The sequence below is a fragment of the Microcaecilia unicolor genome, chromosome 3 (genome assembly GCF_901765095.1).
Source record: "Microcaecilia unicolor chromosome 3, aMicUni1.1, whole genome shotgun sequence".
In the NCBI taxonomy this organism is placed as follows: Eukaryota; Metazoa; Chordata; class Amphibia; order Gymnophiona; family Siphonopidae; genus Microcaecilia; species Microcaecilia unicolor.
This window is the reverse complement of record NC_044033.1, coordinates 246,898,662-247,042,840: the sequence shown is the minus strand read 5'-3', so window position 1 is coordinate 247,042,840 and position 144,179 is coordinate 246,898,662. Positions and strand designations below refer to the sequence as shown.

At 44.8% G+C, this 144,179-nt stretch overlaps 3 protein-coding genes across 3 annotated transcripts; all 3 read right to left on the bottom strand.

Moving 5' to 3' along the window:
• Nucleotides 1-707: 707 nt before the first annotated feature.
• LOC115466440 (zinc finger protein 239-like) lies at nt 708-14,699 on the bottom strand. Its single transcript, XM_030197651.1, has 3 exons — nt 14,407-14,699; nt 13,439-13,543; nt 708-3,779 (listed from the first exon to the last, which is right to left on the bottom strand). The coding sequence occupies exon 3, from the start codon at nt 2,915-2,917 to the stop codon at nt 1,994-1,996; it is 924 nt and encodes a 307-aa protein (XP_030053511.1). The 5' UTR covers nt 2,918-3,779; nt 13,439-13,543; nt 14,407-14,699; the 3' UTR covers nt 708-1,993.
• A 21,517-nt stretch (nt 14,700-36,216) lies between these two features.
• On the bottom strand, nt 36,217-64,610 carry DHRS1 (dehydrogenase/reductase 1). The gene is made up of 9 exons (XM_030197650.1): nt 64,485-64,610; nt 58,894-59,043; nt 56,270-56,413; nt 55,298-55,377; nt 53,806-53,938; nt 53,339-53,482; nt 40,351-40,420; nt 38,348-38,428; nt 36,217-36,666 (listed from the first exon to the last, which is right to left on the bottom strand). The coding sequence occupies exons 2-9, from the start codon at nt 59,041-59,043 to the stop codon at nt 36,530-36,532; spliced, it is 939 nt and encodes a 312-aa protein (XP_030053510.1). The 5' UTR covers nt 64,485-64,610; the 3' UTR covers nt 36,217-36,529.
• A 9,529-nt stretch (nt 64,611-74,139) lies between these two features.
• On the bottom strand, nt 74,140-142,708 carry LOC115466437. The gene is made up of 14 exons (XM_030197649.1): nt 142,652-142,708; nt 107,369-107,612; nt 100,967-101,091; nt 98,906-99,032; nt 94,820-94,933; nt 91,076-91,240; nt 87,415-87,501; nt 81,984-82,079; nt 79,969-80,064; nt 79,218-79,325; nt 78,645-78,758; nt 77,548-77,691; nt 76,401-76,517; nt 74,140-74,679 (listed from the first exon to the last, which is right to left on the bottom strand). Exons 2-14 carry the CDS (start codon nt 107,595-107,597, stop codon nt 74,561-74,563), a joined length of 1,641 nt encoding a protein of 546 aa, XP_030053509.1. The 5' UTR covers nt 107,598-107,612; nt 142,652-142,708; the 3' UTR covers nt 74,140-74,560.
• Nucleotides 142,709-144,179: the final 1,471 nt, after the last annotated feature.

Sequence of the window (144,179 nt, the reverse complement as noted above, 5' to 3'; positions counted from 1 at the left end):
TTTTACTTTCTCCCTAAAACTGAGACATCAACTTCTTTATCCTGTTGCTGTCTGTCACCATTTTTTCATCCTTCATAATCTGTAATGTTCTAGTGAGTATCTGGTAGTGAAAGAGTGTACTGTTTTCTTACCATAAGATTAGCAGTGGGTACTTTTACATATCAGCCTTCTGATATGAAAACTTCAGCAGATAGAGAAATATTCCTAAGCTCATACCATCTGTTCTATTTCCAATACCCAGAACCAAGGCTGTGGAGTCAGTACATCACACCAACTCAGACTCCTCTATTTTTCTATTGTCTGACTCCAACTCTGACTAATATCAGGCTTTACGTTTTTTGTTATGGATCTAAAGTGCTGGTAAATAAAACTTACATGTACCAGTACTTTAGATTCAGGGCAAAAATATAAGTAGAAAACGATAAGCGTCAAGACCTCTCACTATCATTTCTGCCAATCAAAGAAGTTTGTATTTTTGGAATTATTCTTGGGGGAATTTGGGGGGGGGGGGGGACAGGGAGTTGTTTCTGTTTCACTGTTACAGTAAGTTTGATTATTATGTTAACAGCAAACCAGACTGAGCCAATGTAATATGTATTCATTTCTTTATTATCTCTAAGAATAAAATACAATTTCAAAATAAAGTAGAAATTGATAAATTTACCATATACTATAATGTTATAAGTTTTTATTTTTGAAGCTGGAGTCCGAGTTGGTATATTTTTACTGACTCCAACTCCACCCAAAATTGCTTCCAACTCAAACTCCACAGCCATGTCTAGAACCTTCCCCTAATCTCACTGGAATCTGGTCCGACCCCATTGACCACCACTTATGAATGAGGGGGTTCCCGGAAAAAGCACCATAGACCTGCAATTCATGGACACAAAGAGAGTTTGTCCCACCATTAGGCACCATCTTTCAAGGAGAAAACTGGGATTTATTGTAAATTACAATATATGGAATTATTCATGGATATGTCAAAGAGGGTCTTGTGTCATACATCCAAAGACAGGAATCCCTGTGGTCTCAAGACTTCATGTAAATCATCTTTGGATAACTTTTTTCCAATTCAAAAGATCTCACAACTGGCAGTGTTTTATATAAGGAAACTGAATGGAGTGAGGTGATTTAAATCTGGATAGTTTATATCATAGAAAAATACAGCATTTGCGATGCGCATTGCATACCACCATTGGGGACACATACAATCTCTTTAAAAAGTGAGGTTTACAGCGCATGCATTAGTGTCCTGCAGCAGTTATTCCCAAGGAGGGTATTCCTTTCAAGGATTGCCACAAATCTTTTGGATGAAAAAAATTTTGTAAGTAGTGGTTTTATTAATAATGGTATATAATTATGATATTAAAGGGGTTAGATATATACATTTCTCTATATGCCCAGCAGGTATCAAGGGCTGCTTGTGAGCAGCATTGTGAACGGCTCCTGATGACGCCTGCTGGTGAAACACAGTCTTACATTGAGCTGTTTATCTGAACTATGCTGAGAGGACTTCAACAATCATATCTACATCAGTGGATGATACCACAGGAAAATTCGGCTTTATAAGGACAGTCTGTTTTGGGTATTGTGAATAATCAAGATTGCCTGAGATGAATCTTCTAGTGTTGAGTTTACAGGGGAATGTGATTTTGTTTCTGGATGTATATGTGTACTAAAGGAAGAAATGTATTATATATTGTGAGAACTAAATAACCTTAAGGGTTAAGAAACTTGATAGAAGTGTGGAGATTTAAGTGTTAACAGTAACGCAACTGTATTCACTGTATCATTGTCATTAAGTTTGCTGACTTCCAAAGATTTGATATAGAACAGGTGTGGGTTTTAATGTTAATAAATGAAAATTCCTTTTGATAATATGATATGCTTTAATATAATTATTCTTGTTGTCAATATCATATGGGTAGAAGAATAGTTAAACTGCACTATTTCCCTATTAGTTATTTTTTCAGTGTTTTATATTTGACAAATGTCAAATGTTTTTCTCATCCCCTTGGCTTCTCTGGCATTTGACAAGTGACGTTCTAGCCAGTGCATGATCTCGCAACCTATGTGCTTTCACAGTACGTGAAACAAGCTTGTTTTGCATCTGCTTGTGCTTGCGAAGAACAGCGGGGTCACCAAAGTGTTTCTCACACACATCCCAAGGGTAACATCCCCCATCTTTATGTATCTTCACATGATAGTTGAGGGTTGAGCTCTGAGTGAAGCGTTTCTTACAGATGGGGCACTGGTACGGCTTCTCTCCAGTGTGTGTCCTCAGGTGGGCTTGGAGGGAAGAGGTCTGGGCTAAACATTTTTCACATTCACTGCATTCATAGGGTTTCTCTCCTGTGTGAGTTCTCAGGTGCTTTGCAAGGCCTGAGCAATCCGAGAAGCTCTTCTCACATTCCGTACACTCATAGGGTTTCTCCCCGACATGTGTTCTTTGGTGTTTAACAAGGCTGCAGCTAAAATGGAAGGTTTTTCCACATTCAGGGCACTTGAACGGTTTCTCTCCAGTGTGGATTCGGCAGTGAGCACGAAGGTTCACCTTTAGGACAAAGCTCCTGTCACATTCAGTGCATTTATAGGGTCCCAGGCCCTTGTGCTCCTTTCGGTGCTCGATTAGACTAGCAGGATCATGGAAGCTGTTCCCACATTCGGCACATGTCCACGATCCTATTTTAGCATGGGTTCTCTCATGTTTAGCCCAAATTGACTGGTCACTGAAGCCTTTCCCACATTCTCTGCATCGGTAAGGTTTCTCTCCCATGTGGACCTGTTGGTGAACTTGGAGGGAGGAATCATCATCAAAGTTTTTCTCACATTTATCACACTTATGTCTCATTCCCGTGTGAGAACTCTGATGCTTCAGAAAATCTGACTTATGATGGAAGCCTTTCTTACACTCCATACAGTGATGCGGTTTCTGTCCTGTATGGGCTTTTTGATGCTTCTAAAGCGAATCCCGATGCCTGTAGCTTTTATCACATTCAGCACAAGAATACAGTTTTTGGCACATATGGGTTTCTTGATGTCGAACGAGTGTTGATTTAGACTTGAAACTTTTCCCACACACAGAACATGGAAAAGGTCTCTCTCCTGTGTGGACTCTAATGTGTCTGTTAAGCTCTCTAAGCTTTGGGAAGCCTTTCCCACATTCTGTACACGTGTAATGTCTCTCCGTGTAATGTCTCTCTTGTCCCGGTGGCTTGCACAGCTCTGGGAACCTCAGATGCTTCATAACTGTTCTTTTCTCACTGTAGGATTTCCCACAATGAGCACAGCGGTATGGTTTCTCCCCCGTGTGGGTTCTCTGGTGGACTTTCAGGGCTGAAGTTCGGAAGAAGCTCCTTCCACACTCCCCACATGTGTACGCTCTCTCCCCTGTATGTGTCCTCCTATGGACAGTAAGGTGATCCTTCTTCCCAAAGCTTTTCCCGCATTCTTTGCAGAGGTAGGTTTTTGACTTTATACCATTTCTCTGAGCTTTCCTGTTGGCACTTCTCTCAGGGACCCAGGTCTCATCTGGGCTTTCTCCTCTGCAAGCTCTCTTTTGTGCATTAGAATAGAAAGCCTTGAATCCTCTATGACAACGAGGGGAGGTCTTCACGCTGCGAGCAACCGATTCGACCCTCCTTTAGTCTTCCTCTGGCTGGATTTAGGCTGTGGATTCAGTTCGGCGTCTTTACATGCTGCCCCATCAGAGCTCCCTTTTTCAATCCCTTCTTCAGAATGCTCCTTCTCTGTACCAGGGTTGCTGGGCAATTCCTGTACTGGAATCAAACAAAGACAAATATTTATTCCAATTACCACCATGAAATGAAATATGCAAACTTTAGAATAGGTAAAAAATTTCTGTCTTGACCCATATCTTCCAATTCTATAAAGCTGGGCCCCCAATTTGATTATTAGGGGGAAATTCTATACATGATGCTAAATGTCAGGCACTACTTTCGTGCCAAATTTCTGGTGCAAAAAAGTGTTCTAATGGATTCAAGGGGCAGAAAAGGCAGATCCGTACAAAAACACACTTATAGGCCCATTTATTTATTTATTTTAACACATTTATACCCCACATTTTCCCACTAGTAGTAGGCTCAATGTGGCTTACACAAGACCGTAGGGCAAACTACAGTTCAGTAAAATACAATTAAACAGTGTAATAGTAAAATAGTAAACGGATAGGTAATGTGTAGAAAAACAGAGATAATAAGAGTGAGTAAAAAATGATAAGGTCCATGGATTTTGCTAAAGCAAAAAAAGAGGTAAATAAGGTTGAGTCAGGAAGGTAGGCCTTCTTGAACAGGGTGGTCTTCAGTAATTTCCTGAAATTTAGATGGTTCTGAGTTGACTTTAATATTTTGGGTAGTGCATTCCATAGCTGTGTTCCTATGAAGGATAAGCTGGATGCGTAGGTAGACTTGTATTTGAGGCCTTTGCAGTCTGGATAATGTAAATTTTGGAAGGATCGGGAATGACTGGAACTGTATCTGGGTGGTAAGTCAATTAGATTTAGCATGTATCCAGGAACTTCTCCATAAATAATCCTGTGAATCAAGGTGCAGACCTTGAAGACAATACGTTCCTTAATGGGGAGCCAATGTAGTTTTTCACGAAGGGGTATGGTAGATTCAAATGTTGATTTACCAAAAATCAGTCGCTGCTGTGTTCTGGGCGGTCTGAAGTCTCTTGATTATCTGATCTCTGCAACCTGCATAGATTCCGTTGCAGTAATCTAAATGACTCAAAACCATTGATTGTATTAATTTGCAGAAAACATCTCTGGGGAAAAAAGGTTTAATACGTTTAAGTTTCCACATCGAGTAAAACATTTTCTTTGTGGTGCAATTTACTTGGGTTTCCAGGGTCAAGTTCCGATCAATTGTGATGCCGAGTAGTTTTAAGCTATCCGAAATGGGGAGGGAGTAGTTGGGAATATTTAAAGTTGTAGGTTTAAACTTGTTATGCTGAGAAGATAGGATGAGGCAATGAGTCTTCTCAGTGTTTAGTTTCAGTTGAAATGAGTTGGCCCATGCGTCCATTGTACTCAGGCCTAACCTGATTAAATTGGTGATTTCAGTCAAGTCTTGTTTGAATGGAATACAGATTGTAACATCATCAGCATAAATAAACGGATTTAAGCCTAGTTTAGAAAGTGAATTAGCCAATGGAATCATCATTATGTTGAAGAGTGTTGGTGAAAGTGGCGAACCCTGAGGTACTCCGCAAACTGTTTTCCATGAAGATGAGATCATTGAATTTGATTTCACCCTGTAAGATCTGTATGAAAGAAAACCCTTAATCCAGCTAAGTATATTTCCGCCAATCCCAAAATAATCAAGAAGATGAAGTAGGATGTCTTATAGAACAGTGCTTCAGTGTTTCCGCACAGGATCTGCAACGGAAGCGTGGCCATAGAAGGAGCACAAGCGAGCCAGGGGTGTAAAATGCATGCAGTATTATATAATTTATTTATTTGTTTCATTTGTATCCCACATTTTCCCACCTATTTGCAGGCTCAATGTGGCTTACATAGTACCGTGATGACGAAACGCCAATTCCGGTATGAGAAATACAGAGTGGTAATTGCGTTAAAGTAGATGAGTTACAGAGTGAATTAGGTGGTTAAGAAGAGAAATTAAGTTTCCTGGTCTGGTAACAAGTTTCGTTGTGTTGCATGATTTGGGTGTTTAGGTTGGATCATTATGGTATGCCCTCTTGAACAAATTGGTCTTTAATGATTTCCGAAAGATTGTTATGTCATGTACTGTTTTCAAGACATAGGAACATAAGCACCGCCATACTGGGAAAAGACCAAGGGTCCATCAAGCCCAGCATCCTGTCTCCGACAGTGGCCAATCCAGGACTCAAGAACCTGGCAAAAACCCAAAAACAAAACAAAAATTTAAATTAATAATGTTCAATGGACTTTTCCTTCAGGAATCTGTCCAAACCCCCTTTAAACTCAGCAAGGCCAACTGCTGTCACTACATTCTCCGGCAACAAGTTCCAGAATCTAACTACGCGCTGAGTAAAGAAAAACGTTCTCCTATTTGTTTTAAATCTACCACATTCTAGCTTTATCTTATGTCCCCTGGTTCTATTATTGTTAGAAAGTGTAAACAAACGCTTCACGTCTGTCCGCTCCATATCACCCCTCAGCTGCCTCTTCTCCAAACTAAAGAGCCCTAACCGTCTTAGCCTTTCCTCATAGGGAAGTTCTCCCATCACTTTTATCATTTTCGTCCCCCTTCTCTGCACCTTCGCCAATTTCTTTATATCTTTTTTGAGGTGCGGCAACCAGAACTGAACACAATACTCGAGGTGCGGTCTCACCATGGAGCGATACAACAGCATTATAACATCCTCGTGTTTGTTTTCCATCCCTTTCCTAATAATACTCAACATTCTGTGGGCTTTTTTAGCCGCCGCAGCACACTGAGCAGAAGTTTTCAATGTCTTATCAACAATGACTCCCAGATCCCTTTCTAGGTCTGTAACTCCTAACGCGGAACCTTGCATGACATAGCTGTAATTCAGGTTCCTCTTTCCACATGCATCACTTTGCACTTGTCAACACTGAACTTCATCTGCCACTTGGACGCCCAATCTCCTAGTCTTGTGAGATCCTCCTGTAATCTTTCACACTCATCCTGCGATATGACGGCCCTGAATAACTTTGTGTCATCTGCGAATTTAATTACCTCACTAGTTACTCCCATCTCTAGGTCATTTATAAATATGTTAAAAAGCAGCGGTCAGCACAGACCCCTGAGGGAACCCACTAACTACCCTTCTCCATTGAGAATACTGGCCATTCAACCCAACTCTCTGCTTCCTATCTTTCAACCAGCTCTTAATCCACAATACCCTAAATCTGATCCCATGACTCTCCAGTTTCCTCTGGAGTCTTTCATGAGGCACTTTGTCGAATGCCTTCTGAAAATCCAGATACACAATATCCACCGGCTCCCCAATGTCCACATGTTTGTTCACCCCCTCAAAAAAAAATGCAGTAGATTGGTGAGGCAAGACCACCCTTCACTAAATCCATGCTGACTTTGTCTCATGAGCCCATGTTTTTGTATGTGCTCTGTAATTTTATTCTTAATAGCCTCTAACATTTTGCCCGGTACCGACGTCAAACTCACCGGTCTATAATTTCCCAGATCTCCTCTGGAACCTTTTTTAAAAATCGGCATTACATTGGCCACCCTCCAGTCTTCCGGTTCTAGGGATAGATTGCATATTACTAACAGTAGCTCTACAAGTTCATTTTTCAGTTCTATTAATACTCTTGGATGAATACCATCCGGTCCTGGTGATTTACTACTCTTCAGTTTGCAGAACTGACCCATTACATCCTCCAAGTTTACAGAAAATTTGTTTAGTTTCTGACTCGCCCGCTTCAAATACCCTTTTCGGCACCGGTGTCCCTCCCAAATCCTCCTCGGTGAAGACCGAAGCAAAGAATTAATTTAACTTCTCTGCTACGGCTTTGTCTTCCCTGATCACCCCTTTAACACCACCATCGTCCAGCAGCCCAACCGATTCTTTGGCCGGCTTCCTGCTTTTGATGTATCTAAAAAAAATTTTACTATCGGCCTTATTTTCGAAAGTGATGGGCGTCCATATTTCGACCCAAATCAGGAGATGGGCGCCCATCTCGCAAAGGCACCCAAATCGGTATAATTGAAAACTGATTTTAGGCGCCTGCAACTGCACTCCGTCGCGGGAATGAACAAAGTTGACGGGGGCATGTCGGAGGCGTGGTGAAGGCAGGACTGGGGCGTGTTTATCGGCCGAGCACAGATGGGCACCTTCGGCCGATAATCGAAAAAAATGGCCATTTTTAGCGAGAATTTAGGTCACTTTTTGGACCCTTTTTTTTCACGAACAAGTCCCAAAAAAGTGCCCTAAATGACCAGATGACCACCGGAGGGAATCGGGGATGACCACCCCTGACTCCCCCAGTGGTCACTAACCCCCTCCCACCAAAAAAAAAAAAAAACAACTTTAACAACTTTTTTTGCCAGCCTGTATGCCAGCCTCAAATGCCATACCCAGCTCCATCACAGCAGTATGCAGGTCCCTGGAGCAGTTGTTAGTGGGTGCAGTGGACTTTAGGCAAGTGGACCCAGGCCCATCCCCCCCCCCCCACCTGTTACACTTGTGGTGGTAAATGGGAGCCCTCCAAACCGCTCCCAAAACCCACTGTACCCACATCTAGGTGCCCCCCTTCAGCCATAAGGGCTAAGGTAATGGTGTAGAGTTGTGGGCAGTAGGTTTTGGGGGGATTTGAGGGGCTCAGTACCCAAAGGAAGGGAGCTATGGACTTGGGAGGTATTTTACTTTTTTTTTTTTTACTTGTTACAAGTGCCCCCTAGGGTGCCCGGTTGGTGTCCTGGCATGTGAGGGGGACCAGTGCACTAGGAATCCTGGCCCCTCCCATGACCCAATGCCTTGGATTTGTTCGTTTTTGAGCTGGGCACCTTCGGTTTCCATTATCGCTGAAAAACGAAACCGCCCAGCTCAAATCCGCACATATCCGATGCATTTGCCCGGCACAAACCGTATTATCGAAAAAAAAAGATGGGCGCCCATTTTTTTTGAAAATACGGTCTGTCCTGCCCCTTCATGTACCCGATCTCGGACATAGACGCCCATGGAGATGGGCATTCGATTATGCCCCGCTATGTGTTTTCGCTTCTAACGCTAACTTTTTTTCAAAGTCCTTTTTTGCCCTCCTTATCTCCGCTTTGCATTTGGCTTGGCATTCCTTATGTTTTATCTTATTATTTTCAGTTGGGTCTCTTCTCCATTTTCTGAAGGATTGTTTTTTGGCTCTAATGGCTTCCTTTACCTTACTGTTTAGCCACGCTGGCTGACGTTTTGGTCTTTTTTCCTCTTTTTCTAATGCGCGGAATATATTTGTCCTGTACCTCTAGGTTGGTGTTTTTGAACAGCTGCCATGCCTGTTGCAAGTTTTTTACCCTGTGAGCTGCTCCTTTCAGTCTTTTTTTCACCGTTCTCATTTTATCATAATCTCCTTTTCTAAAGTTAAACGCTAGTGTATTTGATTTCCTAAGATCACTTACTTCAAAGCCAATATCAAAACTGATCATATTATGATCACTGTTATCAAGCGGCTCTCGCACTGTTACCCCCCGCACCAGATCATGGGCTCCACTAATGACTAAGTCTAGTATTTTTCCTTCTCTCGTCGGCTCCTGAACCAGCTGTTCCATGAAACTGTCCTTGATTTCATCAAGAAATTTTATCTCCATAGCGTGTACCGATGTTACATTAACCCAGTCTATATCCGGATAATTGAAATCACCCATTATTATTACATTGCCCATTTTATTCGCTTCCCTAATTTCCTTTGACATTGCTGCATCCTTCTGCTCGTCCTGGCCAGGCGGACGGTAGTGCAGTCCTATCACCATTTCTTTCCCTTTTCACGTGGAATTTCAATCCACAAAGATTCCAATAGGGGTTTTGTATCCTGCAATATTTGCAGCCTATCCGAGTCAAGGTTCTCATTAATATACAGTGCTACCCCTCCTCCAATCCTATCTACCCTATCAGTATGATATAATTTGTAGCCCAGTATGACTGTGTCCCACTGGTTATCTTCCTTCCACCAGGTCTCAGAGATGCCTAAAATATCCAATTTTTCATTGAGTGCAATGTATTCCAGCCCTCCCATCTTATGTCTCAGGCTCCTTGCATTTGCGTATAGACATTTCAATGCATGCTTGTCGCTCAGTTTTATATCACGTTTAATGCATGGCATTATTAACATGTTATCTTCTACTTTCTCTAACTAACAAAGATCACTTTATATACAGACAATTACATCACTATTGGTACAGCTTAGATCAAGAGGCATTGGGCACAAAATTAGGACAAAACCTCAGAGAATTTTTAAAAGGGGATGCACAGTCACGTTTCCATATCTAGTTTGCACCGGGCCCTGCTGTCGCTCTGCCCGCCCCGAAACTATGGAGCACTCATAGAGGCTTGGAGCAAAGACCTGGGATATGAATTGAAGGGAGTAAATTTTGCAAAATTGATAAAAGATATCCCCAGGCAAGTTAGTGGGGCAGAGCTACAGGACAGCCAGTATAGGATATTACATAGGGGATACATGGCACAAACACAGGCAGCAAGAGCTGGCTGTGCACTGGATGCTCAGTGTGTAAAATGTAGACAAGGGAGAAATACACTTCTGCATGCATTTTGGAGTTGTATCAAAGTGAAAATATTCTGGAAAAGGATCCATAATTACCTTGAGACTCTCATAGGCCACAGACTAATTCCCTCGTGGAGAGGGGTGTTATTAAACAAAAGGGGGGCCTATGAGCTATCAGACAAGAACATGGATCTATTACTGGGTAAGGCATACGCAGTTGGGGAAAAAAGTATACTGAGGCATTGGATGCAAGAGGAACCACCCACCATCTGGTTTTGGAGGAATAAATTTCATGAGTTGATGTTATGGGAGGCTAGAGTGGCACGCGGCACCCCAAAGAAAAGAAAAGCCTTTATTTCAATTTGGAACAGATATTTACACAGTATCTCACATAAAGCGAGAAGCACAGTGCTCAATAATCTGCCCCTATTATAAGAGGAGCACAGTGCCAAAAGAAGCAAGACCAATATTTTACACTCTGGTAGGAATAGCATGTGCAGAGGTAGAGGTAACTAACCATGATGTATAGAGAACATTTTATGTGAGTAGAGGGGGAGGGAGGTTGGGGGGAGGGGGGTATAGGAGTGGGAAGGGTAATGTTCAATGCATAATAGAGGGACATGTGTATTATTAGATAGGAGAACAATCCTTTGAAGGAGCACATCAAGAGGACCCACCAGTAAATACTGTTGGGATAATACACTGAGTAAAACACGAGTTATAAATATTGGAGTTTCATATAAAAGTTTATTGTTAATAGTTATGCAACTGCACAGTAATTATACATGTACACATTATAAATATAGGAGACGACAAGAAGGAAGGGATAGGGGAGAAAAGTTTGGAAAACATTGATGATGGACGTTTCAGGTTTAGTAATGTGTACTAGACTTCGCTGTTATACGATTTATATTGACTGAGATGGAATTATATACCATGTGACCTCATCAATAAAAAATTGTTGAAACATAATATGTTATCTTCTGTCTGGTTATTATTAATTTTACTTAAGGCCATCTGATCCACTATGGTTTCTTTGGCATCCTTACTTACAAGAAAGCTATTCTTCCCTGTTTGGGTGATATCCTCAAAAGATACCTCATCCTGAACCATGCACTTTTGAGCGACTGTCGGCCTTCCCCCCGCTTCTAGTTTAAAAGCTGTTCTAGTTCCTTTTTAAATGTTGACGCCAGCAGCCTGGTCCCACCCAGGTTAAGGTGAAGCCCATCAGATCGGAATAGGCTCCCCCTTCCCCAGAATGCTGCCCAGTTCTTGACAAATCCAAAACCCTCATCCCCACACCATCATCTCATCCACACATTGAGACTCCAGATCTCTGCCTGTCACTTGGGCCCTGCGCGTGGAACGGGTAGTATTTCAGAAAATGCTAGCCTAGAGGATCTGGATTTGAGCTTCCTTCCTAAAAGCCTAAATTTGGCTTCCAGAACCTCTCTCCCACATTTTCCTACGCCATTGGTACCCATGTGTACCAAGACGGGCGGCTCCTCCCTAGCACTATCTAAAATCTTGTCTAGGTGCCGCGTGAGGTCCGCCACCTTCGCACCAGGCAGGCAAGTCACCCAGCTATCTACATTCCTAATGATTGAGTCTCCAACTATAACAGCAGTTGGTAATGCATTCCATAGTTGTGTGCTTATGTAGGAGAAGCTGGATGCATATGTTGATTAATATTTAGGGGGATCCGCGCTCAACTTGCATGTCTAGATTTACACTTGGTTTCAATTGGCATAACTGCTCGCGCCCAAAGTTGAGCACGAATAGTATTCTATAAAGGATGTCGATCCTGGAACACCCGTTATAGAATACCGTTCAGCGTCGATTTTTTTTTTGCCACCGAATTTTGAGTGCCATTTATAGAAGTTCCCCCTTAATGCGCAAAGTTGGATACACAATTTATAGAACAAGTTCAGTTACACTCATAACATAATACATTAATTGGTTGTTAATTGGAGTCAACAGCCAAGTATTGGTTATAATTGGCCTTAATTAGTAATATTTAGCCCCAATAAGACTGAAAATACTATAATTCCTCTGTATCACTCCATGGTGTGACCTCACCTTGAGTACTGCGTTCAGTTCTGGTGACCGTATCTCAAAAACGATATAGCGGAATTAGAAAAGGTTCAAAGAAGAGCAACTAAAATGATAAAGGGAATGGAACTCCTCTCATATGAGGAAAGGCTAAAGAGGTTAGGGCTCTTCAGCTTGGAAAAGAGATGGCTGAGGGGGGATATGATTGAGGTCTACAAAATCCTGAGTGGTGCAAAACAAGTAGAAGTAAATCAATTTTTTTAACTCGTTCCAGAAGTACAAAGACTAGGGGACACTGAAGAAAATTACATGGAAATACTTTTAAAACAAATTGACAGGAATATTTTTTCACTCAACAAATAGTTAAGCTCTGGAACTCTTTGCCAGAGGATGTAGTAACAGCGGTTAGTGTACCTGTGTTTAAAAAAGGTTTGTACAAGTTCCTGGAGGAAAAGTACATAGTCTGCTATTGAGACAGGCAAGGGGAAGCAACTTCTTGCCCTGGGATTTGTAGCATGGAGTGTTGCCACGATTTGGGTTTCTGCCAGGTACTTGTGACCTGAATTGGCCACTGTTGGAAACAAGATACTGGGCTAGATGGACCATTGGCCTGACCCAGTATAGCTGCTCTTATGTACGTAACCACCCTTGATATTCTATAAGCTGCATGCTCAAATTCCAGAGAGGTATGGACATGGGAGAGGCATATAGGTGCACAGGTTACAGAATATTATAATTTAGACGCCTACCTGCCTATAGAGTCAAGGAGTCTTGCCTCCTTTCCTAGAGAAACTTTATATTGTGTTTTTGATAATTTAGTCTTGTTAACGGCTGACTCAGAGACCACAAAGTGATGGGAGAGCTGAGGAAGGTCATGGCCTAGTACCTTTTGTCCCTTATACTTCAGGTCAAGATGCCTTGAGTGATATAGTAGGGCGTTTGCCAATTAAGACCTTGGAGATCTTGCAAAACTTAGTGGTCCAGAACGGCAAGGACTTTCTTGATGGGTGCCCAGCTAAGCATATATTCTCTAAAAGAAAGGTAGACACCTAACTTTCCCTTGTTGAATAAACACCAATCACAAATTATTTTATTATTAATCTACTACAATGCTGATCATGGGGGATAGAGCAAGGTGAAGTAAATCAAAGCAAACTCTTCATCCAGTCACTTATTACTCACTTTCAGGGAGACATCCCTTATTACAACCATCCTCCAAGACTCCAGGATCTGAGAAGAACACATCCTTCTCCTCTGATAAAACGTCAGGATTAAAAACTGAGTAACCTGGTGACCAGAAAGCAAGAGAGCTGCTGCATTACAATGCTCATTATCCATGCTGTGAACATTATTAATCAGACCCACCATGCAGTTACCTTTTAATCTCATTTGCATTTATTTTTTTATTTATCTACATAATTTTATACCGCAATATCAGACTGGTTTACGCAATCATCAATAAAATCATACATAATAATAAAAAAATAAAACAAAAGCATTAAAAACAAACATTAAATAAAACAAAAGTTAAACCAATGAATCAACTATAAATAAGGCTATCTGTCAAAAAAGCCTGTAAAAACAAATATAACTTAAGGCTCTTGCGGAAAAACACGCATACTCCGACTTGTCCTTGCATTGCTATCACCAAAGCTCTGCATGGATCTGGTTCAGGACTCGGGAAGTGGGCCAGTCATGTAGGGGGGTTGTGTCCCTAGAGACCAGGGATCTGGTTTGGTGGTCAGAACGGGACAGCAGACCAGTCATGTCATGGGGGTGGGTGCCATTAGACACCAAGGAATTTGGTTTCTTGGGTATTTTTATTTTGTTGAAAGGAGGGTTGCCCAAATGTCTGGTAGAAGTGGGGGAGAGGTGCTGCTGCAGAAAACTAATCGGTAGGAAGGTCAGGCCATGAAAGAAAAATTAATGCAGTAACTGGGCGAATTTGGCCTCATTATTTGAATGCAATGTGCAGCCACATAGATCGCACCAAGGTAAATCAGTGCTCAACCCCTTCCTGCATCGCTCACCAACGTACACCTCGCAGCATCTGCGTGGCAGAGCTTGCGGTAGGCTTTCTGAACTGCCTCACTGTACAAATTTAATTCTTTTTTTTAGAGGCAGGAGGGGGAAGAAACTGTTTCTCACACCATTGTTTCCTGCCACATCAGTTCGATCTCTGGCAATTGGTTCTTCTTCCCGCTCGATCCTTAGTATTATGTTAGGTTTGAGGTCAATTTTCCCTGTTAATGGGTCAGAACAGAAAAGAAAGAGTTAAATGATGTAATAACACACCAGACACCTGCAGAAGGGAGAAAAATCAGTAAATCAGATAAAAACAACTTCAAGAGGAAAAACATTTTTTTACATCAAATTATTAAGATTCCCTTTTTCCGCCTTCTGATTTTATTTCAGTGGTTTTCAACCTAGTCCTGGGGGACCACCTGACCAGTTGGGATAGATTTGCATGCACTGCCTTCTTGGTATGCAAATCTCTCTCATGCACATTCACTGTGGATTAGAGGCTGACTTGTCCAAACCTTTTTAAAACCTAGATACACTAAGTGCTGTTACCACATCCTCTGGCAATGAGTTCCAGAACTATCCAAACATAAGGACTTGAACCAGTGAGTGTTCCCAGACCAATGCAGTAACCATCATACTATGCTCCACCAAGTTAACTGGGCACTGGTCTAAATATCAGCCACTGCCCGCGCAGATACTTAAGATATTCAATGCCGGAAGATGCACATTCCCCAGCATTCAATATCCACGGTTAATTCCAGCCACTGCTTGAGCAGTTTACAAGCCATTAATTACCATGGGCTGAACACTGGGCCACGAATCTTTATCCGAATCCCATGTATGTTAAGCAGCAGCATGGAATAAAAAACTCAAAAGTGAACTCTGGGAAGGAAATTTCTAAAACTTGGGTGTCAGGTCACAATACATCCCCCTTAACTGAAGCCAGCCCAGCTACTTTGGCGACTGCAGCTTTTGAAGAAGCACAAGAGACACACTTACCCAGAGAAGAGACAGTGTCATAATTTTCTGTCATCACATTCTTGTACAGCTCCGGCTGAGAGTAAGAGAAGGAGTAAAAGAGAGCGGAGGAGAGTAGACATCTCTCCCGGGCACATGGTACACAAGCTCATATTGACTATCTGCTGATTTCAGGTCAATTGTTTGGGTCTGTCACACAATCTGCTCTGGGGACCTATGCGATTTTTGACCACGCATGGGTGGAAATGAACTGGTCACAGAAGGACACAAGGGGAACATGCAGGCAGTGGGTGTTTCCAATAGAGCTATATAAAGATCCAATATTTAAGGCCTCAATCCACAAGAGCTAGCAGGACTATAAATTGCACAATGAAGGGCATGCAGAGGATAGTGTACTGTACTGGGAGGCGGTGAAAGCAGCATTAAGGGGTGAGATCATCAGTTACATGTCCCATAAGCAGAGACCAGAGATCGTGAAGTTTTGCGGCTAAGCAAATTACTAAGCGCTGCTAGAAGAAGGTATGGCCAGATACCTTCTGTGGCGAATAGACAGCAAATACTAACCCTCCAAACGGCATTAAATGAACTCCTTCACCAAAAAGCCCTAAAATCGCAGGCCTACTATAAATATCAACTCTATAAGTATGGAAACAAAGGAGGTAAGCTGATGGCAAGCCTGATAGCAGCTAAACAAGGTAAGGCCAGGATTTTGGCTATGAAGATGCAGCAGGGAGATCGAGTTCACACAGATCAGGAAATAGGGGAGGTATTTTACAGATATTACCAGCAGCTGTACGCGGTGATGCAGAAATATGGATTTTCAGGTAGATTTATGTCCGGGATAAAAGCTTTATACTCCAACCCGAAGGCTAGGGTATCGGTAAATGAGACAGAGACGACGGACTTTGAGATACGAAGGGGAACCCGTCAAGGATGCCCTTTGTCCCCCCTTTTATTTGTGTTGACGCTAGACCCGCTATTACGGGATATCGAGGAGCAACCGGCAGTGGCAGAGTAATGATAGGTAAGGAAGTTTTTTAAGTAGCTGCTTTTGCAGACGATATCCTGGTACAGCTAACATATCCGTGGGACATTTAGGTGGAGATCCGGCAGTGACGGATTACTTTACCTTGCGAGGTAACTGTGAAGTCACACCTGGATTGTCTAGTCATATCTTTAAAGCTTGGGCTCAGAGGGGGCTTACATGCCTGGCAGACTTAGTTGGTGAAGATGGGCAGCCCCTTTCGGATGAGGACCTGGTGGGTCGGATTGGAGAGTCCTGGGGAAATAGATTTGCTATAAGACAGTACATAAGTAATGCCATACTGGGAAAAGACCAAGGGTCGATCGAGCCCAGCATCCTGTCCACGACAGCGGCCAATCCAGGCCAAGGGCACCTGGCAAGCTTCCCAAACGTACAAACATTCTATACATGTTATTCCTGGAATTGTGGATTTTTCCCAAGTCCATTTAGTAGCGGTTTATGGACTTGTCCTTTAGGAAATCGTCCAACCCCTTTTTAAACTCTGCCAAGCTAACCGCCTTCACCACTTTCTCCGGCAACGAATTCCAGAGTTTAATTATACGTTGGTGAGACATTATGTTGCATCTTTGCCTAGGGACCTCTTAAGGAATCAATTGAGGAATAAGGTTTAGGACTTCTTTCAACCTAAGCGAGAGGGAGGGCTTACAATTTCACTGCTTTTTAAGGAAATGAACAAGTGGCAACCCCCCAAGGACTATGAGCTGCTGAAAAGATCTTGGGAGAGGGAGCTGGGTCCCTCGGTGAGGTGGTGGGATGTATCTAAATCAGTGGCCAGAATACCTTTGCTAGTGACAGACGCAGTTTACTTCTTAATGATGGTTGAACTTTCCAGATTGATAACTCAGGGTTCCCTTAGGTTCATGGGTGGGGGGAGAGGGGATGGATATGTTTCTGAGGTCCGAACATATACAACATTGATAGGTTACTGAATATGCTTTACATTATACTGTTATGTATTTTAAGGCAACTGATGTAATTGGGGTTTGAGGTGCCTCAATAAACACGTTGCCAGTTGAGAAAGTTAAACACAGTTGGATTGTTGGTACAGACCAAAGGTTTAATGTTAAAGGGGTTATAAGGGAGAGGGGATAGGAGGAGTGGCCTAGTGGTTAGGGTGGTGGACTTTCGTCCTGGGGAACTGAGGAACTGAGTTTGATTCCCAGCACAGGCAGCTCCTTGTGACTCTGGGCAAGTCACTTAACCCTTCATTGCCCCATGTAAGCCGCATTGAGCCTGCCATGAGTGGGAAAGCGCGGGGTACAAATGTAACTAAAAAATAAATAAACTTGGAAAATGTGGAAACAATTAAGAAAACTGACCTGTAATAAAGGCAGAGAGGAAATGCATGTCCGGAGAGATATGTAATATCTGTATACTGTAATTTCTTTTGTTTTCAATAAAAACGTTGAAACATAAATACTGCTGATATCTAAGACATATATTGTACATAACAAAGCAGAAAAGTGAGCAGAAAGGACAGTAACCAGACATAGAGTTGAGTAGACCGTGAACCTTGTATGGTATGCCTAAGAGCTGAGAGATCCCTTCAACCAGAACACAGTAGGCAGGGAGAAGTTTAGGAAAGCACATACTGAACCAGAGCTACCAAACAGCACATTTCAAATAAGGTGGCTTCTGGCCAGTGCTGGGTTTTGTTTTGTTTTCATAACTCTAATGTCAGAGAACTGTATATTTCTAGTACCACCCCACCTTCTGCAGCTTAAAGTCAGCTCCTCAACTCCCATAATCTATGGTCGTCAGAAATCCAGATCTGCTCAAAATCTCCCTGAACGAATTAGACTGCCACAAAGCAGTAAGAAAGGAAAGAAAGCTAGATCACTTGAACACCTCCACCCAGTGGTGATTTTCTGCCAGGGCATGTCAAATTGCTGATTTGCAATCTTATGACAGACCTGAAACTTTGGAACTTTTCTTCTTTGCTATTCTGCAGCTCGAGTAGGGTTATATTGGAGGCTGCCACTGACCTGACCGCAGATCCAGTACTTCTTTTTTTTCTCAAACATTTATTTATTATTATTATCATCACTAGCCCCTCCCCCTGCGCTGTCACACGTTATAGTAGTTATCCTAAACTGAGAGGCTGATTTGGTTCGTGGTTTTATCTGTTTCTAGTTGAGGACTTCCAAAGATATTATTTTGTTGGGGGTGGGGAATGAAAAAGGAAATTGAAAGCTAGAATATCAGTGGAAAGATAAAGGGAGGTGTTGGCCTCTGTGACTTCCTGTATGACGTAGGACTATGACGGCACAATACAAGAACAACCCGCGAAAGTATGAATTATGATGTCACCAGACTGGCATTCAAAAATCGCGTCTCGAGCAGCCCGAGCCTCATCGAATCCCATCACCTGCACTGTCCTGCGTTTTCGGACCCGTTTCCGGCTGGGCTTCATGTTGACAACAGCTGACAACAGATTGGAATCAAGCTCTACACAGTTCCCTGTGAAAGGGGAGGGGACGGGAAAGGTGCGTGGCTACGCCTTATCCTCCCACTTTCAGCCCGCCCTTCAGCACTGCGGACCAGTCGCCTACGACGAGGGCGTTTCCGAAACGTTGCCGTCAACGCCCGGGTCGTAACTAGGCAACGCCCTCCCTCTAAAATATGCTTTTTTGGCGCGTTTTTACCTGTCACCCGCGAGCCGTCTTCTTGACTTGAGGGAAAACCAGTCGCCATCTTATGGTTCACCTAAACCTCAAAGTTCTAGACCCTTCATCTCTGGCGTAGCCAGACCCGACATTTTGGGTGGGCCCAGAGCTAATATGGGTGGGCACTGTGTATATAAGTATGAGTAGTGTTTCTTGGGATACTACAAAATAAAGCCATACAGTGCCGTAGTCTGCCCAACAGCTGCCCTGGATCAACATAAACCACAGACATACTTAATGGAAAAACTGATATTTTTAAATACTACTACTACCCTACAGCCTGGAATAAATATCCTGAGCCCCTACGTCTTGCCCCATTCTTGGCCACCTTTAAATCTAGACTGAAAGCTCACCTCTAACATTGCTTTTGACTCGTAACCACTCGCCTTCACCTACCTTCCTCTCTTCCTTCCCGTACACATTAATTGATTTGATTTGCTTACTTTATTTTTTGTCTATTAGATTGTAAGCTCTTTGAGCAGGGACTGTCTTTCTTCTATGTTTGTGCAGCGCTGCGTACGCCTTGTAGTGCTATAGAAATGCTAAATAGTAGTAGCAGTAATAGCATTTGTATAGCGCTACCAGACGCATGCAGCGCTGAACACTATAATGGCAAACATCTCAATGCACATGACAGGATCCTGCAATATAATTACAGCAATGACATATAACAATGTATTCAAATTCTGGTAGCACCTCAATAATAGCAACAAAATCCTTTCACTGCCAGGTACTTTGTAAAGTAGCACTAAATCCTGCATAGACGCTTCTCAGATCCTATGTTGCAAACCTTAACATCAATTCCAATAACAGTACCTTTACAAAGGCAGCAGTGAATATACACAACAGCACTACGCATCCCATTGAAAAAGCCAGACAAGTCAGACTCATAGATCCCCACACAAACCACATACCAGCAGAATCTCTCACCTACTCAGTCATATGCAGAACATAGACCAACCCTCAACAATTACACAATAAAGGTCCAAAAATTAGAAATTGTCATCAGCCCTTCCCTTCCCTACCCCCCATCTATCCCCACAGACCAGAATCAGCTTTTCCCTTCCCTACCATCCATCTCCCTATCCCTGAATCTGCCCTTCTTTCCTTTCCTACCCTCCTATCCATCCCGTAGCCCAATATCAGCCCTTCCCTTCTCTACCTTACCCCCCCCCCCCCATCCATCCCGGTATCAGCCCTTCCCTTTCCCACTATCCATCCCATAGCTAGGCATCAGCCCTACCCTTCCTCCACACCTCCCTGTAGCCTAGTGTCAGCCCTGTCCTACCCCCTACCCATCCCCCCATGGTCTGGTATCTTCCCCCCCCCCCCCCCCCCCCCCGAAGGCCAGCAGCATTAAATATGACCCTTTTTTATGTCCTGGGCACTGCAAAGCCCACCTCCACCTAGAAACCCACCTCCATTAAATTTAAAACTTTTTTTTTTATATTTTACCAAGGCACTGCACTTCAAAGACCAACCCCACCCAAAAACCCACCAAGGCACCAACATGACATGGGTGGTGCAAAATGAAGAGCCCACCCCTACTGAGAACCCCACCATAAGCCAGCATTAGACTGTACACGTTAAAAATTTTTAAAAATATTTATTTTACCTGGGCTGGGAAGCTGGGCTTCGGTGGTGGCAGGCACTGTTGCAGACTCGAAGAGCACTCTGTGCTGTTGTAGGGCCGCAGGGGGAGTGTTAAGGCTGAGCCATGGGGGGGGGGGGGGGAGATCAACAAAAAAAGCTGATTGATCCAGTGAGGGGACAGTGAGGAACGCAACATCAATGGCAGCCAGCAGGGGCAGTGGAACACCTTTATGGCTGGAGGGGCCAAACATCTGCAGCTCAAACCCCAAGCTCTCTGCTTGAAGATGCTTTCTTGGATATAATATTGGTCAGGCCATTTCTCTAGTGTTCCTACCCCATTGTGCTGCCTATGAGGGAAAGGGGGGAGGGGATCCCATTTCTGCACTCCCAAAAGTTTTTAGCAAACAAAGCAGAAGTGTCATTGTTTACGTTTATTTTGCTGGGAGCAAGAGGCAATGCCACATAATTCGGTTCAGCTGTATGCAAACGTGCCCCAGGATAACAAAACTGCTGTTAGTGCCTCTAGGATAGAAATGCCCTTTTTCTGCATAGACTATGAAGTCTGGCTCTCAGTAAAAATTCCCTCTGACACAGGACACCGCTGGGAGGCTGAACTGGGCTGTAGCAGTGATCAAGCCTGAACGGTGCCAGGCTAGGGCTGAAGGGGCGATGAACTGATTGTAGTAGGGGTGGGGGAGGGCTGGCGGCTGCTTCAAGCGTCAGAGTTACATTGCCAGAGCTGAGAGCTCAGACCAAGCGCCGACCGAGATGGGGCTTGTGCAAATTTTCCCATTCAGCACTGTGACGCCATTGTGCGCACTGTGGGAGGAGTGGAGGAGCGAAAAGCTGCAGAGTGAAACCGGATGGGGAGTAAACAGCGACGGAGGAGTAGTGGTGCCGGCATGCAGTGTTAATGGCCGCCGCCTACATCTGATCAGGACCTGGCCTGCATTACAAAAAAAAATGGGTAGGTAGGAGGGGGAGGAGCGGACGGTTGCCGTGCCGGCTGCCTGGGTGGGCCTGAGTTGAAATTGGGTGGGCCGGGGCCCACCCAAGCCCACCCATAGCTACGCCCCTGCTCAGAGAGCAGAGCATTCCACATTGTAAAATGATAACGAATGAACACAAGGAAACACAAGGGAAGCCGAAAAAGGTGTGACAGCATTGCCCCAGACTTCCCAATTGCTGTCAACAGGATGCCATAGGAGCCAACTTTTCCAAAATGATTCGAGGTCCTAAGCCCAATGAAAATTACCTCATCCTGGACAATGGCAAGGAGTTTGTTCAGATATTGGGGGTACAAAGCTATCTTTTATGAATAGGACAAATGTAAGACTTAGAAAAAAAAAACAGTGGCAACAAGTATAGGAGCCAACTTTTCAGAATTATTGGGGATGCTAAGTCCAATGGAAATAACCCTTCCTTGGACACATTGAGGCATATTTTCAAAGCCCTTAGCCTTCCAAAGTTCCATAGGTTTCTATGGAACTTTGGAAGGCTAAGTACTTTGAAAATATGCCTCACTGTATTGTTTTTGTTTAGTTTCTATTATTCTTACTTTTACTTCTATCACCACACATGTCTTTAATCCACAGGCCTTTTTTGGCAACCCTAACTTATATTCCCAACCTTTTTATGGCTGAGCTGGAAGAGACATTTCTGAATACACACCAGACCAAACCTCTAAAATACTACCGGTACATCGATGACATTTTTATGATTTGGACGGAGGGTGAAGAAACTCTGAAACAATTTTATTCTGCCTTCAATACATACCATCCTACAATCAGATTCAAAATTGACTACTCCCAGAAAAAGTCAATTTTTTAGACACCACGGTCTCAATCAGTGATGGCTGTATACAAACATCTATATACAAGAAACCCACAGACAGATGCAGCTACCTCCACAACTCCAGCTTCCATCCTTCACATACAAAAAGATCCATCATTTACAGCCAAGCCACAAGATACCACCGTATCTGCTCTGACCCAGGGGACAGAGACAGACACCTTAAAAGCCTGATTGCATCCTTCAAACAGAAAGGCTACAACCCCAAAATAATCTCCAAGAAAATTGCCTCCTCCCTCAAAACACCCAGGGAGAATCTGCTACAGTACAAGGAGAAAAAAGCCACAAACAGAATCCCCCTTGTAGTGACATACAATCCAGAGCTGGAAAAACTGAGGAAAATCATAAGAGATCTACAACCTATACTCCAGGAGGATGAATTACTGAAAGAGATATTCCCATCCCCACCAGTACTGGCCTTCCGACAGCCACCCAACTTAAAACACAAGCTAATCAGAAGTAAACTTCCATCACAGACTGAAAAGGAACAGAAGGGCACACTTCCCTGTAATTTATCCAGTTGCAAACTATGCCAAAATATTTCACAGGACCCCAAAGTCATCCACAAAGGAAAGATATTCAACATAAAGGGATCTTTCATCTGCTCATCTTCCAATGTGGTATATATCATTCAGTGTAAAAAATGTAACGAAGGATGCTATATTGGAGAAACAGGCCAGATGCTTAAGACAAGATTCAATTTACATAGACATCACATGAACAATACTGGTGCCAGTAGGGTTCCCAAGCCTGTTGGTCAACATTTTACAGGACCAGGACACTGTACCAGTTACTTCACAGTGAGAATCCTGAAAGGTAACTTTAAAACCATACAAGAACGTAAGACCTCTGAAGTCAGAATGATTGAATATTTTAACACCCAACAGAAAGGACTTAACAAGGATCTGGGGTTCCTAGCCCATTATAAACCATAAAGCTGTATGTCTCTGTTGATCACCCTCCCCTCACCTATCCACACCCATCCTGTTAGAACATCAATGATATGCTTTGATGTCCCCATGCATACCTCCTACCCACCCCCATCCTCCCACCCTGTCAGACTGTCATAGTAATGCTTGAATGTTTTCACTTATATACACACTCAGCTAGCACATTTGATTATTTCCGATCTGAGGAAGAAGGGCGACCTTCAAAAGCTAATCAAGAAATGTATTAAGTTATGTCCAATAAAAAAGGTATCATCTTATTTTCTTTTCCATGTTTTATTTTGTTTGATTTCTATTGATAACCTTAAGAGTGGACTAACACGGCTACCACACTCCTCTACTTAAGCCTGGATTTGAAAACGGCCAAAGACGGGGCTAGACGTACAGGCTCGGGAAGTCTATTCCAGGCGTGAGGTGCTGCGAGATAAAAGGAACGGAGTCTGAAATTAGCAGTGGAGGAGAAGACTAGTGTAAACAGTAAGATGTTGCCAGATCTTAGAAATCAGATAAGCCCTGAGAGAGACAGTCTTGCAAAAAGGAGGAGCTATTGTCTGAAACAGGTATATAAGCTATTCTGTAAGAAGAATATTTTGGGAGAGGAGAACAGAATAACATCCAGTTATGTTACTGTATGATTCTCTCCTGAGAAATGTATTTAGCAGAATAATAAAGAATTGCCTTTCTCATATGCTAGCCCTCATAGTCTTTTATCTCTCTCTAAATTGCGGGTGGTTGGTGAGTACTAATTTGGGAGGTGATACAAGCAGCCTTACTTTAATTAAAAACATTACCCTTCTTTAACCTTCCCCGGGCCTTATGTTACTCACAATGCCTTCCCATCTGAATAATCCTAGAGAAGGACAGTGATGCAGAATAAAAGAAATCACAAGAAATGTAAACATTATCTTCAACATTTTAAATCTCTGCGTCAATATGTAGTCTTTCATATAAAACATATTCATGTCCTATAGGTTCTTTCTTACTTAAGGCAACATACAAGGAAGTTTCTCAATACTGGGGATGCTCAAGGACCCACAGAGCCTGCCTGCTCTTATGGCAATAAGGGGGAAACCAAAAATGATTTTTGCATGCAAAATAAATGGTCTAGAATAGATGGATCAGGAAAAGCAAAATCTGAGGACCTGATGGACATTTAAAATTCAAAACGACACCTGGACACCAAAGATAACTTTAAATACAATACCGTTTATTGGTGATCCCCAAAATGTAAGTATGTGCACTTTTTTTTTTTTTTTAAATAGCAAATTAAATGGAAAAAAAACAGAAGGCGTTGGGTAGCCTAGTGGTTAAAGCAGCAGATTGAGAACCAGAGAAGCTATGTTTAAATCCCACCAATGCTCCTTGTGATCATGGGCAAAATCCTTCAGCTTCTATTTGATTATAAACCCTCTGGGAACAGGGGAAATGCTTGTGTAAGTCACCTTGAACAACTGAGTTGTGCATTAAAAAAAAAAATACCCAAGTCATTTAAGGTCTAAGGTTAGAGAGGTTTGGACTTTTCAGTTTGGAGAAGAGATGGCTGCGTCGACATTAGCATGGCTTAGTAAACAAGGTGGATAGTTACATTTTGGAACTCGTTCCCAGAGTTATTCTCAAAAGAGCTAAATATATCCAGATTAAAAGGAATTTAGAAGTGCACTAAGCAACTCCATCTTGAGAGATCCCAAGAAAGGATCCCAAAATCTATAGCAATTTATTGATAACCTTTCTTCTCAGCCGCACAGATAAACGTTCCATTGTCAGCAATTGGTTTCTCCAGATCTTGACTCTTGGGAGGTCTGGGTAGATCCATTGAATCAAAATGCACTTCTTGGCTGTAGGATATGCTTTTTGGATGGACAATTCATGGGAATCAAATTGGAGGGCAAGATGAATAGTTTTGCTTATCAGTTGTTCCAAATGCCCCCACAATTCCTCCCAAAACTTCTGTAAGTGTTCCCAAAAACAGATCTTAGCGATTCAGTTCAGGTGCATATATAATCTATACATTATTTTAAAATGTGTTTCCAATAGCTGCATATACAGTACAACTCCGATTATCCAGACTAGCCTCTGCAGGGGGTGGTCCGGATAATCATAAATCTGAATGACTGGATAGACCTGTTTTTTTTAAAAGATCACACAATCAGAGCATCATATGTTGAACATTAGTTTTATTTTCAACAATAAGTGTGAAAAAATTACAAGCATAGTACTGTATTTGTAGTACATACCATACTGTATTTCTATTTTTAAAATGAAGTACACTGTAGGACAGTATTTAAAAGTAAAGTACAGTTGTACATACACTACTGTATTTCTGTTTAAAAGAAGGAATTCTTAATTGCTTCAAGGCCAATTTTCTTTTCTCTACTTCAAGATCACGTAGTCTTTTCAGACAAAGGAGTTGGAGTGCACTGCTTTCTTCTACCTTTTACAGCCAAGGCATTGCTATATTTAAACGTTCCAAGGCTTGTGTCAGTCCCACATCAGCATTAACCTGGTGATCATCATCAGTTTCTGATTCTTCGTGTTCCTTATCCTGTACTGATTCCATGATTTTATCATGTTATGATCTAGGAGTGGAGGAGTAGCCTAGTGGTTAGGGTGGTGGACTTTGGTCCTGGGGAACTGAATTCGATTCCCACTTCAGGCACAGGCAGCTCCCTGTGACTCTGGGCAAGTCACTTAACCCTCCATTGCCCCAGGTACAAATAAGTACCTGTATAGAATATGGAAGCCGCATTGAGCCTGCCATGAGTGGAAAAGCGCGGGGTAGAAATATTAAAAAAAAATACCCTTGAACATTTGCATTACTGCATATCCATTCACTGGCATTCTCAATATCACAATCAGAGCAATCAGAACCTGTAGATCATCTTTGGCAATGTTTTTAAGGACATCATCTTCTTCTCCCTCTCCATGTCTTTCTGTTTTGTTTAGAATTATATTCCACACGTTTTTCAGGGTTTGATTTTTAACCTGATTCCAAGCGTCAACAACCATTTAGGACTAACCTTTTATGTTCAGTTCTCTTATGAATTCGATCATGACACGTTGTTTTCTCTATCAGCCAAATTAGGTTTTTGTGGCAGTTGTTTCCTGTAAAGTCCTTTCAGTGAAACAATAACTCTTTGATCCATTGGCTGCATTACAGATGTCACATTAGGTGACAAAAAAAAAGCGCTTTGAATCTACCTTCCTCTTGCTCTAGGCTTTCTGCTGTAGGATGTGAAGGCACAGTGACCAACAATAAAATTACATTTCCATCTTTTCGTGTAAAAAGCTGAAATCTTTTTACCTCTGGTATGAAGGAAGTGTCGTACCAGCCAAGGAAAACCTTGCAACTCAACCGTTTTTTGGCTGAATGCACGAGGAGTTTTAGACTTACCAATCAGCAGTAACTTCAGTTTATGACTACCAGTTGCATTTCCCCCAACCAAGAATGTGACACATTCTTTAGAAGACTTGAATCCAAGAGCAGATGGTTGTTTGTGACTAACCAGCTATCAACTGGGGAGCTATTTCCAACTCAGACCCATTTCATCTGCATTATAAACACAAAAACTACTCAGAATAGCCAGGTTGAGGACATGGGGGGAGCGGAGAGCAGACTGCAGCGCATATTTTAAACACAACAGGTTGCATCAAAAGTAGGAGCCATCGGAATTCCATTTGGGGGAGCAGCCACTCCCCTGGCGAACCACCTAGATACGCCTCTGCTACTACTACTACTTATTTCTGTAGTGCTAATCAAGACAGACAAACAGGACAAATAAGGGAATTACTTAAGATGAAAATTAGAAAAACAGGTGTGGGTACTTAACAAGTGAATAGGAGTTAAAAGCAGCCTCAAAAAGGTGGACTTTTATAATCGATTTGAAGATGACCAGAGCTTGAGCTTGACGTACTGATTCAGAAAGTCTATTCCTGGAGTGTAGTGCAGCAAGATAAAAGGAACGGAGTCTAGAGTTCGCAGTGGAGGAGAAGGGTACAAATAAGAGAGATTTACCAATGAATGGAGTTCCTGGGAAGGAGTGTAGGGAGTGATAAGAGTGATGAGGTCCCATCCGAGGGACACCACCTTGCAGTGGTGGAGGGGCTTCTGTGTTTCACTGACTCAGAGGGCTATGCTGCAGGGTTACCCATATCAGACAGGCCTCTGAGGAGAAACCAGACAAAGAGTGTCCCAAACTAGGGAGAGTGGAAAGATGGCAACCTGAAGCTCGAACGCTCAACGGCCCAGCTGCCCTCTGAAGTTCCGTCTTTGTTTACTTGAAATTTCCTCTCTGCAACTGCAGTTACCTTAACTGAGAGGAAAGGGACAATCAGGGGTCAGCCGCCAATGGCCAGAGTTTTGTCCCCTGTGCAGCAAGTGTGGGACCGCTGCGCAACGAGCTGCCCACAGATGATTGGGTTGGTGAGTCCTTTGATTAGCGCCGGTGAAGGAACATCGACACTCTTGGACCTGGAAACAACTTCATCGCTCCTGAATCATTTAACCACCATGTCCAAAGGAGTGGAGGAGTGAGTTAGGAGTCCATGCTGAAACAGAAGTCATTTACAGCTGAATCCGAGTCGGCGGTGCCACTCCTAAACTTGTAAGAGCTATCAGCTTGGAGTTTTTGGCTTCCGTGGAGGTTACATTGAATATCATCTGGAAGGTGCTCCAGGACCTACCGGTGGTAGTAAATAACTTTGCTTCAGATATAATCTTATTAGTGAGCTACATGGATAACCTAATTGAACCCTTTGAGACAGAAAAATTGATACAGCAAATGAAGTTCTACAGGAGTAGGAAACGGTTAAGATTTTGAAAATAATAGACCAGAAATTTGAACAAAATGAATATTATTACAGATGATTAATATTGAGATTGTTGTTTTCTCAGAGTTCCGGGTATGACTCCTAAAGATTTCCTCAGAAATATTTCCTGAATTTCGTTATTTTCCTTTGTAATGATTCCTCTTAGTAATATAAATTATTACTTAGTAATATTAATTCAAAAGGAGTGAAGCCTGTGAACCTTAATCAGTGGGAATTGGATTAGAGACTCAAGTGTTCGCATTGTTAAATAATTTCTGGTTTTAAAAGAGAAAAATGAAATTAGGTGTAATATTTCTACTAATATTGGACAAGTAGTATGTTTCCAATGAAATAAATTGAATATACACCGTTTTGGATTTGAAGAAGCCAACCAGACGATCAATGTGGAATAATGATTCAGATAAATAATAACTGGGGATAATCAGGTTAATACCACGTTTTTTCTGTTTACTGTTGTTTAATTGATCTCATTGTCTTGTTTCACTCTCCCTATTTTGTGGTCTAAGGAAGAGTATAGAATTACCTGATTGAAATAATTCTTGTGTATTACTTTCTCTGTATATCTGGCAAGTTATTTTATTGCTTGTAAATTTAAATTCTTATAAATAAATAAAAAATGCTGACAAGAGTGATGAGGTACTGAGGAGCTGCAGAGTGAATGCACTTGTGTAAGTTAATAAGAGGAGTTTGAATTGTATGCAGAAACGGATAGGGAGCCAATGAAGTGACTTGAGGATAAGACTAATATGAGCATAGCGACATTGGCAGAATTTTGAACAGATTGAAGGGGGAGAGATGGCTTAGTGGGAGACCTTTGAGAAGCAAGTTGCAGTGGTCTAAGCAAGAGGTGATAAGAATGTGGATAAGGGTTTTGGTAGTGTGGTCAGAAAGGAAGGGATGAATTTTGGTAATGCTATAGAGAAAGAAACAACAGGTTTTAGCAGTCAGTTTGATATGTGCAGAGAAAGAGAGGAATCAAAGATGTCCCCAAGGTTAAGAGCTGATGAGACAGGGAGGATGAAAATGTTATCCAAAGAGATAGAGAATGAGGAAAGAGAAGAAGTGGGTTTAGGAGGAAAGATAAGCAACTCAGTCTTGGCCATATTTAGTTTCAGATGGCAGTGAGACATCCAGGCAGCAATGTCAGACAGGCAGTCTGAGACTTGGGCCTGGATTCCTGCTGAAATGTCTGGTGTGGAGAGGTAGATGGAGTCATCAGCATAAAGGTGATACTGAAAGCCATGGGAGGAGGTCAGAGCACCAAGGGAAGAAGAGGTCCCAAGACCCCCTGATGTACACCAAGAGATAGTGGGATAAAAGTGGAGGAGGATTCACCAGGGCATACACTAAAAATGTGAGAGAGATAAGAAGAAAACCAAGAAAGAGCAGAACCCCGAAATCCAAGTGAGGACAGCATATCAAGGAGTAGGTGGTGATCAACAGTGTCAAAAGCAATAGATTGAGGATGAGGATAGAGAGACCTTTGGATCTGGCCAGAAACAGATCATTCGAGTCTTTAGCAAGGGCTGTTTCATTTGAATGTAGAGGGCAAAAGCCCAATTGAGGTGGATCAAGAATAGCTTGAGATGAAAGAAGTCAAGACAACGGTGATGAACAGCACAGGATAGGAAAGGGAGATGGGGCGATAGTTGGAAGGGCAGGTAGGGTCCAATGAGGGTTTTTTGAGGAGTGGTGTAACTATAGCATGTTTGAAGGCATCAGGAACAGTTGCAGTGGAAAGTGAAAGATTGAGGATATGACAGATAGAAGGAAAGACAGGAGAGATAGGGTCATAGTTCTTGATAAGGTCATTAAATTGAACAAGAAAGTCATTACAATCTTCCAAAAACTACTGAAAACCAACCTGTTCAAAAAGGCATACCACAATGACTCATCCTAAACACCAGACTACGAAATATTATTAAATCTAAACAAAGCTGAACTCCTTACACCGGACTACCTCACTTATTCAGACACGCGCAACACGTGCTGCACCACCACTTCATTTCCCATACCGGAAATGAACTTTCTGTACTTGACTATTTAATTACCCTATAATTTATGTTATAATCCATGAACATTAATGCATCACCACTTTGTAGATATATCCTATCTTGTACATGCTATACCACTTTGTATTCTCAGATCCGGAAGTGGCGACTGTCACTACGGCATTATGTAAGCCACATTGAGCCTGCAAATAGGTGGGAAAATGTGGGATACAAGTGCAACAAATAAATTAGCTGCTGGTGAATTCACGGAAAGTTTTTCACTATGGATTTCAATTTGCCTTATTCTGTGTCAGTGCTTGAAATATTGAAGCCAAAGATACAGAGCTTTTTCTACCTGTTCAATAGGTGACCGGTTCCTGTTTTTCTGGAACAACTCCCTTCCTCTTTTTCAAGAATGGAGACGTAGTTTACATTATCATTGCTTTGTCTTTTTTTGTCAGATATTGTTGGTGTTCCTACACCATATTCTTCTGCCAACTTTTTCCCGACACTCCCTTTCTTAATTTTTCCACAATGTCAGTTCTGTCTTTTAATGACAAAACGTGCCTTTTTTCGCTTTGATGCTATTTTTAACACTGCTGCGTCCCCGTGCTTGTTGTGTGAATCTAAAAAGGCAAGGCTTTTCTTTGCCACATCCCCACAATCTAAAAGGGCAGGGCTTTTCTCTGCTGCATCCCCACTCCAGTTGATGTCATTTCCTGCATCAGACTGCATGTACCGTGAGGATGATTGGCTGGGAAGGTACTGTACTGTTCTACCTGGTAGATTTACAAGGGGTTAGATAATGAGCCACAGGTGAGGGAAATGAGATGTGGAGATGCAGGTGGACATGTTCCCACTCTGTCCAAACTGGTCCGGATAATTAGACATCTGGATAATCGGCTTTAGGATAATTTGCAATCTTTAAAATCTGTTCTGTATTTAAAGACACCTGCCAGCTTATAATCGAAAATAATCGCCGGCTATTTCCCGACACAAATCGGGATATGGCCGGCGATTTCGCAAAAGCGGTGAAAAGCATATATTCGAAAGCTACATTTGTGATAGCTTCGCCACTTTCCCTTCGCCTCACCGGCGAAAGTTCAAAGGGGTGTGTAGGCGGCGAAGCGAAGGCGGGACATGGGCAGGCTTGGGCGTGGCTACCAGATGGCCGGCTTTAGCGGATAATGGAAAAATAAAACCCGGCGATAAGCAGTATTTCGCCGGGTTTACTTGGTCCTTTTATTTTCACGACCAAGCCTCAAAAAGGTGCCCCAACTGACCAGATGACCACCGGAGGGAATGGGGGATGACCTCCCTTACTCCCCCAGTGGTCGCCAACCCCCTCCCACACTAAAATTATTAAAATACAAACCTTTTTTGCCAGCCTGTATGCCAGCCTCAAATGTCATACCCAGCACCCAGACAGCAGTATGCAGGTCCCTGGAACAGTTGTTGTTGGTTGCAGTGGACTGCAGAAAGGCAGAGCCAGGCCCATCCCCCCCCCTACCTGTTCCACTTGTGGTGGTAATGTTGAGCCCTCCCAAACTCCCCAAAACCCACTGTACCCACATGTAGGTGCCCCCCTTCAGCCCTTAGGGCTAGGGTAATGGTGCACACATTGTGGGCAGTGGGTTTTGGGGGGGATTTGGGGGACTCAGCACACAAGGGAAGGGTGCTATGCACCTGGAAGCTAATTTGGTTGTTTATAAAAGATGTTTGAAGTGCCCCCTAGGGTGCCTGGGTTGGTGTCCTGGCATGTGAGGGGGACCATTGCACTACAAATGCTGGCTCCTCCCATGGCCAAATGCCTTGGATTTCGCCGGTTTGAGATCGCCGGCAGTTTTTCCATTATTGCGGAAAAACAAAAGTGGCGATCTCAAACCCGGCGAAATCCCGCCCACACTGTATTATCGAAAAAAAAGATGGCCGGCCATCTTTTTTGAAATACGGTTCCGGCCAGCTGTTGCGCCGCCGCCAAAATAGATCGCCGGCGACCTATTTCGCCGGCGACGTTCGATTATTCCCCTCCTGGTCTACTCTGGTCTCTACTGCAGCTTCACTATCGGGATGCCCCATCTTCCCAGAGTTGGTAATATCTTAAAAGATACCTTGTTACAAACCATGCGCTTTTGAGTAACTGTTGGTCTTTCCCCCAAGAAAGGCAATATATCAAATCCATGACCCTTTACCCTTTCTAGTTTAAAAGCTACTATATCTTCTTTTAAGTGTTGATGCCAGCAGCCTAGTTCCACCATGGTTAAGGTGGAGCCCATCTTTCCAGAGTGGGCTCCCCCCTCTCCAGAATGTTGCCCAGGACCAATCTTATTTGTTGTTGGCGGTCTAATGTCAGAAAATATAAGGATGCGATTTCATTAGCTAAAGTTGAGTGCTATGACCAAAACATACAGCAATCTGAAAACTCTTCAAAGGAATTATGTAATATAATAATTTGCACCTCCAACGTTCTGAAGCTGACTCCGTGGTAGCGTGGCAGTGAAGCCGTGTAGTGTTCAAAGGGTTCGTAATCGCCCCACCCTCAAGGGAACTCTGTATAGTTGCCAGGGAAACAAACGCAACATCATAAGGAGAAGGGACCAACCACAGGCAATCGCTGTCAGTGCCCCACTCTCCAAAGACAGGGAAGGCTGCATGGTACGCAATGTCAGGAGGAGAAGGGACCAACACAGGCAATCGCACTCGCTCTCACTGCCCCGCCCTCGGAGGGAAGGGAAGGCTGCATAGTAATGCCACGACCATAGAACAGAGGACCACAGTGGAGGGAGGCACACAAACTGCCCGACAGGACTCTCACTTTCAAGAAAGTTGAACTCCGAGGTACGGACAGTGCACTACAAATGCTGGCCCCTACCAAATGCTGGCCGGGTTTGAGATGGCTGGCATCGGTTTCCATTATCAGCAAAAACCGATGCCGGCCATCTCAAACCCGACCGTCTCTGACATTTGGCCGGCCCCAACCGTATTCCCACGACCAAATGCCTTGGATTTGGCCAGCATCAGTTTCCATTATTGACGAAAAACGATGCCAGCCATCTCAAACCCGGCTGTTTCTGACATTTGGCCGGCCCCAACCGTATTATCGAAACGAAAGATGGCTGGCCATCTTTTTCGATAATACAGTTCGGGACCACTCTTTGCAGCGTCAGCCATATAGATGGCCGCCGCCATTCGATTATGCCCCTCCACGTGTATCTCTCTCTTCTACTCTCTGAAAATGAACTCTAAGGTACAGACATCAAAGGAGGAGGCAAGTGGAGAGACCTTAAAAACATTAATGGGAAAAGGTCATTTACCTTGCTAGCGCCCGTTTCATTTCAATGAGAAACGGGCTTTTTTTTACTAGTTTGAGATATTTAATAGCTTAATTAGTACAGATGATATTGTTTTTATTCCTCAGAAGCTACAACTCTCTGCACAACGTTTGGCAAACTTTTTTCAAACTAAAGTCAATAAAATTAGACTGGATTTCTGCCTGAGCTCAGTAGGTTATGTTGATTACTTATCTACGTCTGTCTGAGATCTTGGAGATAGAGCCTAGGATGGCTTGTCTTCTCTTTAGATAGTATTACGAAACTACTGAAAAAGCTTTCAAAAAAATCTTGTAGTTTAGATATCTGTCCTTCCTATCTGTTGCAAACTGTTCCTACAAATATAATGTTATAGTTGGCAACGTTGGTCAGTTTCTTACTAAATGAGGGCCATTACCCATTCTATTTCAGAGATTGTACTTACTCCTATACCCAAATCATTTGGTGCACACCTTACAATAGTAGATAACTACTGGCCGGTAGCTGGTATTCCCTGGGTGGCCAAGTTGCTAGAGTTTGTAGTTTAGCAACAATTTCATTATTTAATTTTTACTAATGATTTTCTGCATTTTTCCCCAACATGGTTTCACCCATCACATAGTACAGTCTTTACTATTGATCTTGACCACATATATTAAGAATATTTTGAGTAGAGGTAGACAGGCAGTACTTCTAATTTGAAATTTCTGCGGCCTTTGACGCTACAGATCCTTCTCTGATGCTTTACAGGCTCAGTGAATTTGCTAGCATGGGTATAGCTATTAAGTGGTTCAAAGAATTTTTGAAGAAAAGATCATATAAAGTACAAAAAAAATGGGTCAGTTTCAACACCTTGGTTACCGGGTTGTGGCTTCTCTCAGGGGTCACCACTTTCCCCTCTGTTATTTAATGTCTATATGAGGCCATTAAGGGATCCAGGATGGCTCACATATTTGTACTGAAAAGAAAGAGTTAAAGTGGGAATTGAACTTGGGTCCCGTTGTTCACTGTCCATTGCACTAAGCACTAGGCTACTCCATCCACTTGCTTGCTGCTGAATGGCCACGATATCTGGAATTGTCATAGAGCCTGGTATCTACTGTCAATGTTACATCTTTGGGGAGTGGGAGGGGGTCAGTGACCACTGGGGGATTAAGGGGGGGAGGTCATGTCTTCATCCCTCCAGTGGTTAGCTAGTCAGTTAGGGCACCTTTTCCTAACTTAGTTGTGACTGAAGCAGGTCTACATAAAATGTACTTTTCTGCCCTGGACCTTTTTTTTCTGTTCCATTATTGCAGAAGAATGTCCAGATTGTAAACCCACCTAAAACACGCCTCCAACACACGCCCTTGTTATTTGGACAAACTCAGGGAAAAGTGTCCCAATTCTGCATTTTCAAAAATCTTGATTTAGATGTTTTGGCAAGAAGAGCTTGCATCTGGTGCTTTCTGCCACTATTGACACATTTTTCTCTTTTGAAATGAGTCTATTGAGACTCTGTGCATGGCCTATCACAGTGATTGCATTAGAAATTTTAGATTACCTGATCAACACACTGCCTTATATTATTGCATATATAATTTTAATGCTGTTACTATAATTATGTTTATATCATTTTATATTGTACTTTACCCATCAAATACTTCATTCTGAGATACCATCATTTCTGTTTCTCATACCCTATATTCCTTCAAGGTCCCTTCACTCTGTACATTAGAACCTACTTGAGATTCTCACTCATTTACAGATTCGCTCTCACTGAGGCAATAATGCTTGTTTCAGTGTCATAAGTACAGTCATACTGGGTCAGACCAATGGTCCATGTAGCCCAGTATCCTGTTTTCCCAACAGTGGCCAATCCAGGTCACAAGTACCTGGCAGAAACCCAAATAATGGCAATATTCCATGCTACCAATCCCAGGGCAAGCAGTAGCTTCCCCATGTCTGTCTGAATAGCAAACTATGGACTTTTCCTCCAGGAACTTGTCCAAACCTTTTTTTAAACCCAGATATGCTAACCACTGTTACTACATCCTCCGGCAAAGAGTTCCAGAGCTACTTTGTGGAATTCTCTTGCCATTGAATCTTCGGAAACAGAATTCATCGAAAAAATTTTATTCATTTAGAATGTGATCTTCATTCATTTTGAAGCCAGGGCCACGTTGGATCCAAATGAACTAATGGAGAGCTGCAACACTGCTGACCAGCGTGTGTCAAGATATTCAGCACTTAACCGGCCAAGGTAACTGCATAAACAGGACCACATAAAACTGAGTTCTATCTTTATGCATTGCCCCATAGCTGGATAAATGCTGAATGCCACATGTAACTGGCTATGGTTTCACCTGCTCTGTAAACCTGGAAATTTAATGCCTTAGCCCAGATATGGCCCTGCATTGAATTTCCAACCATAACGCCAGTGGTGGCCAGCCAAATACTGAGCACCACTAACTGAATATCAACTCCAGTGTGCCTAAATTACTTAGGGCTGGATTCAGTAAATAGCATTCAGAATTTAGCACCAGAAAAAAACTGACAGTAAGCATGATTCCCACATCTAACTTTAGGCGCCAGACTTACGTCTACTGAGACCTGGTGTAAATGCTGGCACCCAAGTTAGGTATGCTGAACCAGTATTCTATAACTATACAGGCAACCTTTGGGAATGTTCCGTTTTGAGTTACACACCAGTGGAATTAGGTGTCATGTCTTATAGAATAGTGCACAGCCAGACGTATGCAAATTTTAATGAGTGCCAATTAACATCAATAATTAGTTGTTAACACCTGAGCTCTTGGTTTATCCTTTATGAGCGACAAGCTAAATATTATCCAGCTCTACAGAAAAACTTCACTGATACAAATGTTTCCAGATATGCAGAATGATCTGAACATTGCTGGAACACATAAAAAATGTACTTCGGTAAAATACTCAAAGTCCTGGATTGTGCAAGTGAAGATCCATGGCATCTGAAGACAGCAGCAGGGCAAGCGCAAAGCATGGGATCTGGAAAGTCATCACAGCAGGAAAACAGAACCAGGTCTAGAACTTGCTGGCAGAGAGGGTGAGGATCCACTTTGGAACCCGAATAAATCCTGGTATGAAACGAGAGAGCCAGGCCAACGAAGGAAAGAAGGAGAGAAGATTCTGCAGGGATGTGGCCTGAACCACGGTTTGTCCTACAAGAAGAGAAGGAAACAGTGCTGAGCATGGAGGGGATTGATTTTGGAGAACCCTCTGTGTGTCTATCCCTCTGCCCTACACAGAAATGTATTGTAAATAAGTATTTCTGAAGCTTGTCCTAGAGTACCCCCAGCCAGTCTGGTTTTACAGGATATCCACAATGAATGTGTATGAAATATACCATATATACTCATGTATAAGTTGAGAAATTTTGTCTCTCAAATGCTTTAAAAAAGCTAGGGGCATCTTATCTATGGGTCATTCCCCATAGTGGCTAATAGAATTAATGGCTCCCCCCACTCCCATTGGTGGCACGATCCAGAATCTCTCTCTCCACTTCCATCCCATTGCCAGCCCACAGTTTGGAATCTCAGGCCCCACCCCCAATCCATGTACTTTCAAACTTGTCTTCTATAGGGCAGCAGCTATGCAGCAATACACCTAGGCTGCCTGCAGCTTTCTATGGAGCACTCCCTCTGACCCGTCCCACCCATGTGGAAGCAGGAAGTTGAGGCAGAGGGAGCAAGACAGGTCAGGAGGCGCATTCCAAAGTAGGCCGCAGTGGTCTAGGTGTATCACTACACTGCCGCTGCTCTAAAGAAGACAAGTTTGAAGGTACACAGGGGTGGGGGGATTGAGATGCCAAACCGTGGGCTGGTGGAGGGAGGGGAAAGATGCTGGACCATGCACAGAGTGGGGGGAGGAAGAGAGATTAATGCTGGATAATAGGAGAGGAGGGAGAGAAAGGGAGACATGTTGGACCCGGAGGTAGAGGGGAGGGAGCAATGTTGTAGATGGAGGGGAGGGGAGAAAGGGAGCAATGTTGGATCCATTTTCAGTCTCGACTTATACACAGTTCACAGCAGGTCTGGCCATTTTTAGTTTTCAAACTGTCTTTGACTTATATAAGAGATCAACTTAAAATATATACAATATTTTTGTATACTGCAGGACTTTCCAAACGTATGCTGGAGACTGCACGGCCAGTCAGGTTTTCAGTGCATGCAGATTGATATCATGCGTATTCAGTGTGAATATCCTAAAACCCCGACTGGCTATGCAGTCCCCAGAACACAAGGTTAAGAAGCCTATATTGCAGAAGTGGCTTAAGAAACAATGGTTTTGCATTTCCTCCCCCCCCCCCCCCCCCCTCCAATCACAGAAATCCAACCAGAAAGGACATTACAGTCTAAAAGCCAGCTTGAAAAAAATGGGTTTTCAAGGAGGCTTGGAAAGGTATATAGGAGTCATTGACCTGGCTGTAAATGCTTGCACCTAAATTTAGGTGCACCAATGCAGTTTATGCTGGTATTCAATAATGGAATCAGGATGCCCAGATGCCATTATAGAATAGGTGCTCCCCACACAACATTGGGGCACTAAATGGAGATGCCCCGTTATAAAATTGCTGCCCCCTTAAGGAATGACGATGAACTGAATGTGCAACTAGCAAATGCACAAAGAGATAAGATGATTTGTCCCAAGGCCACATGCACAAAATTAGCAGAAGATACAATAGTGACTTATGGACCATCAGCCCCCTCCCCCCCCCCCCCCCCCCCCCCCCCCACCAGCACCTGAATCACAGTCCAAAACTCTGATCACTAGAACCCTCTTAATCTCTTGGCTGTAAAATAAAACAAGCCAAGACCTAAATGACACAGAGGGGAGTCTTACCATTTACGTCCTGCAGTTTATAGCGACTGGCGAGCTCACAGGTCAAGAGAACTTTCCCACTCACTTTCATCAGATTGCGATCTGGAGGTAAATGAACAGAGGTGGCAGAACTAAGCATGGAGCCCCACAGCCATATAAATAACCTGTTGGCAATCGCAGAACTCAGTAAAGTGTGAAAGAGAGGAAATTGAAAGGTGAAAATCAAAGTAGGAGCCCCATTACTGAAGAGATAGCGGAAGGTTATGCAACACAAAATGAAGCCTCATGAAAAGTGATGAAATATGACAGAACCACTACAACTATTAAAGAGCGGGCCAAAACCACCAAACTGTACAATAAGATTCCAGTTAATATCGCAGTATACCTTCTGCAACAGAGTATCCCACAAAACTAAAGTCTGTACAGAGAGAAAATCAATACAAAAAATTGCAACTCTCTAAAAAAATGTAATACAAAGACCTCCAAAGTGGACTGGAATGCTGCTAACCACTTATTCAATATAATATATAAATAGAAGAACCCCTCAGTGTCACTGTGGCTCAGTATGCACTAAATAGTGCCCTTAATTGATCACTTGCACATATGAAGCCCCACAAGGCTTCTATGGCTTCCATAGTGATTGATACTCCACATCCTTGGGGTACTCCTATGGAGTGTATTAGCAAATTACAATTCAAAATGTCCTTGTGCATGAAACAAAAATCGTGCTACCTGCAGCCATGGTTCAGCATTTTCTGGACAACAACCATAGTTTTTATCAGATTCAATGGCATGTTGTCAAACAAGTCCAGGACTTGGGGGAGACAAAAATTGACAGAACGTGAGCAATGGTGGATATTCCATTTACTGTAAAAGCAACTTCTGAGTGATTGAATGATATGGTTGAATGGAATACCATCATATAAATCCTACAGTTGGATGTAGTGTCATCTCTGCAGATTTATGTTCTGTGATTTAACATCAAAGTCCGGTGTGTGGGAAAAGAATTCAGTTATTTAAACCCAGAGAGGGACAAAGAGACGGACACGTCCACACACCCCCTCCTACCTGCAGCCGTTCCACACATGTCTGCATACTCAGCTCTGACTGAAGGACAGACTCTCTTTCATCAACAGATACACACACAGAATCAGACATCAGGCAGACCCTGAGACACACAGAAGCAGTGCTGTATTATCTTTCTGCCCTAAGGGCTGTAAGCCTATTTCTAGATAAAATACCCTTTGCCAAGCCACACTTGTGTGTTGTATTATTGTGCTACAAAATCCACTGCCCCTAAGAAGTGGACCTGGGACCAGAGAAAGGAACTCAGAACTAGACCAAAGCCAAAGCTGATATCTGACCTCTGGGGAGCATAACGGACACCTGTATTCTGTAGCTTCAGTTTGCCCATGCACACTGAAGTTACAGAATACAGTTGAATGCACACCTAGTGCTTACATTCATGAACGTTACATTCATGTACATAATTGCTAGCTTTCTATAATCTTATTTATGTAAAAATTTCTATGGCACCTACAACTAAGCGACTCACAATAAAGCATACACATGAACATGGTGCTTACATTTTGGCACCAGGATTGTTGAATTTGTGGGATAGTATTCATGCACATGTGTTCAGTTGTGCTTCCTGCACACACACAAAAAAAATAAATACACCACTCTTCCCTTGCACTCATGCACACAGTATACAGCATGTCTCTGAAGGCATGCACAGGTGGCTAGAAAAGGAAATGAGAATGGAGAATTGAGGATTCTACTGGGTCTCTAACCAGTTCCTCTTTTCAGCTAACCTTTGGCCCACATACAGAAGCAAAACTTTTGCTAATTCAGGGGTCCTCTGCAAGTCCTAAAGAGTCGGTGAGCAACCAGTCAGCTGTTCTATTTTGAACAAGAATCACTCAGCTAGAAACCTCCACCCCTCACTTCATGGCTAGGTGGCAGGTATTAGTGTGCTAGACTCTTGCAATCACAATATCAAGTAAACTGTGTCTCATTTTTACCTGTAGCCAAAGACACGATGCATTTGCCGCTCAGTTCTGCTGTTTCAGGCTGAGAGAAGACCTTTCGAAACTACAGAATGAAAAGTAGGAAACACTGTTCATCTGAAGGTTCATCAAAAGTCCACAGAAAGGTAAGAGCCATGGTGCATGATCTTGTGTGAAAGAATGGGACATCGTTTTTCTTGGACAGGACCAATATTAGTACCATCCCTCCAGAACCCCAAGAGAAAGACATTAGTTCAGTTACATCCCCACTCATATTCTGCAGGAAACATCATGATTTCCTGCCTTACCAAAATACTCAAGAGATGTTTCTGTGGAGTGGCACTCTCAGTGGGTGGTGCTGGTGGATTCTTACCCTTAACTAACCAAAAAAAGAGTAGTGAAAGTCCTGAGAAGGGAAACTCTGAAATTCATCCACAAATAAGTTTATTGGATAATGACCTGACTTGGCCAAGTTTTGGCACTTATGCCTTTATCAGGGGTCAAATAAACAAAATCTTCATTGGCACAAAAGAACACGCAAATGTGTATACTACATCAGTTCGGCTGACAGCATCACAGTGTGATTTTTACCCTCTGAATGAACAAGAGTTGAGTAAAAAGGCTATACTCTCTCAGTAAAGGTGTTCATACTACTACTACTTATTTCTATAGCGCTACTAGACGTACGCAGCGCTGTACACTTGAACATGAAGAGACAGTCCCTGCTCGACAGAGCTTACAATCTAATTAGGACAAACAGGACAAATAAAAGATAAGGGAATATTAAAGTGAGGATGATAAAATAAGGGTTCTGAACAAGTGAATAAGGGTTAGGAATTAAAAGCAGCATCAAAAAGGTGGGCTTTTAGCTTAGATTTGAAGACGGCCAGAGATGGAGCTTGACATACTGGCTCAGGAAGTCTATTCCAGGCATATGGTGCAGCAAGATAAAAGGAACAGAGTCTGGAGTTAACGGTGGAGAAGAAGGGTGCAGATAAGAGAGATTTACCCAGTGAACGGAGTTCCCGGGGAGGAACGAAGGGAGAGATGAGAGTGGAGAGGTACTGAGGAGCTGCAGAGTGAATGCACTTACAGGTCAATAAGAGGAGTTTGAACTGTATGCGGAAACGGATAGGGAGCCAGTGAAGTGACTTGAGGAGAGGGCTAATATGAGCATAGCGACATTGGCGGAATATTAGTCGTGCAGCAGAATTTTGAACAGATTGAAGAGGAGAGAGATGGATAAGTGGGAGACCTGTGAGAACCAAGTTGCAATAGTCTAAGCGAGAGATGATAAGAGTGTGGATGAGGGTTCTGGTAGTGTGTGCTCAGAAAGGAAAGGGCAAATTTTGGTGATATTATAGAGAAGAAATGACAGGTTTTAGAAGTCTGCTGAATATGTACAAAGAAGGAGAGGGAGGAGTCGAAGATGACCCCAAGGTTACGAGCTGATGAGACAGGAAGGATGAGAGTGTTATCCACAGAAAGAGAGAATGGGGGAAGAGGAGAGGTTGGTTTAGGTGGAAAGATAAGAAGCTCAGTCTTGGTCATGTTTAGTTTCAGATGGCGATGAGACATCCAGGCAGCAATGTCAGACAAGCAGGCTGATACTTTGGCTTGGATTCCTGCTTAGATTTCTGGTGTGGAGAGGTAGATCTGGGAGTGATCAGCGTAAAGATGATACTGAAAACCATAGGATGAGATCAGAGTACCAAGGGAAGAAGTATAGATGGAGAAGAGAAGAGGTCCCAGGACAGATCCCTGAGGTACACCAATTGACAGTGGGATAAAGTAGAGGAGGATCCACCAGAGTATACACTGTTTAATCTATATGTCAGTCCCTTGGCACTTCTCATTCAAACAATGGGTATTCGTTCTTATTCATATGCGGACAATTTTCTTCTTATTCATTATGTTAAACCATCTAATATGGATCTTACACCGCTACAAATCTGTCTGGATAAAGTGGCAGATTGGCTCACAACATATCAATTAGTATTATATCCAGATAAGACTATTGTAGATCCCCTATGGGTGAGGTTTAGAGCAGATGGTAAGAGTATACAATCACGGTGTAAAGGCCCCACACTCAACACTCACCAATTGAGGAAATACAGAGAAAAAATAAGGAAATTCTATATTTGGTATAGTGTGCAATTCAAGATGTTAATAAATGAATTTTCCTTGGTGATGGTTCAAATTTTACAAAACGATAACAATATGGCACACTAATCTTGAAATTAAAATAATTTATTGTGCAAAGTGTTTCTTTAAAAATTCAATATATAATTGTAATAATTTCATTAATAAAACAGCTGTCCAATTGTATTAAAATAACAAATGTAAAAGGTTTGTTTTCACTTCAGAACAAACAGTAAAACATTTATAACCTGCAACATGTTTTTTCACTTTCAGAAGATGTGTACATCTTCCATAAATTGACTCCCATCTACTGTCATCTTTCACCAAACAAATCAGATAAGTAATACAGTTGTTTATGTTCTCTATTCTTCAAATTTACTTTAAACAGAAAGTCTTAATGAAGAAATTGATTCTTTTTCTCAATTTTTTCTCTTTAAGGATCAAACCTCCTCCACGTGGATATGCAAACACTTCTCTACCTTCAGGTAAGTATTTTTAGTCTCTGAACCACTGTAAGTGTTTGTACTTAGCTGTTTTGTAGACCTTTCTTGTATGGGGTTAACTTTGGTCTTTCTTTAACGTTGGTGCACTTGTTGTTTTGATGTTGCCAGTACTTTGGTTCAACGCTGCCAGGGAGCAGGAACCCGGAACTTGAGTACCTACTACTCTATGCTTTGAAGAAAATCAAAAAGGCAAAACCCTATCCCTGTCTAATTCATCAAATCAATTCCTCTTTTGCTATAATTTCAAACTCATTTCCCCATATGATTGTTCAACTTATTTCCCTAACTAGCTTACCAAGTAAATAAAAATATAATTAATTATCCCTGTTCTACTCCCTCCCATCAACAATGCTCTCAGATTTTTTTAAATTTGTATATTTATTTTTTTTTTTAACCCTCCCAGAATAATCTACCCTAGCATATACAGGGACTTAATGGATGTTTACTGTGATGTGAGCTTTCTAACTGTTGTAATGTTAAAGCTTACACTTAAGCCCAGTATCAGTCATCCCTCTAAAGCCAATAAACGGAAGCGAGTGGCTTTTAAACTTTGCTCCTAATGCAGTCACTCATCTCTAATTATCTTAAACCCTTTACCAACCCCACCAATACCAAGTTTTAACCCAGCTGATCAGAGACCTCTTATACCGGACCTGTCAGCTCTGCACCTACCTCCCAACTGCCAACTGCCAGGCTTAGAACCCTACACAACTTTCCCCCCCCCAGCTCGAGCCATAAGCACGAGCTTAACACATTCTAATACCCCTTGCACGCAAACACAGTATTTTTGAATAAATATAAACATTTCTTACACATCTACAATTAAACAGCTGTTCAGATTAACATAATTTCAGTACCTTAGTATCCTGAAAAACCTCAAAATCTTCTTTGTCCCTCCTGCACGAGCCTCTTGCCAGCTCCGTGCACGAGGTAACAGCTGGCTCGTGTCCTCTCCTGCACGAAGCTCTGTGCACCTCCCAGCGCGTGCAGCACCGCTTTCATGGCTGGCCGCTTTTTTAAAAAAAAATCAAAACGTTGGGAGAGTGCACCGGAGCACTTCCCCGCTGCCTCCGGTCCCACTCCAGTCTTTTTCCGTCTTCGGAACCGGCTCTGCGGTTAAAAGGAGCCGGTTCCCTTTAAGATATAAAAAAAACTCGGGCCCTGCGTCAAACAGGCGTCCGACGTCATTACGTCGACGTCGGACGCCGACGCAGGGCCGAAGAGAGCCCAGACTCCTCCCCTTGGCTTTTCTCTCTCTCCTCCGCCCCTCACCACGCGGCCTCGCGGTGGCGCGCCACTCGCGCCTACCGCGATTTCTCCTTCCACTGTCTCTTCCCTTCCCCAGGCCTTGCTCCGGTCCCAAATCGGGACTCAAAATACTGAAGCAAGCCTGGGGAAGCCCCGAATCGCGCCAGCCACCGTACTCAATGGCCAAACTGGCCCGAAAACATCGGACCCGCACAGGGTCAAAGGAATCAGTTGGGGCACCTCAAAACCAGCCCCGAAGTCTAAGGTAAACCCCTTAAAGGGGCGCACTTTAATTTTATATATATGTATTTTTTTAATCCTTTACACTATAACATCTTGGATAGTAGGACAGGGCACATGTCTGCTATTTGGCCAGAACATCCCTACAGTTAAATCCTTTAGATACCTTGGGGTTATAATCGATTCTACTCTGACTTTTGAGGAACAAATATCCAACGTAGTGAAAAAATATTTTTTCCATCTTAGGAGACTTCGATCAGTTAGAAATTCAATCAGTAAGGATTCCCTTAAAACGTTGACATCTGCCTATATTACCTCACGCTTAGATTATTGTAATATCATATATGCAGGGATCACTCAAGCTAGCTTGAAACGACTACAAAGCATACAGAATACTGCAGCACGTATGATTTGTAGGGCCCGGAGGCATGACAGAGTAACACCTTTACTACATCAACTGCATTGGCTTCCGGTTGAAGCAAGAGTTAAGTTTAAAGCCTTAGTTTTGACCCATAAGGCTTTTTATACACTAAACCCTGACTATCTGTCAAATCTAACTATTCCTTACACTGCCACACGAACCCTTAGATCCCTGACAGACAACAGGTTAGTGATTCCTCCTCTCGCTAGGGCTAGATGGGAATCTACACGGAATTCGGCTTTTTTCTATTTGTCTCCCTCTCTTTGGAATGGCCTTCCAAAAGAGATCAGACTTGAGAAATCTTACTTTCATTTTCGGAAACTTTTGAAAACCTTCTACTTTATCAATTATGTAGAACAGAATTTAGAATAATGGAAGAAAGGTTATAAATGGGCATCTGTAATATATATTAAATCAAAACTGTATTGTTTGTCTGTGTAGATTATATTATGTATTTAATCTTGTATTTGCGGTGCTCTCCTGTATACTAAACCATGAGTTATACTGTTTTTCATCTTATGTAGCTAGTTTGTGGGTTTGCTGTGCTTTCCTGTAATGACTGGAGTTCTAATGTTTGTCCAACCTGTACATATTGTATTGCTTCCTTTTTATAAATTGTAAACCGTTCTGTCTTGCAGTAGCAATAAGATACGGTATATAAATTGACGTAAATAAAAAAAAATAAAATAAAAAATAAAAGTACGCTGGGAGAGATAAGAAGAAAACCAGGAAAGAACAGAGCCCTGAAATCCAAGTGAGGACAGCATATCAAGGAGTAGGCTGTGATCAACAGTGTCAAAAGCAGCAGATAGATCAAGAAGGATGAGGATAGAATAGAGCCCTTTGGATCTGGTCAGGAACAGGTCATTGGAGACTTTAGCAAGCGCTGTTTCGGTTGAATGAAGGGGGTGAAAGCCAGATTGAAGTAGATCAAGAATAGCTTGAGATGAAAGAAAATCAAGGCAACGACGGTGAACAGCACGTTCAAGTATCTTGGATAGGAAAGGGAGGAGGGAGATGGGGCGATAGTTGGAAGGACAGGTAGGGTCCAATAAAGGTTTTTTAAGGAGTGGTGTGACTACGGCATGTTTGAAGGCATCAGGAACAGTGGCAGTGGAAAGTGAAAGGTTGAGGATATGACAGATAAAGGGGATGACAGTAGGAGAGATAGTGTTAAGTAGATGGGTGGGAATAGAATCAGAGGAACAGGTAGTTAGTTTCGAGGAGGAAAGATGTGTAGTTTCCTCTTCAGTGATTTCAGAAAAGCAGGCAGGGGTTGGAGGGCTGAGAGAATGGACTAAGAGAAGGAGAGGTGGAGGTGACCTGGTTGAGAATTCAAGTTTAATCTTGTGAACCTCATCATGAAAGTACTCAGCCAGAGTCTGGGGAGAAAGTGAAGGGGCAGTTGGAGGTGAAGGCACTTTGAGGAGAGAGTTCAGTGTGGCAAAGAGACGTCGAGGGTTTAAGCAAAGAGAATTTGTCAACTGGATGTAATAGTCCTGTTTGGCAAGTAAAAAGCAGACTGGAAGGAGGTCAACAAGAATTTGAAATGTATGAAGTCAGCATGGGCACAGGATTTCAGCCAAAGGCACAGGAACGTAGGTAGCGGATTCTAGAGGTCAGCTAAGGCTGGGGTTTGGTATGTTTTACACAACAGGGAATAGGAGGAGTGAGAGTATCCAGAGCAGAGGAGAGAATAATATTATAGGAAAGACAGCCTCATTGACAGACTTGGATAACATAGTGGTAGAGAAGAGATTTGAAACACTGGAGGACAGAGTAGAAGGGTCAATAGCCTGAAGATTCCTAAATGTGTTCATATGGAAAGTTTACAATCGTCCCTATGGAGGAATTTCAGTGGATGGCTACTTTCTAGGGGGATCTCACATTCACTAAGGTTCACCTGTTGAGTAGTGCTAGAACCTTCAGTTGCTGCACCAGTGACCAGAATGGGAAAATTAGGTTCTTACCTTGGGACGGCTAGCCCCTTCTGCCTTCAGTATATGAAACTTCCAAAGCAGAGTGAGAAAGAAAGGTAAAATAATGTAAACTTTCTTCACAGTGAACAAACGCCCCAGAACCGGAGCAATAACCAATAACCAAACAAAGGAGGGGCGTTCTCAACCTCCTGCAATAGAACAGCATGTAGAAACCCTGAGAACTGATCTTCAACTCCTCCCGATGAGATACAATCTCTGCATAAAGGATCTGAACAACAAAAACAAAGTCAGACAGGGAGGGATCATGGATTCATCTGCTGTGACTAAAGAAAAGAAAATTACCAAGGTAAGAACCTAATTTTTCCTTCCTTGTCATCAACAGCAGATTAATCCATTAACTGATGGGATGTACAAAAGCACTCCTTAAGCAGGGTGGGAACAGGCAACTCTGTGAGCAAGCACTTGCACTCCAAAATGCGCGTCCTACTTTGCAGCAACATCCAGTCTGTAATGCCGTACAAACGAGGGCTGAGAAGCCCAAGTAGCCGCACGACAGATCTCTTGAAGAGAAAAGACACCCGTTTCAGCCCACGAGGAGGAACTCACTCTCGTGGAATGCGCTTTAAACGCTTCAGGCGGAGACCGACCTGAAATCAGATACGCAGAAACAATGACTTCCCTGAGCCAACGGGCTATAGTGGCCCTAGACGCCAAACACCCACGTCGAGGACCTGTCAACAATACAAAAAGGTAATCAGAAGTCCTGAAGTCATTAGACATCTGTAGATACTGCAACAGCGCCCTTCATACATCCAAAAGACGCAATTGCCCAAAGGAATCCGCAAAGTCCTCCCTAGAAAAGGAAAGTAGAAAAATGGGCTGGTTCAGGTGAAACGCTGAAACCACCTTAGGCAGGAAGGAAGGCACTGTACGTATCGTTACCCCAGACTCCGAGAACTGTAGAAAAGGATCCCGACAGGAAAGCGCCTGAAGCTCAGATACGCGTCTAGCCGATGTCATGGCCACCAAAAAGACTGTCTTGAGAGTCACATCCTTCTCAGAAGCTTGCTTAAGCGGCTCGAAAGGCGAACACTGAAGAGCCTTCAACACCAGCCCCAGGTTCCAGGCCGGACACGGCGACCGCACAGGAGGACGGAGCCGAAGTGCCCCTCTGAGAAATCGGACAATGTCCAGATGAGCAGCAAGGGACAAGTCAGAGACTTTCCCTCGGAAACATGCCAACGCTGCCACTTGAACCCAAAGGGAATTGTAAGCCAGGCCTTTTTGTAAGCCATCCTGCAAAAAATCCAGGACCGACGAGACTGTAGCCCACGCAGGTATGACTGCCTTTGAAATACACCATGCCTCAAACTTGCGCCAGATCTGAGCATAAGCTGCGGAGGTAGACCGCTTGCGGGCCTGCAAGAGAGTGAAGATGAGCTTGTTAGAGTAGCCCTTGTCTTTCAATTGCACCCTCTCAAGAGCCAAGGCCAAATCGGAAGGGATCCGCCATAGTCACCGGACCCTGAACCAACAGGTTTGGCACCAGAGGCAAAGGAAGTGGAGCCTCCACCAGCATCCGATGAAGATCCACGTTCCACGGACGCCTTGGCCAATCCAGAGCGATGAGAATCACTAATCCTCGGTGCAGACAAATCCGCAGGAGGACTCACCCAATCAAGGGCCAAGGAGGGAACACATAAAGGAGGCCCGAGGGCTAAGGTTGAGCCAGTGCATCCAACCCCGCCGAGCGAGGATCTCTCCTTCTGCTGAAAAAGCGAGAGACTTTGGCGTTTGCACTTGACACCATTAGATCCAATCCACGAGTCCCCCATTTGGCACAAATCTGAAGAAAAACTTCTTCTGCAAGTTCCCATTCCGCCGAGTCAATTTGATGCCTGCTGAGGAAATCGGCTTACACGTTGCTGTGACCTGCTTTGTGAGCTGCGGACAGCAGATGCAAATGGAGCTCGGCACCACTGGAAAATCTGAGCGGCCTCCACAGCCAGGGCCCTGCACTAAGTGCCGCCCTGGCGATTGACGTAGGCCACCACTGTTGTGTTGTCTGACAGAACTCAGACAGGCAGCCCCTCCGGAGTCTTGTGGAAGGCTAGAAGAGTCTGGAATATCGCTCTCAGTTCCAAGCAATTGATGGACCACCCCGCTTCTACGGGTGTCCACTGACCCTGAGCATAGCTTCCTTGGCAATGAGCTCCCCAGCTGGCATCCGTTATCACCAGGCACCAAGAAGGAAGCGCGAGCGGCATTCCCCGTCGCAGTCTCCTGTCGGAGAGACACCAATCCATACTGTGCTGGGCCGCAGGGAGCCACGTTAGTCTGCGTTGGTATTCCTGGGAAATTGGAGACCATTGCTGGAGCACAGCAATCTGTAGCGGCCTCATGTGAGCTCTCACCCAGGGAACCACCTCCATGGTGGCCGTCATCGACCCCAGGAGCCGAACAAAATCCCAAGCTCGAGTGCAAGGCATCCACAGGAGCAGACGGACCTGATTCTGAAGCTTGCATCACCTGTGGTCGGGGAGGAAGACGAACTCCGAACCCCGAGGCCGTGTCAAACCGGACCCCCAAATACTCGAGAGACTGAGAGGGGGTCAGGTGACTTTTGGGCAAATTGATCACCCAGCCCAGAGTCTGAAGAACCTTTATAACTCTGGTCTTGGCGAGATGGCTCTGTCTGCCGAATTCGCCCTGATGAGCCAGTCATCGAGATACGGGTGAACTCTGACACCCTCTCGCCTGAGAAAGGCAGCTACCACCACCAATCACCTTGGAAAAGGTACAGGGAGCTGTGGCTAGGCCGAAAGGCAAAGTCTGAAATTGGAAATGTTGGCCCAAAACCACAAACCGGAGAAACCGCTGGTGCGGCAGCCAGATGGGAATATACAAGTACGCTTCCTTGACATCCGGAGACGTGAGAAACTCTCCTGGCTGTACCGCCGCAATGATGGAACACAGGGTTTCCATGCGAAAGTGTCACACTCTTAGGGCCTCGTTGACTCTTCGTAAGTCAAGGATCGGTCTGAAAGACCCGCCTTTTCGAGGGACCACAAAATAAATAGAGTAGCGGCCGCAGCCGCGTTCGGCGGGAGGCACCAGAACCACTCCAAGCTGCAGCAAGACTTGCAAGGTCTTCTCTACCGCCACCCGTTTGACGGCAGTGCCGCATCGGGACTCCATAAAAGCGTCTCTCACCAGGGCACCGAATTCCAATCGGAAGCCTTCTCTGATCAGGTCCAGGGTTCACTGATCCGAAGAAATCTTGGGCCACTCCTCGATGAAGAGGGAAAGATGACCCCCTACTGCAGGAATCGACGAGTGGACCAGCGTCCCATCATTGTGGAGGACACCCCTGAACTTCTGGCCGTGGACCGGCCGCTGTGGAACGTTTGTCCGAGCGAAAGGAGTTCCTCTGCTGAAAACGGGCACGTTAAGAAAACCCAGCAGAGCGCCCTGGGCGATACCTGCGAGCTTCGCGGAAACGTGGCCTGGAAGAGGAGGGAAAAACAAACAGAGCTTTTGGAAGAAGGCCGTGGCCTATCCTCAGGTAACCGCTGGGACAGAGTCCCCTAGGTCTTTAACAAATCTTCTCCCTCTCCAAATAACAGAAGGCCCCGAAAAGGTAACCTCACCAGCCTCTGCTTAGAGGCCATGTCAGCCACCCAATGCCGCAGCCAAAGAAGGCGGCGGGCAGCAACCACCACAGACATCTGCTTAGCCGAAGCTCTGACCAGATCATAAAGGGCATCAGCCAAAAAAGAGAGGGCAGACTCCATATGCGGGCCAACCTCAGAGAGGGAACCCGCACCATCCTCGGGCATATCGCCCGCCTGCTGTAACCAGGAAAGGCAGGCACGGGCTGCATAGGAACTGCAAATCACCGCCCTTAAGGAAAGGCCCGGGATTTCAAAGGACCGCTTCAACGCGGATTCTAGCCACTGGTCCTGCATATCTTTCAAAGTGACCCCTCCCTCCACCGGGAGAGTGGCCTTTTTAGTCACAGCTGTGACCAACGCATCCACTTTAGGCATCCCCAAAGGGGCCAAGTGATCCTCACTCAGAGGGTAAAGCTGACCCATAGCCCTGGCAACCTTCAAAGGCCCATCAGGGTCAGACCATTGAAAAGAAATAAGCTCTTGGATGGAGTCATGCACCGGCAAAGCCCAAGAAGGCTTCTTAGTACTAGCCATCCTAGGATTAACAGAGGAGGCATCGCCCGCGACCGGATCTTCAATAGAAAGGGTCTGCAAGGTATCAGAAATGAGCGCTGGCAGCTCGTCACGGTGGAAAATCCGTACCACTTTAGGATCATCCAAATCCTGTGGCAAACAGGGACCCTCATCTGGATCATCCGTCCATGAGGGCCTGCCAGACTCCTCAGACTCCCCACAACCTGACCAGAGGGGGGGAAAGGGAGAGGCGCCACCCTCAGACGAGGAATTTACCCGTCTACGTTTAGCGTCAGTCCAACGCTCAGGGGAAGAAGGAAACTCTGCAGCCAGTACTGGGCTATCAAAACCTGGAGGGAATCCAGTCTGCAACGTAGTGTCAGACGCATCCGGCAAAGCCCTTTTTAACATAAAGGCCTTATGCATCAACAGCACAAATTCAGGGGAGAAAAACTCACCCTGGCCCTCCGCCCCCGAATTAGAAGAAGCGGAGGAAGGAGCTCCTCTAGCAGCCTCAGAACGAGGCACCCCCCTGCACTCAGACTCCTCTGCAACCGCGAGGGTTGAGTCATGCGGCGCTTCCAAAATGGCGCCCGCTGCCAGCTCCATCGAGCGGGAAGAATCACCGCTCATCATGCCCGTACTAGCACGAGCGTCTAAGGAGCACATACTGCAAAGCCCCGCTGCTGACCTGCGTTTACCACAGCGGGAGCAGCACTTAACGCCTTCAGCAGCCATCGCCCAACTGGAAGGAAATATAAAAATAAAATGGCAGCTTCGCACCAAAACTTACCCCATACAGAACGCTGTCCACGGGAACCTCCCCAGAGGAGTTGGGCACCACTCTCACCTCAGAAGACCGAGTCAACGAGCTCCGGTCAAGCTGCATTGAACCAGAATCTCTGGCAAAAGCCTCAGAACAGCAATGCTGTAAAAGCGCGCCCTTTTTTTTTTTTTTTACACTTTGAGGAAAGTTGGAGGCAGGCAGCAACAGAGGACTCCGGGAGGAAGGGGGATGGGGTAAGGCAGGGACAGGGAACAAAACCAAGTATGCCTTCAAAGTGAACACCACCAGCCACAACACCCCCGCTCTACTGGCAAAGCACAGGAGCCACCCCAGGCAGAAATCCAGGAGCTGATCAAGCGACGTCCACACCTGCTGAGAGATACAGATATACTGAAGGCAGAGGGGGCTAGCCGTCCAAGGTCACTGTGGTTTTTCAGTGTTCTCTATCTCCACCTGCTGGTAGGCGGATATAACCCATCAGTTAATGGATTCATCTGCTGTTGATGACAAGGAAAAGGGAGTTGTGACCTTTTTTCACCCCCACAGTTTCCAGAACAGGGAGCTTTGTCCATCTTCCTGACTGACAGGAAGAGGATTCATCCCTTGGAGGGAAAATCTTAGTTGGTATACCCAGCTCAAAGAGAAGTCTCTTTCTTGGATCCTACCTAAATGCTAGGTGATCAGGATTTGGTTCAGCATCCCTAGCCATTTCCCTCAGCACCCATGCAAGGGGGCTATTGTAATTTTTAACCTCCAAGCTGCAGCACCTTTTTCACTATTCAAAGGAAGGTCTTTGACTAGCACAGTCACTGACCTAGAAATGCAAGGAGTGGAAACTAGCCTCAGAACTTAGAAAGCTGCTGGACTGCTTCGAGGGAGCACAGGTACAGCCAGGATCCTTTCTTCCACCACTGCCTGCGAGGAGCAGCAAGAGGAAAAGAAGAAGAAATAGAAATGCTATATAATCTAGCTGGAGCAGAATAACCACCAAGGTAAAGCCTTTCAACACCAGATATCCCTTTAAGGTGAAACAGCTGTAGAGTAGAATACTGAGGAGTGTAATTATTAGTTTTTCTTTTGCCTAAACTCCCTCGCATATGCAAGTGGTGTAAGTAGTTTCTCTCTAAAACAATTGTCCCAATTATTTGAATATCCAAGTTACAGTAAACCTTTCACAGTGTGGAATATATATAACTGTATTAACTGCTTTATTAACTGTAATGAGTATACTGAGAGTGTGGTTAAAAATGCCAGCCAGCCTTCTAGCTCTGATAGTCCCAGCTCTGCCCTCAAGCCAATCCATTAAATATATTTGTGTACCCACTTGATGTTCACCAGACTATCCCAAAGAGAGTGTTTGGAGGAGGGAAATTGTTACATTTTCCCTGTGGAGATGTTTGGTAAACATTTCCCCCTGTCCACACCACCTCTCCTCCCCTCCCCCCCCCCCCCCCCCCCCCCCCGGCCTTCAAAAAGCATTTGTGAAGGTTTCTCCTCCATTAGAGAGACGGATATGTTTGATGTTGCTGTATTACCTGCTTTGACTGTGGATCTGAGGGGTCCATCTGTGTCAGGTATTCCTCTACAGTCTCTGTAAGGACAGCACCTGGCCAAAGCGACACATAAGCTACTCCATGTTTCCGCAGCTCGATGGCACAGTCTGCTGCCAGCCGGTCACACTAGAAAAAGATCATGAGAATATGAAAAGGGCACTGACCCATCCAGCCCACATCAATGAATAAGCCAATGCAAAAGAGAGAAGGCAAGATCAATGTGTACTGTGACTTTGAAGAGATGCTGGAACTCAGAAGGAGGAAGAGTGAAAAAGGCCATTGGGTTTGGTTTCAAGGATAGTTGTAGTGAATATTAATCAGTTCTGTTTCAGTGCTACTGTTAAGCATATTTTGGCTATAAGCTAGACCTTGTGTGGGATTATGAGAAGCAATTGTGCTAAATAGAAGTCAAGAATAATAGACAAGAGAAATATGGATGGTGTTCTCACCGCTTCCTTCCCAACACCGTATGGGACATTGGAGATGTACATGAGGCCACCAAAGGACGATATGACAACAATAAGACCGCGTTGTGCTGGCACCATCATCTGGGCAGCATAGACTGAGCAGATGTAGTGTCCTCTAGGAGAATAGAAGCAGAGAAAATGTGAGTGACAGCAGCACGTCCAACAGAAATACAAAACATGGTGACAAAGACTCAGAGCCAGATGCACTAAAGTCGTCGTTAGAGCCGTTCCCTACCGAATTCCATAGCAAATCGGTAGGCAACGGCAATGCATCAAAGAAAGGGAATGCAAATGAGCTGCTCGTTGCAGCTCACTTGCATTCTCTAATCCCTCGTAAAATGGTCGGAGAATCGGCCGGTAGAGTATGCGCAGAGTAGCCAAGCGTTATGCTGGCTGCTCTGCGCATGCCAAGGACGTCAAAAAATAAAAAAACGACATGCCTATGGACGGCCTTCGCCCCCCCTCCCCCCGCCCAAGGTCGCCACTGCCGCTCCCCCCTGCATTAAAAGAGCTTTCTGCAGCCCCCCCCCCCGAGGTCGCCGCCACTGCTCCCCCCTCTCTTGAAATGACAGCTTCCCCGCCATCCTCTGCACCCCCGTGGCCCCGCCCTCGTCTGATGTAAGTAACTTACGTAGGTAACTTACGTCAGACCAGGGCAGGCCAAGGAGGAAAGAAGGGAAGTCCTGAAGCCAAGCGATCAGCTGTTGCCTGCTGCGGCCGGTGCAGCGCCTTCACACGGGGGTGAGAGGCGCTGTGAGGGTCCGGTGGCGCAGAGGATGGCAGGGAAGCTGTCATTTTAAGAGAGGGGGGAGCGGGGCTGCGGAAAGCTCTTTCAATGCAGGGGGGAGGGGGAGCGGCAGCGACCTTGGGTGGGGGGTGCATCGGAAGGGAAAAAAGAAAGCAGTGCTCGTCAGGGACGTCCTTCAAGGACGTCAATGTTAGGCACAGACGCGCAGCTTTTTTTTTCCCTTTCCCACAGCAGCCCCTGCCTAACGAGAGGTGCAGACCTCACATTAGGGTTTCCACCGTAAGGGGAATCGGTAAACGTTAGTGCATATCATTATAATAGCCTTGCAATGGTACTGCAGCTCATTATAATGATTTGCATTCCGTTTTCATTAGCTGCTACAGTGATAGGGAAATGGCGTTTGGTGCATGCTAGGGTTTACTACTTGCTCGTTAATGGCTCGTTAAAGGCTCGTTAAGTTTAGTGCATCTGGGCCTCATATCTCAGCTACTCAGCACCTCTCTCCCCCTTTTGTCTCCCTGCATGGGATTTCCTCCCACCAGCTTCCCAACACACAAGTACAAACACTTGTGATCTCCTACCTCCCTCTACTTCCATAACCTAATAGGTCCCACTCAGCCCCCTCCCCCCATACTGCCGAACCTCTTAACACACTCTCTTTCACCATAGCCCTCATTAAGAAATCCTCCCTTCTTTTAAATTCAATAAGCATTTGTCTGTGCTCACCTTAGGCCTGTGTTGTTGACGTCATCCCAGTAGGATGGAGGACACTCCCAGAACGGTTTCTTCTGGTTTTTTATAATTGTCTGTTGAAACATTGTGTTGAGAATAGAAAACAGATATGATGTTGCGTGTCCCGCTTCTATGACTACTGAAGCTCTCTTCTGTCCCTTTTCATTTCTTTCCTCCCCTACGTCTTTTGCTATAAATTCCCCATCCCTATGTACCTCAAACACTTGCATCCCATGGATCTGAATTTACAGATAAGGACCATATGGCCTATCCATAGAAACTACTAATCTCTACTATCCCTTGGAGATTGCTAGCCTTTCCAAATTTGAGCTTGACGTAAGCTGCATTCAGCTGCAATAGATACTTCTGTGCCCAAAAGGCTTACAATCTTTGTTTTGGCCTGAGCTGATTGACAGTGAAGTGACTTATCCAACATCACATCACTGGGATTTCAACCCTGACTTCCCTGGTTCTCAGATCATTGCTCATACCACTAAGCTGCTTGTCCACTCCTCAAGCTATCCTTCATCTCTATCATGATCCTATCTCTTTTTCCCTCAGACCCTTCCTATTCATGTTTCATCCCTGATTTCTATTAATCCCTGCTATCTCCATCATTCATAATCATCCTTAATCCCTTTACTTATCAGTACTCTACCTTCATCTTCCTCCTCAATTCCTGGTTCCCATCCATTGTGTAACCTCATTCTCCTAATCTCAGTCACTGTCTTTCCCGTTACCACATCCCCCTCCACAATTTTACCTCTATCAAATCCCCGTCAATCTCACCATCTCATCAACATCTGTCCCATCTACCCTTCTACCCCATAAACCTTCTCTCAGCTCCTGTATATGTCCCTTTTCATAGCTAAGTGTGATAGCCTCGGTCTTCCATTTTCCAGATGAGCATTTGACAATGTAGGTATCATCTGTACTAGGAAGGTAGGAGAATTTGCATGTGGTTACCTGTACTGCAGCAAAAGCATTGTTCACGAGAATATCCAGCCGCCCTTTCTGTTCCCGCCGGACTCTGTCAAACAGCAGCTTAATATCTTCATCTTTAGTAGAATCACATACCACAGGGATACATTTCCCACCACGGGACTGCACCTACCATAAAAGAATACAGTATGATGAGGGCTGAGGACTACTGGGGCTATCATTTTATTTATTAGGATTATTATGTCTTCTTTGTTCACAATGACACAGACACCAGGTGATCTATGGCCTTCCCTTTATTTCTTCAGAATGGATCCTTTGTGCCTATCCCAAGGTTACCAACCTTTACATCTGCCACCTCCATTGGGAGGCTCTTTCAATCATCCACTACCCTACCCTGAGTCTACCATCTTTGAACCTTCTATGATGACCTCATACTGAAAAACTTCCTATTCAGTGAAAAAAAGGGAGCTACTTGTGAATTATGCATTTCTTTAATATATATCAATGTCTCTATAATATCCATTCTTGCCTCTGTCCTCTTATCTAAAGGATACATACTTATGTCCACCAACCTCATTTTATAAAACATGGGTGGGCAAACCCTTTGGCCAGAGGGCCACATTGGAGACCATGAGTGGGGCAGGGGACCAGTAATGGTATGACAACCCCTAGTGGAAGTCTGAGGAGTCTCACTGTCTCTCAACCCCCCCCCCCCCTTCCCAATGCACCTCATTCCTACCAGTCTCTCTCAAACCTATCTTCATCCCCACCAGTCTCTCTCTCAACATCCCTGCCCCCACCAGTCTCCCTCTCTAACTTACCTCCTTGCTCCCACCAGGTTCTCTCTCACCCCACCCCCACCCACTCAACTACCCCTGCCCTACTACTACTACTATTTAGCATTTTTATAGCGCTACAAGGCATACGCAGCGCTGCACAAACATAGAAGAAAGACAGTCCCTGCTCAAAGAGCTGACAATCTAATAGCCCTCCCCCATCACCACCAACCAGCTTATCAGCTACTTCCCAGCCAGCAATCCCTCTTCTATTTACTCAGTTTATCAGTCAGTCATCCCCCCCCCCCCCCCCCCCCAATTAGCTAGCTTCAGCCAGCCAGCCATCCCCTCTCCTCCTTCCCAGCCAGATTCAGTCATTCACTTCATTCCCCCAATCACACAGTCAACCCTTCTCCACCCTGCCCCATTCAAGCCAGCTTCAGTCAGTCATTTGATATCAACAGGTTAAGGAGGTAGGAATGATGCAGGTGCCTCTTTTCACAGCCGCAGGAGAAACCTTCATTACAGGACCAAGGCAGGTACAGGGCCGTGCCCAGGGTCTGTGGCGCCCTCCTGCAGACTATCAGTCTGGTTCCAGGGTGACAATATGTTGGTGCTTGATTTCACTTGGTATATTCTGGTGGTTAGAAAGCCCTTAATCCAGTTGAGAGTGTTACCACCAATTCCGAAATAGTCTGCTACATGAATTTCAATAAGTAGAATCAGAGACTATAAATCCCACAGTGCTATGCTATGGGGTGTAAGTTCCAAATGAGGACTTGCAAAATGGTCTCCATCCCTTCTGACTGACCATGGAGTTTAAATATTGGAGACTATAGAATGTTGCTACTATTTTGATTTCTGCCAGGTACTTGTGACCTGGATTGGCCACTGTTGGAAGCAGGATACTGAGCTAGATGTTATTATGTTTTTATTCAGTGATTGGCAGGGGCCTTCATAGTGGGTCTAAAGGGTGAATGGATTTGTACAGCCAAACAAGGAAGTCAGTTTCCCACAGAAGGTAGAGCTTCTCTCCCCCCACCCCCCACCCTACAGAATCCCAGTGGTCATGAGCCATATTTGAAATACATCTTCTCAGAAATGCTGATATGCACATGGATATTATCATCTCAAGAGACTCGATCAAGTATAGAGGATCCACAGTGGTAGGACAGTGAGGGGTAAGGCATAGGATAAACACATAAGATCCTTAGCTTTAGGGAAGTAAAGGGTAAAGCCTGGGATAAGCACAGAGGAACCTCAGCAGCGGGGGAGTGAAGAGTAAAACCTGGGATAATTGTAGAGGATCCTCAGTGGTGGGGAAAATGAAGGGTAAAGCCTAGAATAAACTTAGAAGATCCATAGCTGTGGGAAAGTAAGGTGTAAAGCTTGGGGTAAGCACAGAAGATCCTCAGCAGTGGGAACGTGAGGGGTAAAACTTGGGATAAGCTCAGAGGATCTTCAGTGGTGGGGGAATGCAGGCAGGGTAAAGCCTAGGATAAGCACAGAGGATACTCGATGGTGGGGGAGGGAGGAGTAAAGCCTGAAATCAGCATAGAAGGTCCTCAGCAGTGGGGGAGTGAAAGGTTATGACTGGGATAAGCAGATCTGTGGGAGAAGTGAGGTAATGATCTGAAACAGACTTAGAGGATTCTCAGTGATGAAGGAGCACTGGGCATAGATCCTCCAGTGGGGGACTGAGGGGTAATGCCTGGGACACGCACAGCACAGACAAACACAAACAAACAAACTCTAATGGGTAGGAATGAAACTATGGTTTGTGAATGTGAGTCTGAGAACCAGATGAGAAGGAAGGAGAAAGACCAAGAATTAATAAGCTCAAACACCAAGAGACAAGATAAAGTGCTTTACCTCCTGAGCTGTCTGGTCCAAGGTTTCCTTCCTACGTCCTGTGATGTAGACTGTGGCCCCAGCTTCAGAAAGCTGCAGCGCTATTCCCTTCCCAATTCCACGGGATGCACCTGTCACAAGGCAGACCTGTCCATAGAGTGGTGCAGCCATCTGGGAGGGGGGGGAAAAAAAACCATGAAACATGACCGCTAGCACTCCAGTCTTTCCCTACACTGACAGGACTTGAATTAGGAAGAATGGGCCATTGCCTGGTCTGTAACAGGTTTAGAATTGCCTTTTTCTCCTCCCATTGAATTCTCTGCTTCAAATCTCTGTATAACCACACGCCCTCATTCTCCCACATGTCTGGTTATATTAAGGTATAAACATACAAACAAATCTTTTCCAGAGGCAGGGAAGCGGTAAAACTAGAGGACATAAATTGAGGTTCTAGGCCTGTAGACTTAGGAGTCACATCAGGGAATACTTTTCATGGAGAGGGTGGATGATGAGAGGATGGTGGAGACAAAAACAGCAACAGAATTCAAATAGGAATGGGATAAACACAGAGGATCCCTAAATAGAGGATTGTATCATAACAAACTTAAATGATCTCATGGGTGTTGATGTGTTGATGCTTAGATAGCAACTCTGGCTATGAGGAACTAAGACCAGTGCCAGGCAGACTTCTACAATCTGTGTCCCCGTGTATGACAAGCCAAATTAGGATGTGCTGGAGTGGGCTTTGACAGCTCCTCCTGTAGTTGGGTCATAAGGACAGTGCTGGATGGACTTCTATGGTTTCTGTTCCAAAAATGGCAAAGAAAAATGAGGAACAAGTATTTGTATTTTATATTACTTTTATTGTTGCTTTAATCATGACTTAATAAAGATTGTGACTGTTGTGCAGACTGAGCAAGTCTTTATCTGCTATCATCTACTATGTATTCAACAATTAAATCCCTCAGTCTTTGGAAAATAAATGGTAACATAAACTAGTAAAGCCAAGACTGAACATGCCAAAATATATAAATAGGGCTACTAGCATTTAAATATACCAATTTTTATTTTTTCTTTTCCTTATCTCTTCTATTATAGAGTGCCCTCAGTAAAAAACCACTATTCAAGGCAGTATGTTTTAAATGCCTAGTGGTCTAGCATTTCTTTCATTGGGTCACTCTTATTTATATGTGCTATAGCCCATGATAAGGTGCTCAATCAAAATATGTTACTTAAGTTGCTGCTTCACTCTTGTCCACCGCTATCTTTAACGAGATTTGGCTTCCCCTGGAAATGCCCAACTCCGCAGGTTTCAACGTATCTTTCATCAGGGACTTGGGTTAAAGCCAGACCAATGCTTAACGTGAAGCCTTCTGATTTCTCAGTTTAAGCATTGGTCTGGCTGTGATCTGTTGAGACGCTTGAACTTTCGAGACCAGAGACAGAAGGTTGTCTGCTCTTGGCTCGGGAAGATAGGCACAAGCTGTCTTTGTGCACAACAGAGCCCCTATGAATTCCAATTTTTGAACCGGGTGGAGATGGGACTTTGGATAATTGATGACAAACCCTAGTAGCTCCAGCACTTGAATAGTCATCCGCATGGACTGTAAAGCTTCTTCCTGAGAGGTGCTCTTCACTAGCCAATCGTCGAGATAAGGGAACACATGCATTCCCAGTCTGCGTAGAGACGCTGCAACAACTGCCAGGCACTTGGTAAATACCCTGGGCGCAGACGCCAAGCCAAAAGGCAGCACACAGTACTTAAAATGCTGCGTTCCCAGCCGAAACCACAGATACTGCCTGTGGACTGGAAGTATCGAGATGTGAGTATAGGCATCCTTTTAAGTCCAGAGAGCATAGCCAATCGTTTTCCTGAATCATGGGAAGGGTGCCCAGGGAAAGCATCCTGAACTTTTCTCGAACTAGATATTTGTTCAGGCCCCTTAGGTCTAGGATGGGACGCATCCCCCCTGTTTTCTTTTCCACAAGAAAGTACCTGGAATAGAACCCCAGCCCTTCCTGCCCTGGTGGAACGGGCTCGACCGCATTGGCGCTGAGAAGGGTGAATTCCTCTGCAAGTACCTGCTTGTGTTGGGAGCTGAAGAAAGACTGAGCTCCCGGTGGGCAATTTGGAGGCTTGGTTTCCAGATTGAGGGTGTATCCTAACTGGACTATTTGAAGAACCCACCGGTCAGAGATTATGAAAGGCCACCTTTGGTGAAAAAATTTTAACCTCCCCCCGACAGGCAGATTGCCCAGCATGGACACGTTTACAGTGGCTATGCTCAACTGGAGCCAGTCAAAAACCCGTCCCTGGTTTTTGCTGGGGAGCAGCAAGGGCCCGTTTTGGCGCATGCTGTTGACGAGAACGAGCGTGCTGTGGCAGAGCCTGAACCGGCTGTCGAGAAGCAGGAGTGTACTTACGGTCTCTAGAGGCATAGGGTGCACTCCTCTTCCCTTTAAAAAACTTCCTAGATGAGGAAGTGGATGCAGAAGGCGCTCGGCGGGACAGAGAGTCCATAGCGTTCTCACGCTGATAGAGATGATCAATCAACTCCTCGACCTTCTCACCAAAAAGATGATCCCCCCAGCAAGGGATATCTGCAATCTTCTGCTGAGTTCGTTCCTCCAGGTTAGAGGCACGCAGCCATGAGAGTCTGCGCATCACTATATCCATAGCAGAAAATCTGGATGTCACGTCGCAGGAATTCCTGGACAGGAATTTGCGACACGCCTTCTGCTGCCTGACCACTTGACGAAAAGGCTCAGCCTGCTCCAGTGGGAGTGCATCAACCAAGCTCTCAAGCTGCCTCACTGAGTTCCGCAAATGAATACTCGTGAAGAGCTGGTACGATTGAATTTTGGATGCGAGCATACCAGCCTGATACGCCTTCCTCCCAAAAGAATCCAAGGTTCTATGTTCTCACCCCGGGGGCGCTGAGGCGAGTTCCTAGAACTCTTGGCTATTCTGAGAGCGGAATCCACCACCGCAGAATCATGAGGCAACTAAGGCCGGACGAAACTGGGTTCCCCGTGGATCCAATACTGGGATTCAGCCTTTTTGGGAATAGTTGGACATGAAAGAGGCTTCTCCCAGTTCCTCATCAGCACTTCCATGAGTGTATCATGAAAAGGAGCTATGGTAGAAGACTTAGGTGGAGATGGATAATCCAGGACCTCGAGCATCTTGGCCCTGGGCTCATCCACAGTCTCCACAGGGAAGGGAATGGCCTCAGACATTTCCCGCACAAAAGATGAAAAAGACAAGCTCTCCGGAGGGGAGAGCTGCCTCTGAGGTGAGGGGTTGAATCAGATGGAAGACCTAGAGAATCCTCGGCAGAGAAAACTCCATGAGCCATCATCGGATGGGGCTAGCAACTCAGAAAGAGCAGCTCGGATCCGAGCCCATCTCGACATGGAGGTGCGGTGACCTCGATGACAGTGTCGAGAAGTCGACTCCCCAGGTGACTCCGGTGAAGCTTCCTCCACCGACAGCAATGGAGAGTCGACCCGGGAGGCTACCGACCCTGATACCGGAAGCAGTACCGGAGAAGGGGACCTCACCACCGGCAAATGGCTAGGTGCCACAGGAGCCTCTGGCACCGTCGGTACCGGTACCTCCGGTGCCAGACGCAAATGGTGCAGCACCGCTTCCATAAAATCAGGAAAAATAGCCTTGATATGCTCATCTACAGAAGCTGTCGGGGAAGGCTGCGGTGTCGGTGCGGGCTGCAGAGGCAGAATCTGCAGAGGCTGGGGAGCCGGTACCGGGTTGCCAGATGACCTGCGCATCGATACCTCCATGACAGTGGGAGAGTGATCCTCTAGGCATCGACGCTTCTCGGGTGCCGAATGCCTCGACGACCCAGAGCTCGCGGTACCGTGTCGAGAAGAAGAACGATGACGCTGCTTCTTGGCCTTCGCCCAACACCCGTCATTGAGACTCCTCGGTACCGGTGAGGAAGACATGGAATCCACACGCTTCCTCGGGGCCGGGACCGATAGAGGTGGAGACCCGCTTGATGCATCACTGCTTCCAGCGTGCATCGGTCTCTTGGCAGCCTGTACCCAGTCTCCCGATGCCAATGCTGCCCTCGATGTCGACGGTACCGCTGCGGTACCGGACCCAGAAAGCTTTTCTCTTTGGGCCTCTCGAGAAAGCTGAGTGCGCTTTTTCATTTTTAGGCACAACTTACAGCTTTCCTGAAGATGGTCGGGCCCAAGGCACTGAAGGCACCAGGAGTGCAGATCAGTGCCAGAGATGGTCCGGTTGCAGTGGGCGCATGGCTTGAAGCCGCTGGGCGTCTTCGATGACATCGCGGGGAAAATCACCTCCGAAAAATCAAAGGACGCGATTGTGTCAGAAAAAGACACAAAAAAAGGGGAAAATACCCGCTCGAGCAACCTAAGAACGGCCGCAACGAAAAAAGAAAGGAAACTTAGAAAACGAAAAAACTAAGAAATAAAGGAACTAAAAGGTTTTTTTGGGTTTTTTTTAACACGAACACCCAAAAAGGGTAAAAACGAACTTCGTTCCGAAGGCCTGGAAAACGTGAAGCGCTGATAACAGAACTCCGTGTCTCCTCAGACGCGGGAAAAGAAAGAACTGAGGAGTGTGACCGTGCGAAGGGCGGGAAATCATGTTTGCGCATGCACAGTACCGGCGCCTCACGCGTAGAACGCTTCAGAAGAGACTTCTGCTATTTTTTTACTAAAATCCTCCGGGGGCCGACGTGACATCACCCACACGTGAGAATATCAGCCTGCTTGTCCTCGGAGAATATTTAACCATCTCTCTGACCTCATGTGCAACTTTCTTTGAATCAGTCACCTTACTTTCTAACTCTTCCTACTTTCTTAGCTATTCATATGTTATTTTGCTTTACTTTTCACTATCAGTTATAATGTTCTATTACGTATTGTGTTGACATTTAAGTAGTGTACTATGCATACTTTATATTGTTATTTGAATACTTTTTACTGCTGTAATTGCCTATTGCTCATGTTTGATCTTTTCTTACTGTACACCACCTTGAGTAAATTCCTTCAAAAAGGCGGTACATAAATCCTAATAATAATAAAATCATCTACAAAAAAAAAAAAAACATGCGGTCTCTTTCCTCTTAACATATTTGTGTTCTGTTTCCTACGTTATGGAAGTTCTAATGGGGCCCTATTCACTAATAATGCAAATTATGACTCAAACCAATCCTAAGGGATCACAAGCCAGTTGGATTTTCAGGATACCCTAATGGATATGCATGGCAGATTTTCATATAATGGAGGCTGTGGGCTGCATTTTGGTAATCAGTCTACTGTGAATAAAGAGTTTTCATACAGAGCTCTGTTTACTTTATGCTTTCCACTTTTTTTTATTTTAGTGCACACTCTTTTCTCGTTATTGCTTTTTTTGTCAGGACTCAGGATTTTCAGCTTCCTGTTAGATCATTTTCTGAAACAGCAAAGAAAGCGTGTGATGCGCTTGAAAACCCAAGGGGGTCGGCTTCCTGTGTGTAAAATTTGTGTAATGCAGGCTCAAAAAAGGAACTGTGTACTGCACCCACTAAACAGGACACCCGATCCAGGCCTCCCTTGTGCCATCCCAGCCTCACCTGTGCACAAGCAGAGCCTTCTCTTGCGTCCTACAGCACTCGCTCGGGACTATCCAGAAACAACAGGAACAGGCTGGCACAGACGTCTCCTCTTCACAGTGAAGAACTTTAAACAGGGAGGAGACGGCTGGGAAACTCATCAGCACGTCACAGGCAAGACCAGCTGGTTCTCCTGAAGGAACCAATAGACGTAGGCGTATCCCTGATACATAGCCTACATAGCCAGGCCCAGGCAGCTATTCCGGCTAGAGGGACTCACCAGTTCCCAGGGCTGCAAGCAACCCAGTTCCAAGATAATAAATACAAATAAAACAAAGCAAAATTGTATGTCACATGTTTTTCTTTTTGTTGGACAGAATTCCAACCATTCACTGTATTTTCTTAATAAGTACTATTTTTGTTCTCTTTGTTCTTTGTTTCTCCGAGAATAGCAGGTTTATTTATTTATTTGTTGCATTTGTATCCCACATTATCCCACCTCTTTGCAGGCTCAATGTGGTTTACAATACATCATGGATAGTAGAAAAGAGAAAAGAGTAGATATTTGGTGTTACAGAAGGATTTTGAGTTAAATGGTAATGGAATACATGATAGTAATATAACAGAAGGCATTATTAACATTTCTGGACCTATGTGGGAGTTTCACATGTTTTGGTCTTTGTGGTATATCTTGTCGAAGAGATGGGTCTTTAGTAGTTTACGGAAATTGGTCAGTTCATAGGTCGCTTTTAGGTTGAGTGGCAATGCGTTCCAGTTGTGTTATTCCCACATGTGGGTGCATAAGTACATAAGTATTGCCATACTGGGAAAGACTAAAGGTCCATCAAGCCCAGCATCCTGTTTCCAACAGTGGCCAATCCAGATCACAAATACCTGGCAACAGTGTCGTAGCAAGGGCAGCTGACAACTGGGGCAGGTTGCCGCTGCGCAGCCCCCCCCCCCCCCGGGTGCAGCACGGCGCACCCTCCCCCTGGAGCACGTACTTACAGCATAAAGCGGCGAGGGATGGGCGAGAGGGTCAATCCGCCCCGACTGCACGTTGCTGGGAGCTGCTTCGGCTCCGCTGGTTCCCTGCTCTCTCTGCCCCGGAACAACCTGTTCCGGGGCAGAGGGAGCATGGAACCAGTGAAGCCGACACCCCCCTAGCGGCGTGCACCCGGGGCGGACCGCCACACCGCCCTCCCTTCCTACGCCACTGCCTGGCAAGATCCCAAAAAAGTACAAAACATTTTATACTGCTTATCCCAGAAATAGTGGATTTTCCCCGTCCATTTAATAACGGTCTATCGACTTTCCCTTTAGGAAGCCGTCCAAACCTTTTTAAAACTCCGCTAAGCTAACCGCCATTACCACATTCTCTGGCAATGAATTCCAGAGTTTAATTACACGTTGAGTGAAGAAAAAAATTCTCCGATTCGTTTTAAATTTACTACATTGTAGCTTCATTGCATCCCCTCTAGCCCTAGTATTTTTGGAAAGCGTGAATAGATGCTTCACATCTACCTGTTCAACTCCACTCATTATTTTATAGACCTCTATCATGTAAGAGCCCTAGCCGCTTTAGCCTTTCCTCATAGGGAAGTTGTCCCATTCCCTTTATCATTTTCATCGCCCTTCTCTGCACCTTTTCTAATTCCACTATATCTTTTTTGAGATACGGCGACCAGAATTGAACACAATATTCGAGGTGATGTCATCTAACTCTGCCTCGCTGTGGAAGCTGATTTGCTAGCACTAGAGAAAGTTCTAGCAGCGTCCCACCATGCATGCGCTCGTGCCTTCCCACTCAATGCTCACACGCAGGTCTCTCAGTCTCTTTTTTTACGCAGAGCTGAGAGGATGCATTCACGTGCTCCTCACACTGCACTTTTCAAAACTTTTTTCGCTATCACAAGTGCCTTCCCCTAAGGGTAATTATCTTCTTTTTTTATTTCTCCTATTTTCCCTTCCTCGTATTTTTTGTCTCGTTTTTTGGCTTTTTTTGTTGTTTCCTTTTTTTTAGTGAGTGGCTGCATGATTAGGCCACAGCCCCAACCTCAATTTGAACACAATCCCCTTTTGTAATTGTTCAAGATTGAGCGGTTTAATTTAGCCAAAATTCTTTTTTCGATGCTCCAGAAGGCTCCTAGTTGCTTCAAGCAGTGTGCCAAATGCATCATTTCTCTCACGGACCTGCACTACTGGTGCTTTAGGTGCCTTGGTCCAGATCATGACCCTTCTGTTTGTCTCCATATGCAGGCCAGGACACATAGAGTGCAATTGGCTCAACAGGAAAAGCTTTTTGGCTCTTCGAAGGCCAGACCATCATCTTTGGCACCAGTGGAATCAACTTCCATGTTTGCTTCGACACTGGTAACCACTGGGAGTGCACCGGCATTGAGTGGGTTGACACCGAGTGTTATTAGCAGATCCTGGGACCGGTCAACATCAGACCAGACACCGGGGCGATGCTTGGATTCGGCGGCATCCTTGGCACCGTGGGATCAAGGCTCTATGCATCAGGAGAAGCCCAAAAAACTTAAGTATCAGTCCTCCTCGACACATAGTGCCAGGAACGCCAGGGCATTGGACTCTTATGATTCCTTAGAAGCACCGGCATTGAGAGGAGTGCTCTATGGAAGTGTTCTCCAACCCGGGTCCCATGCCTTTGCCGATGCCAACCTTCAATGAGCGGTTCCGGAACATGCTCCAAGAGGAGATGGTGCAGTTTCTGCAGGGGGCATTGAGGGTGCTTGTACCCTCAGCAGAATAGCCCCAGGCCCTCTCTGAGGCTCCACCAATGCCGGTGCCAAGAACATCAACACAAGCACCTTGCAGGATGTTGGAGCTGAGGCCTGAGCAGGCAGTACCACCTCTGACATCGAGGGAGGAAGCTTCCCCAGTCTGAGAGATGGGCTGCACCTCGATGCTGCTCTGTGGGTGGACATCGTTCCACTAGGCCGAGGCTGGTGCACACTCAGTCTCCTGATTCTCAAGAGAAAGAGGAGTCTACTGGAACCGCTCATGGGTATTTTTATGAGGATCCACATTACTTCTTGTTGGAGGAGTCAAATGGAATTCCATCTGATCCCTCACCTCCTCAACAAAGATGAAAATCTCCTCCAGAGGTGCCTCTTTTACTAGTTTTGTCAGGGAGATATCCCATTTAAGTTGGAGACGAAAGAGAAGTTCAGGGCAGATATGTTGTCTGACTTGGGCTATAAGTCTTCTCCTAAAGAAGGGGTCACTGTACCATTGCACCCTATCCATAAGGATGTGCTGGTGAGGAACTGGGAATCTCCCCCTCTCAGTGCAGGTAGCATCCAAGAAGATGGATACACAGTATCATATCCAGAAGGCTCCTGGATTCGAGAGGGCCCAGTTGCCTCACCACTCTTTGGTAGTCAAATCTGCACTCAAACAAGCTAAGAGTTCTCAGTCTCATGCCTCGGTGCCCCCGGGGCGAAAGACCAGAATCTTAGGCTCGTTTGGGAGGAAAGCTTTTCATGCCTCAATGCTCGTTGCCCGCATCTAGTCCTACCAGCTGTACATGATGAGCCTTTACTTGGAATCTCTAGTTAATAGTACACTTAATCTGGCAGATTCTCTCCCTGTGGAGCAGGTCGCCGAGCTTCTCTAGTTGGCTAATAAGAAGATGGAGTGTCAGCATTATTTAGCCAGGGGTGCTTACAACACTTTTGATATTGTATCCAGACTCTCTGAAACGGGTTTGGGGATGTGCAGACTCTCATGGCTGCGTGTCTCTGACCTGGAACAGGCTGTTCAGGAGAGGTTGGTGGATGTGCCCTGCCAAGGAGACAACTCATTTGAAGAGAAAGTGGAAGAGGTTGCTAACCTCATTATTGTCCAATGTTCCCTTAATAAGCCATATGGGAACATTGGACACTAAAGGGTTAAAAAGCACACTGATACTTTCCACACGCTTTCTCAGCAACCTCCATCTGCATCTTCAACGAGAAAATTTTCAACTGGGCAGAGGTGCAGGGCCTACTTTCAAAGGCATAGGTACCAGCCTTCTGCTTGGCCTACTGAGGCAACTCAGGGCCCCTATCCCAGACCTCGCCAGCCCGATCCTACTACTACTTATCATTTCTAAAGCGCTACTAGACGTACACAGCGCTGTACACTTGAACATGAAGAGACAGTCCGTGCTCGACAGAGCTTACAATCTAATGAGGACAAACAGGACAAACAAGAGATAAGGGAATATTAAAGTGAGGATGATAAAATAAGGGTTCTGAACAAGTGAATAAGGGTTAGGAGTTAAAAGCAGCATCAAAAAGGTGGGCTTTTAGCTTAGATTTGAAGATGGCCAGAGATGGAGCTTGGCGTACCGGCTCAGGAAGTCTATTCCAGGCATATGGTGCAGCAAGATAAAAGGAACGGAGTCTGGAGTTAGTAGTGGAGGAGAAAGGTGCAGATAAGAGAGATTTACCCAGTGAACGGAGTTCCTGGGGAGGAATGTAGGGAGAGATGAGAGTGGAGAGGTACTGAGGAGCTGCAGAGTGAAGGCACTTATAAGTCAATAAGAGGAGTTTGAACTGTATGCGGAAACGGATAAGGAGCCAGTGAAGTGACTTGAGGAGAGGGCTAATATGAGCATAACGACACTGGAGGAATATTAGTTGTGCAGCAGAATTTTGAACAGATTGAAGAGGAGAGAGATGGTTAAGTGGGAGACCTGTGAGAAGCAAGTTACAATAGTCTAAGCGAGAAATCCCCCAGAAATCCCACCCAGCTCCTCAGTTAAAGCAAGGCACAGGCTTTTGACTGGCTCTAGTAGTGCAAAGAGTCTCCATTCCAGATGACCTATCGATCAGAGGGAGGCTCAGTTTTTACCACCACAGGTGGCCCCTTATAACCTCCGACTAGTGGATGCTTCAAATAGTCTGTCGTGGTATGCTCTAAATTGGCGTCAGTGACCTCCAAATTGCCCACCGAGAGAAAAGCCACTTCAAGTATCACATTCTGTCATTTGGCTTAGCGTTTGCCCCCCAAGTGCCTGGCGGTAGTCACAGCATTATCTACACAAACTGGGAGTGTATGTGTTTTCCTTACCTAGATGATTGGCTGGTCAAGAACAAATCTCAGGAGGGGACAATTGAGTCAATGCGGTTGACTATTCAGGTGCTAGAGCTAAAGGGTGGGGCCGGTGGTGGGGGGCGGAGATGGTGGTTGGGAGGTGTGGCTAGTGCTGTGCAGACTTCTACAGTCTGTGCCGTGAAGATGGCAGATACTAATCAAGTTCAGGTATACACAAAAGGTAGCACATATGAGTTTATCTTGTTGGGCAGACTGGATGGACAGTGCAGGTCTTTCTCTGTCGTCATCTACTATGTTACTATGAGAGCGTCTTACATCAGCTGTCAGCAGAAACAAGTACTTGTACAGGAAATCTCCACCTTCTACAGGGTCCCTGAACAAATCTCTGATGAAAGAAAAGTTTAGGATGATTTCCCTGGGTACCCTACTTCCTCTCATTCAGGAAAACAAATGGCTATGCTCTCTGGACTTAAAGGATGGCTATACTCACTTTTCAATATTTCCAAGTCACAAAAGGTATCTCAGAATTTGAGTGGAGAAAAGCCACTTCCAGTATCACATTCTGTCATTTGGCTTAGCATCTGCCCCCCAAGTACCTGGCGGTAGCATTATCTACATAGACTGGGAGTGTATGTGTTTTCCTTACCTAGACGATTGGCTGGTCAAGAACAAGTCTCAGGAAGGGACAATTGAGTCAATACGGTTGGCTATTCAGAGCTACTGGGTTTGTCATAAATTATCCCAAGTCCCATCTCCATCCAGTACAATTGGAGTACATAGGAGCCTGCTAGACACAGCGCAGGCATTTCAGCTCAGCAAATGTTGAGGCTGATGGGCCACATGTTCACCACAGTGCAAGTCACTGCCATGGCATGGCTCCATTTGAGAGCAGCCCAAAGGGCCTTAGCCTCCCAGTGGTCTCAAACCACAGGGAACCTAACAGATGTCATTCACGTCCCACCGGAGTTGGCTTACGCCTTTCTCTGGTGGACGATCCAGTCCAATTTGACTCTGGGACTTCCATTCCAAATTCAAAAGGTGTTGACAATGGATGCATCCACCCTGGGTTGGGGAACTCATATGGATAGGCTTCATACTCAAGGTAAGTGGTCCACGCAGGAGGCTCATCTTCAAATCAATCTCCAGGCCATTTGGAACGCTTTAAAGGCTTTCAGAGATCGACTCCAAAACCACATTCAGACAGACAACTAGGTTGTGATGTTTTATCTCAACAAGCAGGGAGGTATAGGATCCTACCCTTTGTGTCAGGAAGCAGTAGATACGTAGCAATGGGCTCTCCTTCATAGGATGAGCCTCCATGCCATATACCTTCCCAGCAAGAACTACCTGGTGGACAGACTTAGAACACATGAGTAGTCTCTCAACACGGGTGCAGCACACAAGATCTTCCAAGAGTGGAGCACCCCCTCAGTGGATCTTTTCGCCACTCATCTCAACATTTCTGTTTGCAAAACCAGAATCTAAAGACTTGTGGCATTCAGAGCTGCCAAGTTACCCAGTTCCAGGAGGGAAATTTTTTTGGCCAGTCCTGGTGTAGAATTTACACCCAATAGTGTGGAATTATAGTCCCCGACTAATCCCTGCTTCAGGTCCCTACATCAGGATAGGTTGTCAGAAAGCCAGGACTGGCCTAACTCTCTTGTCTTTTCAATCTCGCATATATATATTTTTCTCTTTCCTACCCAAAGATGACCAGCATCTCCTCTTCCTTTGCCTAATCCTCCATAGTCTAGCATCTCCCCTTCCCTTGCTGCTGTCATACAACATGAGAGCTACACTGCTGCCACCCCCTCAATTGTACCACCCTGGGCAGATTACTAGTCTGCCTAGTAGCAGGGCTCACCCTGTTTATTACGTGCATGGAGTTGTAATTCTGGTATCCCCTTTGAAAAGTGGGAACTGTATCATCCTACAGGCAATAGGGCAAGGATGCAGAAGTTCAGGTCTTGAATGCCACAAACAGGCCAGGTTTTTCAGGATATGCCTAATGAATATGCATGAGATAGATCTGCATGGATACTACCTCCATTGTGTGCAAATCTATCTCCTGCAGATTCATTAGGGATGGCCTACAAATCTGGCCTGCTTGCAGCACTCGAGGACTGAACGACTGCATCTCTGTGATAGTGTAAGAGCAAGACTGAATCAGCCATTTCAGGTCACCATGAGTGAGGTGGCTATCCTACATGCCCACACTGACACGTGTCAAGAGTCCAGCTGTCCCTTCTTTTGGACCTTCTCAAAGTGTAGCTTAATATCTTCCTCCTTTGTCAAATTGTATCCCACAGGAAATACATTTCCCACCATGGGACTGCACCTGTAATATATCTTTTACACAGCTTATTCCAAAACATTGGTATTTGCAAATGTTATTATTATTTTTTAATATTTAGGGGCCAACATGACTCAGACTACATCTCCCGCCAAATTTCCCTATGCTTTTCCCATGTCCCATCCCCCTCCCGCCCCCCTCTACCCCTCCTCCATTGCTCATTTACCCCCTGCTCATACCTCTCCTACTCCCTTCACCATTTCTACCTACCTATCTCTTTTATTATTCTGCTATAATTAACTTAGATTTTCTCTAGCAATACTCTGTAATCCATATTATTATGTAAGCCGCATTGAACCCGCTCTAAGTGGGAAAGCACGGGTTACAAATGTAATAATAAATAAATAAATAAATAAAAACATTAATTTTTGCAATCCCGAGGCCTGTGCATGGTCCCTAGAGATGACTATGAGAACAGCAAGGAATCTCTAGGTTAATATTTTTGCGATTTTATTAATGTTTTATTGTATCCTACGTAGATCTGCAGATAGAGCAGGTAAGAAGTCTTTTTAATAAATAAAGTATCTGCTGTTTGTCAATTGACTGGCATTGATATTTATTGATGGAGAGAGGGTGTGTGTTTCTCAGAAAGAGAATCTCCATTTCAAACCTCTAGCGCAGGCGTTCTCAATCCAGTTCTCTGTACACACCAAACCAGTCTGGTTTTCAAGATATCCAAAATGAATAGGCACAAGATACATTTGCACACACTACCTCCATTGTATGCAGATCTATGTCATGCATATTCATTGTGGGTATCCTGAAAACCTATCAGAGTATATCCTGAGGTCTGGGTTGAGAACCCTGGCTCTAGCTCAAAGACAACGGTGTAGAGTTTATTTTTCTTGATTTACTGCCGCTCTATGAAGAAATATTTTCTAAAATTATTACCATTTCTATCCTTTTCCAGTCTCAAATCATGAGATCTCAATCAAGAATTTCCTTTCCACTGAATAGGACCAGATTCAGTAAATGGTGCTCAACATGGGCATGCCCCCGTTATAGAACTACACTTAGTGCCGATTCACACACCAGACTTATGCCTGCTTAGGGGCAGACTGACCATTCAGGCAACTGGGCAGTGGCCGAGGGCCCAGAAGATTTCTCCCTCCCGGCCGCCGCTGCACACTACAGCCCCCCTCCCTCCCGAGCCTCAGTGGACCCTCCCTGGTCCCACCTTGAAGGTCTCTGGTGATCTAGTAGCCTCTGCAGGGACAGGAAAGAACATTCTTTCCTGCCCACTGCCACTATTCTGCCTGGTGCCATGCCACCATGTTTTAAAAATGGCTGCCAAGATTCCCTGCGGCAGTCTCACAAGACTATTGAGACCCATGAGACTACCGCAGAGAGTCTCGGCACCCATTTTGAAAAACAAGATAGCGCGATCAGTAGTTTTAAAGTTGCTAATAGCCGTAGACTAAAATAAGCCAAGATGTTCAAGACCGGGCCTTATTCAACCACCAGCATTGAATTTCCGGTACAGCTACCCAGAAGTTCCCTGGGCACCAGACGATATTCAGACCGGTACCTGGGTAACTCTGTAGATAGACTGAATACTGCTGGTAAGTGGGTAAAGCCCGGCCCTGCCTGGACAATGCCGCAGTGGTCAGAGGAGATATTCAGACACACTGCCTGGTTAAGTGCCACCGAATATCCCCTCTCAGCCCACTCAGCGTGGTTTAACGAGACAAAAGCCTCTTCGGCACGATTAAACCCTTTTGAATATTGCACCTGTAGGGGTCGATATTCAGCTACAAGAGCTCAGCCTTTTGATGACCACTGCTGGCATTATGCCTGGAAATTCAATACCAGACCATGTCTGGGCTTCAGCAATGAATTTCCAGGTTTGTGGAGCCAGCTAAAACATAGCAAGTTAAGTGTGATATTCAGCACTTAACCGGCTATGGTGAACCGCATAAAGATAAGACTGACTTTTATGCAGTTACCTTGGCCAGTTAAGTCCTGAATATTGGCACCTAAGTGCTGACTCTGCCCCCACAATACCTCCAAAATAGCCAGTTTTGAGATAGTGCTGCAGAAAATCTCCTGTTAGCACCTAACTGGTTAAGTGCCGCTGAAAATTAGTGGTTAGCACTGAAAAAGTGATTTAACCAGCCCAAAGCTGTTTCTGGCCACTTTGACTATCAATCTGGTAGTTTCTATGAGAAAAGCAGGAGCTGACAGGTCCTGGATGTAATAAAGGTGAACACCGACCTACCTCAACCTGGATAGGTGCAAATCAACCCTTTTTTAGGAAAACAGTTTATTAATTCTCAAGGAAGAAGAACCTAAACAAATCTAGTTTAGAAAAAACATGCATATGAAAAAAAAGATTTGGAAAAGCAGCTGACACCAGATCCTCTGATGGCTACAATAGCTTCTAAACATTACTATCTAGCTAACTCTTATTTATTAGGATTTATTTATCACCTTTTGAGGAACTTCACCCAAGTTGGTGTACAGCAGGAATATCAATCCAAGAAACAAAACCATACCCCCCAAGGAAGTTTGTTGACAATGCAGGGCTGAGAACTCCCCCCCCCCCCCCCCCCAAAAAAAAAAAGAAAAGAAATTGCAATGCTAAATGTGTTCATGACTGTGGCACAGAGGCAGGAGATGACACTTCACAAGCCCTACTGAAAAGACACCGTGGTATATTTTGGGTGAAGATGAGCAAGACTCATTCTGGGAGCAGCTCTTTTGAACCAGATAGGGATGGGTGCTTCAGAATCAGATGTGCGCTCTTTCTCCTGGACCGTGAAGCCCAGGCCTCTGGTTTGCCTGCCGTCAACTGCCGTCCTATGGAGCATTCAAAAATAGAAAGGATAAATAAACTTCAGACTACCCCCAGGAGATTGAATCCATGCCACCCTCTTTATTTGTACCCCCTGAGTCTATCATGAAATGTGCCTGGGTTGCTGCCACTATAAAACTGCCACTTTGCTCAGGATGGAAAGAAATCCCCTCACCCCCTCATCCACCAGGTACAGAGGTGGCCAATCAAAATCCTACTAATATGGCTTTGCTGCCACTTACAACACATAAATATACATTTACCAGTCACTGTTATGTTCTTATATTCTCAGTGGCATAGCCAGACCTGTCATTTTGGGCAGACCCACAGTTAAGTTGGGTGAGCCTTCCAAACTACCCTCCCCCCCCCCTCCACCTTTGTCCTGCATATCGGTCCCTCTCCTCTGCCCCCGGATCTGGCAATTCCCCCCATTGTACGTCAGCTCTTTCACAGGCGGCGGCAGCAACACACATCCTTTGCCTGCACCAGCCTCACAGGCTTCTCTCTCTGCCACGTTCTGTCAGATAGGAAACAGGAAGTGATATCAGCGAGGATGGAATGCGGCAGAGGGAAGCCTGCAGGGCCGGTGCAGACAGTGAATGCGCATTTATGCTGTCGCCCGCGAAGGTAATGAGGTATACCGAGAAGGGGGAGGTTCAGAGAGAGAGGGGAGTTGCTGGGCCATGGGTGGTTAGGGGATACTGATGTGGGAGACAGGACAGCAAGGTGGCCACTGCTGAACTGTTTTTGTGGTGGTGGTGGGGAGTTCTTATGTTCCCTCTAAGCTGAGCAGGAACTGCATTGCTACCGGTGAAGGGCGGTGCCTCAATATTATTTCAATTTCTAGGGACAGTTCCTGGAGTCCTGCAGAGCTTACCTGTCCCTCACTGTTAAAAATGTGATAATGAAACAGCGCCCCCTACTGGCAGGACTGTAGGTGGAGGACTCCCACTTAGGGGGAACAATGACTTACCTACAAGTGCTGATGTTTTGTCCATTTACATGCACAAGCAGCACATAAACGCAGGCACCCAGTGATAGAACTTCTTTTGCATATGCTGCAGACCCAGTGTATGTAAATCTCTCTCATGCATATTCATTGTAGTATACCTGAAATCCTAACTGGGTCCAAAATAGGGTTCAGATGCTCCTCCAGTCTATGCCATCGTGTCCACACAGGCAGAGAATGATATGGGGATAGAGATGCACAGTAATCCACAGAAAACCATGGTAAACTTGCGGTAATGGTAATATTTTAACAGATTTACCGCGGATATGGGGTGGGGATGGAGTTTGTGTTTACAGGGATAGGTTGGGGGTGGGGATAAACTTTGTCCCCCTGTCATTCTCTAAGTCTTTCCTACATGCAACATCATATCATCTCACCTCTCTTCACAGCTGAAAAATCTAAATGCAGGACATAGGTTGTGAGGAGCAGGAGAATTTTAATACAGCAGTGGGGGCAGGCAGAGGGACTCAAGATGAACACTAGAGCAGAAACACAGACTCCGGATGAGAAAGGGGACAAAGAAGCTCCAAAAAGGAATTATGGAGAACAGGAGGCTGGAATTAGATTTGGGGGGGGGGGGGGGGGGAAGAGAGAGAGAGAGGCAATTAAGAAGAAGAGGGGGAGATAAGAAATGTTTGTTCCTTTGCATCAGTGGACTCAATTTTGCTCCCCTTAGAAAAATTGGCTGTTTTGAAGGACTTTACAGTTCTTCCCCACCTGTGGTGCAGCTGTGGTGGCCATCATCTCCTTGTCGGAAGTCTTGTTCACTCCAGAAATACGTCTCCTGCGCCTGATTCACCAAGAATACACGGAGAGTCTGTGCATCTGCCGCACCTGTTACACAACAGAAGCAAAAACCCTTCAGCGCTAGGACTTTTATGTTATGAGCCTTACACACCCGCCAACACCATTGGGAACTGGCCCATTACAACCTACTATCACCCTTCTCCCCCCACCACCCCCATTCTACACAGTGAAGCACCTCTTTGGAGGCTGAGAAGAAGGGTGTGATTTCTTCGGTAAATGTTCCTGTTTTTTGGGGGGAGATTCACTTCCTTCCAGGTTTCTCTCACAAGGACTCCCTCTAAACACACAAAAAGGCTTTACAGCACCATCAGGGGTACTCTGGGTCAAATCAGGAGGTGATCCACCTGGACCAGTTGGACTTCCAAGAGTTGTTCTTAGGGCAACTGTGAAGATACTTTTGCCTGGACATGTCCCAAAGTTGAACCAAAATTTCAAAGTAGATATAATTCCCTCAATTCATTCCAGGACAAACTACTTAAAAAAATATTGTTGTTCCTTCCCATCTAAAATTGATACAATCAGTCCCTCAGTGCCTGCCACTTCCAAGCATCTTTTTACTTTCAGTAATCCTTCAAGCCTCACCATGAGCACCAATAGGTGCTGGGGAGACAGACAGGAGGCACTACTGTCAATATTCTAGAGAAACCCCAGCTAGGTCTGCTCAACCAGATGGGGGCAGAAAACGTTAGAGAGGGGAGGGACACAGAACCCTGAGTTCTGTACCCCAGAGGAACCAAACCAGCACCACCAGTCCAAGCCTCTTAAACTCTGATCTCACCAGGTGGAGCCACAGAACTGTCCAACTCCCAGGAGCAACTTCTCCTGAAAATGTTCCCATATCAGCCAGACTGCACAGACCTACATCCTTCCATCTCCTGGAGACTAAGAAATACTGGTTAGCTGTGGACTGCACAGGACCCTTACAGAGTGATGTCATCAAACCAGTGACTCTTAGACTGCATCTGCTGGTGGAAGAGCATAAACCCACGCCTCTGGACCAGTCTACAGGGATGACAAGGAAAAATCCTTTTGCCCCCAGTTTCTCTTTAGACCTCACCGTAGGTAGCAGTGGGCACCATTTGTCCTCTTTCTAGGCCATACCAGGCCTGAGCACACTCCCTCATCGTTGCTTCCTCTTTCTTCAAGCTCCTGAAACCTTCTGAGCAGATGCCAGGATGGACCGGATCTATCATCACCCCTACTAACACCCCCCCCCCAAAAAAAAAAAAACATTAGACAAGAAAAACTAGGAACACATACACAAAACTGTTATAAGCATATTTGGCTACCTCCCCTTCCTCAACCCACTCAAGTCACTTCACTGGCTTCCTATCCGTTTCCGCATACAGTTCAAACTCCTCTTATTGACCTATAAGTGCATTCACTCTGCAGCTCCTCAGTATCTCTCCACTCTCATCTCTCCCTACATTCCTCCCTGGGAACTCCGTTCACTGGGTAAATCTCTCTCATCTGCACCCTTCTCCTCCAACGCTAACTCCAGACTCCGTTCCTTTTATCTTGCTGCACCATATGCCTGGAATAGACTTCCTGAGCTGGTACGTCAAGCTCCATCTCTGGCCATCTTCAAATCTAAGCTGAAAGCCCACCTTTTTGATGCTGCTTTTAACTCCTAACCCTTATTCACTTGTTCAGAACCCTTATTTTATCATCCTCACCTTAATATTCCCTTATCTCTTGTTTGTCCTGTTTGTCTTTCCTAATTAGATTGTAAGCTCTGTCAAGCAGGGACTGTCTCTTCATGTTCAAATGTACAGCGCTGCGTACGTCTAGTAGCGCTATAGAAATGATAAGTAGTAGTAGTAGTAGTAGTCATCCACAGAACAGAGGAATGTAGTAGTCCTTATTTCCTAAGTTTCAAGGGAGGCTCCAGTCGTAGGACTTTAACCCCTTGTGCACCACACTAAAGAGGTAGAGTATGTTCCTGATCATACAAACAAGCCAAGGGGCCAGTCAACTTGTAGCACACAAGGGGTGTATTCCTCCCCTCCCCCTACACCTGCATTTTTTATTGCTTCCTTCTCTCAGAAATCTAACCCCACCCAGGCCATTGACAGCACAATTCAAACATGAATCTAAAAAGCTTTAAAGGGTCCCCCTTCTGTTAAAGAAAAGTTCATGTTAGCATCCCCTCACCTGCACTGGGATCCTCATGGCTTTGTGTCCCTGGGGGTCTTCCATACATCCCCATATACATCTTCTCCTCCTCTTCCGTCTCCTGCTTAATGCTGCAGTTCACAATCGCATGGCCTAAGGCAGAGAGGAGAAAGGGAAGTCTCGAGATTTTTGGAACAGAGATGTAGGAGGAACTTTGTGTAAAAATGGAGGACTGTGGACAGGGTTGACCACAGATGGAGGACTAAGTGGGGTGCAGGAAAGGGGTGAATCCATATAAGCAGTCACCTCTCCCCTAAAGGCCAGCGAAGGAGGCCCCCTCTCCAACCCTGAAACTGAATAGCAGGGTAAGGGATGCTCTCTCTCTGTACTTGCTGTTGTTCAGGTCTCCACTGCTCCTGCTCATTGTAGTCCAACTCCATACCCTTCCCTTGCCATGTCAAAACTACACAAACTGTGCCCTACAAGGACTAGAGGGTACGCAATGGGTCTCTTTATCAGGGATAAAACAGACAAGAAATGCTAAGATTAGATTAGATTCCAAGGATCCCCTACCATAAGAAAGGGGTTAAAGTGTATACAGGCCCCCCTCACCTGTGCTGGGATCCTCCTGGCTTCGTGTCCCAGAGGAGTTTCCACACGCCCCCCTATATAGCTCGTCCTCCTCCTCCTGCTTAATGGTTCGCTTCATGATCACTTGGCCTAAGGTGGAGATGAAAAACAGATTCTGGGTAAGAGTAAAGGTGCACAGGGGTTGTGTTACCGGGATACTAAGTATTAAATATTTAGTGGGGTTGAAGAGGGGGAAGAGTAGGTGAGAAAGAGAGGTCATCACATTGGGGAGAGTGAAGCTGGAAGGATGAGAAAGAAGGTGAAGGAATCAACTGGGAGGCCTAAGAAGAAATATTGGGCTGGGGGAGGGGGGACAGTTGCTTATTCTTTCACAGCCTCCTGCATCAGTATGTGGAGGGGGTTACACTAGACCACCAGGGCCAGTGTTAAATTGGGGGGGGGGAGACTCGGTGGGTTCACTGGACCACCAGGGTATTTGGGGGGGGGGGGTCTGGACCCCCTGGGAAGCTTTTATTTGTGGTGGGGGTTGGGGGGGTCCAATTGTTATTGGACATATGTACGAGCTGTGCCTACTGCACAACATGCACCTGGAATGCCTGGACCCCTTTACTAACCAATGCACAACACTAATAGAGTGCATATAATTTGCATGCTGTTAGTGTTCAGCATCAGTCAATAATTCCAATTTCTTAATGAGCTGGTGTTTCTCAGACACTGTTCCTTACAGTGCGGAGTTCTGTGCATTGGGCCCGGAGAATTCTCAGCTCCTCACCTGTGCTAGGGTCAGTCCCTGGAGAGCTCCCGCACACTCCTGTACACCGTGTGTCCTCCAGCTCCTGCTTAATGTTCGGGCTCACAGTCACATGATCTATGGCAGAGAGAAGAAAGGCAAGTGTCATGATTTGTAAACTGGTCTTTGTGTATGAATTGGTAGTGTGTTACCAGAACACTTAGTATTAAAGACTAGGGCTGACGTAAAAGGCAGGCAAACAGGGTGACTAATCGGGGTGCCATGCTGCAGAGGAGGGGCAACCATACTGCCTTTTAACGCAGTCTGAATCTGTATGCATGTGAACTCAAAAAGGAAGAGGAGCCCACAGCAACCCTCACCCTGACCACCATTTTGTCAGATGACTGCCCTGTTAAGGACACCTCTATACTGAGGGCAGGATTGCTGAACCTAAAGCAGGGGATGACATTAAAAAAAGAAGGCGTACTATCCGCTCACTGCCCCCCCTCCACCACCACCACTTTCTCTTTCACCCCCACTCCCTCAGTCTCGGCCTGTCCCTCCTGGTCTCCCCTTTTTCTCTCCTCTGTCCCCATTATTCCTCTTTAACCTTTCTTCTGTTTTTCTCTCCCTCCCTCCCTCCTTCCTTAGTTTTTTTCAGATTAAGCAGCTCCCTTCAGCCTGGACTACAGCTCTGATCCCACTCACAAGCTGCCCCTGAGTTCTGGGGCCACAGCACACACAGAACACACCCTTCACTTCCTCCTACCCAGAATACCTCCACAGCAAGACGACATCACAGTACTCCAGTCCTTTAAATCTACAGAATCACTACAAAAAGTCTTTTGGCCTTGCACACATCTTGGTTATGTGCTCCCTCCCCCAAGTTCAGCACAGATAACATCTAATTTAAACTTAATTGACCATTGAATCCTCTTTCATTTATCCTCACCCCAGCCAATACTCCCCATCCTCAACCACCATTACCTAATCAATTCACCCTTACCAACAACCCTACCTCTCTTAACCAAACTCAACCCCCAACACCATTCTCAACTCCCTCATCACACATTTTCCTTAACACAACCACTTTCACCCTATAACCACACCACTTTACCAACAACCCCAAAATAATTTTCTGTCATTCCACCCTTGGTGCTGTGGAGGACTTGCAGCCTATCTGGATATCCTCCCAGCCTTCTCCGGGATGACTCCCAGGTTCATCCGATCCACCCAGGGCCTCCGCTCCAGGTGCCGCGCACCGTTATCATTTTCTCTCTACAGTTTATATTTTCTCTTTGCTATTCCCAATGGCTCCAGTACAATTTCTCTTCTTAATAATATCCCTTCCCAATCTCTTTCTCCCTCTAAAACCACTGTATACCTCAGGAACACATTACCCACCTTCTGCTTTCATCATATCACCATCCATTTTGTCTTCTCCCTTCTTCTCAGCTCTCAACCTTCAACATTTCCTTCCTTTCATTCAACCATCTCCATTCTGTCTGAGTACATCTCGTCTTCGTTGCTGTCATTATATTTCTCCTAGTCTTCTCTATACTCTCTTGTTCCTTCTCCTGCTCTCCGTTTATTGCGTAAATCTCTCTTATCTGTACCCTTCTCCTCCACTAACTTCAAACTCCGTTCCTTTTATCTTGCTGCACCAAATGGCAAGAATAGACTTCCTGAGTCAGTATGTCAAGCTTCATCTCTGGCCGTCTTCAAATATAGGCTAAAAGCCCACCTTTTTGAAGCTGCTTTTAACTCCTAACCCCTATTCACTTGTTCAGTACCCATGTCTGTTTTTCATTCCCACCTTAAGTATTTCCCTTATTTGTCCTGTTTGTCTGTCCTGATTAGATTGTAAGCTCTGTCAAGCAGGGACTGTCTCTTCACGTTCAAGTGTACAGTGCTGTGTACATATAGTAGTGCTACAGAAATGAAAAGTAGTAGTAGTAGATTTCAAACCACAGACAAGACCAAGAGTATGATTTCCAAACCAAGGAGGAGCTTTGAAGGAGCACTTCCCAAAACTGAAAGAGTTTTCATCCCTTCACCTGTATTGGAATGCTTCTGGCTTCCGCACCCCCTCGTGTATGTCGACTCTTCCGCCTCTGTCTCCTGTTTAATGGTGGGGGCCACAATCACTTGGTCTAAGGCAGAGATAGGGAGATCTTAGAGGTTTTTTGATCAAGAGGGAAAATGGACCTTGAGTAAGAACAGAGCCAGGACACTGAATATTAATAACCAGAACTGTTTCCAACAAGACAGCCACCAGGTGTACCCAGCGTGGGGGCAGGGTACCATGTTATCCTCTTTGAGTCAGCTTGTCAAACTACAAGCCTGCAAACACAAAACTGAAGGGAAAATGCTAAATTCAGCCATTGCCCTGTTAAAGACAACTCTATACTGGAGGCAGGATGGTCATATTTAAAGCAGGGGGCCAACATGAAGAGAAAGTGAGGAGCGTTGCCTCCCCACCCTTGGGCCTCTCAATCTTTTACACCCTACTTCCCATCTTCTGTACTTCCACCCACTCAACCCTTCCCAATTTCTGCCTGTTTCTTCTCCACCTCCATAATTCCCTTCCAAACCCCTCCTATACACGGCTTGTTGCAGCTCAACCTCCTCCCACAAGCTGCCCTCGACTGCGAGCTCCATGGGCATGAAACACACCCCTCACTTCTCCCTCTGTGGCAAGATTAGGCCTGTTAGAAACACCCACCACTGCCCCTCCCCAGACAGCAAATTGATTCTTAAAGAATCAATCTGAATAAACTAGAAATGCTCACTCCTGCCCCCCCCCCCCCAAAGTTGCAGGAGAAAAAGAAAAGGGGTGAGGGCTTCTCATTACATCTAATAAGATGGCTGATTGCTTTCACCTTTTGGAGAATTGGATTCAAAGTCATTATTTGAAACTGAATAAAGCAGTGGTGTAGCTACAGGTGGGCCTGGGTGGGCTGTGGCCCACCCAAAATTGTAGCTCTCTTGCTGTGGTTGGTGGGAATTCCCAAACCCCACCAGCTAAAGATTTCCTCCTCCTCCTCAGGCAGCCAATGCCTTTCCCAACGGGAGCTGGCACCACACACCGGCCCCTCTGCACATGCTCAGTTTTCACCAGGCGGAAGCACTGAGCATGTACGGACTACTGTCAGTGGCGTTGGAAGAGCACCGGCTACCCAAGGAGGAAATCATCAGCTGGTGCAGTTTACGGATCCCCACCAGCTCAGGTATTTAATATTTTGCATTTGAGGGTAGGGAGAGAGGCAGAATGTGGCGAGCACAGTGTGTGTGTGGGGGGGGGGGGGGGGGGGGGGGGAGGATGAGCTGAATTCTGTGCCAATCCATTTTGGGCTCAGGCCCACCCAAAATTGACTGTCTGGCTAGGCCCCTGGAATAAAGATAACATTTTTGTTGATAGGTCAAACCAATGACATTATTTTAAAACTGAGAAATCCTGATTTTAAATTTGAGTCCAGTCTAAAAATATTAGGGGGGTTTGTTTTACCAATTATGATTTCCACAGATTTACAGGTAAATACACTGATAAATCATTTCTATTATTAAAAAAGTTAAGAAAAATGAGAGGCTATTTTGAATTGTCTTTTAGGATGACAGTACAGAGCCTTTTATTGTCTCAGATTACTGCAACATAATTTCCCCCCCCCCCCCCCCCCCAATATTCAACCAGTGGCAGGCAGCGGTTTGACTGCCTGCTGCCAGCGTTCAACCTGGATCCCGAATATTCAATGCTGGGTCGTTTCCGGCGACCAGCATTGAATATCCAGGTTTTTCAATGCTGGCTAGTGCATGACCGGTTAAGTCGACATTCAGGCTTAACCAGCCTTAGCGGGAAAGATAGGTCTTACTTGGCAGCTAAGTGTGACCAATTGCGTTCCGAATATCAGGACTTAACAAATCATGCCCCCAGAACACCCCCAACATCGCTGGCTTTATTTTCAACACTAACTGGGCATTTTCTGAGGCAATAACCAGTTAAATGACACTGACCAGTTATCTGCAAAGACACAAGTTAACTGGTAGGTGGCCATTCCAAGCTGGTTTAACTCGCACAGAATATCGAGCCCAATGTATTTAGGATGTCCAAAGTTTTTGTTAAAGAAGTTGCTGACCATTCAAAATATGGCATCTCTTTTCATATTTTCTGCCCATAAAACTGACAGTTACGCCCTTGCTTATTAAGCTGCATTGGTTACTTATAGATACTCCAATACAGTTTAAACTCTATATGATGATATTTAATATAATCCATGATAGAGCTCCTCAATACATGTTAAACCTAGTAGGTTTACCACGAACAGCTAGGTGGGGCATATCACATAATCCTTTTTAATTACAATTTCCTGATCCAAAAGGTCTTTGTTTTAAAAGGACAGTTTCTTCAGGTTTTGCAACTGTATCAGTTCAAATTTGGAATTCTCTACCGATTCAGATTAGAGTTCTTAATAACTGTGCTCTGTTGTGAAAAGTTTTGAAATCACTTTTTTTATAATAATTAGCAGGGCCGTGCCTAGGGTCTCTGGTGCCCCCCTGCAGACTTTCAGTTGCCCCCCCCCCCCCCCCCCCCCCCCGGTCTAGTATAAAATGCCATAAATAAATATAAACTTTTAACGTTAAGAACCTGATTATCAAAGTGCACATATTCCAAACACTATAATGAAAATAAAATGATTTTTTCTACCTTTGTTGTCTGGTGACTTTGTTTTTCTGATCATGCTGGCCCAGTACCTGATTCTGCTGCTATCTGTCCTCTTAATTCCATTTCCAGGTCTTCCTTTCCATTTATTTCTTTACTTTCCTCCTTTCTTGCCTTACATTGGTAAGTAAAAGCTGGGTCCTCTGCAGACTTGATTGTCCAGTGGATCCAGCTTCTGCCTATTTTCTCCATCCATGTGCAGGTTTTCTCCCTTTTCCCTCATCTCATCTGCTTCCTTCTCTCTCCCTTCCCCTCCATCCATCTGCATTGCCTTCCTCTGTCTTCCTTCCCCTCCATCCATGTTCAGAATTTCTCCCCTTCATCCATGTGCATCTCCTTCCTGTCTTCCCTCCCCTCCATCCATGTCCAGCAGCCCTCCTCTCCCACCTGCCTTCCCCTCCATCCACCCATGTCCAGCACCTTCCCTCTTTCTCTCCTACCCTTCCAGCCAGTGTCATCCCTCTTTCTCTCTGCATCCTTCCACCCATTACCCTCTCCCAATCCTTCCGTCCATTGTCTCCCTCTATCTCCCCTTCCTTCTAGACAGTTCTCTTTCTCGACCCTTTTCCATTCAGCATGTCCTCTCTCTCCCCATCCTTCCAGTGTCTTTCCTCTTTCCCTCCCTACCAGCGTCTTCCCTCATTCTGACCCCTCCTTCCAGCATTTTTCCTTTCTCCCTCCTTTCATCCAGCCTTTCTCAGTCTGACAGCTAGGGTCTCCCCCAGTTTCTCCCCAGCAGCTTCTCTCTCTCCTACCCATGTCCCCTCTTTCCACTCATCTCTCTCTCTCTCTGTACCCCCTTCCATCCAGCATCTTCTCTCTAGCTCTCCCCTGCTCTTTTCCATGTCCCTGGCTCTCCCCTGCTCTTTTCCATGTCCCCTCTTTCTCTCCCTCTCTCACTCCTCCTACCGTTTCCAGCCACGTTCTCTTCTCTCCCTCCGGGCCTCTTTACAGTTCCAGTTACCCAGTTCCAGGCTGGAAATTTTGGGACAGTCCTGCATTTCTGCCCATTCTATGCTGTTGCATTATGGGACTCGAAGCACTCAATGGGCACTACAAATCCCACACTGTTTTGGGATATAAGTTCAAAACCAGGATTGCCCCAAAATCTCCAGCCTGGAACTGAATAGCTTGGCATCTCTGCAGCTCTGCCCTTCCCTACCCTTCATGCCCCAACATCTGCCCTGCCCTTGCCTACCCCTTTCCCCATCCTTCCTTGTAACTGAACATCAGTCCTGTCCTTCCCTTCCCCCATAGCTCAGCATCAGCTCTCCTACCTACTCATAGTTGGGAACAGTCCTGCCCTTCCCTCCCCCATAGTCTAACATCTCCTCTTCCCTTCTTACAGATGGACCCACACATCGGGGGTCCCTTATTTCTAATCTTTTTGCTATTGTTTTCAATAGCATTTACTATCATTGTGGGTTAAATCTAGATAGCCTCCCCCCCCCCCCCAGTCCAGCACCGCTGTTTTCCCTCTCTCCAACCCCCCCCCCCCCCCCCCCCCCCGAGCACCGATGTTTCCCCCCTCTCTCTCCAACGCTTTGTTTTCCCCTTTTTCTCTCCCCCAAGTCCAGCGCCATTTTGTTCCCCCCTCCTATCTCTCCCCGTGTCCAGCGCCCCTTTTGTCACTCCTCCCTCCACGGACCGTCAAACCTTACCTTAACAAAGACGAAAGCACACTGCCCACATCCTTCCCTCGCTCCTCCGAGTCCTGCTCTCGCTCACACACTTCCTGTTTGCGCGAGGGTGGGACTCGTGAATGACGAAAGCAGAGGGAAGGATCCGACGCCGGCTGGGCTCAAATCAGCTTCTTATTGCTGCAACAAAGTAAGAGAAAACTTGACAGTCGGGGCCCGGGGGTGGGAGGATGAGAGGGAGAACGGAACGTGGTTGGTGGTAGGCTTGGGAAGGGGCTGGGTCTCGGGAGGCGTGTTGCGGAACGGTAGGTGGGAGGAAAGGGAGGGGAGGAAGCACAAATTTAAAAAAATGTGCCTGCCTGCATTTTTTTTAAAATCCGTTTTTAGTTACGCCACTGCCCGGGGGAGGATATGCGAGGGGATGTTGGGTGGGCGGGCTCCAGCGCTGCTGTCGGGGTCCAGGAGCTGAGGTAGGTGGCGGCGGTAAGCATGGCGCAGCGGCGCCCTCCAGAGGTCGGCGCCCTCCTGCCATGCTTACCTCGCTTACCGGGTTGGCACGGCCCTGATAATTAGTATGTTTTTATATAAAACTAGTAAAAAAGCCCCATTTCTGATGCAAATGAAACGGGGGCTAGCAATGTTTTCTTCTGTGTGCATGTGGGAGTGTGTGTGTCCCTGCCCTCTGGCCTCTCTCCCCTCCCCCCTCCGAGTCCTTCACTGTTACAGAGCCAGCAATTTGATTTCGTGCTCTGCTGTTTTCCTTCACTGACTGTGTTACAGAGAGGGCGGGGCAGACACTCATAGGGAAACCAGATATCTCGCCCCCTTCACACTTCCGGCTGGAGGTTTCATAGAACGTTGGTGTTGCCTTTTATATAGAGAGATGTTATAATTCCTAGAGATTGCCTGGTACCTTAGATTTTGTTATCCATATTAAACATCACAGTAATTGCAGAATATTTGTATATGTACCATTTTATGGAATCTAAAGTGGTTTGAGTGACAAGCTGGCAAGACCCCTTTATTACCAACCTGGCTGCATATCATGTCCCTCTCCTTCCCCCCCCCCCCCCCCCCCCCCCCCCCCTCCGGGTGACCCAACTCTCCTCCTTTGTCCCTCAAGGTACTTACTGACAGGCAGTGCAGCATAGATCCCGCCAGCCGTAGTCCCCGGCTCCTCATCAGCATTCGAGACATCCTCGTTAGAAATCTCATAACCTGGCAAGAAAATCAGGAAGAGGCAACACCCACACTATGACAAGGTGCCCTGCAGTATGTTCCATAGAGAAGTTATATTGTTAGCAAGGCACGGAAACATCCTAAGGGTGTATACCGAGTGTTCTAGCATGAGAAAGCAAGGGGGGCGTATCTCCCACTTATGCATGCAATTTGTAGAACACTAAAAGATATTAATGTGCAAACTAATCTTTTTCAGAGAGGGGAAGTGGTAAAACTAGAGGTCAAGAATTGTGGTTGCAGAGAGGGGGACTTAGGAGCAATGTCAGGAAACACTTTTTCAGGGGGGGAGCAAGATGGCCGCCGAGTAGGTTGGAAGAGAAGGACACTCCCATTACATTTTGCCTTAGTACTAATTCCTGCAAAAATGCCGAAAAGGAAAGGCAAGTCGAAGGGACCTCCCCTCCCGAAACCCACTCCTTCCTTACCTGGGCAAACATCCATCTCTTCCTTTTTTATTTCTACCCCGATACAGGACGAACCCACTGCTGGGGCAGGGAAGAGCCCCAGCTTGGAGAGCGAGTTATCGCTTAGCCCCCTAGGACCTCAAACTCCTCCACCGCCGCAACCAGACGGGAAGGCAGTTCCGGGGCTTGTGGAAACAATAGCCTCGAAGGGGCGGCGCACCCCGTCGTTGGAAGCGGGTATTGGGAACAGCATGCAGAGTGAGGGGACAGAGCTGCATAGTTCAGGCACAACATCAGACGAAACAGCGGCTGAACTGAATTTAAATGTGGATTTGAGAGAAGAAGCTTCCTTGTGCGCTTTGGCAATTCAGCCACTGGAGAGGCCAGCTGAAATTTCGCTAAGCTCAATTTGGACTGCTCTCGAATCTCTGCATAAGGTGTGTACATCCTTTATTACGGTTTCTTTAAATAATGCATCTCAGATTAAGACTTTGAAAGAGAAAATCGAAGGAATTTCATCTAAACAAACAGCAATTGAAATAGAAGTGGCAAAAATTTCTAAACAACAAGCTCATATTGCTGGTGACCTGTTGGTTTTACACCGAAAGATTGAGAATTTAGAAAACGTATCCAAGAATTTAAACCTTCGATTATTAAATCTTTCTCAGTCCCGATATATGACACCTAGATATATGTTTGCGAAATTCTTAACTGAAATATATAATTATTCAGAACAAGTCCTGCCTCCATTACAGAGTATATATTACTTGAGACAGAAAATGAAGCAACAACAAAGAAATGTGGAACAACAAGGTGAAGGAGAAGATATAATGAATGTTACAGATTTATTGGAAAAATCATTGGAAAATATTGAGACTCAATCAACTCTGGTTGTATCATTTGTGTTTTTGCAGGACAAAGAAACTGTGTTGAAATTATACTTTAAAAAAATACAGCCAGAGTTTAAAGGTGGAAAAATATCTATATTTCCGGACATATCTAGATGGTCGCAAATTAGAAGGAAAAAATTCTTGGAAATGAAGAAAGAATCCATGGAGAAAAAAGCAATTTTTCAGTTGAGATTTCCATGCAAATGTTTGCTTTTCTTTAAAGAAAATAAATATATTTTCTATGAGCCTGAACAGTTGCGAGAATTTCTTAATGCGCAGAGTATTGAAGAACAGTCATAGGATAAGAGGTTCATTTTGTAAAATAGGGGTTAATCCCTACTCGATTATTCTTGCTTGATTTTTCTTATATATAAGCCATCTCCCAATGGTATTTATAATTTTGCTTCCTTCCTCTATATTGTGGACTATAATCCAATATAAAGATATTATCTTTAGTGGACAATGGTTATTTTGTCTATCTGAAATATATTTGTGGAATATTGGTTTTGAAATGTTGGTATATCTGATCAAAGTTGTAAAAAATTAAAACTCAATAAAGAAAAATTTTAAAAAAAAAAGGAAACACTTTTTCAAAGAAAGGGTAGTGGGTGCCTGGAATGCCCTCCAGCGGGAGATCATGAAGACAAAAACGATGACGGAATTCATGAATGATAAACACAGAGGAACTCAATATAGAAAAAGGATGGAATCCAATGAAATCAAAACTTAAATGATCTTATAGCTGGAGTGAGCTTTGATGGCAGCTTCAGAGGTTGGGAAGTAAAACCAGTGCTGGGCAGACTTCTAAGGTCTGGGTCCCGTAAATGGCAAAAACAGATCAGAATTGAGGCTGGAGTAGGCTTCGTCGGCAACTCCAATAGTTAGGAAGTAAGACCGGTGCCAGGCAGAGTTCTACAGTCTGTGCCCCAAGATTGGCAGGGAGTGAAAGAGATTAAGTATATCAATATTTAATCATAAAGAAGTGGAATCTGTGCAAAGTGCCAAATTCAACCCTGGCCACCTTGTTGTGCAGACTGAATGAATCATGCGGGTCTTTATCTGCCGACATGTACTACATTACTATGTTACACACACTACTTGCTGCACCAAGGCACACCCATTTCCAACTGCCATAGACCCTGCTGTAAGTAGGTGTGTCTACATTTAGGTTTACCAGTGCAGAGTTGAAGAGAGTCCCCCTCGACAACACCAGGCACACCACCACACCTTTCTCCTCTCCGGCAGAAGCAGTTTCACTGACTTGTGAATGTGAAACCATTTCTGAGATTCAGTCTTGTGTCTTTTTTTTAAATAATTATTTACTTATGCTACATAGCCAAAAACTGACCCGTCTTTTGTTTTAATTTATTTTGTTTTTGGATTTGGTGACAGGCTATGGGGGGGGGGGGGGGGCAGGAATGACCCTACCTGGCAGGGAACTTATGCCAGCCAGAATGCACCAGCCGAAGGGGCTAAAGCCCAAACTCCACAAGGAAGTGGCCCATAAGCCAACCCCAGCAAGTAGCTGGCCCCTAGGACACAGCCACCAGAACAGCAGCCATGCCTTGGGTCTGTAGGAGTCAGGCTGCAACAAAAATAAAGAAAGCAACTGCACCAGTCCAACCTGCACCATCTGCTGAAGACAGAGAAATACTGATGTGGACTGGTCTGGCTGGATGATAAGGGATGCAGGTTTATGCTAGCATTTTATAATGGAATCTGGGCGCCCAGATGCCTGTTATAAACTAGGCGTTCCCCACACTGCACTGGGACACCTTCACCTAAGCACTCTTTACAGAATTACCCTCTGAGGCTGCAGAAAGCAAAACTGGCTTGCCCAGGATCATGAGGTGCATCAGTGGGAGAAATGGGATTAGAACCTAGGTCTTGGTTCCAAGCCCATCATGAACAGGCCAGGCCTTGGGGATCACCCACCTAACCCTGTTCTCAAGATAAGAATCACCATACTGGGTCTGACCAAAAGTCCATAAGCCCAGTATCCCATTTCCAACAGTGGCCAAGCCAGCTCATTAGTACCTGGCAGGATCCCAAAAAGTAGAGAAAATTGTAGAAACTATTTCCTTCTTTTATTTTCCACTTTTCCATCAAGGGGATCTAGTATGGGGGAAGGTTCAGAAACCCAGGGAAGGGAGACCCAGTTGTCTCCTTGGTTTCCCTCATAGTAAGAGCTAAGCCGTTTCATCTGCTATGATGAAATTTGTTGTAAATCTTGAAGAAGATTTAAGAAGTTTATTCTACCTAGATGGCCCGTACTTGGATTTATATAGGTGCTGGTCTCACAAAGGAGGGGTGGAGTTATGCTTGCTTGTTCCTCCATGCCCTGATGATTCCTGCGACGAGGCTCCTCCATCGCTTGCACGTCCTGGATTTTTAGCAGAATATGAGGGTGCACAGTTTGATAGCCTGAAGGGAAGAAATAGCGAGAGAAACACATCAACTCCCAGAGATGCCCCCAGGGACTGCAATCTACAAGTTGATTGGAAAAAAAAAAGGGAACCCCTAGATTTTGTTATCTAACTATGCTGATTAATTGTATAATTTAAGCTAATTTGAGTAATTCGTACCAAAATACACAGCAAACAATACTTTGCATAATTGACTTCCAGAACTTACTGCTTACTTATTCTACCGTTTAAAAGTGAAATCGGTGTGATGTCGTTGTTCACACTAACTGTGAAAATGGTGTTTACTGAAGATTTATCAGGTTTTCAGACAAACTAAATATTACAGTGCAAGACAACTTACTGCTGAATTTCCAACAAAGAATCGGACACTGGGGGAGTTGGTACAACTGAACATCGGAAAGTAGTAACTGTATAGGAAGAATTTGATCAATGCAGTAAGATGGTGGTGTTCACGTCTTCGCTGTTGTATGTCTGCTTGGGGAGGACATTTTGAACAAATTCTGTGACTGAAATTAACCTCATCATTTACTTTGCAGAAGTAGTTCAGTATTTATTACTAACTGAAAAAGCTCCCATAGGATCCTTTTACTAAGATGTGTTAATGATTAGCATGCGCTAAATGGTAAGACACCCATTATCTAGTGTTTAGTGTGTCATACATGTGAATACTGTCTGTCAGGTATGTCACAACAGAAGAAAGACTGAGAACCACTGCAGTAGAGGAATGTCTGTACACAGTGAACAGGAAATAAAAGGAAACACACACATTTTATCTCATAACATGAGTTACTGTGTACCTCTTTAAGTCAAATTCTCAGTAAGCGTGCAGAAATGTATTGAAAGGACAATAACAACACATTACTACACCTTATTGCTATTGTCATATACCTTGTAAAATACAAAACTCAAAAATTTCAGTGAAACATAATAATTGTCCATTGTGCAATTAGCAAAACCTTATGGGGTCCTTTTACTAAGGTGCGCTAACAGATTTAGCACGGGTTAAATGATAAGTTTTCAGCTGAACAAAGGGAAAAAACCCTATATATCATTGAATTGTTGCTAACAATGATGTAAGTGAAATACAGATGCAATGATGGTGACTGCCAGGGTGGAAGAGAGAAGCAAGCTGCAACCTTTTCACTTCAGGCTGCCAGATGTAGGACCAGTTATGGAGATTTCAAGTACCCGACTTCCTGGTTCTCATGTCTCCCCAACCTACAGCACATAGTGATGTTAAGAAATGCATAAGCATGCTGTCAAGTTTTGGTGACACACCTCCCAGCTGTTGGTGTCACACTGGTTGAGAATCACTGCCCTGCTGTGAAATGACAGCCGGGATCTGAGAGTCCTTAGTTCACAGATCTCATCCTCTCTTTGTTTATATACTTTATTTCTCTGAGTTTTCAAACTAGCATAGCTCAAAGAAATGCAATACAACAAAGCTGTAACAATAGGAAGAGTAGCCTAATGGTTGTAGTTCAGTGGCCTAAGGGAACTGGGTTCAATTCCCATTGTAGCTCCTTTGGGCAAGTAACTTAACCCTCCACTGCCCCAGGTACAAAATAAGTACCTGTATGTAATATGCAAACTGCTTTGATTGTAACCACAGAAAGGCAGTATATCAAATCCCATTCTTTTCCCCTTTGTTCAACCCAACCATAACTGTATACCCCTCTAGAACAAGCCCATAAACGATCTACGAACTAACCAACTTCCGCAAACTATTGAAAACTCATCTCTTTGAGAAAATCTACGGCAAGGCTCAAAACACATGAAGTCCATACACATCAATAGAAATGCACCAATACACTTCTCCTAAATTTCTCTTCCCATACTTTCACCACACTTAATAATTTACCCACAGATAAAACTGTGACACCCTAACGTTCTCTGGTTATTGTTCTATCGTCCTATCATTCCCCATTGCTACATTCTATTGCTATATCTCCAAATGATATTATGAACTGACTGTCTACCCTAAACCCTCACAATGTAACCCATAATCGTATTGTAACAAATTGTACTTCCATCAATCACAATGTATTGTAAGCCACACTGAACCCGCAAATAGGTGGGAAAATGTGGGATACAAATGCAATAAATAAATAGACAATTGAAACAGTCCAGATTTGATCATTGAATGCGTTGCCAAAAACAATATCATGGGTATATCTATCAGAGATAGTTCAATTAAGTCCATAAGCTCTGATGCCACCCCAGGAAAGGGGCCCATAGTCTATCAAATGTTGTTCTGCCGTACCTCTGGGCCGTCAATTTGCTCAAGTAGTAGCGTCCCACATAGAAGTCTTCATCTAGGGTAACTGAGGAAGAGTCGCAGAATGGCAGCATCTTGCCACTTCCCGCTGGATAGATTGATTGGGGTGTATGGTTCTACAGACAAGTCCAGTCTCATTGATTTGTAAAGCTTTATTATTAGGATTTTCTAATGATTGTATTCCATATATCTGAATTTGCTCCTTTTCTTTCTTGATGAGGGCTATATTAAGATTAGTTTGTTGATGAATAATTGTTTCTTTGGAGAGCATTATTTTGTTTCTCGTTTTCTCTTTCTTATGTGAGAAAACGTAAAAGTTTAAATTGTACTTTAAAAAAACATCCAGATTAAGAAGATAATCAATAGAAATAAAACAAAATAAAACATGGAAAAGAAAATAAGATGATACCTTTTTTATACTGTCATCTACCAACATTTGCTTATTTCCGATCTGACGAAGAAGGGCAACCTTCGAAAGCTAACCAAGAAATGTATTAAGTTATGTCCAATAAAAAAGGTATCATCTTATTTTCTTTTCCATGTTTTATTTCTATTGATTACCTTTAAATGTGGACTAACACGGCTACCACACCTCTCTACTCCAGATTAAGAAGAGAAATCAATCTCTAAGAACTGCACATCTTAGCATCCTTGCCAGGCTTGAGCAACACAGTGATACCTGCCTCTAACACAGACTGGTAATCTCAAAATGGCTTCCAGGACCTCCCACAGTAGTCGCACAAGACTGCTTTGGGAAGTCTCTGCAGCCATTTTGACTGAGGAACCAGCAGCAGCAGGAGTGACTGGGGATCCTTCTGCCTGGAGGAGGCCACTAGACCACCAGGGTATTTAAAGATAGGCCCAAGGAGGGTCTTTGGCTGGTGGAAGGGCAGAGGGGTTGTGGTCAGGGTGGCTGGCGCGGCCCAGGGGGACCAGCTCTGAAGGTATTGGGGGGGGGGGGGGGAGAGAGAGAGGACTGAACCCAGATTTCAGGCCAGTTTTGGTACTGAAGCCAAAACTGGAATTCAGTCAGCTTCTATCAGACGGAAATGTCGTTCTGCAAGATCGATAGTGAGGCACAGAACCAAGCGGAGTGAGGAACTTACCATTAATACCAAGCTGCCACCCCGAGACTCCTCAAATTATGAGCCCATTAAAAATATGCTCATAAGAAGGGAAGTTTGGAATTCTGCTATGCTATCAGTGGGGTAACTGATCACGTCAAAGTCTGTGAAAGTTTTTTTTGAAGTTGTCTCCTATGATTTGCACTCATTAGCCAGCACCACAGAACGCACTCACCTTGCCCTGGGCTGCGCATGCCGACTGTGCCCTCAAAGTCCACAGGATCCCTGAAATTCAGCGCTTCCCCTGGTTTAATCCGCAGTAGGACATTAGGGTTCACAATGGTGTAGCCTAGTTTTGGGGAGACAAAATACTTGACACTTTACAACACATAAGGGCGCTAACATGTGCCTAATGCAGCTTAAATAGCCTACCTTGGGATACGCTCAGGTGCCAAATTAGCACATGCTAACCACATACTAAAAATATTTAAAAAAAAAATTTTTTTTTGAGGGAGCATGTCAGGGAGCGGAGAGTGGGCATTCATGCGCTAATCATTTAGGGCAGCTAGATTATGGCACATTAACAGGGTGGCAGTAAGTGGTCACATGGTAATTGTTTTTAATAACTGCATGCTAATGGCAATATTAGTGCATGGCCATCAGTATATACTCGACTCTAAGTCGAGAAATTTGAGCCAAAAAATGCCTCAAACCCCCTGCCCCCCCACCCCAAAAAAACGGGGTCATCTTACCTATGGGTAACACCCTTAGTGCTTAAAAAAAAAAGTCCCTCATCACCCAACATCGTCAGCAACACAATCCCCTTCCCCGCCCCTGCCATGTACCTTCAAACAGATCTTATCTCCTAGGCTGCCTGCACTCTCTCTGATCCATCCCACCCCCTCTGACTCAACTTCCTGTTTCTGCAGGGGCAGAACAGATCAGAGAAAGTGCTCTGGAGCAGGCCGCTGGCAGAGGGGCAGCCTTGTGGTCAGTGCAGTGGATGTTAAGCAACTGGACTCAGGTACTAATCCCACCTTAATTCCATTATATGTTATTGACAACCCTCCAGGAACAGATTAAAAACCTACTGTACAAAAAAAGCCTATTTGTATATAAGGCACTTATTGTAGGGAAACAATGTATTTTACAATATTGGACACAAGAAATAAGCCCATCTTTCTGGCAATGGAGGAGCTCGCTTCACTCCCTGGTGCGGATGGAAGCGCGTGCTATGAACAGTAGCCCTAGAAGTAAACTACGTTTCTGGGAAATTTGGGAACCGTATGTGCAGGCTTTATCAGGCAGAGCTCGTAGTCTATTGGTGAACACACTCACGGGAGGGGGAGGAAAGGAAAGTTAAAACAAAGGATTCATATGTTTACTGAATTATGTTGATATGAGAATTCTGGTAAGGGTATAGGGGGGAAAGGGGGTGGGGGAAGGGAAGGGCATGTACAGAAACGTTTGATGACACTTAAGTTAAAGGTTATGTTAAAGAAGACAGAGATTTGTATTAAGTATATGTTTATTGATCAATATATGTTGTTGACTGTGACATCAATAAAACAGTTTAAACATAAAAACCTACTGTATCTAAAGGTACACCACTACAATACCCATCACACTTGCAGATACAGTAGGTATTTTTATGTTCCAGGAGGGCTCACATATTTGTACAGAAATAAAAGAGTTAACGTGGGAGTTACACCTGGGTCATGTTCCAAGTCCACTGCATTGATCACTAGGCTACTCCTTATACAGTACTTGCTTGTTGCTCTGTTAGGAATTGCCACAATACCTGAAGCTGTCATTGAGCCCGGTATCCACTGTTACTTTCACTTCTTAGGGGGTTGGGAGAGGGTTAGTAACCACTGGGAGATTAAGGAGAAGTCATGCCTTCATCCCAGAAGTGGTCAGCTGCTCAATCAGGGCAACTTTTTAGACCTTGGACATGATCAAAACAGGTCTAGATAAAAATTGCCTTGTTTTTAGAACTGAACATTTTTTCCCATTCTGTTATGGCTGAAAGACAATATAGTCCCGCACAAAACACTCCTCCAACACCCCCCCCTTGCTATTTGGATGAACCGCAGTGTCAAATGTCAAAATTCTGCCTTTTGAAAATCACGATTTGGACATTTCCAGTAGATGGATGTTTTTTTAGCCATTTTGAGGCATCCATCTGCTTCGAAAATGAGCGTCATTACTGTCAAATCATACACAAACGTAGCTAGTTAAATGTGTCCCGGATAATGTATCTCCAGTTAAGTTTAACGGTAACCCCCTCCCTAGGCCTACTAGGCCTACTACCCGGACTGCAGAGGCTTAAAATCCTCCACCAGCTGGCAAGAGTGCATAACCTATCAGTCTGGGCCGATCTAGAGGGACATTATGGAACTATACTATCTGAATTAACTAGACCTGGATTGGCCATAGTGGGCAGTAGGATACTGGGTTTGACAGACCTCAGGTTTGCCCCAGTATGGCAGTTCCTATGTCTTCAGCATGCCTTCTCCTGTCCAATATTTAACTGGTCTGCAGGCAGGAAATGTCAAAAGCAATGATCTGTGGAGGTTACTCCCAAAGTTATCCACACAAGTCTTGTTACTGGTCTCCATACATATCTCTTGAATTTGGTTGTGATTTTATGGATTCTACACTGCCACTGTTGGAAGCAGGATACTGAGATACTGGAAGCAATATAGTAATGCTTATATTCTTATGTAAATAAAATTGGCAATCAGACGCTGGAAGGAACCTAGGTGGTCATCCAGATCAACCCCCTCACCAATCCCTGCTACCAGGCACAGCCCATCATATTTAAACCAGACCAGTATGTTTAAGCCGCTCTTAACAATGAAGATCCCACTGGGTAGCTCGCTCTGCTGCTCAATGTGCCCAATGGTTAGAAAGTCCCTAAACTTCAGCTGACTCCGCTCAAATTGAAGCCCAACAACTTCATTTCCACAGTGTAAACTGAGAAAATAATCCTGTTAGAAAAGAGGTAACATGACAGTATCAACATAAAACTGCAACACTGAGTCAGACCAGTGGTCCATTGAGCCCAGCATCCTGTCTCAGACAGCGGGCAATCCAGATCTAAAGAAGACGTTCCTTCCATGTTGCTCATGTTCAGAAGCAAAGAGATAGCCATTCCCCAAGCTTTATTTCAGTCCAGTCTTGTTTATTAAATCAAGGGTTTAGTAAACAGCCAGATGCAAAAAAACTTGTACCTGAAACCATAAAATACCTTCACCATGTTCAGTCTGGAATTGGTATTTCTTGAATAAAGCACTCTAGGGGAAAATCTCTTTGTCAGGATCATGGTGGCATTCTTGCACGTGGAAGACCAAAGTTGTCTGTGATGGTGTACCTGTTAGCTTTCTGTGGGTTACTGGTCTTCCTTCAACCCCCACCTAAAGTATCACCAGTACCAGCAGCTCTAGAGAGCTAGAACCTGAAGATGTTGTAACATGTGGGCTTCTGAAATCACAACAGCATCCCAGATCATAGCTCAATGGGATATACTATGTTTAGATGTTTTATTCATTTTGCTTTATCTTGTAAATTTGCTAAATTATGTAAGCCGCATTGAGACTACTGACAAGTGGGAAAGCGCGGGTTATAAATGTTATAATACAATTACATCTACAGTCTTGGAAGACTGTACACTCCAAAGTATGTACACTATTCAATAAAGATATTTGAACATACAGGACCAAACAGTAACAACAATCAAGTAATGTTTCCAACACAGTTGATCACCATCAATAACAAAGTTTTTAACTTTTAGTTACTTCCCTCCCCATCCCTTCTCTGTGAAAGTAATAAGAAACCAACACGATTAAGACAAGTGTCCCTTCTCCTCTTTTTTTTATGCCCCCCACCTTCCTCTCCCCTCATCCCTCCGTGGAAATGGAGCACCTGGCTAGGCCTTGGCTCTTAGGCCCAACTCCATTGTATCCTCCTCCCCTCTTCCTAGGGTTACCATATGGCTCCAGAAATAGGAGGACACATTGATCCAGTCCGGGTTTTGCTTCCATTGAAAGCAATGGAAGTAAAACCCAGACTAGCTCAATATGTCCTCCTTTTTCTGGAGCAATATGGTAACTCTACCTCTTCCCATCAACCAAATCCTTAAATCTAAACCCACAAATCCTAAGTTCTCCCCCCCCCCTTCCCCCACACACAAAAAAAATCCCCTGGGAAGTGCAAGACAGTCTGGTCCTGTAAAATAATATCACAAATAGTTTTCTCCAGGGCTAACAGGACAACTAGTACTCTGGGCTAAAGACCTGGAACAGATCAATCTCCTCACCCAGGGAGATGAGGACCATATGAATCTCCCTCATCACATTCCGGTAGAGATCCCTCTCCCAGTCATCCAGTATTTCCCACTCTTCCTCTGAGACACAGGCAGCCACATCACTGAAGGTCACAGAAACCTGAAAAAAAAAAAAAACCACATGGTGTTGCGAACAAGTGCTCATCCAGATTTGACACAGAGACCATCTCTTTTACAGGGCCACAGTAGCATTTATGAATGTGAATATACGTTTACGCATATGTGTCGATGGGCAACAAGTGTTATTCTATAATGAATACGTACAACTTGCTTATAATATATTAATATACAAACAAATCTTTTTCAGAAACAGGGAAGCAGTAGAACTAGAGGACATGAGTTGAGGATCCACAAGCCCCACCAGCCAAAGACCTCCTTCCGGCAGAAGGAACACTTACACCTTATGCAGCTGGTGGCAGTGCTCAGAGTCGCCGCTGCCCTACCCCTCGCACACGCTCTGTTTGCGCACATGCATACAGGCTAGCTGTGTCAGCAGCTCGGCGACGCTGCCAGCAGCTACACAGAGAGTAAGTGTTCCTTAAGCCGAGAGGAGGTCTTCAGCTAGTGGAGCTTGGGAATTCCTGCCAGTTCAGGTATTTCTTTTGGTTTGGGAGCATGACGGGGCAAGGAGGGTGGGGAACAGATGAATTTTCAGGCCCACTCTCTTTGGGCTCAGTCTTACCGCTTGATAAAGTCCTGCATTAGAACACAGTAAGGCCATTTTTTTACCACAACTTAGTAAAAGGCTCCTAAATTGTGAAGTATAGATGTCAGTGTGTGCTAGCCTAGGAGGGTTTGAGTGGAGAAGAGTGCCTTAGAGCTGATCTAATGTTTTCACTCGCTGTACTGCTATGAATTTACAGCCTGTCTCACTGACACAGACTACTCAGTAATTACTGTGGATTCTTTTGGATTCGTATTAGATAAATGAAACCTTTATTAGAGGACCTAAATTCTACAAAGGTTAAGATATATACAATGATTAAATCATCTAACTGAAAGGAGACAATACCTATCTATAAACAGGTATTGGGAGGTGGGAGGCAGGGATACTGCTGAGCAGACTTATATGGTCTGTGCCAGAGCCGGTGGTGGGAGGCAGGACTGGTGGTTGGGAGGCGGGGACAGTGCTGGGCAGACTTATATGGTCTGTGCCAGAGCCGGTGGTGGGAGGCGGGGCTGGTGGTTGGGAGGCGGGGATATTGCTGGGCAGACTTATACGGTCTGTGCCCTGAAGAGGACAGGTACAAATCAAAGTAGGGTATACACAAAAAGTAGCACATATGAGTTTATCTTGTTGGGCAGACTAGATGGACCGTTCAGGTCTTTTTCTGCCGTCATCTACTATGTTACTATGAGGCATATTTTCAAAGCACTTAGCCTCCCAAAGTTCCATAGAAACCTATGGAACTTAGCCTCCCAAAGTGCTTTGAAAATATGCCTCTATGTAATCATTACATCACTGGTCTCTACATCTAAGCAATGCTAAAAGAGTTCTTAGACCAGGAAAAGAAGCAATAATCATTACACTATACATACATCATCACTGGTCCTTACATCATCCAGGCTCTTAACATCAGCTAGGGGGGCCCATTACAGCGAAAGCCAGGAGCTTTTTAGACCAGGAACAGATCCTCTGCGCAGTATGTACGTTACTCACAGATGAGCTCCTGATTTCACTGAAAGAAACTCCCCTTTTTATTAGGCTCAGAAATCATGTTCAGAGCTGAGGAAAATTACAGAAGGCTTCTCTGTCTAGGTAAACAAGCCATACTGTGGGAACGTGGTCACATGCTCGCCAACTCCAGGTGGCCAGGCTGGAGCCAGAAAGCAAGCGCCATACTCCTCTTCACATACCAAATTAATTAGAGCAGTATCTTATCTTCCACATTCCAACTTGTTTTCACACAATCAAATTTAAACAATCATTTTTAAACAGAATTACTTCTAATCAACAATACAGTCCCCGAGTGCACTGGTCGGTCAAGACAGAGCTGAAAAACAATCTTTAAAATTTACATCCATTACACTCGCCTTCCGAGACGTGCGAGCCTCCTTCTTTGCAGGTCGTTGTGCCTTTGCTGTGCCAGCAGGTTTTCCAGAGAGAAACATGGTTGGAACAGCTTCTGGCTTCAACCGACGCCGGCGCCAGTTGTCACCTGGGGAGATGAAAGAAGGTGGCATTTATTAATGCAGAAGAAAATTTTCTTTTAGAGCCTTTATTCCAAGAAAAGGCTCTTAATTGTGATTCTAAGAGATGCTACTGGTCTCCATGTAGGTCATTAATTCACAAAAAAAGTATTTTGCACTGTGTTGCACTGTGGAGTTTCTTTTTCATGATATATGAATTAGACTTTTTGATAAAAACAATTCCTATGATATTTAAACACTGTTGTCAGTGGCATAGCCAGACACCAGATTTTGGGTGGGCCTAGAGAAAAATTGGGTGGGCACCAAATTCTCTCTCTCTCCGCTCCTTTCCCTGCTGTCTGCCCCTTCCCCAGCAAGACTTCTTCCTGATTGGCACCAAGAACATCGCTGCCCATTTTGGCATTTGGCAGCAGCTCCCTGAGCCGTTGATGCCAGTACATGCTTAGTTTTTGCACAAGCGCCAATTGTAGAGTTGGACTGATAGAAAGAAAAATACTGATATCTTGTTTGATCCTTTCACCCAACCTTCCATACCATCCTACTTCCTTCCTAAGGCATCCGACATATCTATCCTTCCCTCTCAATCTCCCCTGCCCCCATGGTGTCAATAATTTCTCTCCTTCCCTACTCCCTTTCCCCCATCTTAGCCAGCATCTCTCTCCCTCCCCCACTGTCCCCAGCATCTCCCTCCTTCTCTTGCTCCTGCTCCACTATTCCATGGTCTCCAGCATCTTTCCCCTTCCCTCCCTCTCTACCTCCTGTGATCTCCAGAATATCTCTTTTCCTGGCCTCCCCCTGCTCTCTCTATATTTGTACCCTTCCCTCACACCTCTGCCTGTGGTGTGCAGCATTCCACCCCCCCCCCCCCCCATGATTTCCAGTATCTCTCTCCTTTCCTCCCTCTCAAACTTGTCTTCAGCATCTCTCCATTCCCCTCCCCTCCCTCTTCAGTCTTTGTCTCCTTCCCTCCCCCTTCAGCATCTCCCTCTTTCTCTTCTCCCTGCCCCCACTGCATGTGGTGTCCATCATTCTAACCCCCCCCCCCCACACACACACACTGTCATTACCATTTCTCCTCTTCCCTGCTGTGTCCGTGAGGTATTTATTATCTTACCATGCTTCTCTGGGGTGGCAACTCTAAAATCTATGTTGCTTAAGGCCTGCCAGCTCCCACCTCTCCGAACTTCCTGTTTTGGAGGGGACAGAAGCTGGCCGGCAAGCCTTAAGCACACACTGATGTAGACATCATGGGGAGAGAGGAAGGACTGCAAAATTTCAGGAGTGTCAAGTCACCTGTGGCTCCCCCTATTCCGGGGCCTATGCTTTCACCTTAACCTTACGGGATAGCTACAAGAAGGACTTTTACTGCCTGGAAACTACTGGAGACAGGCAGGTTGGGAGAGTGCTCAGCACTCTCCCAAGGACATGCCAAACTTACCCCTACGAAAGCGTCGCTACTGGAGAATGTGCTAGCGGATAAGCTGATGCTGGAGGACTTACCATCAAGTACCACTTATAATATACTTAAGTACTCTTGGTCTTATAGCATTCCCACAGTGAATGAAAAAAAAGAGTTCACATCTCGCTTACACTTCTGACACACAGGAGACTCCACCCCCCCCCCCCTATTTTAAATAATCGTTCTTGCGTAAAGTACGCCCTATGCACAATTCGAAATTGACACTCCTGTAAAGTGGCCTGAACTGAAATCTCAGGAATCCTCTGTATTAATTTGAATGACCAAGAGTTTTTGGAAAGCAGTGTTCGATTATTTAGAAGTACTATTGGGATGCGATATCCCTATGTCCCCAATGACAGTGTTGCTGGATAAATACGAGCAATTCCAGCTGAAAAATAAAGCATATGTTCTGCTGGACCGGAAAGCTGGAGTTTTGGGGAAGAAGATGATATTGGGGGGCTGGGTAGGGGAGGAGGCCCCATCATTTTGTGCTTGGAGGAATAAGCTGCATGCCCTGATGATCTTGGAGAGCAAATATGCTAAATATACCCCGAAGTGGTTAAGGCAGTTCCAGGCAGTGTGGGGAGCATATATTGAGTCCCTTCCGCATAGGGTTACAAGTTTACTGTTGAACTCCGCCTGAAGGGGGGAGTGGGGTAGGGATGCTCCATTGTATTTGATTGGTGGACCAAGATCCGATCGTAGGCAATTGGAGAATGGATTGGCGTGTGGGCTAGAGACGCCTGGGACCTGTGGTGGGGGTCCTTCCCCCCCCCCCCTTTTTTTTTCTTTCTTCTTGTGTTTGTCTGCTTTGTTGGTTGATGTTGTGTCCCTTAGTGTTTATAAGTTGCTGATGACAAACTATTGGGGAGGGGGAAGGGTGGGGTATAGATGGTTTTATGAGTGGGAGCTTTTATAGTTGGGGGAATCGTTAATAGTGCGGAAGGGGGACTTAGTGATGTCTATGGGAAGAGGAGAGTTTAATTTATTGAGGAATACGAGTTGCATAAGTGTAATGTGATATGCTCTAAGTCCAGTGGAGCAGCCTTGCTATTTACAGGGACGAGGAGTGTATTGGGATGGGGGGGAGGGAAGGGAGGGAGGGTAAGATTTGTTGGTAAAATATTGATGATGTGCAAGTTGAGCAAAGTTGTGTTATGATGATTCTATTACATGATATTTGGCCATGTATTTTGTTGATGGAATATGTCTGTTTTGGGTTGTATCATCAATAAAAAATTGTTGAACCATAATATACTTAAGTAGTGTGTACTGCTTGCTATACTTAGGCATGCCCACAAGGAGGCATCAACTCACACTTGCCACAGACCTGGCATAAGTGGGTGTACTTGTGTTTAGGCATGACAATGTAGGTTTAGACTGATATTCTATAATGGAATCTGGGTACTCAGATGCTCCCTCACTGCATTGGGCACCCAGTTATACAACTGCCCCTCCCCCCTTAGATTGTAAGCCCTTCAGAGACACGGAACTATCTAGATGAACGTGACTCATCTTAAGCTACTACTAAAAATAATGCTGACTTAAGAGGTTGTGGTGCCCCTTGCGTCCCCCTCATCTATTTTGGCCCCTCCCCCACCAGCATCTCTTTCACCTTTGCACTCACCACTGTTCTCGCCGTCACATTCAGCCACTGGCACCACCCCAGGTTTAAATACGAGAACAGGATCTAACTCCCACTGAACTTACATTTTATCTTATTTGCTTGTATTTTGCCATTATAGCAATTCTATTTCACATTACCCATCATACTACAATTATGTCTGATTTTGTTAATTATTAATCTTACAAACAAGAATAATAACAGCTAAGATATCAAGACAAATGAACTCAAAGCGAGGCAAAGCATATACAGAGGCTTTGTGTCTAGATTATGCTTGGTTTTATTGGTTACTGTTTTTATTGTACATTTTTGTTTTACATTAATCGTTCTTTTATATAGATTTTATATTTTGTAAACCGTTTTATGTCTTTTGTTAGGCCACAGCGGTATACCAAGTTATGAAAATAAATAAATAAATATACCCAAACTGTGGGACCTCTTCTGGCTTATTATGAAGAGGTGGTAGATCATGGCTGTTTCCCAGGACATGTCAATTCTGCTCTGCCAGGCAGGCCCCTAAATTTGGCAGACTCCTACCACCCTACATTGCTTGTTAATGTTGACCTTAAATTACTTTCTAAAATCCTAGCAGAATGGTTGGCAAAAATTCTTCCCCGCTTGATAGATCTGGAGCAGGTGGGATTCGTGAGACATCGACAGTCAACTTTTAATGTAAAGCGCCTCTTGCTTGCTATTACCCCAAGGAGAGCTTTCCATATGGGTTTCTCCCCTATGGGATCATGTTTGAAATGTGGAGCCCATGGAGTCACATTGGAACACATGTTTTGGTCGTGTCCTCTTATAATCAACTTTTGGAAGGTGATATTGGCTTGGGTTTTCTCAGCTTTGGGAATCTGGATGGCATTACGATTCTACGTTCTTGTTTGGTTGCCCAAGGCTGGAGCCCCCTATATCTCCGGGATTTAAAGCTTTTGTGACTAGAGCCACTGTTGTGGCTCAACAAGTGATTTTGACAATCTGGCTTTCTCCAAGGGGACCTTCTATACAACAGTTACGAGCCAGAATGATTGACCTATTACGAATGGAACGTAAGGAAATACGGGATATTTCTTCCCTACCAGGTGAACAATTCCAGCGATGCTAGGCCCAGTGGTGTGCTGGAGCTGGCTCGCACTGGCTCGCAAGAGCCGGTTGTTAAATTTTGTACCGACTTGCGAGTCGGTTGTTTCCTAGTGCAAGTCAGCTCTCCTCCCTCCTGCCCGCCCGATCGATCGATCGCCTGCTCAATCCCTCACTGTCACCGACCTGACTCTTCTAATTCTTCAGGGCAGGCAGTCTTGCCTGCCCGCTACCAGCGCTGACTCTCCCCTGCCGGTTCACGCTTTAAAAATGGCCACCGAGACTTCCAGAGGCAGCCTCGCGAGACTTCTACTGAAGTCTCGGCGGCCATTTTGAAGCGCGCCGAGACTTCCAGAGGCAGCCTCACAAGACTTCTACTGAAGTCTCGGCGGCCATTTTGAAGCGCGAACCGGCAGGGGAGAGTCAGCGCTGGTAGCGGGCAGGCAAGACTGCCTACCATGAAGAATTAGAAGAGTCAGGTCGGTGAGGGACTGATCCAGAGGGAGGGAGGATAAGTCACCGGTGAACAACACGGGAGAGGTGGCAGGGGAGAGAAGGGAGTCGCTGGGCATGGGTGGATGGAGGGGAGAGAACTAAGGGTCGCGATGGGTATGGGTGCATGCAGGGCAGGGGAAAGGAGAGGAGGGTCACTGCTGGACATGGGTGGATGAAGGGCAGGGGAAAGGAGGGTCACTGGGTATGGGTGCATGCAGGGCAGGGGAGAGGACGGTCACTGCTGGACATGGGTGGATGGAGAGCAGGGGAGAGGGGGGTCACTGCTGGACATGGGTGGATGGAGGGCAGGGGAGAGGAGGGGAGAGAGAAGAAATGCTGCACATGGATGGAGGGGAGAGAAGAGTGAGGACGGAGATGAGATGAGGGAAAAGGAAGAGAGGAGAAAAACTGCACATGGATGAAGAAAATAGGCAGAAGCTGAGGACCAGAAATGAAGAAGAAAGGAGGAATGGAAATAAATAAATGGAAAGGAAGCCCTGGAAACGGAGTTAAGAGGACAGATAGCAGCAGAATCGGATACTGGGCCAGCATGATCAGAAAAACAGTCACCAGACAACAAAGGTAGAAAAAAATCATTTTATTTTCATTATAGTGTTTGGAATTTGTTCACTTTGAGAATCAGGTGCTCAACATTAAAAGTTTATATTTATTTATTTACTTATTTATGGCATTTTATTGCACATTAAACATGAATTAGATTGGAACCTGGGATCATTTAATTTTTTTTTCCTGGAGTAATGCATTGCCACCCCCCCAGGCTCTCTCCCCAGCTATAGCCAGCTCTGCAATTTCGGGGGGGGGGGGGGCGCAGAGGGGGACCTTGGAGAGAGCCTGTTGTTAAACATTTACCAGCACACCATTGGCTAGGCCCCTTTTTGGACTACCATGTCTCCAATAGCCCGTAGTAGGTTACTGAACTAGTGAGCAAAACCTCTCAGACGAATTTGGGAAGATGGTGGGAGGGAGGGAACTGGATAATATTTGTTAAAATGCTGTGGAAGTTGTTTCTTGTCTTTCTGTATGTTGTTCTCTGCAGCAGTTTAATAAAAATGTTTGAAATATAAATAAATATCCCAATAAGACAGAGTGGAGAAGAGCCTTGGTTCCTATAGCCCCTCTACAAAACAGTAATTCACTTCAACATATGCAGCATTCCAGTACTAATCAATTTGTACATCCACATTACTGCGCAGTAACTGATTAGCACAGGATTACCGCGGAAGCCTTTACCACTTACAAAATAAGTGTCAGTAAGTGCTCCTGTGGTAATTCTTTTTGATGGCTGCTCGGTAATGGCAACATTAGCTCGTGACTTTTAATTGAACAAAAACAGAACATCGGCCATTTTCCATCTGCGATAAAAACAGCCTTAGTGCATGGGAAAACCCACATAAGAGCAGGCTAAGGCCAACCTTTACCACAGCTTGGTAAATGGACCTCTTAAGGAGGTATCTGGACAGTGTCAGCTGAAAATATCGACCAACATCACAAAGGATCAGGTTAAAGGATTAGGAAGAATAACTATCTTGCGCCCAGGAACAGCTGAGACAACAGGAAAGTGGACGCCCTTCAAATTCCCTAAATCTAACCTGAAGTGTTTACGCACCTGCAGCTGCACACGCACCCAAGAGTCGGCTGCGCAGGTCATCTTTAAAGTCCCAGGGCCGGAAATGCTGGGAGCACACCACGTGATGCTTTTGGGGCTGGAAGTTGGTGCGTTTCAGGGCTGCCAGCCACTGCTGAAAGAGAGGCCCGTCAGGAGGAAAGCGGTGGAAGCTGACCCCGTGGGACCGGCCCGTGCTGTTGCAGCAACCTTGAACCATGCATGCTGGCATGCTCGATGCAATGCCCTGGAACAGAGGTCATAGTTCAGCTTTATTTGATATTACCACCCCCCAGTGGTATATCTCCACTTTAGTACAGCACAGTGATTTTTACAGACACAAAATAGGTAACTAGAAGAAAACAATTCCTCTGTGATTTACATTGCAACTGTGACATGTGGCAAAATTATATCAAAAAATTTTATCTTCCTTTGAAAGAAGACAGAAAGCAGTTTACAATTTAAAAAGAGAGTATAAAACAATCAAAAAACAAAAAAAATCAATTATCATAATAGAGTTGATTACATGCCCTGATGGCACTAGAGGAGAAGGCAGTATAACATATCTAAATTAAACAACACTCATCTCACACACATAAACAACACTTAAAAATTACCTCAAGATGGCAAATATAAATTCCTTGTTATGAACCAATCATAGTACAGATACAATTAAAAAATAAATCCAGAAATAGGAGCGCATAAAAGTCAGTTCTATCAAGTAGAGTAGCCTAGTGGTTATTTATTTGCTGCATTTGTACCCCACATTTTCTCACCTATTTGCAGGCTCAATGTGGTTAGTGCAGCGGACTTTGATACTAGGGAACTGGGTTCGATTACCACTGCAGCTCCTTGTGACTCTGGGCAAGTCACTTAATCCTCCATTACCCCAGGTACAAATAAGTACCTATATGTACTACGTGAACTGCTTTGAATGTAGTTGCAAAAACCACAGAAAGGTGGTTTATCAAGTCCCATTCCCTTCCCCCCCTTTAGGGTCCTTCTACAGAGCCAAAGAGAAAAAAGACAGATGAGGGGAGATATGATTGAGGTCTACAAAATCCTGACTGGTGTAGAACAAATAGAAGTGAATTGATATTTTACTCATTCCAAAAGTACAAAGACTAGGGAACACTCCAGGAAGTTACATGGAAATACTTTTAAAACAAATAGGAGGAAATATTTTTCATTCAACAAGTGGTTGGGCTCTGGAACTCTTTGCCAGAGGATGTAGTAACAGCATATCTGGGTTTAAAAAAAGTTTGGACAAGTTCCTGGAGGAAAAGTCCATAATCTGTTATTGAGATGGACACGGGGAAGCTACTGCTTGCCCTGGTATTGTAGCATGGAATGTGGCTACTATTTGGATTTCTGCCAGTACTTGTGACCTGCATTGGCCACTGTTGGAAGCAGTATACTGGGCTAGATGGACCATTGGTCTGACCCAGTATGGCTATTCTTATGTTCTTATGAGGTCACTTTTTACCATGGCTGCAAAAAAAAACCTTTTTCCCATTGGCGTCTTTAATGGCTGTGTGCTAATTTCACAATTAGCATGCAGCCATTACTGCCTGAGCCCTTACCTCCACCTATCTACTTGGCGGTAAGGGCTCACGTGCTAATGCGCCGTGCTGCCCGATTACCACCGGACACGCCTACTTTCTACCCACAATGCTAGAAAATAATTTCAATTTTTTAGTGTGGGAAATGGTTGCGCTGAAGCCAGGACTATTGCAGGGCGTCTGGCCAGTAGTGCTGTTTTGCCACACAGTACCCCTACTATCCTTTAGTAAAAGGGCCCCTTTCTGCAGTAACCCATAACTGGTTAACTGCTGAATACTGCACTTAACCAGCTGTGAGTTAGTCAGCTCCACAAACCCAGCAATTCAATGCCAAAGTTCGGACATGGCCCAACACCGAATTTCTAGGTTTAATGCTGGCACCAGTGAGCAAAATGCTGATCGCCACTGGTTGAATATCAGGTCCAATATATCCATCTAAGAGGTTTAAGAAATATATCAATTAGGCAGGAAAAGGTTGGGAACCTCCAGAGGTCTGTAACGAATATAAGGGGGGATGTTATAAGAGTAAAGACAACCCCTTTAGATAGTAGATATGGCACTGTGTGGAAATGGACAGACTAGAGTGTATCTAACACCTATTACAAATCTCAATGATCTCAGTCCCATGCAGAATGTTAGCGGTGGGTGTGGGGGAAGGATTGGGTCGGGATTTCTAAGATTACAGTGTGGGAATAGAGGAGGTTGGGCTTGAGGGGGGGGGGTTACTTTGTTCTTCTTTGCGTGGGTTGATCTTTATGTAGGAGTGGGGGAATTTGGTATGGGAAGATAAAGAGGATTATTGGAAAGTTTGTTGATTATCTGTACCCTTGATCTACCTTGGTGTGATGTTTCAACATGTTTATATTGGTTTTATCCTCAATAAAAAAGATTTAAATTAAAAAAGAAATATATCAATTAAAAATAGGGGAAACAATTAGAAGCATACAGCAGTGCCTAGATTACAATGCAACATAATTAAAATAAAATGTAAACAGAAAACCATGTCATAAAATTAACTACATAACTAAGGGACCCTTTTACTAAGCAGCATTAGTAAGCATGCATAGCGCATCTCAATGCAGGACTTTCCTGTGCGCTAAGGGTCAGACTCTATATATGCCACCTAAACAATCCACGCGGAAAACATTTCTAAGTGTATTCTACAAGCAGCGTCTACATTTAGGCGCAGTATATGGAATAAGCTTAGTTGATATCCTAAACCCTAAAACTACGTGCGTCCATTTACACCGACGAAAACGTGGCATAAATCCCGGCATGTAGATTTAGGTGCAGAGGGCCATATTCTAAAACTATTCGTGTAAGTTTCAGAATGGCCACAAAACACCTGTTTCCCCGCCCATAACCACGTTCCTTTTTGCCTGCACGCGTTAGAAGTTAGGCGCACTGCATTACAGAATACACTTAGCGAGTTGTGCGCATAAATTCTAATTATTGCCAATTAGTGCTCATTATTGTTTAAGTGCTGTTATAAACGCTAATTTCACTTGTTAAGCCAATTAAGTTATGCGTGTTGTTATAGAATACGCCTGGATTTTGGCGCGGATCTCTAGGCACTCTATATAGAATCTGGGGGGAACGCTGTAAATTCAGCCTTTTTCAGTTATTTCATTTTTTTTTGGCTGGCTAACGTTAACATTTGCGTGCAGCCACGGAAAAAAATGAACACGGGAGCCCTTACTGCATCCTATTTCTACTACTACTTATCGTTTCTATAGCACTACAAGGCATACGCAGCGCTGTTCACCATACACAAAAAAGGCAGTCCCTGCTCAAAGCGCTTACAATCTAGATTAGGAGGCATTAGGGGCTCCCGCATTTGTCAGCATTATTCAGCTAGCATGTGCCAATGTCAGTGCGCTAGCTGAGTAGGGCTTTCACGCCACCTCCAAAAGAAATAAATATCACGCAGTTAGCGTATGCAAATGGCAAAAGTAATGCAAAATGCTTTAACCCGTCCTGCATTTTGCCGTATTAAGCGCATGTTACAGCTTTACGCGGTTTAGCAAAAGGGCCATTAAGAGACATTAAGGATGGGTGGTGTTAAAAGAAGACAAAGCCACTGAAAAATAAGGGAAGTTTGCTACTGGAATCACTACAAAATATAGGTAACCAGGTCAATTTATTCAGAATGGAAGGCCTGGCCAAAACAGTATGTTTTTATTGACATTTTATTGGTTGTCGGGAAGTAGGGCCACAAGGGGCAGTCTGTACCCACTGTCATGAGACCAGGGGAAGACAGAGGGGCCGTAGAAGCTGGTATGAGATCAGGGGGCGGCTACATTGGCCACAGAAGACAAGAGGAGAGGAGAGGTGTCCTAGGGACCAGCATGAGACTAGGGGCAGGCATCTATACCAGAGACAGGGAAAGCATATACTACACCCTCCTGGGTAAAACCAGAGAGGCAGACAGAGGGGAAGGGACTCCATGCCCATCAGCATGAGATCAAAGAAGGGAAGAACCCCAGACCATACCAGAAAGTGTGAAACTGAGCAGGGCCGGTCAAACCTGATAAGCGGGGTAAGCACCGCAGGGGGGCACCTGCCATCAAGGGCGCTGCTGCGCCACCATACCGCGTCGCCCTTGGGGGTTTAAATCTTTTATGTACCTCCATCCCAGCGGCCGCATCATTTCAAAGCCCTGCCCGCCTCTAGCCTTCCTTCCCTTTGTGAGTTCGTTCCCTCAGAGTCGCGCCCTCGAGGAAAGAAGAAATGATGTCAGAAGGCGGGACTCTGAGGGAGCGAACTCACGAAGGGAGGGAAGGCTAGAGATGGGCAGGGCTTTGAAATGACGCGGCCGCTGGGACTGAGGTAAATTTAAAAAAGACTTAAACTACGCAGGGTGGCAGGAAGAAAAAGGGGGATGTTGGGGGGAGTCGGGGGAGTCGGAGAAGAGAGCAGGCAGGTGGCCATAAATGGGAGGGGGATGGGGGCGAAGGAGAATCGCACTGGGCTGAAAAGGGGGGGCAGGGTAGGAGAAGAGGGAGGGAGAAGAGAGAAAGGAGATGCTAGACGGGGGGGGGGGGGGGGCGCCAACTGATAGTCTGCAGGAGGGCACCAGAGACCCTAGGACCGGCCCTGAAACTGAGAGGAGAAATACACACGCAGGAGAGGAGGGAAGGGGGCAGGAGGAACTTGTTTCCTCAGAAAAAAACCGTAAGGGTGTTGTCACCATCATCTTCACAACACACACAATCCAACAAATGCACGCACAGACCTGTACATCTACACAACTACAGAGGCACATGCTTGATCCATACACAGGCATAATGGTGCATACATAGACCCATGCAGAAATATCAACACCAAGCTATTTGTACACAGGAACATACTTCTGTGCACACAGATCTGTATACAAGCACATCCGTGCACACAAGAGAGAGAGAGAGAGATGTAAAAAAAACAAAAGCACAGCTATATACAAACCCCTAGTTACCTATAAACGGGACCACACAACAGATAAACAGCTATATACAAACCCCAAGTTACCTATATACAGGACCACACTTCTATGCACACAAGAGAGAGGTAAAAAAACAAAACACAGCTATATACAAACCCTGAGTGACCTATATACGGAACCACACTTCTGTGCACACAACAGATACACGGCTATATACAAACCCCATTACCTATATACGGAACCACAGTTCTGTGCACACAACAGATACACGGCTATATACAAACCCCGAATTACCTATATACTGGACCACACAACAGATGCACGCCAAAAAACACAGCTATATGCAAAACTTGAGCTACTATAGAGACAAAGCCACACTTCTGTACACAGAGATCTATATAACGGCACATCCATGCGCGCATGCATATATGCAGAAACACATATATACACAATAGATAAACCGAGCCACAATATAGAGGACTACACTTCCGTGCATACACAATGCAGAAACACAGCTACATACACAACCCCCGAGCTATCTATATTCAAGGTCACAGATCTATACACAGATACATTCAGAAATACAGTTGTACTGAAACACTAGGCTAGCTCTTACACTTCAGTGCACACACAGTGTACAAATACACACACAAACGCCGAAACACAGCTATTTGCAAACACCGATCTATATACACAGATCCACACAGCCATAACCAAAAGTTAAACCGAACGAAAACGCCACATTTTGCACTTACCGAGGGCAGGAGAAAGGGAGGAACGATGCAAAAAGGCTACACGGCTGCTCCAGAAATGCAAGGTTGGTGGCCCGCCCCGAGTGCCAGCACTTCCCAGCATGCACTGTGGGAAAACCAGGACCGGATCAGCCCGGCCTGGCAATGCAGAAAGCTCACTCCCTTCCCTGATAGGAAGTGCAGTCACCTCATCACACAGATTCATTCAGATCGGGTTAGGCGGCACTGACCACTGACGCTCTTACGTGAGTCGCCAAAGTAATTCAGCCAGGAGTTTAGAAAAAAAGGAGAAAAAGACAGGAGGTAATTTAACAAAAAAAATAAATAAAAAATAAAGTTATAAAGAGAAATTAACAACCTGAATAATTCTCAGGTTGTGGTCCTGGTCTGGTCATATTTCTTGCCTGATAGCAGGACACAACATTTTGCAGTTGCTACTGTTTGCCTCTTTTTTTCCCAAAAAGAAACGAGGGGATAGGAAATGAAAGGTCTGATAGTCAAAGTGATTTAACCAGCCAGAAATGGCTCCTGGCCAGTTAAATAGCCTGTTCAGGGCTAATGGCTAATTTTCAGTGGTAAAAAAAAACAACAAAAAAAACAGCGAAGAAGTAAAAAAAATAATAAAAAAGGACGACGCTTCAGATAAAAATCCAAATAAAAATTAAATATTTATTGATCGATGAACAGGACTCAACACAGCTATGTTTCGGCCCACAGGGCCTGCATCAGGAGTCTTTCACAATCTTAAGTCAATTCTTGTATTCGTTATCCGATTGTTGATCTTGTAATGGAGCTGCAGCGTCTCTTGCAGCAGAATAAAGTAGTATTCTGAATAGCACCTGTTGAAGAATTTCTAATCTCAAGTAATTTCCATGTTTTATTTTGTTTGATTTCTATTGATAATCTCAAGTATAAACTCGGATCAAAAAATGGCCCATAACCAGTTAGTGCTGGACTGAAAATCGGCTATTTTGGAGGCATTCCAGGGGTGGAGTCAGCACTTGGCCAGTTATGTGCCAATATTCAGGTTAACCGCATAAAAGTCATTGAATATCCAGGTTTATGCAACCGACTCTCTCTTATGTAGTTAAATGCAATATCAGCTCTTAACTGCCTAAGCGACACCACATAAAGATAGGACTGACTTTTATGCAGTCCGATATGGCTGCCTAACTTAGGTCCTCTTTTACTAAACTGCGCTAGTGATTCCTTCGCCGCAAATGAATGGACTGCAGTGCATTTGCCGTGCTGGGAATCGCTAGCATGGTTTAGTGCTGAATATCACCAACATTGGATTTCCGGGTTTGCAGAGCCGGCTACATCATAGCCGGTTAAGTGCAATATTCAGCACTTAACTGGCTATAGTGAACCACATAGACTGACTTTTGTGTAGTTCAGTACCCAAGATGTGCACACAAATTAATGAGCCCTTAACTATTAATAATTGGGTGCTAACAACCAGTTATTGAAGTTAATTGGCACCACCCATTTATTTATATTTATATCCCACATTATCCTGAAAACAAGCTCAAATTCAATGTGGCTTACAGTTTAAATTAAAAAGACTTAGGATTTCCACACAGGGCCATCAAGAGACAGAACCGGGCCCACCCCCCACCCCCACTCAGGCTGCAGCCACCATCACTGCTGCCCCTCCCCCACTCGGGCCACCACCCCGCTCAGGCTGCCGCCGCCCCCTTACCTTCCTGTGTCTGCTCCTCCCTTGGTCTGTCACTCTCCTGTTCCTGTGTGCGGGGGACCCGGATTATCGCATTAACACAATCACCCAGGTCCCCACATACAGAAGCAGGAGACAGACAGACCGAGGGAGCAGAACCTTCTGCTTGCCTCCAGAAGCCTTGCCGGCACTGGGCCTCCCTTGGAGGCTGGGCCTGGGGAATCTTGCCCCCCCCCCCCCCCCCGGCCCTGTTTATATGCACATCTGGCTGTGCACCATTCTATAATGCCTGGCATCTAACTCAACTAGCACATAACTCAAAAGGGGGCATATCAGAGATGTTTTGAAAAGTTGCATATGTAGGTACAGAATCTAGGGCCTCATTGTGCTTAGTTTGAGCATCAGTATTTACATCAGGTTTTTCAGGCCGATTCATGTGCCTAACTGTAGTGCCAGACTTGTGACTCCAAGTCTGGCACTACAGTTAGGCGCATGAATTGGTGCTAAGCGCGATTCTATGAAGGGAGTGCGTCCAGAAGAAAGGACATGTTGATGCCCCTCTACAAGTAGTTGGTGAGGCCCCACTTGGAGTATTGTGTTCAGTTTTGGAGGCCGTATCTTGCTAAAGACGTAGAAAGACTGGAAGAGGTGCAAAGAAAAACTACAAAAATATTATGGGATTTGCATTGCAAACCGTAAAAGAAGAGACTTGCTGACCTGAACATGTATACCTTGGAGGAAAAGAGAAACAGGGGTTACATGATACAGACGTTCAAATATTTGAAAGGTATTAATCCGCAAACGATCCTTTTCCGGAGACAGGAAGGCGGTAGAACTAGAGGACATGAATTGAGGTTGAAAGGGGGCAGACTCAGGACTAATCCCAGGAAGTATTTTTTCACAGAGAGGGTGGTGGATACGTGGAATGCCCTCCCGCGGGAGATGGTGGAGATGAAAACAGTCATGGAATTCAAACATGCATGGGATAAACACAAAGGAATCCAGTTTAGAAGGAATGGATCTATGGAATCTTAGTAGAGACTAGGTGGTGACGCCAGTAATTGGGAAGCGAAACTGGTGCTGGGCAGACTTCTACAGTCTACGCCCTGATTGTGTCTGAATAGATATGGATGGGATGGAGTATAAATTTTAAGGGGTTTCGACGTTAGCTTCAGAACTAGAGTGCTGGGCAGACTTCTATGGTCTGTGCCTTGAGAATTGCAAGGACAAATCAAACTTGGGTATACATATAAAGTATCACGTACCATGTAAAATGAGTTGGGCAGACTGGATGGACCGTACAGGTCTTTATCTGCTGTCATTTAATATGTTATGTTACTATGGGGCGCATTTTGAAAGCAGTTAGACTTACAAAGTTCCATAGGTTACTATAGAAGTTTGTAAGTCTAAGTGCTTTGAAAATATGCCTCCGCATGTTATTGAATAGTGCTGACTACCATTTATAGAATTTCCCTGTTAGTAGATAGGTGATCTCCACTCTGTTCACTGGGCAAGGGATGGGCACCAATGGCAGCAGGCTAGGCACTATAGCAAAGTCCACAAAGGAACAGAAAGATGCCCTCTACGGATAAGAATGAAGATCAAGAAAGAGTAGAGGGAGTCACGACTCATGAGCAGGGAGAATTTCAAGCTGAAGCTTTTTATTATGCACCAAAAATAAAGACTCTATACAGGCCGGTGTTTCCGCGGGAAACCGCCTGCCTCAGGGGTCACTGGACTACACATAAAAATACAAAGTTATAAAAACACGAAGTTATAAAAACAAAATGATAAATAGCACAAAGTTACAAGAACAGTGAACTTATGTGATATTAGAGGCCTTACAGCTTCAAAACATAAACATATATATAAGAACATTATTCACAATGTCCTGTGACCCCTGAGGCAGGCGTTTTCCTGCCAAAACACCGGCTCTTGTCGGGTCTTTATTTCTGGTGCCTAATAAAGAGCTTCAACTTAAAATTCTCCGCTTGCAAGTCGTGTCTCCCTCTACTCTTTCTTGATCTTCTAGGCACTATGGCGGACAGAGTTCCACAAACTTCTGCCATGAATGTGCACTAGTCCTGCATTTCCGATAGAGTATGTGCTCTTTACGACATTGGCCCCTTAAAGAAAATAAAGAATAACTACATGACATTGACCCCCAGATTTCTTCGCCACATGTTCCTGAAATTTACGCACAAATTAATTGAATAATGAGCTGTTAACCATCAATAATTGGGAGCTAACAACCAATTATTAAAGCTAATTGGCACCCATTAGAGTTTGCGTGTGCGTCTGGTTGCACGCTATTCTATAAGTCAGGGCACCTAATTCCCATAGCATGTATCTGAAAAGGGGGCATGGGCATGTCCCAAAAAATTGCCCGTTGTAGAATACTGGGTCAGCACGCCCAACTTGGCATCAACATTTACACCAGGATTCAGCAGGCATAAGTATGGTGCTTAAAGTTTGGATGCTGGAATCAGTGCTAAGCACGTTTCTGTTAAGGACATGCATCCTTTATAGAACTGTGCTTAGCGCCAATCTTTTCCAGTGCCCATTTTTCAGCACAATTTATAGAATCCAGCCCTAAATGAACATTTATTTATTTATTTAGATTCAGTGGTGTACCAAGGGGGGGCGGTCGGCCCCGGGTGCATGCCACTGGGGGGTGCCGCGGCGCATGCCTGCTCCTCCAAGTTCGCTAAACTTCGTTCGTTTGCTGCAGCTCCCTCTGCCCCGGAACAGGTTACTTCCTGTTCCGGGGCAGAGGGAGCTGCAGCGAACAAACGAAGTTTAGCGAACTCGGAGGAGCAGGCGTGCGCCGCGGCACCCCCCCCCCCTCCCAGCAGCGTGCACCCAGGGGGGTGTCATTTCGCCGGAGGGGGGAGGTGCGCTGCACCCGAGGGCGCATCGGCGCTCCGCCCCGGGTGCCATCCAGGCCACGAACGCCACTGTTTAGATTTTGCTCACACCTTTTTCAGTAGTAGCTCAAGGTGAGTTACATTCAGGTACTCTGGATATTTTTCTGTCCCAGGAGAGCTCACAATCTAAGTTTGTACCTGAGGCAATGGAGAGTTAAGTGACTTCCCAAGATCACCAGGAGCAGCAGTGGGATTTGAACCGACCACCTCTGAATTGCAAGGCTGGTGCTCTAACCACTAGGCCACTCCTCCACTCCATATTGCAACAAACACTGGAAATAAAATAAAAATTTTGGGCTCTCCGTCTCTAGTGGCCATCTCACTGCGTGTCCCTTGTCTCATTCTTCCTCCGTATCACTTCTGCTTTCTCTTTCTGTCTCAGTTTTCCTTTGTACCAGCATTTTGGTTTCTCTGTGTCTCTGTCATGCTGTTTCTTCATCTCTGTAACTTTCTATGTGTTGCAGTGTTTTACATAGAGAATGACACGGGGACGGGGACCTGCGGTAACCACAGGGACAGAGCCCGCGGGGACGGGGTAGGGATGGGGACAAACTTTGTCTCCATGCCATTTTCTACTTTGAAGCCTATTAATGAACTGGACTGTTGTTTACATTTGAGTGATGAAGATGATGAAATTTTGATTTTTTTTTTTTTTAAACAAGCAAACATGCTGGCCACAACTAGCAAAATTTGCATGGGGGATCCTGTACATTTCTGCTACCAGCACATCTTCTAAGAAGACATCTTCTATTGCAAGAAGGACTGTGGAAGACAGGAGAGCTAAACTGAATCCTGAGATTATTGATGACTTATTCATCCACAGATTAAAAAATCATAACAGTGCTTCCTAGGGCATATTTCTCCCCTCTACGGCATACGGAATGGGTTGCATTTTGTACCCTTGGATATTTTAACAGGGTGTATTAGGATTCCTTGGGGTAGTAGAACTCAGCTATTGTTGGGGCTGGAACAGTAGAGGGTGGTAGTGGGGGGGAGGGGTATTATAGTTGCTAGTTACTCATGTTTATAAATCACAAATAGAAAACAATAATATCAGTTGCTCAACATATTGTTCCTTTTTATACTTTAATAAAAAGATTGAAATATAAAACCATAAGTGTTTAAGGCTTCTGCAGATGAGGACAGAGCCCTCGGGGGATGGGGCGGGGACTGAGACAGGGCCTGCAGGGACAGGTTGGAGACGAAGAGAGACCCTGTAGGATGGGGATGGAGACAACCTGCAGGGATGGGGTGGGGACAGAGACAGAACCCATGGGGACAAACTTTGTCCCCATGTCATTCTCTAGTTTTACATTACTCTCTTGTGGGTCAAAGGCTGGGGGCATGCTGTGGGAACATTTGATATCAATGTACATCATTCTCAATGAATATTTATTCAAATGTTTTACTGGCCACTACTCAAGAGCCCACAGTGAAATTCCCAAAAATCTCAACATAAATTACACAGTAAAAACATATTTACAAAGCTATAAACAAATATAAAAACAAGCAATACTGTTACAGTAAAAACAGCAAACTAAATACAATTTGAAATCTGAAAATAGAAAACATTATGTTAAAATGTGTGTGCCTGAAAATACAGGCCACAGCAGAAAAACAATTTTTAATTAACACTTTGAGCGCCACAAAAGGCCACCTTATAAAACCCCACGTTTCCTAAAAATAAAAATACTGAGTAATCCTCCATAACTACCTAAAAAGAAAGTTCTGGTATAGGAAAATGCCTTTTTTAGGGTATCCACATATTTAACTTCTTTGCTCCAGGGATTCACTATCAGTGGGAAGAGACGGGCTGGGAGCAATTTTGCACCCTCCAAACTTGCACAATGGGGCCAGAATACTTGCACAACCCTTGGTATAGCACTGACTAACTGACCTTCCTGTGACGACTGTACTAATCTCGAAGAAGAATAAGGAATTAATTGATCACTCAAGCACTGTGAACCTTTTTAAATTCAAAGCTCTAAAATTAGATGTTGGCCAGTCAAGCCGAAATTTATTTATTTATTGCATTTGTATCCCACATTTTCCCACCTATTTGCAGGCTCAATGTGGCTTACAATTCATCATGAATGGTGGAAATATATTAGAAAATAGACATTCAGCAGTGGCCAAAGTCATCTAGTTAACCCTCGTCGGCCAATTAGGAGACCTAAAATTAACTAGAATACATTGGTTATTTTGAGTTGAGATATTCATCCCCACCACCTATAGCAGAATATCTGAACAAAGTTAACTGGTTGACATTATCTCTGGTGCTGCGCCATTTTGCATTCAGTGGAACTTTGTTTATAACAAAGATCTTTTGTAAGACCAACCATTTTCAATTTTCTTGTGAGATAGACCGCTGAACATGGGATTATTTCAGATATTTTCCACAAAGACTCCTGAAGCAGGCCTGTGGCCAAAACATGGTTCTGTGTCGAGTCTTCATCAAGAACATATTGCGTTCAAAATCTGCACCTTGGTTCATAAAATCATCTACGGTGAAGCCCCGGGATACATGACAGACCTCATAGACCTACCAACCAGAAACACATCAAGGTCATCACGAACATACCTAAATCTCCACCACCCAAGCTGCAAAGGACTCAAATACAAATCAATCTACTCATCCAGCTTCTCCTATATAAGCACACAACTATGGAACACATTACCATGCGCCGTGAAAACATATGACCACCTTAACTTCCGGAAACTACTAAAAACCAACCTGTTCAAAAAGGCATACCCTAATGATCCAACTTAAATGCCTTAACCCTGCAACATACCAAAACCAAAATCGTATTGGACATAACTTAACTTTTTCTCCTTTATAATTCCCTAATGTGTCTATCACACATGACCTTTATTCTACCATAACTTCAGTCTGTAATTGTTCATACCAGTATTGGCGATCGCCTCTACGATACTATGTAAGCCACATTGAGCCTGCAAATAGGTGGGAAAATGTGGGATAAAAATGTAATAAATAAATAAATAAAATTAGCCAGAGAGACGTAGGCGAGCCATTGCTCATCCCTGTAAATGAGCTGGGAGAAATAGATGTACTTTTGGGGATCCACTGGGTATTTGAAATCCATACTAGCCACCACCAGGGCAGTGGAATCAGTACACCAACCCTTCAACTCTGACTCTATTTTTCTACTGTTCGATTCCGACTCCAGCTCCTACTGATACAAGGCTTAAAATTTTTTGATCTGGATCTAAAGTACCGGTAAATATAACATACTAGTAAAAAAGGCCCGTTTCTGGCACAAATGAAATGGGCGCTAGCAAGGTTTTCCTCGGAGTGTGTATGTGAGAGTGACTGTGTGTGAGAGAGTGAATGTGCGAGTGTGTGTGTGTGTGTGTGTGTGAGAGAGAGAGAGAGAGAGAGAGTGAGTCTGGGTGCGAGTGTGTCTGTGAGAGAGAGTGTGTGCAAATGCGTATGTGAGACACAGTATGAGAGACAGTGTGTTTCACACAGATAGTGTGCGAGAGAGTGTGTGTGAGACACAGACTCTCTGTGAGACTGAGTGTATGAGACCAAGAGAGTGTATGAGTGACTGTGTGACAGAGAGTGAATGTGATACAATGTGAGACAAAGAGGCATATTTTCAAAGCACTTTGGGAGGCTAAGTTCCATAGGTTTCTATGGAACTTTGGGAGGCTAAGTGCTTTGAAAATGAGCCTGATAGAGTGTGTGAGAGACAGTGTATGAGAGTGAGAGAGAAAAAGACATTGACTGTGAGAGAGAGTGTGTGTGACAGAGATACCTCCCCCCCTCCCCTCTCTGGTGTCAGGCCCCCCCTCTCTCTCTCTGGTGTCTGAGCATTACTGTGCAGGACGCTGAGCTCTGGCTGTGCTTCAAGGAACTGACCAATCCTATTTAATAGAATGCACCTCCAACATTCTGAAGCCGAGAAACCTCATGTGGTTGGTCACTTCTGCTTGTGACGAACCCGGAAGTACATGATGTCAATTCAGGAGATGGATACAGAGAGCAGGAATGCCTCAGCTATGCAGTCAGCTTCAGAATGTTGGAGGTGCGTTTTATTATATAGGATATATAGCTGACCAAAACCTAAAGCTGAAACCAAAACCAATGTGGAAACTCAAACATGTGAAACCATTCTTCCCGAGGGAAACATTTTGCAACTTGATACAATCGATAGTACTAAGCCACGTATACTACTGCAATGGAATTTATGCGGGATGCAAAGAACAAATCTTAAAGAAACTTCAGACCGCTCAAAACACAGCAAACAGTCTTATATTTGGAAAAACGCGATTTGAAAGCGCAAAACCCCTACATGAAAAACTGCACTGGCTCCACATCAAAGAACGTATTGCTTTCAAAATCTGTACCTTGGTACACAAAATTACCTACGGCGAAGCCCCGGGATACATGACAGACCTCATAGACCTACCAACCAGAAACACATCCGGATCAACACGAACATATCTAAATCTCCACTACCATCGCTGCAAAAGACTTAAATACAAATCAACTTATGCATCCAGTTTTTCCTACTTAAGCACACAACTGTGGAATGCATTACCAAAAGCTATGAAAACAACGCATGACCACCTAAACGTCCGGAAATTACTAAAAACGAACCTGTTTAAAAAGGTATACCCTACCAATCCAACTTAAATGCCTGAACTCTGCAACACAATGAAACCAAAGCATAACTTAACTCTTCTGCTCCATGATTCCCTAATGTGTCTGTTCCACATGAACCTTATTTTACCACATCACTTTGTATTTGTTCATACCGAAGTCGGTGAACGCCTCTCCGGTACTATGTAAGCCACATTGAGCCTGCAAATAGGTGGGAAAACGTGGGATACGAATGTAAGTCGGCAACCATTCACTGAGTGTCTTGATTAAGATCCACTTCAGCAGCAATTGTCAGCCTGGTATTGGTGTCCTTATCCCCTGAAGAAGCCCATCGGTGAAACAGGTCCTTTGGGTGTGGATGCCTGTCTAAGCTGCAACCGCCTAAGTGGTTTTCTTTCTTTTGTTTGAGACCTTCAACTTTTGGGAAGCACGTTAAGACTCATATGATTTTGAAAAAACAATTTTTGATAAACGTTAAGCAAATATTTATATGATTTTGAAAAATAATTTTTGATAAAACAATTTCCACACGTAGGGAGGATGGGGGGTTTTGAGACCAATGATTGAAGAAGGCATGGTGACTTTTTTCTTTTGAAACAATTACAGCAGTCTTGCTGTGTGTCACCTTTTCTGAGGTCTCTCCCTTATTCTTTCTTATATACCTTTTTCCCTGCACAATATTTTGTGTGAACAGACTCCTTCTTATTGTGTTGGATACAAATGTAACAAATAAATAAATAAAACTGTAGCCCTATCCATGCTGCAAACCCTTCCCCTCCCCCACCCCATGCCAGCCTTCTCCCCAACAGAAACTGTTTCCTCCCTGGGCTGCCCACACCCCCCCTTCTGTAAGTCCTTCCTTTTAAAAGGCCTGGTGGTCTAGTGACCTCTTCAGGGCAAAAGCATCCCGAGTTGCTCCTGCCCTGCTGGCGAGTTGCAACCTCAATTTGCACCTCCACAGATGCGCAAAATAGCGAATACTGATCACGCAACAGCGAGAACACTCTGAGGCTCATTTTCAAAGCACTTAGCCTCCCAAAGTTCCATAGAAACCTATGGAACTTAGCCTCCCAAAGTGCTTTGAAAATATGCCTCATTGTCAATAAGAAGATATGTGTGAAACAACTAACAAGTCAATAATAAAAATTATAATTATGATTATTTTATACTGTAATGTTCATTATTTACAAATGCATGTAGGGGGTCTTTCACTAAAGTGCATTAAAATTTGGGGTTAACGCGTTTTAATGCAGGAAGGGCAAGATTTACGGTGGCATTATTTAGGGCTTTTTAAACTTTGAAATGCACATTCCCCCAGATTTTATTTATGGCACCTGAAAATCTGCATGGAAACCGAAGCATATTCTATAACTTAATTGGCTAACTAGCTAATCAGTGCTGTTAATTGGATGTTAACAAGCAATTATCAGCACTAATTGGCATTGAGATTTACACGTACAACTCACCAAGGGGTCCTTTTACAAAGGCATTGTAGCGTTTTTAATGCATGTGTTAAATATGCATGCACTAAATGCTGGAGATGCCCATAAACTCCTATGGGTGTCTCTATTTATTTATTTGTTACATTTGTATCCCACCTTTTCCCACTTATTAGTAAGCTCAAAGTGGTTTACATAGTTCCGGAGAGGTGGTTACAGACTCCGGTATGAACAAATACAGTATAGGGGTACTATTATAGTGACAAGTACAGTAAAGAAGTATCAGTAAATAGGCTGGGGTGATTCAGACAAAATGTTAGGGTGTGATCAACGTCGGGGTCGAAAACTATCATTTAGTGCACGCTAAAGACACTACTGCGCCTTTGTAAACGGACTCAAGTGTATTCTATAATGTGGTGTGCCTAAATTCTAAGTCGTATAGTTGCAAAGGGGGTGTGGCCTTGGGCATTTTTAAAATCTATGCGCATTATAATAGAATATAACCAATCTGCGCCTGTTAGGCATTGGGATTTATACCAATTAAAACATGGCCTAAATGGACATGACCAAATGTAGTCATGTGGCGAGCTGCTCAGTGTATTCTACATACCGCACAGAAATGTAAGTCTATTCTATATAAAATGTAGGTATACTTTAGAGAAAATGCTGTTGTAATTTTTTTCCGCACTGAATTTTCAGGCGCCATATATAGAATCTGGATTAGGGCTAAATGCCTTTTAGTAAAAGCATCCCTTAAATTTATTTTCTTTATTTATTTTAGTGGCATGTGAGGCCTCCTTGTGATGAAAGGCCCCAAGCTGTAGCTTGTCTGGCATATGCATATATCCATCCCTGCTGGCCACCGCTGGATGCTGCTCGTTGAACATTGATGTGATTCGGTATGATTTTCCATATGTTATTTTTGAACCGCTTCATTAATTTTTTTCCAGTTTCTTATTTTTAACTAGCTCTACCCGGCCACGCGTTGCTGTGGCTCAGTCTGGTTAAATGGAAAAGAAAGAAAAGAGGAAGCGCACGTTTCTAATATGTTTAATTTCACAATGCTTGTGGGTATACAATATTTTTTGTTGTTCCATTGTGTGTGCAGAGATAGAGATTGTCTGGTTTGCCGACTGTAGAACATGCAACATATAATTGTCCATGTGAGAAGCAATCCGTGTGTAGATGTAAACGGGTGAATTCTAAAGAATGGCCCTGAGCTTTGTTGATGGTGATTGCAAACGCCAATCGAATTGAGAATTGCAATCTGTTAAAATGAAATGGCATATCTGTTGGAATCATAGGAATGCGAGGAATGAGGGCATGTTCACCTTTGAAAGGTTCTGTCAAGATTGTTGCTTGTATGACATTGCTCATTAATTTTTTTTTACTGCAAGCCGCGTGCGGTTGCAAAGCTTTGGCTGGTTGATATTTCGCAACATGATAATTGGCACACCGATTTTCAATTGCAGTACGTGCGGTGGCATCCCTGGCAGATCGAGTGAATTGAAAAAGTCTGTTGGATAATTAAGCGCTTCATCTGCTTCCAGAACAGTGTCGACGGACTTGTATGTGAGTGGCTCGCTTGAATGTTTGACTGATAATATTGTTCAGTTCGTAGACGTCTTTGTTCTTGGCTGCAAGAATAGCTCGTTCACTCAGCGAATCATGATTCTTATAATTGGTTTGAATATTAGGAAATACTTTTTCAACCAATTGTTCTTTTGAGGTCACTAAATTGCAGAAGTTATGAGGCAATGAAATTCGTCCTGAGGTCAGATCAACCGGCACCTTTCCGTTCCCAATTTTCAGCAATTGATGTGAGAATATCTGAGCTGATTGATCGTTTTGCAGCTGGACATGCATATTTGTAGTTAACTTTAACGTCTTTACGTGTTGCCACAAAGTAGAGTATTTTAGGCAAGCATTTATTTCATCTGCTGGTGTCGATTGAGGAACTACAGGTAATGTTTGCCTGAAATCTCCTGCAAGCAAGATTAATGTGTTCCCAAATGGTCTGTTTCCACACAAATCTTGCAATGATCGATCAAGAGCCTCGAGCGACGTTTTTCACTGTGCTGTTTCCTCGGCACATATTTGAGCCATTCTTTGTCTGTTTCGCTCGTTCGCTGATGCCCGTTCTTCCTCAGTTTGATTTCCAATTGTAGGTATATAAAAACACGTGCGTATTCGAATGCAACGTTGTGTCGAAATTTCAAAGCAATCGGTGAAGAACTTTCGGAGATTTAAGCCACTCTCAGCCTGTCGCGTTGATTCTGTTGAGAACAAAGCAGATCTGAAGCTGGCAGAAACGCGATCGCCGTGCTCGCAACCGTGCATCGTCAAGTCTGGCTGCACGTCGCTCTGCTGCTTCCTCGGCACGTATTTGAGCCATTCTTTGTGTGTTTCGCTCGTTCTCTGATGGCCATTGTTCCTCAGTTTGATTTGCAATTACTCGTCGCACTGCTTGCGCTCCGCGAGTACGACAGCTGTGACATCTATATAATAGTAGGTATATAAAAACATGCGCGTATTCGAATGCAACGTTGTGTCCAAATTTGAAAGCAATCGGTGAAGAACTTTCGGAGATTTAAGATTTTGAACAAAGGAACATTTACATTTTTATTTATATAGATAACTAAGGGGCCTTTCACCGCAGCTTAAAAGGACTTACCGCAGGACAGTCTCAGGCACCCTGTGGTAAGGTCCTAAGCTGTTTGCTAAAAAATATTTTTAATTCTTCCATGGAGGGGGTGTGTCGGGGCAAACAGTGGGCATTTCTGTGCTAATCAGCGCAGCGACATTACTGTGCACTAAGGGGTCCTTTGGCCGGCGCTGGTGTCAGCAAGTGGGTTTTCCATGCGCTGTGGCCACTTTTAGTATGGTGGTAAAATGGCTGCCGTGCCATATTTTTTTTCTAATGGCTGACGATCCTTTGAACGGAAGCTCCGGCATTGACAAGGGTGCTCTGCTGATGGGTTGGCCTGAGCCCAAACTGGGTGGGGCCCAGGCCCACAAATGGCTACGCCCGTTAGCACATGAGCACCTACTACCTACAAATTAACATGTGACCATTAGTAGAGAAAATGGAAAATTGGCTGTTTCCAGCTGCAGTGTTTCCCCACAGTGGCGTAGCCACGTGGGCCATGGGGCCTGGGCCCCTGTAGATTTGGCCCTGGACCCCCCTACGACGAACCCCCTCCCGCCGTCGCCTACCTTTGCTGGCGGGGGACCCCACTCCGCCAGCCGGTCCTCCTCGTTCCCGCGCAAGCTTCGTTCTGTTTCTGACGTCTGCAAAGGTAGGGCGCGGCGGGGGAAGGTGGCGGCGGGAGGGGGGTCAAAGTTGTTGTTGGTGGTGGTGGGTGGAAGGTGCCGGGGGGGGGGGGGTCGGCGGCGCCGGGGGGGGGGCTAAAATGTGCCCCCTCACTTTCAGGCTATGGACCTCCCTCCCGCCAAGTCTGGCTACGCCCCGGTTTCCCAGTCTGATCCTGGAGTACTCCTTGCTGGTCAGGTTTTCAGGATATCCACAATGAATATGAATGAAAGATTTGCATATAATGGAGGCAGTGTATGCAAATAAAGTTCATGCATATTCATTGTGGATATCCTGAAAATCTGACTGAGAAGGGGTACCCCAGGACTGGCCTTGGGAAACTGTGGCCTAGTACATGGGAAAAACCTGCGTAAGGGCCACTAAGGCCACTTTCTACTGTAGCTTAGTAAAAGGATCTCTGAGAGGCCTGGATAATAATCATTGTCAATCCCCTTCCTCCCAGCCAGGAGATATAGCTGGTCATTCATTTCTACATATACCTTACATCAGTAAATACCTCTGTGCTCAATTCAGAAATGTACCAAAGAAATGAGGGTGGGGGAGGGGAGTGTCACAAATCAAACTAAGGACTGGGAGCTGAGAGATGAGGTACTGCAAAAATCGCTGCTTACAGAAATACTGGAAAAAAATAGAAACGTGAAACCACTCAGCTATCTGAATTTAATAGTAAACATTACATCTTTTTCAGAGGAAAGGTAAAGAGAAAGGGGATGGGACTTGATATACCATCTTTCTGTGGTTGCAAACAAAATGGTTTACATTTCACATATAGGTACTTATTTTGTACTCAATGCAATGAAGAGTTAAGTGACTTGCTCAGATCCACAAGGAGATGCAGTGGGAATTGAACTCAGTTTCTCTGGTTGTCCGGCCACCACACTAACCATTAGGCCTACTTCTCCACTCCACATTTACAGGAATGTTCATTTTTCTCTTTCTCTCTCTCTTTTTTTTGTTTTGGTTCCATGACAAATGTCATCAAGAGTCAACAACTGATATAACCTGCATCACGGGAATCATTTCTCACATCTTGCATCACAGCCATATATGCTTTTACCAGCTGGGCTCCTTAATAATTGTCGGGCCAATACTCAGCCCGCGACCGGTAGGCGTTTTATTTTTTTTAACGCTGACCATTGTGGGCTGAATTAGACATGGATATACAGCTCCGGCCCTTATCCGGTACCAGTATTGAGTATCCGGGTCTTGGTGGTGTCCAAGATATCCAGGGACAGCCAGTATTCCGTATCATTTGCTGGAAAAACTAACCAGCACAGTTTTAAGACTGCATTATACGAGGTCCTAGGTAACTGGAGATGGTTAGGACTGCGTTATATGAGGTCCTAAGGAACTGGACACAGTTAGAACTGTGTTATATGAGGTCCTAGAGAACAGAGCACAGTTAGAATTGCATTATGAAGTCCTAGGGAACCGGGCACAGTTAGGACTGGTTATATGAGGTCCTAGGTAACCGGAGGACAGTTAGGACTGCGGTATACGAGGTCCTAAGTAGCCGGCACAGTTAGTACTGCGTTATATGAGGTCCTAGGGAACCGGGCACAGTTAGGACTGTGTTACATGAGGTCCTAGGGAACAGGGCACAATTAGGACTCTGTTACATAAGGTCCGAGGGAACAGGACACAGGATAGTGTTATATGAGATCCTAGGTAAGCGTACTCAGTTAGGATTGTGGTTATGTGAGGTCCTAGGGAACCAAGCACAGTTAAGCCTGCGTTATATGAGGTCCTAGGGAACCGGGCACAGTTAGGACTGCGTTACATGAGGTCCTAGGGAACAGGGCACAATTAGGACTCCTGTTACATAAGGTCCCAGGGAACAGGACACAGGATAGTGTTATATGAGATCCTAGGTAAGCGTACTCAGTTAGTATTGTGTTATGTGAGGTCCTAGGGAACCAAGCACAGTTAAGCCTGCGTTATATGAGGTCCTAGGGAACTGGCCCGTTAGGACTGGTTATTGAGTTCCTCAGTATCCGAGCACCAGCACCCAATATTGGTGGTGCCCAATAATGTCCAGGTCCACTCTGGTATGGGCCTGTCAGTGGGACATGTGGGTGGCAGCATTTCCAGCTCGGATCAGTGCAACTGAATATCAACCCATGGATTTTTCTGATTTCTCAGAGGTGTTGCCATTTGATGATAGTCCCGAAGTGGGGGGGGGCCGTTTCTTGGAAGCCAAAGCAGGACTTCTCCCTCCCTTCTTGATCAGGGTGCGCTGGGACCAGGGAGGGCGCAGTCGCAGTCTGTCATATCTTCGGGTGGCCAAGATAGTCGTGCAGGGTATCAGCCCAACTGAGGTGGTCCCTAGAAGCTCTACTGAATCAGCCCAGTAGCACCAAGGACCATTTCTGGCGCTTGTCGGTCCTACACCCAAACCCCCAAATTCTAGAAATGCCATTCAAAATTGCTCTTGCAAATTTAGTCATGCACACATAATTTAGTTGGATAACAAGCCAATTAGCACCAATAATTGGTTGCTATCAATTATTAGCACTAATTGGGAACAACTTGAATTATGTACGCATCTTGCTAGGTGCTAGTCTATAAAGATGTATGCGTAAATTTTTTAGCATGTAAATGATAAGGGGTCGTTGCTAAGTCAGGGACATTCACTAAAGACGCACGCAGTATTAGGGAATACGAGAGATCCGCGTCTAATTTAGGCACAAGGATTTACATCAGGTTTCAGTTAGTATAAATCATCGGGCACAGATCCCACTGCTCAGTGCTATACTATAAAAAGTTCCCAACTCACTGTTGTTTGTAGAATAGCACTTAGGGCCAGATTCTATATGTGGCGCTTACCAACATCTGCACAGAAAACATTTCCGCCTAAGCGTATTCTATAGATTTAGGAGCAGAATATAGAATTTGCTTAGTTGATATCCCAGCACCTAAAACTATGCGCCTCCATTTACACCAATGAAAACGTAACGTAAAACTCAGCGTTGTAGTTTTATATGCAGTGGGTCATATTCCTATAACAATGCGTGTAAATTTTGGAATGCCCACGAAATGCCCATTTCTCCACTTACGACCGTGCCCCTTTTGAACTGCGCACATCAGAATTTAGGTGCAGTTGATTACCAACCAGGAACACAAAAAGGTCAGCACGCACATTCCTGAATCTCCACTACCCCAGCTGCAAAGGACTAAAATGCAAATCAACATATGCATCCAGCTTCTCCTACATAAGCATGCAACTATGGAACGCACTACCAAACACCATAAAAACAATGCACGGCCTAACTTCCGAAAATCACTAAAAGCCACCTGTTCAAAAGGCATACCACAATCATCCATCCTAAATACCAGACAACGAAACTCATACCAGAACTGGACAAAACTGAACTCTCTATACTTGATTGCTTAATTTAATCTGTCACTTATGAACTTTAATGCAATACCACTTTGTATTTCTCATTCCGGAAATGGCGATGTTCCCACCCGTAACCTCCGCTCTCAGGACAAATCACTCCTTTCTGTACCCTTCTCCACCACCGCTAACTCCAGACTCCGCCCCTTCTGCCTCACATCACCTTATGCCTGGAACAGACTTCCTGAGCCCATACGCCATGCGCCCTCCCTGCCCATTTTCAAGTCCTTACTCAAGGCCCATCTCTTCTCCCTTCCTTTTGGTGCCTACCACCTTCCCCATTTCTGATACCTACACTGACTACATAGTTTTACCTTTAGACTGTAAGCTCTCTTGAGCAGGGACTGTCCTTCCCCATGTTTAAACTTGTACAAGCGCTGCGTAACCCTGGCAGCGCTGTAGAAATGCTAAGTAGTAGTAGTAGTAGTAGTAATTACGGCATAATGTAAGCAACATTGAGCCTGCAAATAGGTGGGAAAATGTGGGATACAAATGCAACAAATAAATAAATAAATTACAGAATATGCTTAGCGAGTTGTGCACGTGAATTCTAATTATTGCCAATTAGTGCTTATTATTGCTTAGGTGCTGTTAACAATGCTGATTAGCTTGTTAAGCCAATTAGGTTATGCGTGTTGTTATGGAATATGCTTAGATTTCAGTGTGGAATGCTAGGCACACTATATAGAATCTAGTCCTTAGCCAGGGGCATAGCCAGACTTCGGCAGGAGGGGGGTCCAGAGCCCGAGGTGAGGGGGCACATTTTAGCCCTGCCGCCGACCCCCCCCCCTCCGCCATTTTTGACCCCCACCACCACTGCCACCACCATCTTTGACCCCTTCCCACCACTGCCAACCCTCCCCCGCTGTCACCATCGGGTACCTTTGCTGGCGGGGGTCCCTAACCCTGCAGCTAAAGTCCTCTTCTCCGGCACCGGCCGCATTGCTGATCTGCAAGGCTTCTGTTTCTGTGAGTCTGACGTCAGACTCACAGAAACAGAAGCCTTGCAGATCAGCAATGCGGCCGCGCCGGAGAGAGGACTTCGGCTGGCGGGGGTTGGAGACCCCCCCACCAGCAAAGGTACCGACGCGACGGTGGGGGAGGGGTTGGCGGCAGGAGGGGAGTCAAAGGGGTTGGCAGCGGCGGGGGGGGGGGGTCAGTGCCAAATCTACTGGGGCCCATGCCCCCGTGGCCCAACGTAGCTAAGCCACTGTCCTTAGTGCTGTTTTTTCACTATCCAACTTTGTGCACCATTTATTAAATCTAGTTCCAAATGCGAAGGACTATTCTATAAACGCACACCGTCCGCGCCTCCATGTGTTTAGCATATTTAAAGACATCCCAATCACTATTCTAATAGGGTGTGTATAAGCGCTGCAGCACACATTGGCAAGGGGGGTGTATATATGTGCATTATATATTGCAGGACATTGGCATGTCTTCCAAAAACAAACACAGCTTATAGAATACCAGACGTTGGATATGTTGCTTGACCTGGCGTAAACTGGCACGATACAAATACTGTGGTCCAGGTTTTAAAAATTTTATCATCTGACAAGCTGAATCCAATAATTTCAAACAATTATTATTGCATCACACTTCTTGTTATCTAACTAATTAAGTTTGGTATTTCCAGCTGTTAAATCTGTTAAGATTTAAGCCTGTTTTTATGCATTCTTTTTTGGTTTTCTGCCATTTGTCTTTGGAATAGCCTTCCTGTTACGATTTGCCTTTTGAAGGATTTTTTTTGTTTTTCTGAAGGCTCTGAAAACTCGTTTGTTTCCTTGAAGTTCATTTGATGAATATGTTGTTTTGATGTTTGCATTTTAAATTTGAGTTGTTCGTTGTTTAATTCCTGAAGAATGTTCACTGATTTTATAATCGGTTACCTCGCCTTGAATCCCGTTGTGGGAGAGTTGGCGGGTTATAAGTACCGGATAACGTAACAAATTTCAAAATAAGGGCCCTGCTTACTAAGCTGCGCTGTAGACATGCTAATATTTTTAGCAAATGCTAAAAATGCTAGTGCACCATAGTAAACAGGTCCCTAAGAGTGAAACAATGTGCTCAGAAATGAAACTGTGCCAAAAAAGCATCAACAGATGTCAACAAGAGCCTTATCACTGGAAGTTGTTCAAACACAGTCCACTTAGTTGGTGTTTTACCAAAAAATATCACTCATCTGCATGTGATTATTCAAATTGCGTCCAAGGGTGGGATGACATTCTGCTTCTAAGAAAATACCCCCGAAGAAGCTACAGATGGCAAAACTGGGGTTCTTGTTGAGGTGAGATAGAGATGAAGGTTTGGACAAGCCGAGGATACCCTTCTTTTGTGAAGCGAGAAGATAAATTCTACACAGCCCTAGAAGAACATCAGAAAATTATACCAAGTTTGGATAATCACATGCAGATGAATGATATTTTTATGTTAAAACATCAAATAAGTGAACTTTGTTTGAACAATGTGCAGTGATAAGGCTCTTGTTGACATATCTGTTGATGCTTTTTTGGCACAGTTTCATTTCTGAGCACATTGTTTCACTCTTATTTTGAAATTTATTAGAGATATGTTGTGATACAATAATTATTGTTTGAAATTATTGGATTCAGCTTCAGATGATATAATGTTTTTAACACCTGGACCATAGGATTTGTTTTTTGAACCACTAGGATCTGGGCATATATTAAATAATATTAATTAAATTAAAATAAGTTTTCTTCCCAGTTTGGTAAATGGGCATTCCCATATTTAGGTGTATCAATGCAGTGCTAATATTCTAATGATAGAATCTAGGCACCCCTCTCCCTGGCTCCTTTCCCCACCAAGTCCAGCATCTCTCCCTCTCCCCGAGCCCCTTCCCCACCAGGTCTGACATCTCTTCCTCTCCCTTCCCCACCAGGTCTGCCATCTCTCCCTCGCTCTCACTCCCCCTCCAAGTCCAGCATCTCTTCCTTTCTTGCTCCATTCCCGACCATGTCCAGCATCCCTCCCTCTTTTTCACTCACTCCCCCACTTTAATTTCCATTACTATAGTACTAACCCTCCTAAAAGCACAGTCAAACTCTCCTAGCCCTTCCTTTCCCACCCAATCCAATAGGCACAGGTTGTCATATCTGGGTGCAGAGTTAGGGAGGTGTCATCAGACTGTGCACAGGTCACAGATCTGCATCTTGCCCTTCATTTGTGTCTCATGTGCTTGGTGAAGCTGGAGCTGTGACTGAAGTTCTTATGTGTTCTTCGCAGGGGTTTGACATATAGCCCCTGTGCACACTCATTAGTGAGGTTCCTCATCTGGCTGAAGCTGCACTTGCACTCCTGCAGGGTATAGGGCCTCATCTTCCTGGTGGATACGCAGATGTTTCATCAGGTTCCCATGCCGCCGAAAGCTCTTCCCACACTTCTCACACTCAAATGGTCTCTCCTTCATGTGGATGGCCTGGTGCTCGGCCAGATCTGAACACTGGGAGAAGCTCTGTCCACACTTGTTGCAGGAAAACCGCCTTCCTCCCTCCCAGGACCCTGACTTTGTTGAGGAAGTCCCCCCCTGGCCAACACTGCTCCCATTTTCCAGCAATGCTGGGGATGGCCCATTGTGAGTCTTCTGGTGGGCTTTTAGATTCTGATTTTTGGTATAACACTTCTCACATTCAGTACACTTGAATGGTCTTTCCCCAGTGTGGGTTCGCCGATGCTGGAGCAGGTGGGCACTCTTGCTGAAGCGTTTGTCACACTCACCACACTTGAAGGGTTTCTCCCCAGTATGGACTCGTTGGTGCTGAATGAGGTGGGAGAGTGTCATGAAGGTTCGCTCACACTCTGTGCACCGATATGGCCTCTCTCCTGTGTGTATCCGCTGGTGCACTGTCAGGGACTCCTTGTGGCTAAAGCAGCGTCCACATATCTCACATGTGAATGGTCTCTCCCCAGTGTGTGTCCTTTGGTGTACTCTGAGGTGTGAGCTCTTACTGAAGCATCTCTCACACTCAGAACACTTATAAGGTCTCTCCCCTGTGTGGACTCTCTGGTGAATGGTCAGGGACACCTTATAGCCAAAACTCTTCTTACAGACAGAACACTTGAATGGCCTCTCCCCTGTATGGACCCTCTGATGGGGAATGAGAGACTCCCGTTGGCTGAAGCCCTTCCCACACACCCCACACAAGTAGGGTTTCTCCCCAGTGTGAATCCGCTGGTGCACTTTCAGGTGAGAGCACTTCTTGAAGCACTTTCCACATTCAGCACAGCGATATGGTCTCTCTGCACGCTTCTGGTCAGAATAGAGATCCTGCCTGGTTTCAAGTGACCCTTCCTCCACAAGTGATGCCGGCTGCTCGCTGGGACTCACCCGAGAGTCAGTTCCTTCCTGGGCTTTGGCAGGCTCTTTGGTTTTGTCCTCAGAATGGTAAGTGCTTTTGGCTTTGGGCTTCCTCTGATGCTTGAAGGCTGCCATCCTGTCAAAGTCCGAATGGTCAGGCTCAGTGTTTCTCCTGACTGTTGGCAGCTGCTCCTGAAATTTCAGCTTTTCAATACATGCCTCCAAATGCCGTTTCTTGGTCTTTTTCATCGAGCCGGACTCTGCTGGGGGAAGGGGAGATAGTCAGTACCTATGCATTTTTAAGCAAAGCTTTGCTAAGCATGCAGACATCAGATGAGAGAGCGGTGGCCAGAGCCAGAGGAATGCTGGGATGCACTGGGAGAGACATAACCAGCAGGCAACAGGAAAGGACACCTTCTCTGTACAGGTCACTAGTGAAAGATCTCCCCCAGACCAGCATCACAATCCGTTCAGGGGGCATAGACATAGTTTATCTGCTTTGTTTGGATGGGAGAGAGAGCAGCAGTGGGAGCTCAAATTAGTAGTGCAGGGAGGACTTAACCTCAGACTGGCATTTATTAAGTTTCTCTACCACCCCCCACTCACTCCTCTCCCACCAGCTTCAATCTATTCACCTGCTGCTGCAGAGCGATGTGATAAACATATTTTCAAACCATTTTATTTCTTAATATATTCTTATCTTCCTCTAAATTCCTATTAGTTCACTTTATCTTTCTTCACATGTCCTATCCCCTCTGACACCTACATTTTTTCTTCTGTTACTCATTTTTTTCTCCATCTTGCTGTCATCTTTCTTATGCTTATGTTATAGGTGTCTTTTCTTTTCCCTTTTCTTGGGTGTTTTCTTTATCCTACCTATACTTTACTTTTCCATTCTCCTCCCCCTCACACACATTTATTTCCCACAAATTCATCCTTCCCTGCCTCTTCATAATTACCTCTTTTCTTTAGCTCCTCCTCCACTCCCTCTTCCTTCTCTCTCCACTTTTGCCCCTTCCCATTATCTCTCCTTTTTACCCTTCTCTTGGATCTTCTTCATGTCCTCTCTGTCTTTTCCCCTCCCTCATCCTCCCTCTCTTCTTGCCTTTTCCCACCTTCCTTCCACTTTCTCTCCTTCCTTTATCTCCACCCGAAGTCTTCCCTCTTATCCCTCTCCTTTTCTCCTTCCTTCCCCCTGTTCTCTCTCTCTCTCCTTGCTCCTGGCATTCACTCACTTTCTTACCCTACCTGGCACAGTCTCTTTCTTCCCCTCTTCTCCCAGGCACACTGTATCTCCCTTTTCCTCCCTCTTTCTCCTTCCTCTTCCCCCCAACCAGATCCAGCTTCTTCTCTCCCTCCCTTCCCCTCTACCAGGTGCAGCATCTCCTCCTCCCTCCCTTCTCTCCCTCCCTCCAGCATCTCGCCTCCCTTCCCCACCAGGCCCAGCATCTCTTCCTATCTCTTTCCCTTCCCCACCAGGTCCAGCATTTCCCACTCTCCCTCTCCCTCCCCCTCTTGATCCAACATCTCTCCCTCTCCTCCCACCAGGTCCAGTATCTCTTCTTCTCCCTCCCTTTGCACCCTAGCCAGATCCAGAATTTCACTCTCTCAGACCTCCATTCCTGCTGTGGTCCCTTTTCTTCAGTTGAGCAGCAACAGCAAAAGTAAAACCTCTTTAAAGTGCTTTGCAGAGTCCTCAAACCCCTGTGCATTTGAAGGCTCTTCCAAACCCTGCCCCCTCTGATTTACACTTCTGTTACTGTATGGGGCACAGCAAAGCCTTCAGCAGCACAGGAAAGCTGCCCTGATGAAGAAAGGGGACTGTTGCAGGAAGGGAGGTCTGAGGGGGGCCATGACGGACTGGGGAAGTAGGGAACAGAAAGCAGCAAGATACTAAGCTGCACCAGTGGCAGGGGGAGGAGGGCTGGGGTTAATGATGGGTAGACCCATGTGGCATTCCTCTGTCTAACGCTGGCCTAGAACATATGAGGAACATATACCCTGTAATATGGCACCCCCCGGGGGTGGGCTTCCCTCTGTACTTAGGCCCAACCATTGTCAATCTTGGCGTCATCACTCCAGCCAGGAGAGAATTCAGTTTGGGACGGTCAACTGCCAAGGGGGCTTTATCTGCAGCTAGTTAGAGGCCCTCCTCTCTGGTTCCAGCTAGTGCGTATTCCACTTGGAGGCTACTCCTCTGCTCCAATAGACAGCCAGGCTCTATAAAAATGCTCTGTATTTATTCAGCATCACCAAAACGCAATGAACAAGGTTCTCTATCTTCCTTCTCAAACACAGGTTCCACTCAATCATGATCACTACATGCATTACTGTTCTATAAAATACACAAAGGGTGTTGGAAGAGAACCATGGAGTTAAACAAAAGTAACTTAGATCAAATATTAATACAATAGCAGCAGGTCATAGTGCTATGGCCAGCATAAGGAAGATATTCTTGTAGTTCAGACAGAGATAACTCGGCAGACAGGATGGGCCAACTCAACTTTTTTTGTTTTTGCTGTCATCTGTTATGTTGGTTGCACTGAGAATTGTCCAACCCAAGTTTTCAACCTCTGAAGGCAAAGCAGACCTCTGAAACGATGGCTGTTGTTGGATGTTGATATGGACTTTATCTCCAGATGAGATTCATTACTAGAACTTGCAGAGTTTATGGATGATGTTTATAGTTACAATAAACTTCATTGGGGGGATAGATAATTATGACAATGGCAGCATCACTTTTTGAGTTGTAACAGGCTGTGATTTCATCCCCCCCCCCCCCCCCCCCATGAAGGAGCTGTAGTCACACTTATAACGGTCTGATAAACGTAGTGGTGGGAGAATGAAGGGGAGTCTAAAGAGGGCAATTTTCAAACATCTGTGGGTAGTTACAAAGCTGATGGACACTTTCAGCTACGGACTGAGGGGCAGTCAAAGGGCACCTCTGACAGGCCAGGTGAACTTTCAGCCAGGGACTCCCCACCTCAGAGTGGCTCAAGGCCGCCACCTGCCCCACTCATGTTCAGTAGCTCCTCTCCCCTTCTCTAACCCTTTCCATAGTCCAGCATCTTCCTTTCCTTTACCCCCCCCCCCCCCCCTTAGTGTTCATCATCTCTCTCTTTCCCTATCCCCCCTGGTGTCCAGCATCTCTCTCCTTCCTTCCTTCCTCCCACCACCCTGTGGTGTCCAGCATCTCTTTCCTTCCCTATTCCTCCCCCCCCCCACACTCCCATGGTGTCCACCATTTCTCTCCTTCCTATTCCCCCACAGTGGTGTCCAGCATCTCTTCCTTCCCTATTCATCCCCCCCCCCCCCCCCCATGATATCCAGTATCTCTCTCCTTCCCTCCCCATCCCTTTGGTGTTCGGTATCTCCCTGTCCTTCTACTCCTTCCCTACCATCTCTCACATTCCCTCCCCCCAAAAAAAAATATTCAGAGGGGTTGGGGCATGCATGGATGCTCTAAGGCCGCGCACTGGCCATGATGTCTTCTGTAGGCACTGTGACAGTGGCATCAGTGCCACCCATACATTTGTGCCACCCTAGACAAACAGCTAGTCTGTCCAGTGGTCGGGTCTGCCTTGTATGGACTTTTACACCGATTCTCAACAGAGAAAATCTGTGCATACTCAGTCCAGGGGGAAAAACACTTGTAGATATTTGCACTAGCTTTTTTTTCTATAGTTACTTCTCCACTGCAAGATGGATGAGCCATGTAAGAGGTAGGGGTTTTGTTTTTCCTTGGCATTTTCCTATTTCTTTCTTTTTTGTATTGATATAGGGCAGTGCTTCTCAATCCACTCCTCAGGACATACCTAGCCAGTCGGGTTTTCAGAATATCCACAATGAATATGCAGAGATAGATCTGCATACCAAGGAGGCAGTACACGTGAATCTATGTCATGCATATTCATTATGGAAATCCTAAAAACTCAACTGGCTGGGTGTGTCCCGAGGACTGGGTTAAGAACCCCTGATATAGGGTAGAAGGGGATTCATGAGAAACCCAGGAAGTAGGCCACTTTTATGTCCCCCTAATGCAAAACTCACCTATCTTGGGCTGAGAAATCTCTTCCTTCCCTGCTGCCTCCTGTGGGTCCCAGTGACAAGCTTCTTCCTCCTCTTTCTCCTGTTTAATCCTGAAGAGAAGGTCTGGTTTCACTGGTATCAAAAAGAGGAGAAACTAAAATAGAAACAGGTTTTCAAAGTGAAGGAACCGACTGGCTCCATCTTTAGCCAGAGGAAGCAAATCCAGCTCTGTTTTTACCTCCCTCCTAATCTATTTATTTATTTGTTTGTTACATTTGTTTCCCACATTTTCCCACCTATTTGCAGGCTCAATGTAAGCCACATTGAAGTCCACATTTAGTAGCGATCGCCAGTTTCGGTAGAACAAATACAAGGTGATATAGTAGTAGAGTAAAAGTTCATGTGTGACAGACACATTGGGGAATCATAAGGAGGAGGTTAAGTTATGTCCAGTATGAGCTTTGGTTTCGTTACATTGCAGGGTTCAGGTGTTTAAGTTGGATCGTTATGGTATGCCTTTTTGAACAGGTTGGTTTTCAGTAATTTCAGGAAGCTTAGGTGGTCATATGTTGTTTTCACGGCGGTCGGTAATGTGTTCCATAATTGTGTGCTTATATAGGAGAAGCTGGATGCATAGGTTGATTTGTATCTGAGACCTTTGCAGCTTGGGTGGTGGAGATTTAGGTATGTTTCGTGCGGATCTTGTTGTGTTTCTGGTTGGTAGGTCTATAAGGTCTGTCATGTAACTCGGGGCTTCGCCGTATATAATTTTATGGACCAGGGTGCAGATTTTAATGCAATATGTTCTTTGATTAGAAGCCAATGCAGTTTTTCTCGAAGGGGTTTGGCGCTTTGAATCTCGGCTTTCCGAATATAAGCCTGGCTGCTGTGTTTTGAGCAGTTTGGAGTTTCTTTATAAGTTGTTCTGTGCATCCCGCATAGGATTCCGTTGCAATAGTCTAGCTGGCTTAGTACCATAGATTGTACTAGTTTGCGAAATATTTCTCTTGGAAAGAAAGGTTTCAACTCGTTTGAGTTTCCACATTGAGTGGAACATTTTCTTGTTGTTGATTTCACTTGATTCTCTAGAGGTTAGGTTTCGGTTGATTATAACTCCGAGAATTTTCAGATTATCTGAGATAGTTAGAGTATGGTCTGGGGTGGCTATATTGGTGGGTTTGTTCGTGCTGTATTGGGAAGAAAGGATGAGACAATGTGTTTTTTTCTGTGTTAAGTTTGAATTGAAATGCATCAGCCCATGAGTTCATGATGTTTAAGCTGAGTTTGGATTTTGTTATTTCCGTTAGATCATGTTTGTAGGGGATGTATAATGTGACATCGTCTGTGTAAATGAATGGATTGAGGCCTTGGTTGGATAGAGCCTTGGCTAGTGGGGTCATCATTAGATTAAAGAGGATCGGTGATAGTGGTGATCCTTGAGGTACTCCGCAGGCTGCTTTCCATGGTGAAAGATATATTCGAATTTGATTTCACTTGATAGTGTTCTAGTAGTTAGGAAGCCCTTGATCCAGTTGAGTAACACTACCACCAATTCCGGAAGTATTCTAGGATGTTTAATAGTACTTTGTGATTTACTATGTTGAACGCACTAGACATGTCGAATTGTAGGAGAAGAACGTTCTTGCCTGATGCAATTTCATGTTTGAATTTGGCTAATAGAGTAATTAGTACTGTTCAGTGCTGTGGGAGGAACGAATCCTGATTGTGATTCGTGTAATAATGAGAATTTGTTTATGTAGTTGTTAATTTGCTTGGTTACCAGGCTTTCCATCAGTTTGACTGCCAGTGGTATAGATGCTACTGGGCGGTAGTTGGTGATATCAGTTGTTTTTTTCTTGGTATCTTTTGGTATAGGGGTGAATAGGATATTGCCGTTATCCTTTGGGAAGAGACCATGTTGGAGCATGTAGTTTAAGTGGGATGTGAGGTCTGTCATGAAGCAAAGGGGAGCGGATTTTAGTAGGTAACTGGGGCAGGTATCCAGTTTGCAGTGAGCCTTGGAGAATCTTTTTAATGCTTGGGTGACAGTTTCAACTGTGAGGGGGGCGAAGCTTGTCCAGGTTCTGTCCGCTGGGTGTTCGCCGTTGATTGGGTAAAGGGGCCCTTTTACTAAGCTGCAAATAAAAAGTGGTCTTAGCGTGTGCTTACAGGGGTCATTCCCAAAGACAAAGGCCATTTTTACCACATGAGTAAAATGGCTGATTTTTCTATTTCCAGCGTTAATGGCCACATGCTAATTTCCCATTAACACATGAACATTTAACGCTAACCACACACTACTTGGTTATCGCACTGCAATGTAGCTGCACTAACTGATTAACACAGAACGAGCCTACTTTCCGCCCCCAGCGCTAATAAATAAAGTCTATTTTTTAGTGCGTGGGAAGTGCATGCAGATGCCAAAATTACCACGGGATGTCTGAGCGTGCCCCTTGATAAGCACTTTTTTGCTATGGTAAGTATATATTAGTGCTTACCGCAGCTTAGTAAAAGGGTCACTAAAAGCAATTGCATAACTGGGTACCTCTATATAATTTATTTTCACATATAGGACTTCTTTTACAAAGACGTGCTAGTGATTCCCGCTTGGCAAATGAGAGGAAGCCCATGGGAATTGAATGGGCTTCCTCTCATTTGCCGCACTGAAAATTGGCAGCATGGGTTTGTAAAAGAGGCCCATAATTTGTGACTATTGAAGTGTTTTACATCACTGCCCTTTTCCTATATTTTTATAATGCCATCATGGTCCTTACACCAACAATGTGCTGTACTTATCCAATTCGTGCATATTGACATAACAACATAAAAATATCCATACTAAAATATCCATACTGGTCAGACCAATGGTCCATCTAGCCCGGTATCCTGCTTCCAACAGTGGCCAATCCAGGTCACAAGGACCTGGCAGAAACCCAAAGAGTAGCAAGATTCCAGAATCCCAAAGAGCAGCAAGATTCCGGAATCCCAAAGAGCAGCAAGATTCCATGCTACCGATCCCAGGGACGAACAGTTGCTTTTCCAACAGCACTTTAGAGTGTTGTTAAGTCTACTGTCTCAAATAGACTACTGTAATTCCCTTTATTCTGGAATGTCAGTGAAACTTATGAGGAAACGTTGTTTAGTGTAAAATACAGGTGCGAGATTGATATACAAGAAATCTAGATATGATCATGTGACTCCTTTGTCTGTAGATTTACACTGGTTTTCCATTGAGGTGGTTGTTAACACTTTGCACGGAGAAGTACCTGAGAGTTTTCCCAGTTTTTTTTTCAGCTTTTAGTTAGTTTTACCAGTAGCTGTAACATGATCACCTTTTTTTGTCTTGTCAGTCATAGATATGAAATCTAAATCAATATGTGAGAAGTCTTTTTGTTATTGCGAGACTAGAGTCTGGAATTCGTTAACACTAGGTAGCCATTTGACTTCTTATATAACTTTTAGGAAAAACTGAAGACTATTTTTTTTTAAGTTAAACAAATTATGTTTATGATAGGACTGTAGTTGAGAGGATGTATTATTGTGATATATTGTGACCTGCTCTGAACCAGGTATATAAGGATATGGTGGGATACAAATCTATAACATAACATAACAGGATACTGGGCTAGATGGACCATTGGTCTGACCCAGTATGAATATTCTTATTTCTTCGGCAGATCTTTCTATGTTATCTAAAAACTTCTTATAGAATGAGAAGGTAGAGGTGGAATGAACCACCCTTTTAGAGGAAAAAGTTGTGGGTGAGGGGATTTATTCTGAGATAACGGTCACTTAAACTCACAAGTACTGAGATCCATGGTGATCCCTCCGTCTTCTGAACTAAGGTGGTCTCTATGGAAGGGCTCCTCCCCTGGCTTGATCTTTAGCAGAACGTCGTCATTGACGATCATGTAACCTGGCATTTCAAGAAAGCAAAGAGAAGAGTGTACATGAAGAGGAGAATGGTATTTGTATTATTTTCACTGCTCCCTCGGCACCGAGGGCACGTTTGTTTTGGCAAAAGAGCATCACAGTGACTGACCAATTCCTGCTATGTATGTACAAAGGTAAAATGGCCTTCTTGGCAAGAGCAATAACATACACAAATTACCTCAAGGCTCTTCTGGTCATTATTCATTTGCCATTTGGGAAACCTGTTAGGATAATGGGGGTAATATTCAGCATGTGGCAGTTGGTGTTTATTTTTTTTAACATCAGTAGCCACAGGTTTTTATAGCTGGATATTCAACAGTGGGCTGCACCCTGATAGTGGCACTAAATATCCAGGTATAAGACAGCCACTGGCACTTATATAGGTACCAGTGATATGCAGAACAATAACCAGATAATAACCCAGTGTGAGACTCTGGGCAAGGGTTATGGGGGTGGCACTTAGAATAACTCAGCCAGACAAGGTGTATAAATGTGAAAAGAAATATTTTATTCACCTGAGCCCTGAGACCTGTTACCTCACAGTCCAGGAAGCTCAGATGCAACAGTTTTTCTGGTTTAGTAACAGTCTTTGAGTAGGCCTCTGGCTAGCAAGCCAAGTAATCTGTAGGTGGTGGGGCTGCCCCGCCCCAAACATAGTCCGCTAGTCCTAATATCTTCTGAGAACTTGGGTCTGGCTCCAGTCAGACCTCAGCACGGCTTGCACTCTTAACAAGAAGCAAAAGTTGGCTTACCTCAGCCAGGTTACAGCAGTTAAACATGTTCTATACAGGCACAGACTTGGGCTTCAGCTCTTTCTTCTCTAGGCCTCTCTAACCTCAGCCTGGCCCTGTCTTTTAAACTCCCAAGTATTAACCCCGCCCTTCTTGGCTCACTTCCTCCCAGGGTGGGATCAGTTCTCTTAAGGTGGCCCAGGCTAGTTAGACAGGGTCTGTTCTTAAGGGTGAGGGGCAGTGTTCTATAAACCCCATCACACCCAAATAGAATAGCCCTTTTGCCCACTCGCTCCTGCCTGGTATGGCCTGCTCTTCAAAATGGCTTTCACAATCTTTCGTGGCAGCCTTATGGTACACCATATGCCATGAGTACTTCAGGTACTGTGGTATTTGAAGTACTGTGAGGCTAATGCTAGAGGTCGCAGCAGCCATTTTGAAAAGCAGGCATCGCTCCTGCCTGTTTCCCCCTACACCAGCTGGGACCCACAAAGGAAAGCCCAGGGAACCTACGAGCATTGGGGGTCTGGGACTGTTGGATTTTCTTCACGGGGTGAGTGGGAGACGGATCTAAGGGGGGGGATTCTGAAGTTCTAGGGTGGTGGTGGTAGGGGTCAGAAGGAGGGGTTAGTACTTGTCCAGAATTTTCTATTTGGATCCATATAA

What these genes read in the sequence shown, in the direction of transcription:
- LOC115466440 (XM_030197651.1), bottom strand. Translation starts at nt 2,917, where the DNA reads ATGGAGTGTAAGAAAGGCTTCCATCATAAGTCAGATTTTCTGAAGCAT.
- DHRS1 (XM_030197650.1), bottom strand. Translation starts at nt 59,043, where the DNA reads ATGGCTGCACCACTCTATGGACAGGTCTGCCTTGTGACAGGTGCATCC. An exon ending in TGGACCAGACAGCTCAGGAG is followed by an intron (nt 56,414 to 58,893) that starts GTAAAGCACTTT and finishes CTTTTATGGTAG; the next exon opens with GTGCAGTCCCGTGGTGGGAA. An exon ending in ATGCTTTTGCTGCAGTACAG is followed by an intron (nt 55,378 to 56,269) that starts GTAACCACATGC and finishes ATGTTTCAACAG; the next exon opens with ACAATTATAAAAAACCAGAA.
- LOC115466437 (XM_030197649.1), bottom strand. Translation starts at nt 107,597, where the DNA reads ATGCCAGCATGCATGGTTCAAGGTTGCTGCAACAGCACGGGCCGGTCC. An exon ending in AGGCTCGCACGTCTCGGAAG is followed by an intron (nt 99,033 to 100,966) that starts GCGAGTGTAATG and finishes TTTTTTTTTCAG; the next exon opens with GTTTCTGTGACCTTCAGTGA. An exon ending in TCCAAGTACGGGCCATCTAG is followed by an intron (nt 87,502 to 91,075) that starts GTAGAATAAACT and finishes TTTTCTTGCCAG; the next exon opens with GTTATGAGATTTCTAACGAG.